The sequence below is a fragment of the Armigeres subalbatus genome, chromosome 1 (genome assembly GCF_024139115.2).
Source record: "Armigeres subalbatus isolate Guangzhou_Male chromosome 1, GZ_Asu_2, whole genome shotgun sequence".
NCBI classification, from domain to species: domain Eukaryota; kingdom Metazoa; phylum Arthropoda; class Insecta; order Diptera; family Culicidae; genus Armigeres; species Armigeres subalbatus.
The window spans coordinates 144,665,868-144,810,046 of NC_085139.1; the positions used below are offsets into that span (position 1 = coordinate 144,665,868).

The following is a 144,179-nucleotide window of genomic DNA, read 5'->3' on the forward strand; positions in this document are numbered from 1 at the left end:
TTTCAAAAGTGGCATGCGGCTCTAAAAATAAAAGTACAAAACTTTCAAAGCAACATTGTGGAGCTGTCAAATGAAAATAGTCGCAATCTCCTGTCACACTGTTGAAAAAAAGTTTGATATTTTTAATTTAACACGAAAGTTTTACTTTCTCCAAATTTTGTTTTCCCATTCCTCTACACACAAAAAAATAATATAGTTTCAATGAAACTTTTGCACTTTAAATTTGAAAGTTGCTTTGTTTTACCAAAATAAAAGTTAAATTCATCCTGATCAAAGTATTTTTTATTTGAAAGTTTTTTCTCTTTTTTACTGTATATTTAAAAGTTCTCCCATTTGGCCTAAACATTTTAGAACTGTCAAATCGATCAATGATAAGCATAAAGGCAAAATAGAGAAAATAAAAAAACTCGTTTTCTCATGGCCACTATGGTATTCACTGCATGAAATTGGAGGAAAAAAAACAAAACTTATTTCAATTATTTTCTTTTCTATTTCTTATTTGCTAGTACTTTTATACCTTTTAGATTATTACTAACACGTATAACATATTGAAAATAAAAAAAAAATTTACGTTTATATGTACATGAATATATTTCACAATAATAATAAAACTGATTTTCGACCATTATTTTTTAAGCTTTCCCAAAGTGCCTCTCACGGAGCGCCCCGAACAAACTTTCGCTTTCATCTCTCTATCTCTCTCTCCCTAACCCCGCAGTTTAACAATAATATAACAAAGCAGCAGCATTTTTCCTTTTATTTGCAACAGGATCTTGTTTTGCTCAGTGGTGTTCAGTGCGCTCAAATTTAATAATAATTGAAATTATTTAAAATTCCGGATAAGTGCCTCCTAAATAAGCGAAAACAAAACTAGGGAAACTTCGTTTGGGTATATCTTTGCCTTCAAAAGAAACCCCCAACAACACTATCGTTCTTCAAAATGCCTTCGTTTCCGGTTGTTCCGGTTTTAGGACTGATCGGCTTCTTGGTCGGCGTATATGTATGATAAAATTACCGTGGCATCTCACGGAACTGGGAGGTAAGTAATTCATTAAACAAGAATATCAACAGTGCCAATGTGTGTTTATTCTTGAGTGCTATCAAAAGCAGTGCCCAACTCCGGAGTTTCCATTCGAAAAACGAAGCGACGAAGTTATAGCAGCATTTGCTGGTCGAAATTTGAGCATGATCTTATGTAAGTTTTCTTTTTTGCAGATAAATAGCGTATTTCGGCATTTGTCACCGAAGGAATCAACTAAGATGCACAGCTCGACAAGTGGCCCGGAAGAAGCATCCATGATAATTGTTCAGATATTTAACCTCAGGCGACGACATAGAATTAAATTGTAATGAAATAAAAAGCAATAAACTAAGGCGCCTACGATTCAATTGAATTTAAAATGAAAATATAAACTAATAATAGGTTGGGAGCAGGGTTGGGAGGTTCTTTTTGGGGCAAAATAAAAGATCAGATTCCGAATAAAAATATCCCACTTTTTTACAGTGGACCTGACAGTTATACAGTTTTGTTTTAAAAGTTCAAACTTTTTAATTTCAGAGTGGCATGCTACTTTTGAACCATTGTTGACGCAAAAGTTTGTGTACTTTTATTTTAAACATTCGCAACTCTCTACGAAAAAGAACCAACGCAACCTTTTATTTTTACCAATGGTTTTTTTAATTTCAATAATGATTTTTCTTTCTGTGTATTTATGCTTTCTTTTGAAACTTAATTGAATCGATTTTTATTTTTATTTCATTTTCAATTTATTTTAAACCTATTCATTAATCTGGGAAGATTGAATAGCGCACATGTGACAGGTGTCCTCAAAATCTCAAGTTATTCATCGTTCAGCCCGAGAGAAGCTGTGGTAGTTTCCAAAACTACCGACGAGGTAATCCATTGACCCCAGCCACTCCTGAAGATGCATTTTTGAACGTGTCAGTTTTTCTTCCTGTCAAATCTACCGGACCGAATCTGTAGGAAAAAAAGCAAGTGTCGCATAAGGATCTTCATTCTAAATTTAAATCAGCTCCCAACTCCATTCACGCCATTGAAGTGCTGGATTTGGGTACCGATTTTCTGTGATACGAATTAATACACACTGGGACCCGGTACTGCATTGTTTCAAATAAATAAAAATATTACTTACCTTTTGATTCCGTAATAAATATGAGCTCCACCAGTACACAATAGTAGCAAAAATTTAATTCGCCACCACACAAAACAGTTGCAATTATAAATCGGAAGCAGTGCCAGTGGCGGCTAGCTTCCTCTACTCGTCGTCGCTGCTGTTTTGTTTTTATCGCGGTTTAAATTGTCGTCATACACTGAGAGGAAAAGAAAAAGATGATAAGATAAATGACAAGATGTTTTCTTTTCTCTTTTTCACCCATGCAGTGTATCGTTTGATGTTTTGAAAGTAAAATAGTTTTTAGATTGAATGAGACATTTTTTAATTTATCGTTAGGAACCGAAGAAAAATAACTTTCAAATAAAAAAGATATTTTCAATGAAGCTGATTTCATTTTTAATTTTAAGAAAATTAAGCACTTTTCAAGAAGAAAGCGCAAAACATTCTATGAAACCATATTTAAAACTTTCGCCTGGCTGATTTTTCATTGTAAAAATGGTGGCCATCTTCTGGTGTTCGGGACCGGAGCGCGCCACAGAAAACAATGAAAAACGTGCGTTGTGCCTCGGAATGGGAGGTCGAAGTTGCCGATATCTTCATATTTCGATGATAATTTGCTGGAAACGTATATGAAAGCATTATTGCAGAACAGATAAAAAGATTTCGGAAGTAAATACTACTTACCTTATTGGCAATTGATTTTTAGTTGATTGGGATTTATATGCACAAAACTTGCGAGAGTTGTAATCAATGATTCTGATATTCTGACAGCTAAGTGAGTTCTCAGCTCTGCTTCAATGACTTAAAATTCACGTATTTTATATAGTTTATTATGGTGAATTTTATGAAAATTTTATTCAATTTTCACGCTGTACCGCTACGTTTTATATGCATCAGGTAAAATTTGTGTTGTTAGTGAACTTTAGTGGTTACGTGATTTTTCACGTAAAGTCGACGGTTAGATCAAAGACTAATTAAGACGTCACTGTAGAGCTCATTCGAGGGACCACTTCTAGTACTGCATTTGGTCCCTCGGTACCCAAGTTTGACATTTTGACATTGTTTCCTCGGCTTTTTATTATATTTGATCTTCATGATGTCTTCGAAAAGCGAAAAGTTTACTACACATCTAATTTAAATAATTAACTACTAATTTGACTTATGGGAATGATCTGGAGGAAGATGAGATGGAATACGAGTTAATAATCCGTGAATACTCAGTAGAGGATTCGATTGAAACATGTTATCAGTCTTTGAGGGGGGCCTCACGTCAACCCGAAAACGGGGGCACAGTGTTGAACACTGAGTACTCGCTGACCAATGATTTTGTTGTTGTTCCGATCAAGCTGGAAGAAATTGAAACCCAGTTGGAAACCGATGATTTGAAGTGTTTTGTCAAGACTTGTGAATTACTATAAAAGATTGCGTCGTTATGTGCCAGAAACCGATACGCAACGTGGAAACCAACCGCAACTCTTGGACGTAATTGAACGGATACAACAAAGGTATTTCAACATTGACCTTCGATCGGTTGCAGATAAGATTTCCGTCATTCTGGTGTTATTCCAACGCCTTCACAACGCCAACCAGACAGAAGTATTGCAGATGATACTCATCAGTCGTTGGTGGAAACACGCTCTGGGGCTTGTGTGGCGAAATTGTACCATCAGCCGCATAGTGAAGAGTTAATCAGTTCCAAGGAACGCCTAAAACAACGGCGAATAAGGAGTTGATGTTGGGAGTGATTCGGAAGCCATAATTCAACGCAGAAGGTCGGCGTGACGGCAATGGAAGCAATGCTACCGGTAGTGGGTATAATGTTGCACAACAGAAACCAGATGAACTAGAAAGGGGCTCGCAGAAGGCTTTTCATCCATTGGGAGCGTCAGGAGGTGCTCCAACTGCTCTTTCTCATGCTCGGAATGTGTTTCCACCTCTTCATCTTGAGTGTTTATGGGAGACTCCGGAGTTTGAAAGCAATATTCCGAGCGCCATGGTGAAACCACAGCTAAAAATAAACAAATACAAATCCGTAATAAGACGCAATTCATAAGAATCAGTATCATAAATGATCACTTCAGTTTCCGCTATTTCGCTACTTCCAGATTGTAGATAGATCTAGAACAAAATAAATGATTAACCCTAAATTTGATACAAATACAAACTGACTTCCAATTTTTCCAAATGTTTTGATTTACATAACAATTGTCAAGTTGCCTTAGCAACTCATAAAGAGGTACTGGTCACTTAGCTCAGTACTAGAATCAAGGTGATTTTAATTAATGGTTATGCAATTTTATGACCTAGTACTTCATGAGCACTGAAAAACAGAACAATTGTATGGGACATGAACGTCTTAATTAGTCTTTGGTTAGATTGTTTTGCGTGTATGACAAGTGAAGACATTCCACTAAAAAGCTCAAAGAATTTTCTTATATTTATAACAATATATTATGCATCCCAAGATAAACACTCAGATCGTGATTATCTCAACCAGCCTCCGTTGAATTGCGCCGGAGCGCGCCCATTTACTTTACACACGGCGGCTATTCAGCTATGGCAACCCCATTCGGCGGCTTATTAAATTTTACAGCGCAGCCTCGCACCCTGTGTTAAAGCTTATGGGCGCGCTGCTGCCAATCTTTGCTTGCGCGTTACCACCGCGAAAAGCTGAGCGTTTGAGAAGAGCGCGACAATATACAGATGAAAAATATTATGTAAAAGTTTGCAAAAAAGATTGCAGCTTTATTTTTTTCGTATTTCTCCATGAGAAACAAGCTTGAAAACAAGCTTGAAAAATTCAAAAATCGAGAAAAATAGGCCCTGTTATGCGAATATGTGCAGTATAATGATGCGCTTGAATAAAAAATATTATAGAAAATAGTACATTTTATTGTAACACTGCCATTCAAAACAATAAATTTGCTATAGAATATATTGTAGACGTCGTCATAGAAATACATTAGAATGTTAAGTTATGTCACCATAAAAACGGCTTTTTCCGTGCAAAATTTTCGCTCAACAGTATGATAAAATGTTGACATACAATTCAGGAAATGAAGAACATTTTAAGGACGCCATGTTATAAATTGACATTCAGTGATAAAGTCGAGTAGTTATGGTTGAATGGACCGAAAATTATTTGATAACCGTGACGTAAAATGTGACGCTATATCTTACATCGTAATAATGATTCTGACCATATAACATGTTGTTTTTTATTATGCGGGAAGTCAATTGAATTCAACTGAGATGTTCAATTCACTTGCCCTGTCAAAACGCAGCATTAGGTTTTCTGTGAGCGTGTATGTACATGCACATCACTCACACTTCTACTCGGTTTGTTCGCAACCACGAGCAGCTGTCACGGCAGAATCAAATGGGATTTTTGCAACCACGATGAATGTGTTCGTGATGAATTTCGGCAAGAGCCTAATGATTTGACGTCCATTTTTTTCAGAATGAGCACTCATACACACCTAATATTCACGAAAAAATCAAATTTGTTTGAGTGTTATATTTGTGAGATCTCACACTACTCACATAAGGTGCAAAAGAGCAATAATGTTATTAATTATTATTACACAGAAAAAAATGTTGCGGTCCAAACTCCCATTCCGAGGTTAATTTAAGAATATGCACCGACGATTTTCACCAGACAACAAACCCGTTTAATTTAACCATGCGCGCAGTAAAAATCAACTGTGGGATGTTGTTACATGAACTGATTCAGTGGAAAATTGGTGGTAATTTAAATAAAAAATGGCGTAGTCTACAAAATAGTAATATTTACCATGGAATTTTTTTCTGTGTATGCATAAGAAAAAACTTATACATTGCATTAGCCGCATGCATTCCAAAACTTATACTTTTCATTAATTCTTGAACTTCATTAGCTTTTTAGTATAAGATCATTCATTAGGTGGCATAATGAAATGTATTAAATATTATGCGTCTCGAGAAAATATAGAATCCTGCGGCTTCCTGCTGGTTGCCCCTCAGGTAATCGCAACAGCCACTAAACACAACAGAGTCAATGAGAATATTACCCACCGTATGCACTTGTCAGGAGAAACACTCTCAATGTACTCAGTGACTCCTGTTGCCTCTCACCAATACGTTCGAACACTGCTGTCATTTGCCGAAAAGCACGTGGTTTTGTTTTGAGCGGAAAAAATCTCCCTATCTTTTAACCCGGCGGCTATCTTGACGTTTATCTTCGCAGTAGAGCTTGCGAGAGTAAGACCGCCGCGAGAATCTAAAAAAAGGATAAGCACGACAATAGTATTTTCGAATGGATTTTTGCCATAACTTTATGGTTTTCTCGGTTTTTTTTTTCTTTACGTGTAGTGTTTTTAGATTTGACCCTTTTCCGGCCTACCGATATTCTACCGATTTTTTCACAGTCAATCTACCGATTTATCCTAAATGGTTCTGGCCACCCTGGTCGGTACGCCGTCGCCATTTTGTTGAAAAAAAACGAGTGAAAGCGGTGGAAGCGTGTTCGAATGCTGTGCATTTTTCTTTAGTGCCTAATTTGTAAATTCTTTTTTCATCAATTTGTAATTTAACATCAATTTAGTAGTTTAGTTATATTGTTTAAGTGATGTTTTAAGCTAAAATATATATATTTTAAACTAAGTATAAGAGTATAAGCTGATTTTGATAAGGTCATACGATGACCCCCCCAACGAAGGAGGCGTTAGAGAGAATGCGCCGGGCCAAACTTATTTTTTTACGAAAAAAGCAGGTAATTCTTTTATTACATGTACTTTATAAAACTAAATAAATATCCTAAAACAAATGCCTTTTTTCAGGCGCTAAATCAGACATGCCATCTCGACTCGATCGGAACAGCGGGGCGGGAAGAAAGCGTAAGTACCAGGTTATTTGTGGTTTTATTTTACTGACGGGGTTTTCTATTTTACAACAAAACCGTCCAAGGGCGTTACTAAAATATTTATCATGGTCATCCTAAAATATTTATCATGGCCTTACTGTGCCACCGAAATGCCAAACGAAATTTAACCTAACCTCACATTTGTCCCTCACAATCTGAACCATTTTCAATATGAAACAATTCAGCTAGGGGGAATGACGGCTTTGGCAGGTTTTGTTCTATTATTGTCAGGGGGGTTTTTGTTGACCAAATTTTATGAAATTTGGCCACAATATTCTTTGATATGTGAAGAATGTTTGGGCCAAATTTGAGCATAATTGGTTACAGAAATAGAACAAAACCTGCCAAAGCCGTCATTTCCCCTACTGCACATTGATAAAAATCCGCACATTTCTATTAAAAATCTATTAATTTAGATCATATCAATACAAAATTTTCAAAACGACTTATCTGCTTTTGTAAACAAAGAATCAAACGTCGATTCGACGAATCTGATGGCACTCCCACGCAAACCATCACCACCAAAACGTAGGTGAGGGTTTCTGCTACCTGTTGATGGTGTTGGTTTGCGTGGGAGTGCGATCAGATTCGTCAAATCGACGATTGAATCTTTGTTTACAAAAGCAGATAAGTCGTTTTGAAAATTTGGTATTGATATGATGTTTATTATAGTACCTGCAAGGCCACTATAGGCGAAGTACAAATAAAATCTATATTAAAATGAAATTTATGTGGTTTCTAATATGCACTAATTGAATTTACAGGGCTATTACAACAGTCACGGATTTCACGATTCTCGCGTTTTTCGCGAATTTCGTGGATATTTACTCTCTCTCGGATAAAGCCTTGGATAAAGCGATTTTTGAAGTATACTTTTTTTATATCTTTATTAACGAGATTTGCAGCCCAAGGCTGGCTCGTCTCGTATCTTCGAATTATCTAAAATTGATTGGTTAAATTCAAAATATTAATGTTTTTCATGATAGTTTGAAATGCAAGCACATTATATCCTAATAATGAATTATCGTTTAGTTTTTAGTTATAATCCACACAACATTTGAAAGACCGTCTGTTGACCTGACATATTGATCATATTGTAACCCTGGATTGCTGAGACACCAAATTGTCTTTAAAAGTTATTCTTTGTTTCCGATACTTTTGACAGTGGTTCCCATGAATATTGTTACTTAAATCGCGAACTATTATTACATTTTGGGGTACGACACTGTCTATTTTGCTCTCTAAAGGTGTTATCGTCCGGATCAAACGCATTGAAAATCGCACCTGGAACCGCTGGAACTGAGCTGATGTCGGCTGTCCACCCGGCTGAGCGATAGAGAGGCTCTTCATCTGTTCGACCTTCTACTGCATCCAATTCTGCTCTATAGTGACTCCCACTATTCCAGGCTGCTAATTACAACTATTCGTTATCTATAGATAGAATTTTATACACTGAGCTGATTTTCCTTATAACCTTTATGTTTGAAACTACATAGATTTTTCAATTTGTTCTTTCCAATAAGAGATATGTTCGCAGAACATAATATTCAAAAGAAGCTGAACAAATGTTTTTATGTGTGGATTTATAACTTTTATGTCATGACAGGTAAATAAAGTTTATGTTCGAGTATATAGCTTTCATATTCCGATATTCATATAATATTTATATGCAATGTTCATGATGGTTTTCCTCTGGTGATCAATGATATTAAAAAGGAAAAAAATAATTGATTCAATGCGATACATGGGAACCTGTGGAAGGGCCATTTTAGTTTTCGGCCCAAAACATGCCATGCGACAGCTTTTTCTTCATGGTTTCTCACAGGCAAACTTCTGGTTAGTCTGAAAAGTGCGGAAATCCTCATCGGCCACTTCCGGGACCTAACGCAGAGCCCCGGGGAAACCTGTGGAAGGGACATTTAAGTTTTTGGTCCAAAACATAAGATGTGACAGCTCTTTCCTCATGGTTTCTCATGGGTAAACTTCTGGTTAGTCTAAAAGTACGAAAGACCGCATTGGTCACTTCCGGGACCTCACGGAGTGCCAGGGGAACCTATGGAAGGGATAATTTAGTTTTCGGCCCAAAACTGCGACAGCTCTTTCTTCATGATTTCTCACAGGCAAACTTCTGGTTAGTCTGAAAAGTGCGGAAATCCTCATCGACCACTTCCGGGACCTAACGCAGAGCCACGGGGAAACCGGTGGAAGGGCCATTTTAGTTTTTGGCGCAAAACGTGTCATGCGACAGCTCTTTCTTCATGGTTTCTCACAGGCAAACTTCTGGTTAGTCTGAAAAGTGCGAAAATCCTCATCGACCACTTCCGGGACCTAACGCAGAGCCCTGAGGGAACCTGTGGAAGGGACATTTTAGTTTTGGTCCAAAACATAAGATGTGACAGCTCTTCCTCATGGTTTCTCATGGGTAAACTTCTGGTTAGTCTAAAAGTACGAAAGACCGCATTGGTCACTTCCGGGACCTCACGGAGTGCCCCGGGGGAACCTATGGAAGGGACATTTTAGCTTTCGGCCCAAAACATGTCATGCGATAGCTTTTTCTTCATGATTTCTCACAGACAAACTTCTGGTTAGTCTGAAAAGTGCGGAAATCCTCATCGACCACTTCCGGGACCTAACGCAGAGCCCCGGGGGAACCAGTGGAAGGGACATTTTAGTTTTTGGTCCAAAACATGTCATGCGACAGCTCTTTCTTCGTGATTTCTCACGGGTTAACTTCTGGTTAGTCTGAGAAGTACGAAAGACCTCATTGGCCATTTCCAGGACCTCACGGAGTGCCCCGGGGGAGCCTATGGAAGGAACATTTTAATTTTCGACCCAAAACATGTCATGCGACAGCTCTTTCTTCATGATTTCTCACGGGTAAACTGCTGGTATGTCTGAAAAGTGAAAAAGACCTCATTGGCCACCGGGACCTAACGCAGAGCCCCGCGGGAACCTGTGGAAGGGACATTTTAGTTTTTGGTCCAAAACATAAGATGTGACAGCTCTTTCCTCATAGTTTCTCATGGGTAAACTTCTGGTTAGTCTAAAAAGTACGAAAGACCTCATTGGCCACTTCCGGGATCTCACGGAGTGCCCCGAGCGACCCTGTGGAAGGGACATTTCAGTTTTCGGCACAAAACACGTCATGCGATAGCTCTTTCTTCATGATTTCTCCTGGGTAAACTTCTGAAATCCTTGTAGATGGTGAAAGACCTGATTGGCCACTTCGGGTACTTCATGGAAATCCCCGGGGAAACCTGTAGTAGGGAACATTTCCGTTTACGAACCAAAACCAAAACGTGTCATGCAACAGCTCATTCTTTGTTATTTCTAACGAATGGTGGGTCTGTAGAGTGCGGAAAACCCCACGGAAGGGAACCTGTAACAAAAGACATTTCCGTGTGTAGGCCAATATGTGTCATGCGGCAGCTCAATTTTTCATGAATAAACTTCTGATGTCTTTGTAAAGGGTGAAAGACATTAACCACTTTTGGTGCCTCACAGAGTGTTATTTTCGTTTGTAGACCAAAACGTGTCATGCGACAGCTCCATCTTCACGGTTTCTAACGAATAATCTTCTGACGATTTTATAACAGACAATTCACCTTATTGGCCCCTTCCGGAATACAACGGAGTGTCCTGTAGTAATATGTAAAAGGGAACATTTCCGATTTTAGATTAAACGTGTCATTATTATTATGTATTTATGACACTTTACCATTTTCATGACATTCGTGTCGGGAAAACGTGTAAATCTAATAATAAATAAAACATAAAATCTATTTTTACAATAATTAATAAACATGATCTAAAATGAAAAATTATTCATATCATTGACTCCACAAATCAATATTTTTATTAAACTATTTAAATAAATTAAATTCATAATATACAAAAATTTCTTTTATAATTAATAAATTTAAAGGTAATCAATGTAATATTAATAACAAAAATTCTCGAACTCTTCTTAAAGAAAAAAAATTTACTCCAGAATATCTTTTCCCATGCTGACTATAAGCAAATAAAAATAAAGTATAAGCAGCTCTAAAAAATGATAAAAAAGCTAAACTAATTATAGTTAATCATGATCATCTAACAATTCTATTTAATAAAGAGATTTTTCCTAATAAATTTAATGTAGGAGGAGCTTACGATTCTTCACGGTTTTTCACCAATAAACTTTTCTTCTGTTTCTTTGTAAAATACAAAACACCTTATTGGCCACTCCCGGAACCTCACGAAGCTCCCCGGGAAAACATGCAGGAGGGAACATTTGCAAAACAAAATTATGTCGCGCCAACTTTTTCTTTGTGATTTTCCACGAATACACTCCTAATGAATCTGTGAAGCACGATAGACCTTATTGGCCACTCAAGAACAATTGGAACAACAATAAGGCAATAGATTCAAATGTTCATCAATAAAATGTATTGTAATTTTATGATATTTCAATGTACTTCTATTGTATTTTCTATTCGGGCGCCTAGTCCTATCTATCACGGTTAAAAATAAGCACGTCCATGCGAACTGTTCTGCATTTGAATTTGCACTACTTTATAATCAGATCAATACCAATAGCTGGAGCTCTTCACATTCAAAAAACCATCACTTCCATTTGACGTGCACAATATTTTGATAGTAAAACCACAAAATAAAAAAAATCAACTCAGGAAGCATTTTCCTTCTATTTTTTAATTTCGAATAAAACAATATTCCTTTCGACTTCTGAGTCGGAAAAAATTCTGACGCGCTCAGGATGATTAGATGAAGCTCCATGAAAGTAAATCGAAAATCGATTCTTCATTTTAGGACCCAATTGTCTATATTTACCGCACTTTAGAAAGGTGTGATATCACTCCAAAATCAAAGGAATACAGTCATACCTCGATATAAGGCAACTCGGTCTGATTCCATGCATTGCTAATGCCATGGAATGTAAAAATATACTCACTCAATTCGCAATAAAGTCCCGTGTCGGTTTTCAGGGGTTTTGCTTTTGTTTGAACCCTTCCGTTACCAACCCCCCTTTTGAAAACGAAAATAAAAATCTATTTAGCTGTAACTTTTTGGCTTTCAACATTTTTTCGCAACTTTCACCAAAAGTAGCAGAATTTATTCAAGTTTCAGGGCTCTATGGATTTTTAGGATAGGCCACTTTATACCGGAGTTATTCCGGATTTAAAATGAGTGTTATTGGCCATATTCCAGAACGCATACTTCGGAAATGATTATTTTAGATATTTTGAAGAGAAACGACGCATAAACTATGTTATGCGTTATGGTTATGGCAATCCATGGTACTTTTGAACTTCCTGGACCGTGTTTGAACCGGTTGGAACCGGTAAACGGTTTTACCATGAACCGGTTCAAAGGTCAATTTTGGGAAATAAGCAAACCCCATCATGCGGCATATCAAACTTCATGATTTCAAAAGTGCTGGCATTCTATGGTAGTTTTGTACTTCCTGGACCGTATTATATTCGATTGGCCCGGTGAACGGTGTTACCATGTACCGGTTCAAGGGTCAATAATCATTTCAAGTATGCGTTCTGGCATATGGCCAAAAGCTAACACCCATTTTAAATCCGGAATAACTCCGGTACAAAGTGGCCAATCATAAATGAAGACCCTGAAACTTGAATAAATTCCGCTTCTTTTAATAAAATTTATGAAAAAATGTTGAAAGACAAAAAAGGAATGAAGTAAATCCATCCAGTTGTTTTCATGCTATACGGGTACAAACACAAACCAATTAATTTCTATTAATAAGAAAAAGGAGAAGAAAAATTCCTTAGAAATGCTGCATAAATGGTCCAATAATTGTCCTGTACTTCGGCAGGTACTCTTAAAAAAGTTTCAGAGTAAATTTTAGAAAATAAGCAAATATGATCAAATTAAGCTTCAAGTACAGATCCATTCGATTTTGGCAACACGTTCGGAACATTTACATATGTTGCCGAAATCGAATGATTTTTTTTCACATAATACTTCCCATTTTTTCACTTATTGTGACACTAGACACACTGTGCTCTTTTTTACGTGGATTTTAAATTCTAAGCGTTTTTTTCCGAGAAATTTTTTTACGTAATTTTTTACGTCGGTTTAGGGGTCTAACCAGTTTTTTTACACGGTTTTGTTTTGGTAATTCTTTGGCACCAATAAGAAATTATTGTGATTCATCAGCTCATTAAAAATTATTAGTTCCAATCGTCGCAGTCGCTGGCAATTATTCTTACTCAGAGCACTCACGGTCACCAATGGGTACTCACGGGAACTCATTTTCACTTGTGCAGACCCGTTTGTATTAATGGGAACTCATACGCATTCACAGAATATATAATTTTGAATTTTATGATCAGAAAAAAAAGTTACGTTATATCGAGGTAAAAATTGCCTTATATCGAGTTACGTTATATCGAGGTTGCTTTATATCGAGGTTGCCTTATATCGAGGTATGACTGTATCACTTTCAACCATAGTGATTTCAAGGTTAGACATTCAATAGATAGAACAGTTAAATTGAGCGTGATGATTATTTACCGTGTATACCATAATCAGGAGGTCACTGGTGTTAATCCTGATGGGCCGGTTGGCACTCCTATGGGCTTGTGTATGTGTGTGTGTCACTATCCTTTATGAGTACCGATGATCGTCCATAGCTTGAGCAAACACAAAAAATCGATAAATTAATGATTCACGGTTTCAATGCAATGTTTCTTGTAATTGGGTCCTAAAATTAAGAATCAATTTCCGATTTTCTTTCAGGGAACGATGAAGCTAATCATCCTGAACGAGTCAGAGTTTTTTCCAACTCAGAAATCGAAAGGAACATTGTTTAATTTGAAATTTAAAAATAAATAGAAAATGCTTCCTCGACATTTACGGTCTTGTTTGACGTGCAAGATTAACTGGTATAACGTGGTTTCAAACGCACTAGCAAAACACCGCATGGAGCTCGTCTAATTTTTTGACAGTTAATATATGGGCCTGACATTTTCTGCTGATGGTTCATTCGTTCTGAAATGTTGTCTTTTCAGCAACAGAAGTTGCTCTGCCAAAAAAATGTCTTAAAATGTCTTAAACACAAAAATATCATTTTTACTGACATTGACTATTATTCGAATTTAAATAATATCGGTTCATGTATTTTTGGCCGATGTACTATCGTTTGCAGCCTTAAACGAGGTAGGGCTTTAGGACCCAATTAAACTGGAAGAAAATGTTTTAAAATGAAATCCCTGTTTTGGTTCATATAATTGAAGCGCTAGGAAAGCGAAAATATTGATTCCAGTTTAAAGTTTTTCAAAATCTAACCTCACTTTTAGGGGCTCTTCCCCGTGCGGTAAGATGCGAGGCTACAAAGCAAGACCATACTAGGTTCGATTCCCGGTCCGGTCTAGGAAATTTTCAGGTTGGAATTGTCTCGAATTTCCTGGGCATTAAAGTATCATCGTGTTAGCCTCATGATATACGAATGCAAAAATGATACCTTGGCTTAGAAACCTCGCAGTTAACAACTATGGAAGTGCTTAATGAACACTAAGCTGTGGGGCGGCAATGTCCCAGTGGGGATACGCGATACTTAACCGATTCAATACGGATATATGACCCAAGACGAAAACCTGCTGACAAAAATCGGTTTTAAGAGATAGAGCCTAGCTTTCTTCAGCAAAAATTCTCAGAGCTGACTTTGCCATCCAGGAAAAATATTGAACAGATCAGGATATGGACACTAAGATGATCTAGAGCGTCCAACTATCCTTGAGTTGTGATTATGATGTTCTAAAGAAAAAACACCATACTTCACAATATTCTGGTTGTATATTCGAATCTAAAATGCGTTATGACAAAATCCATCGTCTGTCCAGCGATATAACAGATCTATTTCAACATCTACGATACTCCAAACTGTCTTTGAATTCAGATACTAATATTCAAATCGATCAATAAGAAGAACTACGATGTCCCCACTATTTTTATGAGTTGGAATAACTCCACGGGACTTTGTTATACCATTATAGATACACCACAGAATTCGTTAAACATCTGCGACATTCCAAACTGTCCTGGAACTCAGTTCTTAATATTCAAATCGATCAACAAGAAGATCTACGATGTCCTCACTATTTTTATGAGTTGGAATAGCTCCACGGGACTTCGTTACATCATTATACACACATTGCAGAATTCGTTGAATATCTGCGATACTCCAAGCTGTCCTTGAGTTCAGTGCTTATTATTCAAATCGATCATCAAGAAGATCTACTATGTCCTCACTATTTATGAGTTGGAATACCTCCACGGGACTTCTTTGCACCATTATACACACATTGCAGGATTCGTTGAACATTTGCGACACTCCAAACTGTCCTTGAGTTCAGTTCTTATTATTTAAATAGATCAACAAGAAGATCTACGATGTTCTCACTATTTTTATGAGATGGAATAGCTCCACGGGACTTCATTTTTCCATTATAGACACACCACAGAATTCGTTGAACATCTGCGACACTCCAAACTGTCCTTAAGTTTAGTTCTTAATATTCAAATCGATCAACAAAAAGATCTACGATGTTCTCACTATTTTTATGAGTTGGAATAGCTCCATGGAACTTCGTTACATCATTATACACACTTTACAGAATTCGTTGAACATCTACGTCACTTCAAATTGTTATCAAATTGTTATCAATTTAGCCATACCAACCCCCTTTGTTATCCAAAGACCAATAGGACAAAAGATCCTTCCTTCATTTTTGTTCCGGCCTTATTATCATAATGAAAACTCGCTCACTTACTGTAACAATAGTAATGTTTATTGTTATGATCGTAATAACGGTAGTTGCAATATTTTGTAGATTCGGTAGTTATATTCCCAGTTGCGATAGTATCTCCTTGTGATAATACCATCTGTTCTGCTCTCCTCATTTCCGGTAAAACACCGGAAAGAATGCCAGTATGACATGTCGCTGATCCTGTCTGAACCGGCGATTCCTAACGCAATTATCACCACGGAAGTTGCTGTGATAGCCGAATGCTATGGAAGGAATGCTGGACTGGTACAGGGAACAGCAGTAATAACTCAATTATATGATCAAAAAAAGAATTTTGTTTTGAGGATTGCTTCAGTTAAGTGATCATGGTGAAAACGGCGATGATTATTGATATTGAGGAGACTTTTTTTTACTTGGAAGATGGTGTCTTTCAATAAAATGTTTGTTTATCCCGCTACAGAAAAGAAACATCGTCAAGATGCTAGCATTATCATTGTAAATATTTAAGCGCTCTGAATTCTCTTCTTTTCCTACTTTATTATTGTGTTCCCAAATTACGACAGATTTCGATCAAACCGCGAGTATTTTGATAGATTAAAACAAAACTTGGTAGGTTGTAGCTGGAAGTTGGTACCTTATTGATAATGCCGTAAATGTTAGACTTCTAAATTTCTAATGTAAGATTTCATGCATGCATCTATCATATTCGTGTAACAAGTGAACGCTTGATGTAACTGTTGGTGATGCTACAATGAATTAGGCTATCCGTAAATCACGAACCGCATTGCGCCAACACCTGTGGACTAAAAATGTTTCGCGCTGATGGCATAGTTCTAAGAGCCGAAGAGCATTACCACTATGCTGTGTTGGTTAGCAAGGTTGATATTAGGATTGTAGCTCTAATTATTCTGTATGTATTTCCAACAACACAGACAGCAAAAGATATAAAAAAATAAATTTTATTTTACTAATTTTCCCTTTTTTAATGCATGATGTGACGTTGAATGTACTACAATGAACCTGGGCTATGAATTTTCGGCTCTTGTTATTCTGTATGTACTCCACAACGTAGCAGATTGCTAAACTTATATCAATATTTAGATAAATAGATGCATGGTTACTTATTTAGCCAAACTATAATAGGTGGTTAAGGACAAGCCTCCCGTAATCCAAGACAAACATCACACGCGTTTTCAAGGGCAACCCACTCAATTTGGAAGCAACACACAACTGTCATTTATATTATTCCAGCTTTGCTGTGTCGCAGCATGCGCAAAATAATAAGAATTACAGTTGTGCGTTGCTTCCGGTTTGAATGGGGTGCCCTTGAAAACGCGAGTGCCTTTTTTTTGGATTTCGAGATGCCTGTCCTTAACTTTCAATACGATTCAAAGGCACATTTTTTACTTGATTTTCATTATTCCTCTGCGTGAAATTATCAATGAGGTACCATCAAAGATACTGTTTAAAAAAAAAGTGGCTATATAACAAGTGAAATGAACTGACTGTTCCGATTGATCTCCATGTAGATTGTGTAGAACGAGCAATGGTAGTTTATATTCTGGTTTATATGTGAAATATTAATAAAATTGATATTATAAATTCTGTCTCTTACATTTTTTTTCTTCAACGATGATGTCGACGGTTTCGTGCAATACGGGCGCAACTCAAATTTTACAATTTTTAGTTGCAATTATTAGTTGCATAATCTTAAAACATTTTGATGACTTGAATATTTTTACAATATTTTCTGTTTTTTATTACAAACAATATGATCATTTTACTATTTGATTGGACAAATGAGCGGCAAAATGTAATGTAGGGTGGAGAACCATTTGGGCAGTACCTCCTATTCCTGTCCGCAACGTTCATAAGGGGTCGTTCAAATATTACGTCCGAGGTTTTAGGGGGGGGGAGGTGGTCTAAGATTTTGTGACAGTACACGTACAAGTATACAAAAAAGCCGGACAGAGGGGTGATGGGAGGGGGGTCGAAAATCCTCAAAAACAGTGGACGTCATAGTTAAATCGCCCTAACTCGACCGCCATCCAACCATATGACTTGATTTTTTGTACATTGCTAGAAATTTGCAGATTCTATCCATATACTAGAAACCAAGTCTAGAGTGCTTTGAGAATAGGTCCTACGTGCAAAAGAGAGGCTCTCTCTGGTTTCGTTCTCTTTCGATTATTACAGAACTATACTAAAGTTTACTTCGGATTTTTTTATAGATATCTAAAGATAATAGCTTTGTCTAGCGTGCTGAAGTAAAAATGTAGCAAAATTTACAAAACCAACCTGACTATTAGCGAAAGAGAGCTCTCTTTTGCACATACGACCTATTCTAAAAGCAATCTAGAAGTAATCCAGTTGTAAAGCGCCCGAGTAATACAATCACTATATTATGCCTTTGATGAATCTCCTAGTAATAATCGTTTGGAGTATGATCGAAATTTGACAATGAACAATTTGATGTTTTTCATCTGTATCATATAATCTTAAAAGCGCTGTTATGAACATATTTTGCATTCCATGAATAGAAACTGAATAATTTTACCGATTTGATGAATGGTTAATTTTTATTCGGGTTGTCTTTCCGTGTCCTACGAAAAATTGTGCTATACCACAAACACTCATTCAAAAATTATGGATGCCTAGTTTTAAATGTCTAAAATAGTACTGATATGTGGGCACGGCTCATTATTCACATTTAGTTTTACTAATTCCAAGAATCATCGTCGAACGCAAATCGAGATAAGAGCATATAAATATATAGCAAAAAATAGTGAAGCAACTTTCGTGTAAAAATATTGTTTGGCTAATTTTTCAATTAGAAACAATGAGACAGGACTCCGCGTTGAATGTTATTGCGAGAAAATCGGTTAAGAATAAGTGCCAAAAAAAAGTGTGAGAAATTAATGTATTTTGGTCTTTCTAAGTTCGATCTGGCCAATTTACGAATGCAATTTATTGCAAGTAAAATATTTGAAGGTAAGTGCACAAAAATGAGCTTGACTTATTTACGTCATTTTTTACTGAAAAAGGTATTTTGGCCGTAACTTATAAACCCATAATCCGATCTGGTCAATTTTCAATAATAATAATAGGACAGAATTCTGCGTCAAATACAACTGTTCTGAGTAAATTGGTTATGGGTAAGTACACAAAAATGAGCTAGATTTTTGCCATTCTGCAAACATTGGCCTTTACTCGTATAACTTTTTACTACTTGATTAATGTAGAACGCGAAACATAATTGAGGCTACTGTCCCGCTTAAACATGTACCATACAAAGCCTGCAGCTGTTATAATTGAAGGAAATAAGTAAGGAGTTGTGATCCGGCCCCGGTTGTGGCCACCCTGAATATTTTTGACACTTGACAGATACGACAAATCTGAGCAATGTCAAACTTTTAACTTGACAGCGCGCATATGTAATCAGAGCCAATATCGAAGCGTGCACACGCATATGATTTCTTTTTGCGAGAAAACGAAAAAAAAAACCAGAATTTTTCGGTTGTGTTTTTTGGATTTGTTAATTTTTCAAGTGCTATAAATCGAAGCAATACATTGAAAAAAGGTTAGTGTACTTTGTAATGTGACATCAAATTCCGGTGAAATATTTATTTTATGTAAATTTACTGAACAAAAGAAAAACGTCTTTCATTCCCGTTAGTGGTTCACTAAATTTAGGGCGCTGCAAACTTATCCCAGGTAACCAGTAAGCATTATATGAAGCTTTTTATTGGCCTTATATGCGCCTTTACGGCAACCCATTAAATGCCTTTATGCACTATAGTCACCTTAAATGCTATTTTAATGCAGGTTTTGGCCCAATATACGGCTACTTAAGTGCTTCTTCCTACTTTGTCGATAAAGTAGAACTTTTGTTGACTAGCATTTGTTCAGCATTCGAAATGCTGAATAAATGCTAACTTTTAAAAACAAGGAAAAACATTTTTTTTTTCAATGTCGATTTTTCTCATTTTTGCATTTTGTTTTTTTTTTATACTAGGGGAACTGTTCCTTGAATTCATACCATGTACCCAAATCAATAACATTCGAAAACAAAGAATTGGAGCGCCAATTGTTTTGTTTCTCATTTTTGTGATTTTTTTCAGCTGTGAGCACGCCGGATAGCAACAAAAAACGACACAAATTGAGCCAAAATTGTCTGTTTTGCGAATGTTATTGATATAGGGAGCATGTTATTAATAATGGAACAAATACCCTATATACGTTCGATAACTGCAAGTCATTTAACTGCAAAGCTTTTTAACTGCAATTCGATAGTTGCAACAGTTTTGCAGTTATCGGACCGCTAAACTTCAAAACGATGTCAAAGTCGATGACAGCTGCATTGCGCTGCACAATTCGATGCACTTTTGTTGCATTTGACGTCGACTGACAATCATTTGACGTCTAGAATGCATTGCAGTTATCGAACGGCTAGTGTATAAACATTACACCTCTTAAGGAGCATTGAAACCTAATATAACTCATCTCAGTATGCAGTCATCACAAACGTCATATACCTAGGTGCAGTGAAACAGCTACAGTAGTGCCGCTTTAAAACACCCATCGAACATGTTTCAATATGGAGCAATCAAAAGTAGACAAACTGTGGCACTAGTGTAGCAGTTTCAATGCACTTTACGAAAACACTGAACACTGTGCATTCAAAATGCTAATATAAGGCTATGCATCTCATGCTTGCTTTCAGAATGCTAATTTAGAACAGCTAGCTTTTTGAATGCTTATATACAGCATGGAGCATATGCAATGCTGCCGTAATATGAAAAAGTGACGTAAACGCCAAATTACACCATGCATATTTCTCATTTTTCTGTTAAAGAGTTCGATGAGTACTACTCGCTAACACCATTTTCGGAAAATGGCGTATACGTCACTTTTTCAGATTACGGCAGAATGCTAGTATAATGCTGCTATAGTGCTTACTTTAATGCTTATTGGTTACCTGGCTATTGGGTCAAAATCAATTAATTGCATATTTTTCGGCTCTACGGCCGTACGGAAAATCATTTTGTTAAATATCTTGACTGCGCATATGCACAGCACATGTTACGAAATGGACAAATTGATATTAATTTTGCGAAAAGGAATCCACGTGTCTTGGGGAACTCGAACCCCAACCTCCTACTCGCATGATAGGCGTGATAACCTCTACACAACAAGACCACTTATTGGTCCACTTGCGAAAAAAGCCATCAGAATCCGAGTACCAACCTCCACCGCAGTTAGCTCCTTTTGCAAATTGAATACTTTTCGGCTTTATTTGTCCAATCGTACCATGTGCTTTACTGTTGTATATCCATAGCCTGTTGTAGTCCATAGTCCATAGCCAAATAATATCAATTTGTCCATTTCGTAACACGTGCTGTGCATATGCGCAGACAAGATATTTAACAAAAATTAATGGGTTAAGTTGCGCAATGGTTGCGATAAAAGATGTTTTAGTTACCGTATAACCCCGACCATTCGACACTTTTTAATTCGTGCCCCGCTGATTCGACATTTGTCGAATTAAAAAGTGCTGGAGCACGTGCTCATCTATCATATCTCGCGTATTTCGAACCAACACTTTCACAAAACAGCGAAACGCACTACAACAAAAGGGGAAAAACCAAAACAAAGGTGAAAATAGAGTTGCTGAATACGTATGAAATGAAAAAGTGTAGGGTGACCTTTTTGTCGAATTAAAACGTTACCTCGTTGGTCACTGTCACTGTCGAATGAGCGGGGTTCTACGGTACAAGATAAAGATTGTCTCTGTCATCCCTGTCCGGAAAATCTTTTGCTGGCTGGATACGGCACTAAATGTCAAGGAAAAATCCATACGATTTGACAGTACTGTGCCCAACATGTTTCGGATAGCAGAAAAAAGGGAACCGAAGCGACAATCTTTATCTTGTAACTAAAACATCTTTTGTTGCGATCGTCCCGTGCATTTGAAACGTGCGAACATGACAATCAGCTATTTCACATGCAAGAATATTTTTTGTCATTTTGGCATTGAAAGCCATTATTTTGTAGTTTTTTTTGCCACTGAAAGCTTCTTAAATAAATAAACGTTGTATTTTCATCAACCCTGCGGCATTTTTTTTTAATATTTTTCCCATTTCAAGCGGTTTTATAAGGTGGCACACAACCGTGTAAAATTTTTTCTATGGTCACTCGGAGACACTCCCTTAATATCGTAGTGATAGTTTCACTAGAGTAGTTAACTATAAATGGAAGGTCTCATATCACGGCATACAGAAAACAAGGCAGGCTCAGCACGTATGTAAACAGTCAGTTTGAATGTAAACATGTGACGTTACTGCTATCTTCGCACAAACTGAACCGAGACGGTGCTCTACGGTCTCAGCATGCCTTCTTTTGTACTCCAGCATGGGACGATAAAATGTGCGTCACACTTGAAGTGTCATTTTTCTTACGAGCCTACCTTGTCTTCTGTATACCGTGGTCTCATATATTGTTTCAACAGTATCTCAGATTGTAGATGGCCAAATGACTATATTGTGAATGGGCTGTTAAGTCGGTTTCCTGCCCGCTAAAAGGTAGTGCCCAATTAGTGGTAATATGAAACAGTTGGACATGTGTGGCTACCTCACCGTGTTGTACAGCCTAATTTACGAAAAGCAAATAATAGGAATTGTTTCTGTATTGATTCTAATTTTTCTAATTTTTCTCCGTGTTGAAATTGAATATTGAAAACGGATACTATACAATGCTGTAGCATTCCAGTATCGACCTTACATAAGCAATATATGAAGCACACACAAGCAGACGTAGCTCTGAAGAAATTATCATCGACCAGGAATTCAACGACCGTTTTAATTTCAGTTGATTGCGAGTTCCACATCCAGAGGCGCTCGCATCGTATACCTTCGTGTTTGACATTTCACACTGGCGCGTTCTGTTGACATTGTTGTATTCCGTGTATGAAGAAAAATCGAAACATTATTTTTAAAGAAATGTTAATAGCTACAGTTATACAATGCCGCAACTCATTTAAATTAGTGCGCATGATAGAGCATCAATGCATGCATGATGCGCACTACTAATGATATAATTCGAATTGTCGCGACTCGCGTCGCATCACGAGTGCTCACTCGCGCGGTCCGGTTTGGTGGCGGCCCGACTATATTAAACTTGATTTCGTGTAACATGCACACGAGATGGTGGCAGAGTAACGATTTTTTTCAGGAAATTGTGTATAAAGTTTTAATTGTATATGGGTCATGAAAGTTATATCATGTCATCTGCATAGATAGTAGCACTTTATGTTTATTAAGAATGAAGAAAATGTCGTTTACATGTATTATGCATAATAGTGGTCCCAAATGAGAACCTTGGGGGGCATCGGAAGTAACTAGAATAGGTTTTGATCTAGTATTGTTGAGTTTAATAATTAATTGACGATCAGCTAAGTATGATTCAAGCCATTTAAGGAGTGTTGGTTCAATTTCAGTTTTAGGCTATTATACTGCAAATGTACCGCGGTTGACAACCATTCCATCCTCCTGAAATGTAGTGGGCCTAATTCATCTAAAATTTGAGTGGGTAAAGTTTAAAGTGTATATGCACAATATTTTATTTGCCTGATTGCCAGCAACACGTTCAACATGGGAGGGTTCGTGTCTTCGAAGTATATTCTGGACTTTTGTGTGTTGGGCTTGATGAAAAGTTCCTTGAAATGTATGAATTGTGCCTATAAAGAACACGAAATGTTCCACAAGTTAACTTCCATTTCAACTTAAGAATGGAACGGTTTACGGAACTTATGGGACATTTTGTATATTTTATGGTACATTTTACGACATTTACCGGCACCTTTTTTTAATCATAGGTACAGGGAGTGCAGTTTTCAAGTAATATATCTACATTGTCAAGGGGTCTCTCAATGATCATATAATATTTTGCGAAAATCTTCAGTTTCAATGGAACTACTTTGCACAATCTTGGAAAAAAATATAAATTTCTATGAAGCATTTTACATAACTTTACATGACATATTGATTTCAGAATAGAATAGTTTATGATTATCATGGAACATTAAACAATAATGCATGGGAAATTTTACATTTTTTTATTGGCGCATTTCGCATTTTCAATGGAACATTTCCGCATTAATTTGGAACTATTCCTTACTTTTGTATCGGTACATTCGTCTTTAATTATGGATTTATTTTCTGAAGTTACTGGCGCGGTTATATAATTCTATGGAACATTTCAGTTTTTTTATTGCTCATTAGATTTAAAGTATTGTAACTTTGTCCTTTATTCTATGGAACAGATGTGATTTTTCTATGGAACATTTCAGCTTTTTTATTGCACAATTTATGGGCTGCCTGAGGGAGGAAGGGGTTCAAAATCCTGATTTTTTGCGTTACATTTGGCCCAAAGCCAAATAGTAAGTCACATTGATGGATAGACATAGGTTGAGAATGCGAAAAAGATACTGTTGAACATGGATTCAGATGGCTTGTGGATAAAATCAGAAGATTTTGTAGTGTACAGTCTACGCGTCAACGTGAGTGACAATGGATTGGGCCAACGCTCGCATGAATAGTCTGTAGGGTAGATAACTAAATCATTGAAAAAGTTTTCTTGTATTTTAATTTTCTCGTCCTTAGATATGTTAATTCCACTATACAGACATTCTAAGTTTTTAAAACAGATGCCCATTTTCATCACCACTTGGCCCATTGTCACCCCGAGCTTTGAATTTTGGACTCTTTTGCATAAATTTAATACACTGAAGATTTTTTTTTACGCGGTTTTTTTTACGCGGTACCGACGTAAAAAAAAACGCGTTATTTAAAAAAAACGACGTAAAAAAACCTATTGGGGGACTTAGAAAATTTTATATGTTGGTGCCTACTGGGGACTTAGAAGATTTTTTTATGCCGGTGCCTACTGGAGACTTAGAAAATTTTAAATTGGGACTTATAATGGACGGGGCTTCTTCCTATTTGTTTGCTAGGTGTTGTTTGTAGGTCATAGTACGCTAGTATGGATCGTGATATGGTACATGGTTTTTGTGATATGAAACCAGGAATGTCTTCCGATCTATGCTAAAACTCTTCCAAGAATCTCCTGAAATAAGGCCTTGAGATCTATGAAATAAGGCCTTGAGATCTATAAAGATCTGTCCTCTTGTTTCAAATATGGTGCATGCTCTGTGTGGTTAATATAATAGATTGTGTTCAAAGCCTAAGTTATTGATCATTCATAAAAATCCCGAAGCAAGGCCTTTAGATCGACACGCGTAACCAAAGATCTATCCGCCTGTTTCAAATATGGTGCATGCTCTGTGTGACTTATAGAAAAGATTGTGTTCAAAGCAGGCATTGCAATTTATCCCATCATTCGATCTTCTGAGCAAATATACTGATGATATGCTGGGATATCTAACTTAGTTATCTATCTGCTCAGTAAACAGAGTGCAATGTTCGCCATGGAGAAAAGTTTTTCACTACTTTTGTTGTAGCAACGCCCTCGCAACGTGAACAAACCCCGAACCACGCTGGCTATCAGGATCATCATCAAATGCTCAAATGATAATATCTTTCCAGAGTGCTGTTTGATTAGGGATAATATCTTTGCACAAGTAAAGATGATATCCTGTGCTCAGATGATATTGCAATGCCTGATTCAAAGCATAAGTTCTTGGTCATCCAGAAAACTTCCAAAGAAAGGTCTTGAGATCTACACGCGTAACCAAAGATCTATCCGCCTGCTTCAAATATGGTGCATGTTCTGTGTGGTTCATAGAATAGATTGTGTTCAAAGCATAAGTTATTGATCATCCAAAAAAATCCCGAAGCAAGGCCTTTAGATCTACACGCGTAACCAAAGATCCGTCCGCCTGTTTCAAATATGGTACATGTTTTGTGTAACTCATAGAACAGATTGTGTTCAAAGCCTAAGTTATTGGTCATCCAAAAAAATCCCGAAGCAAAGCCTTTAGATCTTCACGCGTAACCAAAGATCTGTCCGCCTGTTTCAAATATGGTACATGCTCTGGGTGACTCATAGAATAGATTGTGTTCAAAGCATAAGTTATTGGTCATCCGAAAAAAATCCGAAGTAAGGCCTTTAGATCTATACGCGTAACCAAAGATCTATCCGCCTGTTTCAAATATGGTGCATGCTCTGTGTGGTTCATAGAATAGATTGTGTTTCAAGCCTAAGTTATTGGTCACCCAAAAAATCGCGAAGCAAGGCCTTTAGATCTACACGCGTAACCAAAGATCTGTTCGCCTGTTTCAAATACGGTACATGCTCTGTGTGACTCATAGAAAAGATTGTATTCAAAGCATAAGTTCTTGGTCATCCAAAAACTTGAAGTAAGGCCTTCAGATCTACACGTGTAACCAAAGATTTAACCACCTGTTTCAAATATGCTACATGCTATATGTGACTCATAGGATAGATTGTAATCAAAGCATTAGTTCTTGGTCATCCAAGAGCTCCTTGAAGTAAGGCCTTTAGATCTACATGCGTAACCAAAGATCTATCAGCCTGTTTTAAATATGGTACATGCTCTTCGTGGTTCATAGAATAGACTGTGTTCAACGCATAAGTTCTTCTTCTTCTTCTTCTTCTTTTTGGCATTACATCCCCACACTGGGACAGAGCCGCCTTGCACCTTAGTGTTCATTAAGCACTTCCACAGTTATCAACTGCGAGGTTTCCAAGATACCATTTTTGCATTCGTATATCATGAGGCTAACACGATGATACTTTTATGCCCAGGGAAGTCGAGACAATTTCCAATCCGAAAATTGTCTAGACCGGCACCGGGAATCGAACCCAGCCACCCTCAGCATGGTCTTGCTTTGTAGCCGCGCGTCTTACCGCACGGCTAAGGAGGGCATAAGTTCTTGGTCATCCAAAAAAGTTCCAAAGTAAGCCCTTTACATCTACACGAGTAACCAAAGATCTATCGGCTTTTTTCAAATATGGTACATGCTCTGTGTGGTTCATATAATAGACTGTGTACCTCGCCTTCTTGTCCCCATAGTGATGGGCGATATTCAAAGGCGCGATCTGGTGGTGACCGATTCATGAGAGAATGTGCAGGTTGAGGATCAAAGACCGGTTCTTCAGCTTAAGCATAATCACCGTTTAGCCTACAAAACGGAATTCTGCCCATACCCTGAGGGAAGTTAAGGATGCCATCAGACAGCTAAAGACCAATTAAGCAGCTGGTAAGGATGGTGTCGCAGCTGAGCTCATCAAAATGGGTTCCAGAATCCAGAGATCCAAAGGTCTTACTTCGGAAAATTTTGGATGACCAAGAACTTATGCTTTGAACTCAATCTATTCTATGAGTCACGCAGAGCATGTACCATATTTGAAACAGGCTGATAGATCTTTGGTTACGCGTATAGATCTAAAGGCCTTACTTCGGAATTTTTTTGGATGACCCAGAACTTATGCTCTGAACACAATCTATTCTATGAGTCACACAGAGCATGTGCCATATTTGAAACAGGCTGGTAGATCTTTGGTTACGCGTATAGATCTAAAGGCCTTACTTCGGAATCTTTTTGGATGACCAATAACTTATGCTTTGAACACAATCTATTCTATGAGTCATGCAGAGCATATACCATATTTGCAACCGGCGGACGGATCTTTGGTTACGCGTGTAGATCTAAAGGCCTTGCTTCGGGATTTATTTGGATGACCAATAACTTAGGCTTCGAACACAATCTGTTCTATGAGTCACACAGAGCATATACCATATTTGCAACCGGCGGACGGATCTTTGGTTACGCGTGTAGATCTAAAGGCCTTACTTCGGATTTTTTTCGGATGACCAAGAACTTAGGCTTTGAACACAATCTATTCTATGAGTCACATAGAGCATGTACCATATTTAAACAGGCGGACAGATCTTTGGTTACGCGTGTAGATCTAAAGGCCTTGTTTCGTTTTTTTTTTGATGACCAAGAACTTAGGCTTTGAACACAATCTTTTCTATGAGTCACTCAGAGCATGTACCATATTTGGAACAGGCTGATAGATCTTTGGTTACGCGTATAGATCTAAAGGCCTAACTTCGGATTTTTTTTGATGACCCAGAACTTATGCTCTGAACACAATCTATTCTATGAGTCACACAGAGCATGTACCATATTTGAAATAGGCGGACAAATCTTTGGTTACGCGTGTAGATCTAAAGGCCTTGCTTCGGGATTTACTTGGATGACCAATAACTTAGGCTTTGAACACAATCTGTTCTATAAGTCACACAGAGCATGTACCATATTTGCAACCGGCGGACGGATCTTTGGTTACGCGTGTAGATCTAAAGGCCTTACTTCGGTTTTTTTTCGGATGACCAAGAACTTAGGCTTTGAACACAATCTATTCTATTCTATGAGTCACATAGAGCATGTACCATATTTAAACAGGCGGACAGATCTTTGGTTACGCGTGTAGATCTAAAGGCCTTGTTTCGTTTTTTTTTTGATGACCAAGAACTTAGGCTTTGAACACAATCTTTTCTATGAGTCACTCAGAACATGTACCATATTTGGAACAGGCTGATAGATCTTTGGTTACGCGTATAGATCTAAAGGCCTAACTTCGGATTTTTTTTGATGACCCAGAACTTATGCTCTGAACACAATCTATTCTATGAGTCACACAGAGCATGTACCATATTTGAAATAGGCGGACAAATCTTTGGTTACGCGTATAGATCCAAAGGCCTCACTTCGGAATCTTTTTGGATGACCACGAACTTATGCTTTTAACACAATCTATTCTATGAGTCACGTAGAGCATGTACCATATTTGAAACAGGCGGACAGATCTTTGGTTACGCGTGTAGATCTAAAGGCCTTGTTTCGGAATTTTTTGGATGACCAAGAACTTAGGCTTTGACAATTTTTTTTCTATGAGTCACTCAGCGCATGTACCATATTTGAAAAAGGCTGATAGATCTTTGGTTACGAGTATAGATCTAAAGGCCTTACTTCGGAATTTTTTTGGATGACCAAGAACTTATGCTCTGAACACAATCTATTCTATGAGTCACACAGAGCATGTACCATATTTGAAACAGGCCGTCAGATCTTTGGTTACGCGTGTAGATCTAAAGGCCTTTCTTCGGGATTTAGGCTTTGAACACAATCTGTTCTATGAGTCACACAGAGCATGTACCATATTTGAAACAGGCGGACAGATCTTTGGTTACGCGTGTAGATCTAAAGGCCTTGCTTCGGGATTTTTTTGGATGACCAATAACTTAGGCTTTGAACACAATCTATTCTATGAGTCACACAGAGCAAGTACCATATTTGAAACAAGAGGACAGATCTTTATAGATCTCAAGGCCTTATTTCAGGAGATTCTTGGATGAGCTTGAGCATAGATCGGAACACATTCTTGGTTATATATCACAAAAACCATGTACCATATCACGCGTAATATGACCTACAAACAACACCTAGCAAACAAATAGGAAGAAGCCCCATCCATTATAAGTCCCAATTTAAAAGTCCCCAGTAGGCACCATCATATAAAATTTTCTAAGTCCCCCAATAGTTTTTTTTACGTCGTTTTTTTTTTGAAATAACGCGGTTTTTTTTACGTCGTTTTCTTTAAATAACGCGGTTTTTTTTTACGCGGTACATGGAGCGACGTAAAAAAACCTTAGTGTACTGCCAAAATTTAAACCATTATTTGTCGAGAAGCCGAAGACCTAGGCCAACAGCTTTTGATGATTGATTCAATGTTAATGTTGGCCAACAGGGAATAAGATATTCCAAGTTTCTTAATAGGCTGTATGTATGTATATTTAAAAAAAATCTGTAAATAACATAATTCATTAGATAATTGTCAGTTATAGATAGTGTTCACTTACGTTTAGTTTTCTTATTTCTTTTTTCTTTGTTTCCTAGTCTAGTTGTCTAATTATTATTGTGGTTGTATGCCAGCATTTGCATTAGAATTTTATCATATGATTGGATTCTAATGGAATGTACAATATTTTGAGGATTGTGACACTTGAAAAAGTACTACAGCTACGAATCGTAGCAAGCTTCCAGTATCGAGTAGACCTCGCCTATTAATTATACACTTTAGTTGATACTAATTTTTGCATTTCAGAAATCTAGCTTATCGTGAGTATATTTTGATGAATTTTGGATGGATTTTTCTAAAGCTGACGTAATACCTGGCTCACTTAACTCTTCCTTCATCTGTTCCCCACCATAAATATAATATGTGCAGCACATTGAGATAGTCAGTTGGGGTTGACGGTGAACACTATTCGATCGGGGCGTCTAAATCCAAGTTCGTACGATTTCCTGCCACGATACTTCTACGAATATTTCTGCTAGTATCGTTTTGTGGTGGTCACCACCGATACAAACCGGTGGTGGGAGATTACCGATGTCCCTCCTTGAACTGACTAACGTATCGTTGTTCTCGTCCTTGACTAGTCTATTACGCTTAGCTCCTCTCTTGAGCCTGGTTCAAGAGTTTAGGGTCATTTGACCGAATCCAAAAGTGTGAAATGCGAAATGAATAGTAAGAAATGACAAGCGAGAAGTTAGTAGTGAAAAGTGATAAGTGAGATGTTCGAAGTGAGAAGAGAGAAGTGAAAAGTAACTGATGAGAAGTGAGTGTGAGAACTGATATATGAGCAGTGAGAATAATAGAGTGAGAGATGATAACTGAGAAGTGAAGAGCGAGAATTGAAAAGTGAAAAATTAGAAAAAAGGCAGAAGAAAGATGGGTGAAAGACGAAGCAAACCTGAAGAAGGATGGCAGAAGAAGGAAGAAAGAAATTGAAGTAGAGGGAGGAATATTGAAGAAAGGATGAAAAAAGATGCAAAAGAAGGAAGAAGAAAAGGAAGAAGAAGAAGAAGCAAGAAGGAAAAAGAAGAAACAAGAAAAATAAAAAAGGAACAATGAAAAAGGATTAATTGTTTACTTTTCAATTCTTATTTCTTATCCCTCAGTTTTTATACTAACTACTGACTCCACTTCCATTTCCTCACTTCAAACTAGTTCTCATTTTATTCACTTCTCATTTTTTTAATTCGCATCTATCTCATCTAATGACTCTTATTTCTTAATTCTAATTTCTCGATTTTTATTACTTACTCTCACTTCTCACACATCTCACTTTACACATCTCATTTTCACTTCCCACTTCTTACAATTATCTCCCTACTCACTGTTCACCTTTTACTCTTGCTTCATATTTCTCACTTTTCACTCCTGATACGTCACTTATTTGTCTTTTTTGTTTTTTTGTCTTTTTTGTCTTATTTGTCTTATTTGTCTTATTTGTCTCATTTGTCTTACAGTGAACTCTCCCGTACTCGATTAGCAAGGGACCATCGAGTTAGGGAGGTATCGAGATAAAACACACATTTGTATTTGGCCGCATGCAAAAGCCGATCAGTTAAAATTTGTTTCCTCATTAAGTGAAGTGAGAAGTGAGATGTTCTAAGTGAATAGTGAACAGGGAAAATGGAGAAATGAGAAATGAGATGTTCGAAATGCGTAGTGAGTAGAAAGAAAGTGAGTACTGAGTAGTGAGATGTGTGCAGTAACATGTGAGTAGTGAAAAGTATGAAATGAGAAGTACGGTGTGAGTAGTGATAGAAACAGAAGCAAGAGATGAGGAGTGAGATGTGATAAATCAGCACTGAGAAGCAAGTTGTTGAGTAGTGAGTGGAGAGATGTACATATAACAGAAAGGAGAAGAAAGACAAGAGGAAGATGAAAAAAGAAAGAAGAAAAGAAAAAAATCTCATTTCTCATTTCTCCTTCCTCGGTCCTCACTTCTTACTTCTTACCACACCCTTCTCAAAACTCACCTCTTATTCCTCATTTCTCACTTCTCACTACTTATTTCATACTTCTCTTTTCAGACATCTCACTTATTACTTTCCTTTTCTCACTACTCACTTCTCACTTCTAACTATTCATTTCTCACTTATCACTTTGTACATCTCTTTTCTCACTGCGAACTTCTCACTTCTCGTTTTCCACTTCTCACTTATAGCTTTTCCTATTCCACATCTGACTTCTCATTTCTCACTTACCACTTTTCTCCTCATACTTTCTCAAACTTTTCACTTCTCACTTTTCACACTCACTTCAAACTTCTCACTCTAACATCTTACTTCTCACCTCTCTTTTCTCACTTCCCATTATAAACTTCTCACTTCTTACGTCGCACTTCGTTTCTCACTTCGAACTCGCTTCCCACTACTCATTTCTCACTTCTTATTTCGCACTTCTCACTTCTCATTCCGTATTTCTCACTTTTCACTTTCACTCAATTTCTCACTCATGTTTTCTCACTTCTAACTTCTTATATCTCACTTCTCAATTCTTATTTCTCACTTCTCACTTCTTACTTCTTATTTCTCTGTCTTCTTTGTCTTATTTGTCCTCTTTGTCTTATTTATCTTATTTGTCTTATTTGTCTTATTTGTCTCATTCGTCTTATTTGTCGTATTTGTCTTATTTGGCTTATTTGTCTTATTTGTCTTATTTGTCATATTTGTCTTATTTGTCTTATTTGTATTTTATTATTCAACAGACACAAACACGTTCAACTTGCTATCTGTCCGTCCCATTTTGCGGAATATTTTTAGGTAAAGGATGGTTTGAGTACACTTGAATTATTTGTTTGATAAGCTGCATATCCATTTTACACAATTCCGAGAAAACAACACAAAATAGTTTTTGAAGAACTCGGCACTAAATCTTTCGATTTTGCCAGAACTCAACACCCTGCGTCACTTCCAGTACGAAACAAGTTTTTTTCAACAGAATACATCATTTTGACCGAAATGTTGGCAGTTTTTCAAACTAACAGTTCACTACTTTAAGTAAACCTCACATTCGCAACTACATTCGTGGCGATCGGTTCCGTGTGCAGTGAATGTTTTAGATAAATTTTCCGTGGAAATTGAGACTTATTTTCAGGGGAATCTGGACACATTTCCTGTAGTAATAAGACAAAATATCCCAAGGAAAATCAGAGAGATTTTTTTCTGGAAGTACAAACGAATTCAGTAAAATGAGTCTACAATCTGAATAACTAAATAAATAGCTAGAGCTCGTTGTTGGATGCAAACAAAATAAACGTGAGAGTTGATTATCGAGAGATTTGAGAAAACTTTACAATTTAACAAATCTGCAAAACAAGAAGAATTAAGCTTTGGCTGAATTAGACAATTATTGTAGCAAATTGGAAGAACTGTTTGGTAGAAGAGAAGAGATACTATTACTATTATAATTCTGTATACACTATCAAGCTGCAGCGAAAAGATTGAGAAAACTCCCTTTATATTCACTGAAATTAAACGACTTGTGATTAATTCACCTCCCCCGTAGAATTTTCGTTCTATCTGTTAGAATGAATGAACAACGATACGTTCGTCATTTATTTCTCATGCTGTTGAGTAATTTTGCACCATCATTCGGGCATTTCGAAAACATATTTTAAATATGTTAGTCAGTTACAAAAACCTTTTTTTAGTAATAAATTATAATGAAATGTAACTAGATTTGTAAATTTTGCATCTGTATGTTGAAATGGTTAGGTATTCTGGTTTAAATAAGTGAAAACATCTAGAAGTTCAAAGGGTGCATATTAGGCTACTCTCCCTCAAATTCTTCATGCTTGCCATTTCGGAACTATCGAGTCCATACTTCTGCCTCTAATTGTGGAAAACTTCCTTATCTTCCAAAACGTGTACTTGAATCTGTCCATCTGTATGAAATATGGTTAAGATTGAAAAGTGTACACAATACCTTCTTGTTAAACTTTAATACTTTTATGAAAATACAGGTCATTTAATTTATTCTAGAAATCTGAAATTTGCGATCTTTGAAACAGATATGACAACGTGCAGACATGCGTCCCAGTAATTCTGTATCATATTTGCTCCAGATACATACCGATGTTGGAAGCACACATTGTCAAGGGCATCCGAAGAACGCAATATTCATTTAAATCTTTCATGTCTCATGATTTCAATTTATAATGACGGTGAATCCATCCTGAGCATGATGAAATCCAGCAAGCGGACACATAAACCAGAGTTTAATTAAAAATGTATCTGTCGCTAGCTAAGCTTTTTACAGCTTTTTTAATATTCAACCGCAGCGTTACGTGGCATCGGTAAAGCTTTTAATTATTTGCTACGTCTATGCGTTTAATTTATTGCCTCGCATTGTTCGGGATAATTCCAACTTTCGAGTTTGATACTGGAGCGAAAGAGAAACCGACCAATAAGAACATTTATACATCCACAGGTCTATCTTGTTCAGTTGTTGTAACAAGCCAGTTCTTGAAATGATTACATTAGTCCGTTGCCGTCGTTCTTTCTGGAAAGTCTGCTGCTGTAGCGCTTGGCTCAAATTGCATAAATTAAATTGGTAAAAATATGCTACCTGAAATTCGTAAATCCATTTCTCAATAATAAACTTTCTTATGAACGGAAGAAGCCGTTGATTAAAATAAATCAGCGTAATGAGACAGTTATTACACCTTTGCATTCTAACTAAGAAATAATGTTTTTCAATTGTTTCAAAGAGGCATCAGAAAAATATTGTAACTTGTAAATTCGATCCCTTGCAACACATATGGATGTGTGGTAGTGCGAAAAGTAAAGATCAGATCGATATGCAAATGTTTCAACCACAATGAGGAAGGCGTGGGGGCACTGAAAGAGTGGGAACATTTCGAACCGATGAAACAATGATGACTTGTTTTCACGTAATGCTTAACAGCAACGTTACATCATCTATAATTACTAAACCTAAACAAAAGGCGGTTTCTGTTACATACGGAGTTCTAAAGAGTGTAACGCAGTTGTCATATCATTGGCATAATGTGCTTAGCAAAATAGGGAAATGTACGTGAGATGAGTCGGCCCTTACAAAGCCTCCCATACCGCTTGTGTACCTTTAATACTGTGCTCTAAAGGTGAGAAACGCATCAACCTTTTTCACTATAGCTACAAACTCTACTATTTCTAGTCATCTAGTGGAGCAAATGGGGAGAAATGAGAAGAATGGCATCATTAATCATTCGGTTGTACCCTCACACCCTCTGCACCGCTATGGACTGTTGTGGCTGTCAATCTTGTCGAACATTGTGTAAATATTATCATCTCTACAATAATATTGATGGACCTTTCTGCTGAACAAGATGTCTCAGCTGTTGTTTGTTCGTTGTTTTTTTTGCTGAAAACGATGGGATGACTATTAACCCTCTAACGCCCCAAGACCACCTTTAGACGGGGTGATTGTTTTATGTAACTTTCATTTGTTCAGTTTTTGAAAAGTTTCAATCAATTATATGATTTATATAATTTATGTAAATATGCATTTAGCATATTAAAATGTGGTTTCAAATTAAATTGCAAAATTCTACAAATTTATAAAAAAAATACTTCAAACGGGCTTGATGGCAATATGGCTACCACTTTTCCTCATACGCAGGAGGTGGGTTCAATCCCAGACCCGTTCCATTTATCATAAGTCCTACTTTGCATCTTTCCATCTTTCCATACAGTCCTCATGTTCTACGAATTGCTAGAACTAAAAATGGGCTTTCATACCGTTTCCATTTAGATTGGAAGCTTGCAATATGGATAGGACAGGATAGTCTACGACAAATTACAACTTTGACGTTGTGATTCTCTCGTACACAAAAAAAGAAAGTGTGGAAAAGTCGGTTTCGAGCGGCTTTTTTCAACACCAGTCCAACAAGCTTGGAACTGGCGTCATAGTGCTGGGCAAGATGCCAACGCTTGATTTGATGGTAGTTAATTAATGTAAAGATATACAACCGGAGGAGTTTCGTCAACATCAACGTCATCAGCGTACACTAATCATTTGAAAGGGACTCAATACCAGGCCTGAAAATTGTTATAGGCTTTCATTTCAATCAGGTAGCATTGTGAAACCGGTCATCGAGTCGAATAATCTGCACATCGACCAACTATGCGCAAACTTTGATACCAAACGCGGAATACTGCACCAAAACAACTTCTTCGTACGCAAAAATATTCACAAGGTCACATGGAGATCAAGAAACAGGAAAAAAAAATCGACTATGTTCGAACTAACGATAATGTTTTCATCAACATAAAGAACGTCCGAATTTAAAATTCCATAACAATCAATAATAGAAATAGAATACAGTTTTGCTGAGCCCTTGCTGCGTCTGGAATCATGAGCAGCTGCCCCAAACATAAAGAATAGACGCAGTAGTGCGCCACATCTCCTTAGTGAACGAAACAGACGCTAAAACAGATTTGAACATTCGGAAATGATCAATTTTTCACCGGGTTTAGTTACGTGTTGTGCCCTGCATTCGACGGGGAATCCGGTCCAATTATTTCCTATTGAATATTGGCCTGTTCAGACAGAGGGCTCAAAAGTTATGATCAAAATACTATTGTTTTATAATGCACGAGAAAGACACTATTTCCGCTAGGTGGATTATTCAAGGTTTTTATTTTAGCAGAAGCACATGTAATAGCAATAAAAAACGAGACATATCATTTCGAAATTGCTCCTTTTAGTATTATTAATAACAGAACAAATACCCTACAAAGCGCTTTTGGAGATTCCGAGACTTCTATGGAAGATCGTTCTACCCTCAAATAATGTTGTGGTTACTGACTTGAAAGTAGCATAGTATAATGGTCACTTTTCGCATCAGATAGCATTCAAGCCATGCTTTATCATGCCAATATATCTAATTGAATATCTCAACCCACAACCCATTCATCGCAAAATCACTTTTTTCTCGGTTGAACGGCTTCACTGTATAGGAGATACACCCACTTCTTGAATAATGATGCCAGCAAAAACTATTGGAAAGAGCCATTGATCCGGAGGCAATCATTGCCGTTTGATGCTACGGAAAATTGATAACACACGCACTGGCTGAGGGATGTTATTCGCTTTTAAAGGTTCGGTTGCTTGATTTGATTGATGAGTTAATAATCCGACTTCCCTCAATTATGCAGAAACACTTACCGCAGTGCGATGCTTCTCTATTTTATCAATGAACATCTCATGATGATGACACATCGAACGGCATGACCCGTGCGTTCGTTTATAAACTGGTCTAGGTCGTTGTAACAAGTGAGTGTCTGCAAGAGTTGGGTTGACATCAACAGCATTAATCCGGCAGCTCGAACCCTCCCAGCAATTGTGGGATGTCGTAGCTCTATGTGTGTAGCATTCACGTTGGTGATAGTATGTACGTAGGAACTAATGTTTGGCATATAATTTCGAATGTCGTCGTTGTGTTAATATTTTTAATTTACTAACATTTGCTTAACTTTTAATTTTAAGTTTAATTCTATTTTTAAAAGACATGAGTATAATTCAACGCAGCTAGTTGTAGATTCCTTTGTCAATCTATTCGTCACTAGTTCTAGATTCACGCAGATTCTAAGGAAAAATTAATTAGGAACCACTAGCAATTGTAGAAAGAAAAACAGAAATGGAAATTAAACTCCTTGTAAGAAGAAACTTTTTGGAATTGAATTGATCTGATACGTCTTAAAAACCATATATAAACCAACCGTAATTAACCGTCATCAGGGACGAAAATGTGTATTCGCGTAAGAATCGATTAACTGCTTACGAGAAACCCGTTTGAACAAATATTTCTTAAAAAACCTTCAATATGTTAAAAAATTTCCAGTAGTCTTGCGTGCCAAAGGGTTCTCCGCTCCGGAGATGGTGCGTTCAATTCTCGGTCTGGCCTAGGATGTTGGGAACATTCTCGGAACCCTGGACATAGTGTATCCATTGTACTTGCCACACAAGATACATACTCATGCAATGGCGGGCATGGAAAAGCTTTCAATTTGAAAACTGAGGAAACAACCGTCTAAGACAAGTTTAGTACGTTTCTTTTACTGAGGAAACGCTAATTGAATAAAATAATTGAAAAGCAGGCCAAGCTCCAGTCGGAATGTGGAGCCATTGAAGAAGAAGAAGAAGATGTTAAAAAGATATTCGATTTAATAGAATGCACATTAGAGTGATTCAAATTTTGATTTTTTTGCCCCCCGATGCTTGAACGATTGTATTTACCGTTCTAATAATCCTCCTAAATTTTTAACAAATTTGGATGTAATTTGATTGTGCACACGTCGTTTAAAGTTTGTATGGAAATTACTGTGCAAATTAACCCTTATGAGAAATACCGTTCCGTGAGGTGGCCCACGATCTATTTATATATAACCAACACATTGACTACATAGAATACTTCCTAAGCTGAAAGGCAGTTGTTGTTGGAAGCAAAGTTATGAATAAAACAAAAATGATCATTATTGATACAGATGTTATTCTTTTACATGTTAAGTTAAATATCCCACGATTTAGTATTCCCCATAATAACTTTTCTTGCAAGTATCACATCGTTTCACAACAAAGACGACCTGTTTTTTTGGGAAAGTAGTCTATGGTGCCGATGTACTCATAAGCTTTTAGAGCTTGATAGGAAGCGATGGGGAACGGTTTTGCATAAAAGTTACTGTTTTCATAATAATTTTCGAACAAACTTCAAACTACGCGTGCTCACTCAAATTAGATACAAATTAGCTCAAAATATAGAAGGATTAATAAAATGGCAAACGCAATCGTTTAAGCATCAGGGGGCAAAAGAGTCAAAATTTGAATCACTCTAATGTACATGCGATTGGAATTCGCCTCTTTCAGATGGCGTCAGAGTTTACATCATATTTTGCCAAAATAAAAAACAAGTTGGTGGATGTGCAGCAAAGTAAATGAATATTTAGCTGCCATAGCGTGGAAATGAGAAATAGGGATTCGGATAACAATGGTGATCTTATGCCAGGTACTAAATTCCAAAGAACGATAGGCGGGAAGGGTTTTACCTTTTGCGGAGCTCGTTGCCCTCGTTGATTAAAATAAATACTCCCCCTAAACAATTAGAAAATTCCCATAAGAAAATAGAAAATTGCCAATAAAGAAATCAGGGTATGAGCAATAAATAAATATAAACTTTCCACAAATAATGCAAAATTTTCTTGAACAATTAAGAAATCTCCACAAAACAAAAATAAATTAGTACTTTTAAAAGCAAAAATTGCAATTATAAACGAAGAATTTTCCATAAAGAATTCAAATGTTCCACGGAAAAACTACAAGTTTTCCATAAATAAATCAATATTAGTAATATACAATTACAAAATTTTCCACAAAATAAATATGTTTTCCATAAAAAAATAAAAATTTTCCGCAAAATGATCAATAAAAAAAATAAGAAAATTTCCATAAAGAAATATAAAAAAGCAATCAAACTGTGCTTTTTTTCCATAGATGACCTCTTCTTTGAAAGCGTTTAAAGTTCATGTAAAATTTAATCAGCTATATTGCTTTCTGGTATTTTTTTTATGGAAATTTTCTTATTTTTTTATTGCTCTTTATTAAATATAATATGTATTTTAAGGAAAATTTTGTAATTGTTTAATGCTAATACCTATTGATTTAATTATGGAAATTTTGTATTTTTTCCGTGGAACATTTTGATTTCTTTAATTTATGGAAAATTCTTCTTTTAGAATTGCAAGTTTTGCTTTTAAAAGTGCTAGTTTATTTTTGTTTTGTGGAAAGTTCTTAATAGTTTATGGAAATTTTGTTTTATTTGTGGAAATTTTATAATTATTTATTGCTCATACCCTAATTTAGACCCTAATTTAGACATAGTAAGACATTTATGAACGAAAATTACTATTACAATTCAATATTAGTTATTCATTATTGAGCTGCAATGGAAAAAATAAGCAGAATCCTTTAATTTTCACTTAGATTTAACGATTTGCCAATCTTTCACCTCACCCGTAAGATTGTTGTTCAATCCGAGCAACTTTCTGTGAAACATTCTTTGTGATCAAAAAACATAATTGACATTATTGGTTTGCCATTTTGACTCAAGCCTAATCTTTGACGAGGGCCTAAGCAAAAACACCTTGAAAACTTTCAAAAAAAAATAATTTGAAAACGCCTTTGGTGTCTTCGACAATGTTTTAGGTAATAGTTGGGGCTATGTGTAAAAAATACACTGTGAAAAAAAAATTCTTCAATCATTGAAAAGAAAACTTAAAAATACATTTACTCAAAAACAAGTTTTTCAATTTTTTTTTGATATGTTGTAGCCGATAATATATATACTTTTTTGCACTATGGGTCATAATAAAGAAATGATGGGCCAAAATTTTTTTATTTTTTTCAAATAGGTTGGTTTTTTAAAAATGGTCGAAATATATTTTTTTACGTTTTTATCGACTCAATTTAATGAAAGTACGTGAAATTCCCAATGTAAAAGGTACGCAGTATTTTTTTTTCTTAAGTGCTACCGTTCCTGAGATACAGCAGTTATAAGATAAAATATACTGATTTTTTTAATTTTCAATCATTTTCGAATCTTTTCAACCTAGAATTAAATTTTACTGAACCGTTGATGTTTATTGACAAATGCTAGTAATGAAGTAGTTGTTGGCCATTCTCATGGTGTGAGATGGTGGAGAACCTTCAACCTTACTAATGTTTGGTATATCATTTAGCCAAAGGCTTCTATTCAATATTGAAGATGGATCAATCGATGGACAAATATAGGAAATAAATTTGAAAATTACAAAAATTACGATAAAAAGGATGCCTAGACTATCATTGCCCAAAAGTAGATCAAACGCAGTGTACATGTTTTAACCTTTTGGCATGAATTTGTATTCAATTTGTTTTAGCCTTGCATGAATTAAGAAATAGCCGTTTTCAAGTTAAATTTTTTTGAAAGTGTCCAAGGTGTTTTTGCTTGGGCCCTTGTCAAAAGTTAGGCTAGAGTCAAAATGACAAACCGATGATGCATATTATGTTGTTTGATCACAAAAAATGTATATGCAAAATTTTATGGAAACCAAGAAATAGAAAAATAGATCGATCTTCGATATCACAGAGAATTGCTCATCCATTAATACAAAACAAACAACCATGCGTTCACCATTATTTTACATGATTGTTACTAGAAATACTAGAATAAGAGATCGGCGAAGACGCCATCTTGTTTCCAATCGAACCGTCAAAAGCAGTTCCAATTCGACTTGTTTACTTTTTGCTTCCATAAGAAGCAAGCAAAAAGTTCAAGTGCTGCCAGTGTTATTTTCACGATTTCATGCATTTTCATACGTTGCCATTTCTACAGTTTTTCACTCCGCCGGTCTCTGGTTATAGGGTTGCTAATTGTTACTAGTTGAATCATTTTTCACCACCATTCGAACGTTTTGTCCCAGGCCCAGTTTTTAAACTTATTTTGAATGCTTTAGAAAGCCATGGCAACTTAATTTTGTTTTGAATAGGAGATCCTTGTGGAATGTATTTAGCTAGTTTTGTAAATTACGCATCTACACTTTGTAATGGTTCGATATTATTGTTTACATTGCACAGTGGCTAAAATTGTGGATTATTTTATTTATTTTTACCTTTAGTATGCAATTGAGCGTAAAGGTGTCTTCCAGACATTTTATCAGTAAGTTAAGGCGCTTATTTGGAAGTATTTATCTTACTTATCAACCCCCCCTAAGTGAGTTGAAAAATTCATTTTTTCTTACTTCACAACATATAAGGTTTGAACCTTCATAAAAGTTGTAGCAAAAGTTCTCCTGAAAAACTTTGTAGAAGACACCAAGCTCGTAAATCCGTTACTTTTTGACATTTTTACGTTTACAGCCCCGTAAAAATGTTTTTTTATCATATAATTTTTATTCTCATGTCTACATTTTATTTGCAATATCTACAGACTTTTAGATAATATTAAAATATGACATTTGGTGGCTATTGCGACCTTTAACCCTTATGCGGCCGACGGGGTACCCGTGTTCCTTTTTCAAATTCAAGTGGTGATATTTCAATGAATTTTTATAGCTGAAAGCTGAAACTCGGTGACATCTGAGAACTCCATAAAATGTAGCATCTGTGAGAAAATCACGTTGATACAGTGAGGAGGGACGTGGGGAGGGGCATCTGATTTTTTTTACCACGTGCATGGCCGACAGGGTACCCGTGTTCCACTAAATTGATATTTTCATAACTTTAACAATTTTCAACCGATTTAGATAATTTTGACAGTTTTGGAAACAGAAACTCATATACTTTTTGCCCATTGTCAAGGTTTACAGCTTTTGTTCATGGTTATACAAGAAATCTTTGAAGTAAGGCTTAAGAGTCTACACACGTAACCAAAGGACCAGTTTCGAATATATTACATGCTCATTGCGCTTCTTAGAATAGTCGGTGTTCACAGTATATATTCTGGGTCTCCAAAAAGCCTGAGTCATCCAAAAAATCCCTGGAATAAGATCTTATGGTCTGCTAACGTAACCAAAGGTCTATCGTGTAAATTCAAAAACGGTACATGCTCTTTATGGTGCTTAGCATATAATGCTTTCACAGTATATGTACCGGGTCATCCAATGACCTTTTCTTAAAACATGTTTGCATTCCAAGTAGTTCTTGTTGCTGTCATTGATTCCAGGTAGTCTACGAACTCTATACAGTCAAGGCCTTCGGATCAATCTCCGTAATGGAGGCAGTCAACGAAGAATAAACAAGTTGCGTGACCCCTTCTTGGTATATGTTTGTATTCTAAGAAATTCTTGTTGTTGTCGTGGGCTACAGGTAGTCTACGAACTCCATAGAGTCAAGATCTGTGGATCAACCTCCGTAATGGAGGCAGTTAATGAAGAATAAAAAAGTTGTGTGACCCCTTCTTGATATATATCTGTTTTTCATGTAGTTCTTGTTGTTGTCGTGAGTTCCAGGTAGTCTACGAACTCCACACAGTCAAGGTCTTCTAATCAATCTCCGTAGTGGATGCTGTTATCGAAGAATAAAGAAGTTGTGTGACCCCTTCTTGGCATATGTTTGTATTCCAAGAAGTTCTTGTTGTTGTCGTGGGCTCTAGGTAGTCTACAAACCCCATACAGTCAAGATCTTCGGATCAATCACCGTAATGGAGGCAGTTATCGAAGAATAAACAAGTTGCGTGACTCCTTCTTGTTATATGTGTGTATTCCAAGTAGTTCTTGTTGTTGTCGTGGGCTCCAGGTAGTCTACGAAATCCATAGATTCAAGGTCGGTGGATCAACCTCCGTAATGGAGGCAGTTTTTGAAGAATAAACAAGTTGTGTGACCCCTTCTTGGAATATGTTTGCATTTCATGTAGTTCTTGTTGTTGTCGTGAGTTCCAGGTAGTCTACGAACTCCATAGAGTCAAGATCTACGGATCTATCTCCGTAGTGGAGGCAGTTATCGAAGAATAAACAAGTTGCGTGACTCCTTCTTGTTATATATGTGTATTCCAAGTAGTTCTTGTTGTTGTCGTGGGCTCCAGGTAGTCTACGAACTCCATAGATTCAAGGTCGGTGGATCAACCTCCGTAATGGAGGCAGTTATTGAAGAATAAACAAGTTGTGTGACGCCTTCATGGTGTTTGTTTGTATTCTAAGTAGTTCTTGTTGTCATTGGTTCCAGGTAGTCTACGAACTCCATAGAGTCAAGGTCTGTAGATCAATCTTCGTAATGGAGGCAGTTATTGAAGAATAAACAAGTTTTGTGACCCCTTCTTGGTATATGTTTGTATTCCAAGTATTTCTTGTTTTCGTGGGCTCCAGGTAGTCTACGAACTCCATAGATTCAAGGTCTGTGGATCAACCTCCGTAATGGAGGCAGTTATTGAAGAATAAACAAGTTGTGTGACCCCCTCTTGGTATATGTTTGTATTCCATGTAGTTCTTGTTGTTGTCGTGGGCTCCAGGTAGCCTACGAACTCCATAGAGTCAAGGTCGGTGGATCAACCTCCGTAACGGATGCAGTTATTGAAGAACAAGGTCTGGGAGGAACGGAAGGTAGCGATTTTCCTCCAATATCTTTGAAACGAATGCTTTATTCCTCAAGACCAACAGCAGCTTTAGCGCCACTCTCCAGGGGAGAGGCTGCTGAGGCGTTTTGGATTGCGCGGCTAAGACTCAATCTATTCGGGCGGGTTGATATGAGTTTCAAACACCGATCTCATTCTGACTTTCCAATCATGCAGCAAACCAAACTCAAAATCCTTTCATTTCCTGAATTCAAACCCGAATGAGTGGAGATTTAATCTAATTTAGGCGGGGAAATAAAATCGGAACCGAATCAGACTACTCCAAGAGAAAACGTCAACTCGAATCAGTTAAAAAAAGAAGATCTTTTTGTTGATGGTACCATGGTTCATATTTTTAGACATTCAAATCATCCAATTTTGCCTATTCTGATCTTCAGTTGACGTCAACACTAACTGTTCTGATGGTATAAAGGTTTTAGATCTTATTTCTAGGAAACTTAATAACTAGATGGGTCTGACCTTGTGGCTTCTACGACGAAAGCTTCTTCGATGAGCGGTAAACTTTGCTTGCGGGCATGCTGGGCTTCAACGGCAACGGTTCTGGAACCCACACGTCGATATTCACCGTTGGAAGCGCCAAGAGCTGCGGCAGACACGTGGCAGCTACACCGAGGCGTACGCGTGATAGTTACACCGTCGCAGAGTTGCGAAGGCATGCGTTTGGGTCTTAGTTGGCGTCAGTTCTGCCGATTCCCACGAGATGGCGTACAGGGGTATGCACGTGATGCCGTGTTACAAGCGGTAACAGCGACCTTAGCTACGGGCTCAAACACACGGTGGCGCTGAGGGGGCTCGGAGGCGTATACTACAGGCGTTACCCGGCCGACCCACAGGCTGAATGGTGGGTGGTAACTTTTGGTGGAAAAGCGTGGTTCCTGTCCGTTGTAGGTATCCGTAGATAGGGGAATGTGACCGCGTGTTGGACTCGTCGTGCGTCACGCCGAAAACTGAGCGCTCCGCATAAACACCCACGTCGAACAGTGGGGTTTTCTGTTCAACGCAAAATCATTCATGTTAATTCACTTGAATATTGTTAATCCATCAGGGTCATTGCTTACCTGTACCTAACAGCTAAAGCTGCACTAGCTATTAAGGGTACTTTGAGACTAGATTTAGTTTCTCACTTCAATAAATTGACCTAATTTAGAGTAATTCGTTTAAATTCAATCATCAGTTATTTGTATAAGCTGTACAAAAACTCACTTCAACGACCTAGTGCAATTTGCACACTTAGCACTTTTTTAGGTTTAAGTTTTTTTTTCAACTTTTCTAGAACGGCCACTTATTTCAACTTTTCCGATCAACGAGTGAACTTGAAATGGTCTGATATAATTTTATACAAACTCTCGACCGTCAAAACCCGCACACAAAGCCTACAACTCTTGACCTTGTAATCAACAATTAAATTCATATCCCTTCTCATTTGCACCAACGGGTTTCTCTTGTCCGATTTTGAAATTTTGCGAAAAACAAAATAGCGAAATGGACAAATTTAGCAGCAAGGAGTGAGGTGTTTGCAGATGCCCAGAAATCTAAATGAGATCTGCCGTGGTACTCGTTTAAAGCTTTAAATCAAAAGCTCAACGGTCTCTGCACCCACAGGTAGGTGGCGCATCGGCTGCGTGGAGGGCTATATTTTTAAACATTCGTCGCATGATATGTATAACGTTACATTTGCCCAAACTAATATTTTAAAAATTTTGAAATTTTTTAAATTTCAAAATTTTTAAAGTTGAAACTTTTTAGTCGGACCCGAATTATTAAAAAAAAAGTTTATAGATGTGTATTGGTATTCGAATGCTTACTATTATTTTATGCTACAACATAAACTAAACCAACTAAGCTTTGATTTGAAGTTTCCACTGTACATCTCTATGCCGTCTATAAGAAGTCTAATCTAAGCCATGCCTCTCTACTAAATCGCGTCATTCTTATTTTCTTCCATACTGTACTAACTGAATTACTCCGAACATTTCCGGAAATTTTTTTTTTATATAACCGATTTACTCCAGATATTTCTAGAAATCTTTGCTTTCATATAAATCTAATTTACTCCAATTATCATTGGAAACCGTTCGTAATCCTTCTTAATTTCTATTTCTCAATTTCATTCATACATAAGTCACTCACACCAACAACGTTCCGTGAGAGTGTACAGTGAAATCAAACAGTGTTACGTTTGAATCTGGACAACCTTTAAAATCTACACTTTTGGCATCTAAACGTCAGATTTTTGCATAACTGCACTGTAAACCTGGCATTACTCATTAAAGAGTAAAAAACACTCATTATTTAACAACATATGAAACTGTCAAAATAATGGGTATTTCATTTTTTCTGATAATGAGTGTTTTGTGCCCATTTCTATGTTCCGAGAGACTACACATTAATGGGTGAAAAATTCCTTAGTCTGCCACTATCAAGTTTGAAAAATCTTAAGATCCAGCTTTCTTCTGAGATGAAAATTTGAAATCTTTTAAAATACCTTCTGACAGATTTTTTTTTAGTCAACAGTTATTGCTAATGAAGTCGGAAGCTGGAAGTGGCTTTGTTTGGCGATCCTAGCTGTTTGCTCCAAGCTGACCGGCATTTGCGCAGAACATTCTGATTCTTGGTGGAAACAATGAGGCGCCGCCTGAACTCAAATTAATGACCCCTACCTCTGCTGCATGTCGACACACACGAAAGAAGATTTCTGTGGTAAGAACATCTCCTTGGTCCACTTGCGTAACAACGTTAAAATCTTGTACTTCCGTCTTTCACTAACTATAGAAAGCCATTTCGCGGTGAGCACTTTGCAGCGCTGCATATGAGAACAAAAATTGGCATCTCGCAAGGTCAAGCCATTCCGGGACAGGTCAACTGCGAATCGATAATATTCTCCAAATGGTTCTCCTGGCGTTAGACATGTAAATATGATGCCCATACGGAGTGGTTCAAGTAGGGAGTGGTGGATCCTCAACAGCTGCTGTAGGAAAATAGGAGAAACTTTGAAAACGAGCACCGAGACGAGAACATTCAATTTGAGGCTCATATATGGATAATGCTGCAAAAGAGAGAATAAACAAATTTAATCTATGTGTCCACCTTATATGTGTATATAATAAAGATTATATAGATGAATTTTTTGTGTTTAATATACCTCAGTATGAAACTGCATGCTTATTTAAGAATAAATTTCAAAATTACAAATTATTTCTTTACGTAATAAAGTGTAAAATTCACCCATTACTGAAAATTTTTTTTTTCGAATAATGAGTAAAAACTACACTTCAAACTGACGTACAGCTCGTTTACCCATTAATGAGTAAACGGTGTTTACTCTTTTAATGAGTTGAACTAGTTAACTTCATAATGGGTACTTTTTCACCCATTAAAGAGTACTTTGGTGGCACAGTGTGCTGTAACGCGAAACGCATACTCTTGACAACGACTGTCAAACGTTGCTATTATAGATAGTGGAATATATAGATGAGCGAAGATAAATCCTCTGTCTCCAAACGAACTGTCAAACGTGTCTCCAAACGAGCATGACGTCACGATTTCAATGCAAACGTTAAGGGCTGTGACGTCATATGCGCGTGTGCACGGGCAAAAAAATCGACTCAGCCATGCTTTCGCTCATCTATAGATTCTACTATCTATAGTTGCTATCAGTTGAAAGAAAATAATATTGAAAAGTTTGTTCAAATTAGTTAACGAATTTGTTGATAAATTTATCCGGAAAATTGACTAGTAAAGTACTATTTCTGCGAGCTGTGCTCGTATCTATTGTAGAATTATGTGCACATCGTTAAACTACGAGACTCGGTTGAAAATGAAGGTAAATTTATTTTTGTGTGATGTGGTTCGTGTTTTCTATACTGGAAATTTCTAAATTCTAGCGAGTGAACTATAATCGAGGCCAAGCAGTGTATTGGACAGTGTGTGGAGGACGTAACGTATTCGGCTGTGATAGCCAAAGCGATGATTTCCATCAATGATAAGCATTGAATGAAGGATCATCAATGGACCACGACGAGAGGAAACACGAGGACATCTCTACGCCGGGCTGCCGTAGCACCTCGAAGGAGTGTTTATTTTGGGCAAGCGTAGTTTGTTTATGTGCTGCACGGCGCGCAGCACCGTCATAGCTGTAAGTTTTACATTCTTTTTAGGAACGATGCATGATACGTTCCCGGAATTCGTCTTCCGTCTAAATCTTCCAAAATATACGAATTAGTTCCAAGGGTTTCCCGAATCCGTGTTTTCGTATATTTGTTTGCGAATTTCCCAACAAAATTCTTGTCTTTGTCTGACAAGTGTATATTTTTTTTGTAAACGACATCTCCCTGATTGAACGAGTGATTTTTATTTGCCCGTAAGTTATACGCTTGAGAATATCGTTGATAAGCTGCTTGTAAATTTTGTCTGACTACCTTGAATAGTTCGTTCAATTCATCTGAAATTTGCTCTGGTTCTCGTTTTGGATTACCACTGGTTTCACGGAGTTGTTCGTACTCGTCTCCCGAGCTGATCATGTTTCTTCCGAAATTCACAAAAAATGGAGTGAACCCGGTACTGTCGTGAACCGACGTTCGGATGGCTCGTGCAATCTCATGCACCGATTGGTCCCAATTTCTGTGATCCGTCTGTTTGCTCAAGGAGCATCTTATGGCGGTGACAATAACGCGATTTACCCTTTCAGTAGGGTTTGGGGCGGGATGGTATACTGAAAGGTTCCAGTGAGATACCTGATACCTCTTCAGTAAGCTTTCAAAGGCGTCCGAGGTGAAAACTTTGGCGTTGTCAGATATGCATACTGACGGTACACCGAACAATTTGAACACTAGATTCTCAAGGAACGTACAGACTGCTGATGCGGTTGCATTGCGCATGCACTGCACCATCACAAATTTTGAAAAGAAGTCGCATACAACAAGCAGCCATATGTTGCCGTTGCGTGATCTTGGGTATGGTCCTAGGAAATCTAACGAGATCATTTCCCACGGGCGAGAACATAGCTTGGGTTTCCCACACATTGGAGTGACATTCTTATTCGGGGTTTTCGACTCCCGACATACTTCGCACGTCGCACAGAACCGTTTGACTTCCGATGACATGCGAGGCCAATAGTACCTCTCTCGCACTTTGGCCAAGGTCTTGATGAACCCTAAATGAGCTTCTTCATGTAAGGTTTTGATAATCAGGAGACGTTCACTGAATGGAGCTACGTACTTCCAATGATACGTGGGATCTTCCAAGATAGTGGAATTAGTTATATATTTGTATATTTTCCCGTGTACGACTTTAAAATCCGAGTACCGATCAGGGTGTTTTTCGACCATCCCTTTGAGTTGGGAGATGTATGGATCTGATATTTCAGACGTCACCTGGAATACCGCACGAGACAAGGCATCCGCAGGGATGTTCTCAGATCCCTTTTTATATTGAAGGAGCAGATCGTATTTGGCGAGTTTAAGTGCCCATCGGGCGATTCGAGGGGACTTGGACTCGATGGACATGGTCTGTAAGAACGTCAGACTCATGGCGTCCGTTTGCACGATAAATTGTGAACCCTCAACAAAGTGCTTGAAATGCTCAATGCTTAAAAGCACCGCAAGACATTCGCGTTCTGTGGCACTATAACGCCTTTGAGTGCTCGAGAGTTTTTTTGAAAAGTATGCAATCGTTTTTCGTTCTCCCTCTTGGACTTGAACTGCCGATTCCCACGAGATGGCGTACAGGGGTATGCACGTGATGCCGTGTTACAAGCGGTAACAGCGACCTTAGCTACGGGCTCAAACACACGGTGGCGCTGAGGGGGCTCGGAGGCGTATACTACAGGCGTTACCCGGCCGACCCACAGGCTGAATGGTGGGTGGTAACTTTTGGTGGAAAAGCGTGGTTCCTGTCCGTTGTAGGTATCCGTAGATAGGGGAATGTGACCGCGTGTTGGACTCGTCGTGCGTCACGCCGAAAACTGAGCGCTCCGCATAAACACCCACGTCGAACAGTGGGGTTTTCTGTTCAACGCAAAATCATTCATGTTAATTCACTTGAATATTGTTAATCCATCAGGGTCATTGCTTACCTGTACCTAACAGCTAAAGCTGCACTAGCTATTAAGGGTACTTTGAGACTAGATTTAGTTTCTCACTTCAATAAATTGACCTAATTTAGAGTAATTCGTTTAAATTCAATCATCAGTTATTTGTATAAGCTGTACAAAAACTCACTTCAACGACCTAGTGCAATTTGCACACTTAGCACTTTTTAGGTTTAAGTTTTTTCAACTTTTCTAGAACGGCCACTTATTTCAACTTTTCCGATCAACGAGTGAACTTGAAATGGTCTGATATAATTTTATACAAACTCTCGACCGTCAAAACCCGCACACAAAGCCTACAACTCTTGACCTTGTAATCAACAATTAAATTCATATCCCTTCTCATTTGCACCAACGGGTTTCTCTTCGCTGCTGTGTCTATTGTCCGATTTTGAAATTTTGCGAAAAACAAAATAGCGAAATGGACAAATTTAGCAGCAAGGAGTGAGGTGTTTGCAGATGCCCAGAAATCTAAATGAGATCTGCCGTGGTACTCGTTTAAAGCTTTAAACCAAAAGCTCAACGGTCTCTGCACCCACAGGTAGGTGGCGCATCGGCTGCGTGGAGGGCTATAATTTTAAACATTCGTCGCATGATATGTATAACGTTACATCTTTTCCGAAGTTAATGTATCACATGTTGTGCATATGTATAATCGAGTTTCAGACTTAGTAATTAATTTCCACTCCGGGGGGCTCAATACCCGGAACATAGGAAATTAACTTTGAATGTACTGAACTCGAAAGGCGATCTCTCTTCGCTTTTGTGGTCGGGTTGGAATCTGACGACCAACTGGCACAATCTCACACAACCCTACTTCATCGAGCACCGTTGGTGATGAAGCAAGTGTGTATGAGCCAGATAAAACTAAATACTCATCCTACTTGTTTGGCATTGTACAAAAACATCTATGAGAGAGTTAGTTCTGAGAATGTATCGCGAGAGTTCGGCTACATGCCCGGTGCTGTGAATTTGGTTTCATCAGTACCCGCTAAGCTGCGGAGGACGACGGAGGTCCTTCGTAGCTTAGTAGGGAAAACACCTGCCTAGCATACTGGTTTCGTGGGATCAAACCACACCGAAGTTCTGTAGATCAATATCCGTAATGGAGGCTGTTATCGAAGAATAAACAAGTTTTGTGACCACATCTTGGTATATGTTTGTATTCCAGGTAGTTCTTGTTGTTGTCTTAAGCTCCAGGTAGTCTATGAAATAGATTCAAGGTCGATGGATCAACCTCCTTAATGGAGGCAGTTATTTGAAAATAATTAAGTTGTGAGACCCCTTCTTGATATATGTTTGTATTTTAAGTAGTTATTTTCCTTGTCGTGGGCTCCGTAATGAAGGCGAGGCAAAATACGTTAATGGAATCCGTATTTTTTGTCGAAGAGACTTACAAACTTATTAACCAGTACTCATAAATGATTCATAGTAAGCTACAGGCAGTGAAAGTTATTTCATGAAAATCTTTTTTGTTTGCGGCAAATTGGGTCGAAAACGTGATAAAATCGGGTTAGGCAAAATCAGGGGTAAACAAAATCTGGGAGTGACAAAATTGGGTCAACCTCATCTGAGTGAATGTACGCATTCCTAGTACAGTAGCCGTTCGATAACTGCAAAATGTTTACTTTTCAGTTATCGAATGCCGTTTTTGTCATCTTGATATATTAGCATTCCAAGTAGTTATTGTTGGTTCCAGGTAGTATACAAACTTCATTCATATCACTAATATGAAGTTGTCTATTCTTTGGAAATGAAAAATGTTAATAAATTGAAACGATACTACTTCACGCCGAGAACGTGAGGGAAAAAACGGGCTAATATCGCAAAGATCATGTACCATATTAAAATTAGATTAAGGACACTCCTCACGGAATCCATGTTTCAAAGTGCTCGCGTTTTCGGGGGCACACCAATCGATACGGAGGCGGTGCACAACTGTCATTTTTGTTGACTTAGCTCTGCTCCGTCGCAGCATGTGTGAAATAATAAAAATGACAAATGTGCGTTGCTTCCGTATCGAGTGGTGTGCCACCGAAAACTTAGAAGTCTTACTACATAAATTTATAGGATGACCATTAGCATATGCCATGAACGCATTTTATTCATGGGACCCAAAGGCATGTACCAAATTTAGAACAGGCTGATATATCTCTGGTGTAAATCATAATGCCTTACTTCAGGGTTTTCTTGAATGACCATGAACATTTGAAACGGGTGCATTCTATTCTACGTACCATAAAAGGCATGTATAACTATTCAAATAGGCCGAAAGAACTCTGTTTACGCGTGAAGTTCTTGAGGATTGTTCAAGTGTTCTCTTGGATACCCATGAACATATGCAAAGAAAGTGGTATATTCTATGTACCACAAAGGGCATATGTCACTTTTGAAACAATCCGAAAGGTATCTGGTTACGTGTGAAGATCCTGAGGCCTATTCTAGTATTTTCTTGGAACATCATAAACATATGCAATGGACGTATTCTATTCTATGTACCACAAAGGGCATGTACCACTTTTGAAATAAGCCAAAAGATCTCTGGGTACCCATGCAGATTTAAAGGCCTATTCCAGGTTTTTCTTGGATGACCTCGAACCTATGCAATGGACGCAATATATTCTATGTACCACAAAGGGCATGTAAAACTTTTGAAAAAATCTGAAAGATCTTTGGTTACGCGAGTTAAGTTTATACGAACGGATTTCTCTTTTTAAAAAAAGGTTACTTCATCATTCGCGAGTCTAAATCGAACTGATTGCTTTATTCAATATTGAAACTTATTACACCTCAAATGCTTACACTTGCACTTTCCGTCGTCATCGTCGTCGCACGCCGAAACTGCCAGGTTGCTCGATGTTACCATCCGTTCTGATGCCGTCGTCAGCATTCTGTAATGCCCTCGTTCTGGCGGCCCGTCGCCAACTCGTTGCGATGAGGTCGTCAGCTTTTTCTACCACCGCTGGGGTAGCTTCGTTGCTAACTCGTCCCTTCCTGAAAGATGAGGCTCCGTCTGAATCACATCCATCAATGTCGTAGGTTTGATCCTGGGTTGAATATCCACTATCGGTTCCTGTTTGATTGTGGCGTTAGATGCTTGTATCTTCAAGGTAGCTGATCTGTTGGAGAAAATTTTCAAAAGAATTGCGATACCGATTATCATGCAGGGGAGGGAGAGGATTCCTCCAAAAATGGGCCACGAAGGCCACTGGATGCTGGTGTTGTTCAATCGAATGTACTCCATTTCCTTTCTCATCTCTAGATGCAAACTATGTAGATGTTCCAAACTGAGGTTTGCTATTGTAAATTGCTTTTGTATTGCAAGACCGTCCAATGGCAGCTGTATTGGACTTCCAGCTATATTCTGTATGGTATTAGAATAGCTGATGTTGTTGATGATTACTTCGCAATCGTGAAATGATATCAAAAATGTTCCAGATAACGTACGGTTACCGATTCCACAATTTGATGCGAAGGATATGTTTTTGTTTGAGTTCAAAATGATGTTTTCGTCATTTATAAATGTGACTTCCTCCTTAGGTGGGTTCATGGTGTAGTTGCAGCTTGCTTGCTGTCCCGAGAGAAGGTTTGGTACACATTTGGATTTGTCCGCTTCTATTTGGTGGACTTTGTATATAGTTGCCTCTAACGAATTCACGATGTAGCTACCAGTTTCATGATGCAAATAGTTTCTTCTAGTCAAATGGATTTGCTGGTGACTAGCAGTGACGGGGAAGACGTGAATCTTGTTGAAAATCCTCGTATCCAAGATGGGGGTTTTTATCAGTAAAGTCAGCTCCTTGCTGTTGGTGGCGATCGTTGTATCTGCAAGGTTTAGTGCTTCCAAGACATTGTGAAGTGTAATATTTTGCTTGGATAAATCTTGGTACAATATTTCAATTTCATCCTGACTTAGTATTTTTTCGTTCAAAATCCCGGCTTTAGCTAAAGATATACTATCAACAATCTGTTCTAATTTTTCCGCTAGATATTTTAAGTTAAGAAAAATATTTAGTGAATAAATCTCTAATGATTTAGCATTCGAAAGTTCTATTGCATCCTTGGTTTTGTAAACAAGTTCCTTCATTTGCAAAATTAAGTGCCCTATTTATTCTAATCTGTTGATTATTGTTGCTAACAAGTTCGTTAATGGAAGAGTTTATTATTTTTAAGTCGTTTGCGTCCGGACTTCCTGCAATGAACTTCCAACCTGTTCCTAGACTATCCCAGCGCTTATGTCTCCTAGAAGGGGCCAAGTTTTTAGTGTTTGATGAATTTCATCAAATTTTTGTAAAGTGAGTGGTGTGAATTGGTTGATTTTCAATTGATCAAATTGATTCCTAAGACTGTCGACATGAGCTTTCAGAGAGGTAACATTGAAATGATGAACATAGTAATGGGACGTAATTTGAATTCTTGCTAATCCTGAATGAAAGATAACAATCGGTAAATGATCTATTCTTCTAACATCCACTCTTGCTTCTGTCATTAGACACAAAAATATTAACATTCTGCAAAAGAAGAGAAGAAAAGACACAAATTAAATTTTCCTAACCTTAATGTCATTCTTATGAACTTTTCTTCCATCATCCATAGTTACAGTACTTTTGTTAACTTGCTTAATTTTGGTTTTCTTGAACCGTGGCTTGTGTTTTATTCTTTGTCTTGCATTTTCGTATACTTCCTGGTTACATTCAAGTTCCGTAGCTTTCTTAGATTTGTTATGGAATTTCAAATCCTTTTTCTGCTTTTCTGTTAAGTTCTTAAAACATTTTCTATAATTTCTGGGGTTCGAGGGACGGAAGAATTATTTCAAGAGGGGTGTATTTTGTTGCACTATGGATGGAGGAGTTATACTTATTGAGTGACAAAAGGAGTAGGTCATTGACAGGTTTTCCGGGATTTTCATGTTTTGTAATTCTGTAGGTTTCTACGATTGTAGAGTGGAAACGTTCTACAACACCATTCATTTCGCTCCGTCCTGTAGCGGTAACATATGGTTCAATATGATGTGTGTTGTAAAAGTTTACCAAATCTCCGGTCATGAAAGATTTTTCACCATCCATGACTACTATTTCTGGGGGATTGTAATTTAAAAGGAGTTCCTTTACGGCAGGGACTATATCGACTGCTGCTCTTGACTCAACGTGTTTAATTTGCGCAAATTTAGAAAACTTGTCGATATAGGTAAGGAAGTGGTCACTTTCAAGGAATAGGATGTCTATATGAGCGATTTTGAAAGGGGCATTTGGAATAGGTGTGGCCTGAAGAGGGAAGTCAATAGGGTTACGATTATATTTATTCTCGTGACAAATTTTGCAATTCATCACGAAATCCTTCAATTTTTGAGCAAGTTTTGGAAAATAAAACTTCCTCAAAATTTGTTGTTTGTTTTCCTCGGCACCACGGTGTGCTCTGTAGTGCTCCTGTCGGATGATGTTCCATTGTTCATCTTCCTCTTGCACATCTTGGAGGATCTTTTGGCTGAAACGGATTTTTAACAACCTCTTAGAACCAAAATGCTTCTTATAAATTTCCTGAATTTTGCCCATCAGTGTTTCGGTTGTTAACAATCCATTTACTTTCGAAAGATCAAAATGTGTTTTTAGTACCTGTAAAATAGAATCATCGTTAATATCAGGTAATGTAATTTCGATTCTAGTGTAGTTAACAAATGGATTTGATACCTTTGTGTTGGTCGGGCCCTCCCTCAGAATAACTTGATGTTTAAAGCCGTTAATAGGAGCCTCGGTAGACTCAATGTAAAAATCATCGCTATTCTCAGCAGAGTGTTGAGTTGCCGTCATGGAACAAACCATTCTACTTAGAGCGTCGGCAACTACATTGGTTTTACCTGGTTTATACATGATCTCATAATCATGTTCCTCAAGATACGATTTCCATTTTTTTAATTTAGCATTCGTGTTTTTAGGTGATAACGCAAAGGTGAGGGGTTGATGATCGGTAATTACTTTGAATTTTGCTCCGTAGAGATAGTTTCTGAAAGTTTGAAGTGCCCAATATATGGCCAGCATTTCTTTTTCCGGTACTGAACATCCTTCTTCCGATTTTGATAGGGTTCTGGATGCAAAATGTATAGGTTTGTCTTTACCTAATTCCCCCTGCGACAGGACGGCACCGATTGCATAGTCGGAGGCGTCCGTAGTAAGGATAAACGGCTTGTTAAAGTCTGGGTAAATGAGAATATCAGATGATGATAGCAAGTTTTTCATTTTTTGGAAACATAGTTTCTCCTTGTCGTTAAGTGATATTTTTCTGTTGGATGCGGGGCTTCTCTCCCCCCTTAAAAGGTTTGTCAGAGGTTTTGCGATTTTTGCAAAATCTTTGACAAATCTTCGGTAATATCCCATCATTCCTAAGAACCCTCGGAGTTCCTTTAGATTTTTGGGTTCTGGAAATTGATTAATTGCCTCGATTTTCTTTCCATTTGGTTTGATTCCCTCTGAGCTTATTATGTATCCCAGAAATTCTACCTCATGATGTAAAAATTCCGACTTATCCAACTGAATTTTCAATCCAGCCTCATTCAAAGTCCTGAATATTATGTCTAAATTATTTAAATGTTCCTCGAGGTCCTTTCCAAAAACGATTACATCATCGATGTAAACGTAACAAATTTTTCCAATGTGTTCTCTAAGAACATCATCGATTGCTCTTTGAAAAGTTGCGGGTGCGTTCTTCAACCCAAATGGCATTCTGGTAAATTCATACTTGCCATTATTGATCGAGAACGCTGTCTTTTCGATGTCACTGGCTTTCATCCGTATTTGATGGAAACCAGATGCTAAATCCAAAGTGGAAAATATTTATTGCCTTTCAATTGGTCAATAACATATCCAATTTCAGGCATAGGGTAGCGGTCGGAAATGGTCTTTTCGTTCAGTTTCCTGTAATCGATGACCATCCTAAATTTCTTTTCACCGGATGCATCTGCCTTTTTTGGCACTATCCATACTGGTGATGTCCAAGCTGAGCGAGAAGGTCTAATTATTCCGTCAGCTAAAAGTTTGTTAACCTGCTTCCGATCTTCTTCGGTGTAAGCAGCAGGATACGGATACACCTTTTGGTGAATTGGTACATCATCAGTAGTGTTGATAGAACATTCTACTGTGGTACCGCAAGTAAGTTTTGTATCCGGTTGATGAAAAACTGCTGAATGAGCGCTCAAAACTTTTTGAAGCTTATCTCTTTCGTTAGTTGACAAGTGAGATATTCTGAATAAATTATTGGATGTTGGGTTTGCGGGGTTATATCGTGAAAGTGGGATACTTAAATTTTCAATACCTTTTTTCAAATGTAAAACATTATTTTCAAGATCTACTATTGCGTTGAGTGCTTGTAAAATACCTGTTCCAATAATTCCTTTGAAAAATGGATGAAACTTGTGAAGCAAAAACTGTGCAGAATGATTGATTTTGGGGTGTCACAATGTCAATGGCTGAAGTTGCATGAAATTTACCACTAGCACTAGAAATTTTATCAGCGTTGAAATCATAGGGTCTGGAACTTTTATACTTGTAAGCTAGTTTTGGTTCAATTATATTTATATTAGCACCTGTATCTATGAGAAATGGAAAATTTCCGATACTGGTTTTCAGATAAATGTACGGAAGAGTTGGAGTTACCAACTCGGCTTCCATTCTAAAAAATTGGTCTGAGAAGAAGTTGAAGGTTGAGGATCTTCTTCTTCTTGATTGATTTGATTTTCCTCAGCCTTCGGCTCATCGTGATGATGAACATCTGGCTGAGATTGCTCCTCTGGAATTTCATCTTGATAATAGTAGTTGTCAAAATCTGTGTTGGGGTAGTAGTAATCAGGGTAGTAGAAATCATATGGATAACTGTATTCCAAAGGATGAGCCATTCGTTTAAAATTTGGTTGTTGATCGTAGGGTGGATGTGGTCTTTTTATTCCCATGGGAGGCCTATTGCCATAATTAATATTCCTAGATCGGATACTAGGATCTACTTCCATGGGTTCCGGTTTGGGAAGAGGTCTGTTAGGTTGCTGGAAGGGATTATTTTGGAATCTTGGTTGTTGGAGATGCTGAGGTTGGCGGACAAATGGAGGTTGTTGGAAAAATGGAGGTTGTTGGAAAAATGGTGGTTGATGGGAAAACGGTCGCATCTGGTGCATTGGATAGAAAGGTTGTTGGTGTCTAGAAGAAGTTGGATGGGGTGATGGTCTCCTTGGAGGGATTCTTGGTGGTTCGAGTTCTCTAGGTTTTGGAGCTTGAGCATTATGTTCATTTCTATAAGGAGCAGATCGAGTATCCATATTGAAGTAATCTAAGCAGAATTGATATGCATGATTCAGAGTTGTCGGGTTGAAAGTTTTTATATGGTGGCACAGAGGTTTTTCTAACCCTCGTATTAAAGAGTCTATTGCTTTTTCTCTAAAATAATCGATATGAGAATTTGCATGCAAAAAATTTAGGTTCCGTTTGAATCTGTGCTATTATTGACGACAACAGTTCATTGACGCGAGAATAATAGGTGCCTAAGCTCTCGTTACTCGCTTTTTACATTGAAGTGAGTTCAAAATCCAATGTTTTCAAATCTCTCTTATCTCTATAATAGAGAAGCAGGGTGTTCTTAATTTGGGTCCAATTATGCATGATGTTGTTTGCATTTAGAATATCGGCAGCTTCTCCTCTGATTTTCCGTCTTACAGAACGACCAATTAACTCAATTTGAGCATCTGTAGCTCCATGTGCCCGGTACATATCAATTACCCCTTGAACGTCTGCTAACCAATTGATAAGCTCAGTTGGTTTGCCATCGAAAGGTTGAAGATCACGCAACAAATCGCGCAATCTCCCCAATTCGATAAATTGTTGCATGGTTAGCTGAATTGGAGCAGCGTCTTGCTCTGCTCTCGCACCGTTGTTATCGCCAGCTTGAGCCATGTCAAAACAAAATATAAACTTTTCACAGATTCCAAGTTCACTCACTAATCTTATTTAACACTTTCCCTACTAAACACTAATCTTTAATGTGGCTAAACACTTATATCAAAGTTGCAAAGAATCAAACACTTATTCAAAACTTTTGGGTCACGGTTTGGGTCTAATTATATGTTCACTTACTCCTTGGATCACTAGTTAAAATATAAACGAAAGAATTACTTACATAGAGGACCTGGTCCTGTGTTTGGCCAACATTAGGGTCGTTGGTCTTGATGATGGCTGTCCTTCCTCAGTCGGGGGATCTGCAGGCAGGCACTTTTGGATTGTTCCGTTTTGCTCCTTCGCTACTCTGGTCCAGCCGTGCCGATCGGGTTTTCCTTTTGGAGTTTGTCCACAGTGTCCTGCAGGTCGCTTTGTGATATGTGCCTGGCTCTTTGAACCAGGGAAACCGGTACTGGAATCCACTAAGATTTTTGCACTTATCACTTTATACAATTCCCGAATAGGAGGATCTCGCCGGAGCCTCCAGTTAAGTTTATACGAACGGATTTCTCTTTTTAAAAAAAGGTTACTTCATCATTCGCGAGTCTAAATCGAACTGATTGCTTTATTCAATATTGAAACTTATTACACCTCAAATGCTTACACTTGCACTTTCCGTCGTCATCGTCGTCGCACGCCGAAACTGCCAGGTTGCTCGATGTTACCATCCGTTCTGATGCCGTCGTCAGCATTCTGTAATGCCCTCGTTCTGGCGGCCCGTCGCCAACTCGTTGCGATGAGGTCGTCAGCTTTTTCTACCACCGCTGGGGTAGCTTCGTTGCTAACTCGCGTGTAGATCTTAAGGTCTTTTCCAGGATTTTCTTGGATGACCATCAACATATGCAATGAAAGCGCTCTTTTCTATGTACCACAAAGGGCATGCACCACTTTTGAAACAATCTAAAAGATCTCTGGTTACGCGTGTAGACCTGAAGGCCATTTCCAGGATTTTCTTGGATGACCATGAACATATGCAATGAAGGCGCCAGAAGACTTATCCGAGAGATTTCTTCGATAGCGTAGAACATATGTAGTGATCACATTTGATTTCAAGATGCGCAAAGAGCATGTACCACTTTTGAGACAAGTCCATAGACCCATGGTTACGAGTGTAGACCTTAAGGACTTACTCCAGAGATTTCTTGGATGACTCGGAACATATACTGTGAACGCATTCTATGCTAAGTTCCACAAAGAGCATGTACAGTATTTGAATTTGCATAATAGGCCTTTGGTTATGCGAGATCTTTAGGCTTTACTCCAGAGATTTCTCAGATGACTAAGACCTCATTTCAGGGATTTTTGCATTACCCGAAGCATATACTGTGAACACCTTCAATTCTAAGAAGCGTAAAGAGCTTGTAGCATATTTGAAACTGGTTGAATGGCCTTTGGTTACGCGTGTAGACTCTCAAGCTTTACTTCAAAGATTTCTTGTATAACCATGGGCATAAGCCGTAAACCTTGACAATGGGCAAAAAGTATATGAGTTTCTGTTTCCAAAACTGTCAAAATTATCCAAATCGGTTGAAAATTGTTGAAGTTATGATAATATCAATTTATGGGAACACGGGTACCCTGTCGGCCATCCACGTGTGTTTTTTTTGCTGGCCGCATAAGGGTTAAACTTAAAAAATAAAATAGTTATATCAGTTTTATTGGATTTTTTATTAATATTTCATTTAACTGCAACATGACAATGAGCAAATTGTGACAGTCAATCTCATACGCATAACAAAGTACAAGTTATGAACTTAAAATAATACCTGAAATGTAGAGTTGTAAGCGAATGTAAGGAATATTGCATCAACAACCATTTCCTACTATGCAACGCAGAAATCAATCTCTCATTACAAGGAGTTGATGAACCAATACACCATATGTTCCATATGCTTGTATGCTTCACTTCGAAAATGTTCAAATGTTTTCAGCATGGAAAGCAATCCTAAATCTCGAAAAGTAAATAAATTACGAACTTGGTGTCTTCGACAAAGTTTTTCAGAAGAACTTTCGCTACAACGCTCGCGAAGACATAGATCTTTAGATTAGAGATCTCTTGCATATTGTAAAGTGGAAAAAATATTTTTTTTATCTCATTGATTGATCATAAGGCTGAATACCTCCATGCATCGAGTTAACGATAAAATGTCTTGAAGACGCCATTACGCTAAATCACATAAAGGTACTATTAAATAAACGCGCTAAAAACACGATTTTAGCCACCGTGCATTGATGAAAAAATCGAAAAAGATTTTGGTTCATTTTGGACTATGCAATTAAGATCGGTGAAGGAATGGTCAAGAAATGATTTCGCTACTCAAACTAATGCCTGCTTATCCTGCTATGTGAAGTGAATGGAATTGTCACTTTTCATTTAAGTAAAGTATTCAGTATTCCAAGAGGAAGCGTGACATTTCTTCCATACATGAGCAGTCGTCCAATTTACATCAGTGATTGAAACAAATTTTCCTTAACAGCTTTTTTTATGAGTGACATAAGGTCTGTATCTGCATAAATCCGGACACCTTTAAATCACTGTAACTTTTGAAATATTGCACGTAGGAGTTTCACTGAGGTATAGCTGGGAGTCTATAATGAAAAAGACAATGATTGGTATTTACATTCCATCTTTAGTGATCAAGATGGCGACGAATGGAAAACACGTGCTTGAGCGGATTTTGTACGGGCGTAAGGCGAATCCTGATTTGTCAATACGGAAACTTGGAAATAAATTGAATTTGGCTAAATCCACTGCTCACGATGTGCCTAAATCAATTTCAGAACGTTTAACAGTTGAGAGAAAACCGAGAAGTGATAAAAACGTTGGACGTGCTGATCCTGTCATGGACCGGAAGGTGAAGAGGATATTGAAACAAAACCCAAATCTCTCTGTTCGATCGGTGGCTCGTAAAATAGGGATGTCTTCACATTAGTCCGTCAGAGTACTCTTCAAAATTGGCAAATAAATTCGTCACACAATGAACTTGGACGGTGGCTATTTTTCATAGTTCAGTGGCGAGCTAGAAAATTGGGTGGGGGGTGGCTTTTTGGGGTTTCTGAAAAAAAAAATTCTCCAGAAATTTTTGTCTTTGGGGGGGGGGGGTTAGGTCCAAAACCCTACCCTGCATTAAAATCCACACGGAAAACCCATTGTTTTGGCCCGATTTGGCATCATGTCATTAACATTAAATTCTTCCATATTGTTCGAACAATAAATCTTCGAAGCATTTTTGTAGATGTTCCAGCAACGTACGTTCTTCATCAAAGTGTTTCGGCATATTTCAGAATTTATGCTAACGTTATGAAACACGTGATTGCCTATAAATTGTAGTCGCTAATGACAAAAATGTAAAAAAAGATAATTGATCCCCATATGGTCGGGGTTCAGCCAAATCACACCAAGCGCCATCGAAAAATTACCGATTTTTCTGCTCAAACTTTCGTTTAGCAGATTTAATTGTTCGCAAATCGCATCGAATATCCCTCAACCCCATACCTGAGGATATCCTACTGCAAATGTATGCTAAAATTTATATGAAACTATTTCCGTTGTCCTTGTACGAACAAAATATCACAAGTCAGTCGAAAAGCCGCTTGGTGCGGTTTGGCTGAACCCCGACCATATAAATTTAAAACGTGTTGCAGAAAGCGAGAACGCATCCAATCAAGCCCATTTTGACGTAGGATTTACGTTTTTCTTTACTATACTGGGTGTCATTTAGATTTTTGGAAATCGAGGCCGTTACGCTGGAAGGGAAGATTTTGAACGTTACTAGCGCCTTTATCTTTCGATGGATTTTTATAATTTATATATCACTCGACTCGGACACTCTCCACCATTCTGCCTATTTCATTGAAACTTAAGATTATTAACGATAAGCTATTGAAAATTTTAATTCTTGTCAAAGCCAGTAAAAATTTCACATATAACCAATCCCGTGCATTCCTAACACGGACATCAGAATGCGGTATGCCACGGGCCTTCGGGTCTATCGGAAGATTTTCTTCGTGTACAAAAGAAGCAGTGCCTGCCGTGTGCGAGTCATTACAATTTGTGACAGCAGCGCGTGCTGACGTGCTTTTTGCTTGAGCATTTTTTGTTTCTTTTGTTCGCTCGCTGTTTACCTAAACAGCGACAGCATGCAGTCACCAGCGGTAGAACTGCCGGTGGGTCTGCGAATTGACGAATTCAACAGAAACACATGCGCCACGTGTGGTGAGAATCAGAACTAAGCAAATGGTGTAAAAGCTGACGTTCGGCGTGATGAAATTAAATTATTTTACCTTTTCATTTTTTTTTAAATTAATTGACGGACTGTTATTGATAAATTATTATCTAATATTACGAGAAATTCAAATACCTTTTTTCTGGTGTGCAGACTGTTAACATCCGTGTGACGTTTGAATAAAAAAAACGAAGTCCATTTGGCTGCAGGTTTTCAGTTTTCAAATATGAACTAAGTGTTCGATGGGAGAATAATATTCGCAGTTAAATTTCGAGTTCGGTGACTGAAGATTGAACTCCTCTGAGGCGATGGATGATACAGGTCAGTAATATTAAATAATATTTTTATCTGAACATACTTTTCTTTCAATCTGACCGTAATGTTTTGGTTGTTTTAGTTCCGGTACAACATATCCCGCTTGAATTAGCTGACATTCTGGACTACGTGGGAGATTCCGTGCGTCCATTAAGAGAGGGTTTAGCTGTACTGGGCGCAAACCATATTGTTTGTCTAGGGTACACAAAACAGGATGCTTTGTTCGTTCACGCCAGAGGTTATGTCCTCCAAAGCTCACATCCGGCGGATACGCCCCACGAAGTACATCTCAAACTTTGCTCCGACAACAAGATGTGGGAATTAAACTGTTCATGCAAAGCAGGTACAAGACGATGCAAGCACATAGTCGCTTGTTTGCTACAGATCAACCAGTAAGTGTTACTTAAACATACTTTAACAATCAGTTTTCTAAATGATCTTCGAAATACGTCACGTCAAGCAAATACCTGCTATATCCTTCTCATACGTAATACGTATACTTTACTATGTATGAATACTTCTTTGGGCTTTGGTCATTTGTATGATGCTTTAGACAAAAGATGTTATTTCAATTTGTGTAAGTATAATATACTATATATACTTGTGTTTTTAGTTTGATACTTTTAAGTTTTCTTGCGTAGACGTATTTGGCAGGCTTATCTATTATTATTATTATCATAAAAACATTAATTTAAACTTTTTTGGTATTTTATTAGATTCAGAACACTGGAAATGTTAACTTGCACTGATGCAAAACAAGCTTGGGGATACTGTAGAGCTGAAAAAACATCACAATGGGATGCAAAACCTATCCAGGATCTGTGCTGTATTCGACAGGTTAAAACGCTTAAGTGCACGGACGACGCAAAACGAGAACAGATACTGTCTGAATCATTTTCAAAATTCTGTCAGGTATTGCACATGAATTCATTTATGAAACTATTTTTATTTAAACTGTTATATATTTTAGTCGTTCCGAATTCGGCGCTTGCAAAACACGTCAGGGAAGAAATATTAACAGGATCGAGTTTCATTCTGGAATAAGCGCTAGATCAACTGGACCTGTCATCAGTATCTGCACAAAAGATGAGCTACGTTTGCTGATATCGCATTGTGATACTATCACACAACCGGCACTTTCACTTGATAACGTGTTTCTAGCACCCGGGCACAAATTGTTCTATGATGAAGCGGTCAAAACTACCATAGATCAAGTGCTCGAAATTGGATTGGAAACGTCATCCCAGGATACTAAAATATGGAAACTACAACGTGCGAAGAGAATAACTGCCAGTTCTTGTTATGGACTTTATACGTACTCTAAGAACCCTAAAGCTAATTGGGACACGAAGATCAAGCGATATTTGAACCCGGTCAGCTTCGAGAATAAAAGTACTCGCTTTGGCAAGGATACAGAAGATACTGCGTTCCTGTGTTATTTAAAGAAGCGGAATCTGAATATGAAGAAAACTGGATTTATCATTCACCATTATGAATCATGGATAGGAGGTAGTCCTGATGGTGTTGATCCGATATCAAGGGTTGTGTTGGAAATAAAATGCCCAACAGGTGGACAGGAACATGGATTGGAATATTTAACGACTAAGTGCAATGCTACGCAGCGTTACGTGAAAGTGACAAGCGCTAATGAGGAAAAGAAATATTGTTTGAATAAGCGACATGCCTATTATGCCCAAGTACAGGTCAATATGTTCGTTCTTAATTGCCCACGGACAGACTTCATCGTTTACTCATTGAAGGAAGATAACTTTTTGGTTGTTGAAGTACCATATGACAAAGCGTTTTTGGAGGACTTGATCCCTTCTCTGAAAGGTATTTATTTTACAAAAATCCTACCAAAACTTGTTAAGACAAACGTAGAGTAACGGAATAAGTACTACCTAAATCTTACCTGTTGATTAAATGGTTGAAATATATACAATGCGTTTTTAAACATTTTTATATTTTATTCAAAATATGTTGACTTACAATGCATTTGTTTATATTTATAAGATAATAGACGATATTAAACTTTTCAAAATATCCGAGATATGTTGCCTTTAAAATTTGTCGTCTCGTAGTATGGGTGCTGAGAGGTTAACTAATCCGCATATAATTAATAGTATTTCGTCCACATGTTTGAGCATGCTTGCGTCCAAGTGTTGCTGCAAAACGCCAAAAATTTTGACTCGGGAGATAGCACGCTCAACATGAATACGAGCCTTAGCTATCTTCTCATTCAGTAGTGCGTCCGCTTCTGTAAGCCTGTCGTGTACCATCTTAGGGGGAATGTGAAGCCGGATTCCGTTTTGAAGACATTCAGATTCGATTGCAAAGCCCTTGTCCACCATAATCTCATCTTTGTGTTTGTCCAGCTTGGCGATAAAATTTTCTTTCAGGAAAATGTGTTTGTCAGATGCTTTTCCAGAGTATGCTCGCGAACAGAAGCTTATCAATCCTGCCGGCGTAACACCAAGGAGAAATTTGGCAGTACGTTTGTGCTTGTAATTGGAGTAACACGAAATTCTACAATTAAGACAATTAGGACAACTAATCCCAATTTCAGTGCAATCAAGTACACAACGCACACGTGGAAAACTTTCTTGAAAGCAGAAGGGAATATTGCGAGAAATTTCCTCCATCGACGGCCAGTAAACCATTCTGCCCAGCACTTCAGATAATAAGAAGACCGTGTGCGAAAATATTCAGATACTGATGACGGAGAAATTCGAAACAGCGTGGCTAGTGCGACGAACGATATGTTTTGCTTTAATTTTGCCATCGTAAGGATTACACGATCTGTAGTGTGCATCTTGTACTGCTTCGTATATACATGGTCTTCTAAATGCTTTACTGCGAGTGCTATAGCAGCGAGGAGTTCAAGAGTCGGGACACCTGTCCAGACATTTATGTCTTTGTCAGTTACTAAAAGATCGCTCAGTATCATGTTCTCTGTTTTACGTATTTCCTGGAAAGCAAATTCAATCGGTGTTTTATCGTGGTTTAAATGTTGATTCTTCGAAGTTTCATCGCTTTGCTTTTTCTCATGTGCTGCATCCTCAAAGAAGGGCAACTCAGCCAGCAATCTCAGATTATCCTCACCTTGCGTATCTTGAGCATCAAAGAGATCCGAATTGCTCTCAACGACTTCAGTCGCACTGGCACGCGCTTCACCTTCACCTGTATAATTAGAGCTGTTTTCAACAGGCACTGCTTTATTTTTCCGAGGACTTTGAAATTTCCGGGCATATGAATTCTGAGCAATCCTTTGTTTTTCGGTTTTTTGTAGAAGCGTGGTAGGAAGATTCATAGAAGGAACAGCATTTTTGGTAAGAAGTTTGGTACCTGAAAATAAGTTTAAATAAACTAATTTAACAATCTAGTTTTCATTTGTTCTGAAAATCGTTGGTACTAACTCCGTATCAAGGCATATAAGTGGCATATATATGTAGATTAGGGTGGTTCCAAAAATAGACTTTGCCCCACATCACTCTTCTGATTCTGTCTCATGTCCTGAGTGTCTTCCGAAAATTTGAGCTGATTTGGATACAAACTAATTTAGCACAAGCCGTTTTAAGTTTGCATGGACAGATTATAGCGCTTTTCCATTAAGCTCAGCTGAAAAAAAAACCTATAGAGATAAAAGGTGCTTTTACTCAACTAAAACCACATCATATTGATTGGTTTCAATAATTATTTCTAATTTATAATTAAGCTTATTTCAAGCAATAGAAATTTTCCGAAATTCTTCCACAAATTCCTCCGTAAATTCCACCAGGAAGTACTCTAAAAGCTGCCCCAGGAATCGCTCCGAAAGTCCCATCAGGAATTCTTCCGCAAGTTCCTCCAAGAATTCCTCCGTTAGTTTCTCCAGGAATTACTCCGGCAGATTCTCCAGGAGTTCCTTCGGAAGTTCTTCCATGAGTTCCTTAGGAAGTTCTTCCATGAGTACTTCCGGTAATTCCTCCGGAAGTCCCTTCAGGAATTCCTCCGGAACATCCTCCAGGAATTCCCCCAGAAGTTCCAGGAATTCCCCCAGAAGTTCGTCTAGGAATTTCCCCCCACGTTCCTCCAAGAATTCCCCCAGAAAATCCTCCGGTAATTCCCCCGAAAGTTCCTCCAGGAATTCCCCCGAAAGTTCCTCTAGGAATTCCCCCGGAAGTTCGTCTAGGAATTTCCCCCCACGTTCCTCCAAGAACTCCCCCAGAAAATCCTCCGGTAATTCCCCCGAAAGTTCCTCCAGGAATTCCCCCGAAAGTTCCTCCTGGAATTCCTCCGGAAGTCCCTCCAGGAGTCCCCTCTGGAAGTCCCTCCAGGAATCACTCCGGAAGTCCCTCCAGGAATTCCTTCAGAAGTTTCTCTAGTAATTCCCCCGGAAGATCCTCAAGGAATTAACCCGCAAGTTTCTCCAGAAATTCCTCTGGAAGTCGCTCCAGGAACTCCCTCTGGAAGTCTTTCCAGGAATTCCTCCGGAATTCCCCCATAAATTACCGAAACCGTCGGATGCGGAAGTAAACTTGTTTTTGCTGCTTAACAAGACTGCAACGGCCGAAAACGACTTGTTTTTCAATTAAGTTTTCCACAGTCGCCATAAGAGTTATTTCGTTTTCCCCAGAAGTTCCTCCGGTTATTCCCTTGAAAGTTCCCCCAGGAATTCACCCGGAAGTTTATTTAGGAATTTCCCCGCAAGTTCCTCCAGGAATTCCTCCGGAAGTCTCTCCCGGAATTCCTTAGGAAGTCCCTTCAGGAATTCCTCCGGAAGTCCCTTCAGGAATTCCTCCAGAAGTCCCTCCAGGAATTCCCTCTGGAAGTTCCTCCAGGAATCTCTCCGGAAGTCCCTCCAGGAATTCTTTAGGAAGTTTCTCAAGGCATTCCTCCGGAAGTTCCTCTAGTTATTCCCCCGGAAGATCCTCTAGGAATTCTCCCGAAAAATCTTCCAGGAATTCCCCCAGAAGTTCCTCCGATAATTTCCTTGAAAGTTCCCCCAGGAATTTCCTTCGGAAGTTCCTCCAAGAATTCCCTCTGGAAGTCCCTCCAGGAATCATTCCGGAAGTTCCTCCAAGAATTCCTCCGGAAGTTGCTCCAGGAATTCTTCTGGAAGTTCCTCTAGTAATTCTCCCGGAAAATGCTCTAGGAATTCCCCCAGAAGTTCCTCCGGTAATTCCCTTGAAAGTTCCCTCAGGAATTCCCCCGGAAGTTCCTCTAGGAATTTTCCGGCCAGTTCCCCCAGGAATTCTTCCCGGAAGATCCTCCAGGAATTCCCCCAGAATATCCTCTAAGAATTTCCTCGTAGGTTTCTCCAGGAATTCCTCCGGGAGTTCTTTCAGGAATTCCTCGGGAATTTCTCCAGGAATTCCTCCGGAAGTTCCCCCGGAAAATCCTCCGGGAAATCTTCCAGAAGATCCTTCAGGAGTTCCTTCAGGAATTCATCTGGAAATTTCTCCAGAAATTCCTGCGGAAGTTTCTCCAGGAATTCCTCAGGAAGTTCCTCCGGAACATCCTCCAGGAGTTCTTCCGGTAAATCCTTCAAAAATTCTCCAGAAATTCCTGCGAAAGTTCCTATATGAATGATTCAGGAAATCTTCGAGGAATCCTTTAACTTCCTGAAAAATTCTTCCAGGAGTTCCTCAGGAAGTTCCTCCGGAACATCCTCCAGGAATTCCTCCATGAATTCTTCCGGTAATTCCTTCAAAAATTCTTCAGGAATTCCTCCGGAAGTTCCTATATGAATGATTCAGGAAATCTTTGAGAAATCCTGTAACATATTATATAATTAGGGGCAGGTGGTCGGTTGCCTGCACTAGTCGGTAGTTGGCACCCCTTCGTAACTTTAACGTGTGCTATATAAGCACGATATTGTTATGCTCATTTCCGCATCACTTAGAAGCCTTTGTTTCATTTTACAGAGAAAACATTTTTTTATCAAGTGAAAACGCACTCCAAAGATTTTTTGGTCGTTTGCCAAGTGTTATAAATCAAAGTATAACGATCGGATAGGTAAGTGCATTATGTATTTACAAAGCATTTGTAATTTAATATTGAATGCCATCGCAGCGATGGCAGTTGAACTATCATTTTCACTTTTCTAAAAGGGTACTAGTTTCGGTTGTCGGCACCAAGGTGGAAACGGTGAAATATCAAGGCAAATCAACAGTTTATTGCCTAATTTGCAGCTATAAGCCAAGTTGTAAGCAAAAACAACAATTTTATCTTGATAAAATGTGTATAATGTACTTGAATCCAAAAAATTTCCTATGTTCCAGGTGTTTCAGGTGGCCACGGGGGTTCAGCCACATCGCACCAAGCACCAACAAAAAATCATCAATTTTTCTGGCCAAGATTTCGTTTAGCAGATGTAATCGATCACAAATGGTATTGGATGTCTCTCAATCTCATAACTAAGGATATCCTTCTACAAACGTTCATTTGAATCGATATGAAATGATTTTCAATTTCCTTTTTAAGAATAAAATATTACAAATCAGTTAAAAAGCCGCTTGATGCGTTTTGGCAGAACCCCGAACATATGTTAAGTATACCAATATTTCTCAAAAATTTGATTTTTAAAATCCGTTCTGGTTCAGAACAGTTCTGGTGTTGAGATTTCGGTAAAATTTACCGAATACTGTGAAATGAGCTAAGTGTGTAGCCATTTGAAAATTTAGTTAAGTACAACGTTTTTCGGCACGAATGTATCTTCGTAAGTTTTTTTCAGCGAATGTATCCTAGTGTTATTGATCATTACTAAAGTTGCACAACTTGTATAAAAATCGTGTGTTTTTTTAGCAACATAGTTTTTTTTATCTGCTCTTAATGGGGAAGCGCTTAATTCTGTATACACCCAGGTTTTTTTTTTACACGGTTTGGTTTTAGTCGTTTAAGACCCTCAGCGTCAATGAAACAATGAGTTAACCCCACGAAAAATTTCACAAAAAATCAAAGAAAATTCGGGGCGTATTTTAAAAGCTGTGAAAATTCAGGTTAACCAAGAAATTAATGCATTCCAACCGCGTAAAAAAAACCTGAAATTAAATTTCCACATACTAATTTCCATGCAAACTTAAAACGGCTTGTGCTAAAACAATTTTCGTCCAAATCAGCTCAAATCTTTTGGGGGACACTTAGAGCATGAAACAGAATAAGATGAGCGCTGTGAAGCAAAATCGATTTTTTGACCCCCCCCCTCTGATATATACATATATTTAAAAGAGCGAAACTGCTTTTGTAAACAAAAGCTTCTCCCGTCGCTGGTGGGCTTATTTGAACCCACCAACGCAAACCAGCGCCATGCAATGAAGGAAGAGAATTCGCTGCTTTCATCAGTTTCAAGCAGTTTCGCTCTTTTGAAATGGGCATTCATGCATACAGGTAGGTACAGTATAAAGTATATGTAATAAATTGAACCTCACCTGTGCGATAATCGCTATCGTGAAAATGCTGACTGTTTTCACTGCAGTTAACCATACGTTCGCCATCCTCTTATTTGTCGGAAAGCTGTGAAGGATTATACCTTTGCTGCTCTTTGCTGTGCAGCCAACCACGAAACAACTGCGGTTACTCCTTGGCTTACTGCCATCCTTGCAATAAGTGTGATCATGCAACCAAAATTGTGTCGAAGCATGAGTACCTTGTAATGGCCGAACTAGGTTCCTACTAGGAATAACGTTGGGTTTCAGGTAACGGGTCCGTACTAAAAGTAGAAATAGAATTAAAAAAAAAATGAAGATAAATGTTTAATAATACCGGCAATGCATATAAATTACTGCAAACAAATGTAAATTAACGGATCTCTCTAAAGTGCTTTTTTGACCTTTTAATCTCAATGCATTTCATAATTCACGAAAAAGGCTTTACCACCGCTAGGTGAATTGATTTGGGTTTTCCATTTATCACAAAAAATAGCCCATAAAACTATTCAAAGTAAATTTATAAAGTTGATAATCAAGAGATAATTCTCCAGAGCGAGAAGATAGTTAGTTTCAAGCAATTTACCTGTTACAAAATCTTTTTTTGTGAAGTGCTTCCGACAAATACGCAGACTCTTTTGTACGTCCTCGTTCGATATTCCAAGAATTTGAAGCCATCTGGCATGGGATACACACTTGTGAGAAGGAAATCTTTCTAATAGAGATAGTTTCCTGGTGGAGCATCCTTTAATGCAACATCCTCTTTTTAAATAAGCTTTCTTGTTGCCATCAGGAAGTCGAAGGGACGGGAGTGCAGTTGACTTGAGCTTTGTTCGGCTATCTGTATATTAGAAATTTGTAACATCAGTGATTGAAAGAAAACAAAAGTTATTTGAATACTTACTCTCAATAAAAGCATCCAACGGGAAGTGCCTGTGGCAAATTCGCTCATCTCCGAGGCCCAGCACGTCGACAACTTTTGTCCACCTTTTAAACATAGAATTTCCTGCATTAGGAACACGGAACAACTTCTCTGTAGCGATACAATTTGGAACGACACACTTCATGACATTTGTCTTATTTGCCTTTATCGACATTATGGTGCTGATATGTCTGGTAATTTTGCTACCATTTGAAAGATTTTTCAATTTCTCGCGGAACGATGTATATTTGACATGTATTTAATAAAAGAACAAATCAGAAAACTCACTTTTTAAAGATCGAAATAATTTCACTATCCTTGTTGACATTCGTTTTTCTTTTTTTCATCAAAAGGACAGGCAGCGCCACGCGCGGCCGTTTCTGCGTGGATTTGACAATATGCATGAAAGAAGTGGGCGCATTTTATTTTCATTCTGTGCTTGATGATGGTCGGGTGCAGTTGTGTCGGTTGCGATGGATCGATCATCGCATCACTCGGAGTTCACGGCTAGAGGTCGATGATGGCTGAGGCAGCGAGGACAGCGGTGGTGGATGGAGAAGAATAAAAATAGAGAGATTTGATATGCTCATCCAGGTGATTGGTTTCATAATCCATATGATTCCGGGATGGGTACGATTCATGTCATATTACTGACCATTTGTTAAGTTGTGCTTGGTACTAAACGACACGTACAATAAAACATGGTTATACTATAACAGTTCTGATTCTCCAGCAAGCAAAATCAACTACACTGATGAAAATAAAAATTTGATTGAAATAATAATTTTCATTTGTTTGCAGAAGGCATTAGCAATTAAAAATGCACAATCAGCAATATAGTGTTAATATCCATTTTAAATTAGAAAATTTCGCTGTATTACGTGTAAATGTTTTAGAAAAATCCGCAAAAAAAATAATGTCCAGAAGAATATTTAAACAAACTTTATCTTATTCTTTGTTTTTCATTTTCTGAGAAATTCTATTATTAAACTTGACGTAGACTCGGAGTTTGGAATCAAAACATTAAATAATTTTTCGTTGATGTATTAGCAGTACCTCTTCTATTGTCGTAGGGTTACTGATCCTTGACTTGTTTTTTATTCTTGTGATTTTTTCAGCAGTAAGCACGCATGTTAGCAAAAAAAAGCAACGAAATTGGTGCTGTAATTCTTTGTTTGGAAAACGGGACATCTATAAATGCCCTACATTTGCTTGAGTAAATAAGGGCTTAATAGTTAGAAACAAAGCAATTCTAATTATGTATTTAATTATTAGTTTTATTTCCAGATGTTTTGAATAAACAAATTGCTAATAATTTTACACAGCATGGAAGTTGTCGTTTCCAATATCAATACTATAATCAAACTCCATAGATCCAAAAGTTAGAAGTTAAATGTAAATACGTTACGTTCATACAAGTTCTACGTCTACTCGCGGTTATGTTGAAAACATTACCCATTGATCGTTTTTTGCACAGTTGATCGGGGTCAAAAAAGGATTCAGAAAAACCTTAATCTCACTTGATTGGATGAAGTTTGCGTTTTTCCATACAACTGCTCCCCACTCCATTGTGAAGGATCGCAGTGAGCCGTGATCGAAAACGGTTGCCAAAAATTTTCGGGTGCTAAATATTTTTTTAGGAAATTTCTTTTTGAACTCTTCGATTATATTGAAACCATTGAACCTACACAGTATAAAAATGTTACAACATATATGATGTAACAAAAAGGCTCCGTTCGATTCGACTCATTTTTCCATCACTTTTTAAAATTACAGGTACAGGTCGTCGTTACTATGGAGCTTGTATTCAATATTGCATACAATAAAAAGTTGGATGTAAAATTAGGGGCTATTGAACATTAAAATGAGCGTTAAAACAATTCCATGGCGTGTAATTTTTAGAATTTTTAACTGTGTAATTTTCACCAATCTCAAGAAAAGCTGCTAATTAAAGATTGCACAGAAAAAAGGAGCTCATAGAGGACAAGGAAGTACGCCTGGAACTACATCCTGAAGATCATCATCAAGACTGAAAAATTGCTGCTAATGGTCAACGAAAAGCCGAATGTCACGTGATTGAGTGAAATGTTTTCTAGGACAATCGACAGGAAAGTATTGTCAGTAAAATAGAAAAAATTATTTTGAAGATTTCTGGATTGTCTTCATTTACAATTTACAGTACAAGCCTCAAAGGTAAAGTCGACACTCTACCTACGATCGTATTTTTTAAAACTATCTATATTTTTTACGAATGCGATCTAATTTTTTAGAACGAAATATGTATAGGTATATGTTACCTTTCCAAGATCGAGCATAACTAATCATATTATTTTATCTTCACACATATTTGATGTTTCGTGTTTTCACCTCTATAATACGATATTCCCCCTTCAATAATGAGTGAGTAATAAAGTTTGGACTATGAACTGTATCACGAGAGGAAAAGTGTCCTGATGTCAAACGAATTATGAATTATTCCCAGTGTAAATTATATGTGTGATGAACATATAAATTAATAATTTTCATGGTGTCATTATTATTTTTTGTTTTTCTTTTTATAAACATAAGCTGAAAGTCTCGTTCATAAAGATACGATAGAAGACATCTAAACTGACTTTTCTCAAAGATGAAGAATCTTGTGACAAATATTTTTAAATCTGATAGTAATAGTGTAACAACATATTATCTAAGAACTGGTTCCCTTCTCGACACAAGGTCAAAACCAAAGAAAAGTGTATTACAGGACCTGGCACTATAATAAACAGAATAATTGATCAAACCAAAATAGTAGTTTGTGCAACTAGTTGCAAAAAGATGATTTTTTCAGCACGAGTTGTACGTTATCAAACGAGGCTTGCCGAGTTGGATAAATACTACGAGTGCTGAAAAAATCGAGTTTTGCAACGAGTTGCACACGCTATTTTTTGCAATGATGAAAAAAGGGCTTTAATGTGATAAATCTGTACCAAAATGGTACAACTGTAATAACTTCACATGATCAATGTTGCCGAAATGATATGCTGCTGCAGGAAACAAACAAATCCAATGTTATTGTGCCGCATTGTATGCTCGACAAACCATAAAGCGATAGATAAATCTGCTTTTTTGAGTTGCATAATGTTCATTAAAGCACCCATTTCATTGGTATGGAAAAGTAGGCCATTCTATCACTCAAACGCCAATTGTAAACCAGGTATTATGATCAGGAATTGCAAAAATATTTTATTCATGAAAATATATCACGTTTTGAAAGTTCACTGGTCAAGTTCATGTCTCTTCCCTAGAACTCAAACACTCGTCGCAGACGATCGAGGAACGCATCGATTTTTTATTTCGTTTCAGAGAGTGAGTAATGTCGCTTTAGTCTAGGCATAAGAGCCTGGACATATGGGGGAAATACCTATGTCCCATCCCTGGAAGATTGGTCAGCAAGGAGTGACACTAATCTCTTAGCAATGTCACTCCCATCGTCACCTTTTCATACACCCCCTGAATGTGGAACGGTTGGTACGGCTGTCTCCGTTTCTTCCTTTTGTAAATTCTTAACTGTTCGTTGACCATGTTGTTCATTACTGAATAATCTGATTGCCGATGAGTTACGAATTCTTTCCCAATTACAAGCCTCCACGGTGGGCCTGGCCGATTTAATATTTGTGTCATATTTATGATATTCTGCAAATATTAATGCTGACAAGAAAATGCTCGAAAATCCAACTGACATTTCCAGGATGCTTTTCAATACTGGCTGTACATGCGCTAAGACAATACAAGACAAGACAACTGCGCCCCACTCTGATGTTCATATTATGATGATAACACTGTCAGTTATATTCTTGCGTGTAGGTACATATTTTAACAATATAACATACCTACATTCTTCCAGGTTAACTCTACTCTTTATTGAGATAAAATATATTGGTGCGTTGCATACAGCTGCCGTAAAATAAACTTCACACGAAAGATAACGGTTGTGGAATTAAATAAATTTCACACTAATAAAGCCATTTATAGGATACTGACTATTTCGCTCAGTTAATGATCATGCATAATATTATAAAATGTCTGCAGGCTACTTAACAGAAATGATAACTCGTAGAGCTCTTCAGTCATAAATTTGTATTGCAGGTGTTGGGAACATCAATGGAAAGCTGGCAGAGGTGATAACTTTCTGAAGGCTGGATTCAAGAGGATTTAGTTAATTCACGTCTAATGATTCAAGCCCAAGTCTAGACGGAAGCGTGCTAAAAGCTAAACATTTATCTGGGAATCACGTTTTGCTAAGACGCAAACATTTCAAAGCACTCGATTATCATTGACCGCGTGGCACCTGATGGTTCAAAAGGGGCATCACGGGAAAGGGGTGCGATATTTTCGAAGCGTGCTGATGAAGACAAGATGCTATACACAAATCGTCAGTATGCGAGTTAAAATTATGAAGGTGACAAATTGATTATGATTCACTTTTTAGTGAGCAGGATTATGTGTATTCTCTTTTGACGTAGGACTTATGTCTTTCTTTTTCTTTACTATACTGGGTGTCATTTAGATTTTTGTAAATCGAGAGCGTTACGCTGAAAGAGAAGATTTCAAAAATTACTAGCGCCTTTATTTTTCGATGGATTTTTAAGATTTATATATCAATCGACTCGGACACTCTCCAGCAACTTGCCTAATTCATTGAAACTTAAGAATATTTACGATAAGCTATTGAAAATCTTAATTCTTGTCAAATCCAGAAACATTTCATATGTAACCAATCCCGTGCATTCCTAACACGGACATCAGAATGCGGTATGTCACGGGCCTTCGGGTCCAACGCAACGCCCTACCTACACAGTATGCAGTTGCCAGCGGTGGATATGCATGAAAGGAGTGGGCGCATTTTTTTTGTCATTCTGTGCTTGATGATGGTCGGATGCAGTGGTGTCGCATCTCTCGGAGTTCACGGCTAGAGGCCGATGATGACTGAGGTAGCGAGGGCAGCGGTGGTGGATGAAGAAAAATTAAATTAGAGAGATTTGGTCTGTTCATCCACGAAAAGTGATTGGATTTAAAATTCACATGATCCCGGGATGGGTACGAGTCATGGCATATGACTGACCATAGGTTAAGTTGTGCTTGGTACTAAACGACACGTACATTAAAACAAAATCATACTATAACAGTTCTGATTCCCCAGCAAAAAAAAAGTATATAAATAATAAACATTTGATTAAAACAATTGCTTTCATTTATTCGCAGAAGGCATTAGCAATTAAAAATGCATAATCATCATTAATGTTGATATCCATTTTAGATTAGAAAATTGCGCTGTATTACATGTAAATGTTTTAAAGTTCGCAGAACTTTTAATTTTCAAATACTATCATCAATAAGAAATCTATAAATGCCCTTCATTTGCTTGAGTAAATAAGGGCTTAGTAGTTAGAAACAAAGCAATTCTAATTATGTATTTAATTATTAGTTTTATTTCCAGAAGTTTTGAATCTATCTGAAATCTGTGTGGTACATACCACATTTTACTACCATACGTCACCTATAAGATTATGGGCAGTGTATATTTTATGATATTTTCTATGAAAAATGAATTCGCTTCAAGCACCATATATTTCATTGCTTAACTAATTAAATTAATTGATAAAATAAAACTCAACACGTCCGCGTTACCCACATAAAGTGAAATTATGTAGACACTTCGAGAGGAACAAAAACATATTTAAATAAATAATTACTGCTCCGTAACATAAACGATAAATGAGCCTTCCTGTCAAACTGAAAGGAGTAAAAGGAAACATGGTTGTTTGTTCTTGAATTCCGATATGCTTGCCCTGAATCGCCCCCATCCACAATGTAAAACTTATAAATATGACAATCTGCAACGAAACTTGCTATCAGGCTAAAGCTACAACAGTTCATCAGCATTCACAGTCATCTAATTGCATGTGTGCTTATCCGGCGTGCCCATCATGCTGTGAAATTTCCGAACTGACTTGCACTGACTGCTTTCCTAATGGATAAAGGTTTAACTAAGAACATCCTCGTCATATGTACGTTATAAAAGCTGACTTTATATCCCCTGCATCATGAGGATTTACGTCGAGGATTTTCATTTTTGATAAGGAAGCTGTAGAAACTTTTCTTACTCATTTAGCTGTTCTTCACGACCGCCTTCCTGGAAGAAGTGGAATGCGAAAACCAACTTACTTCCTCAGTCTGGTTGATATCATGTCGCTGCTCTGGTGCTCGATGTAGCAGCACAAATTCGGTGAGTCGGGCGGTGCGGGCCGAAGAGTTGGTAGCAGTTATGAAATTGTTCTTGCAGCAATAAGGAAATTTGTTGAGATTGCAACTGTAATTAAAATTGAATATGAAGTGGAAACGAAACTATAACTGCGGAAAATTGAAAGCGTTTCCTGGCAACGTTCTGACTGCAGGATTCCACCACAGCAATCAAGACATTACTTGCTACGCTCATCGACACCGAGATGGACGAACGATGTGCTTGTGGAAGAAGAATGGAAAGCGTCTGAGATGTCATAGAAATATAGGATGTGTTAGGAATATCCCTCTTACCTAGAACACTGACTACATCACATCTAATTAACATGAGTTAAATCAGCCAAGTAAATTAAACCTAAAGCATACTTTTCAAATATGTATGTTCTTCATCGTTCGAATGACTGGATTTGTTATAACTATTTTAAATATTTCCTAAGCACTAAAAATCACATGTTTGACACATTATTCACATCTGCTTACAGAAACAAATCTGTTATAAAATACTCGTGTGAAGTAATAAGACATGGTGTAAACGTGTACAAACTACAATATACAACAGGAAAAGCAACCACGGCGAGATTTGCTTCGTTGCATCTTTAGGATATCCCCTCTCGGATAGACCTAAATCTCCTTCATCTACTAGTCGCGAACTGGTTGTGGCAGCTGCCGAAGAAACGTGATACGGATCTTCCTACGTGCCACCATTTCTAGCAATTTTCACATAGTTTATACTACGAGACTGATTTCCAATCACTTGATGTACCGGATGAGAAATATTTACAGTCAAATATTAGGTGATTGAGGCTGTGAATGTTTGCTTTTTGTAATTTTCTGCTCACAATTTTGGCTTCTTAAGGCTATATGAACAATCCTAAAAAGAACTTTTAAAAGAGACCCAGAGCCTCCTAGTGACTTATAGCATTCAGCCCAGCTGAACGATTTGACTTCTGCGTGTGTATGTATATGCTCTATATAAACCAAGTCATTTCATAATCGTTAACCGATTTAATTGCTGCCAGATTCATTCACTATGGTTCAATCAGGGTTTTTCCCAAAGGTATCATTAACTGGTTTATTAAAATATCATTCGTAACACTAATTTATACTATGTTAATTAAACGAATTCGGACATAGGTGGTGTTTGTTTTCAAATCTAGCAAACCTAATTTGTATGCTTCAAAGTTCCAGAAGTACATGGTGATGGCGTTTGATATAACTTTTCCTTTGTAACTTCTTTTCTACCGAAATTAAAGCACCATGGAGATTCTTTCATCGCTAATTTGCATATAGAGGCGAGAAAAATTATACCACTAGAAAACATATACCGGCCCATCTTGCTGACAATGAAGATAACGTAGTTAACAACGCGACGTTTCTTAGAGAGGATGGGCTACCTTTTACCTTAAAATATTTAAATTGTAGTATCAGAATAAAATTTCCATAAAAGAAAAAAATCTGTTAAAATCACAAATAAGCTAATAAAAAAAAAGGTTTATTGGTACGCTTCATAGTTGGTCCAGCTACTCAAGGTCAGGTGGTGCAAGCCAATCAGCAACAGCTGTCCAACTGAACAAAAATCCTTGCCAACTAGTCCACAGAGCTAAGAGGATGGCGACTGTTCCTCACCCTGCAAGAAAATTGAAGGACTGAGGGGAGACCTTGCTGGTGAACACCGAAAAAGAGAGGTACGCCTAAGTCTATTGAAAGCAACGAAAGTCTTTCAACATTAGGTGAGGACATGCGAAGCGTCAGACGTACTAAGGGATGCAAACTGATCCTTGTGCTGTAAGGGAACGGATTGTAGTAATCTTTATAGGTATTGAGGAAGCCTCCCCGCCTCCGAACTCAGTCGCCACTAACATCCGCCTTCGTCGTTGTCCCGGTCCTGCAGTTGGTGATGTCAACGGAGGCTTCCGGCCTGCAACTCCAGGCAAGTATAGTTGTATTTCTGAACTTCCGGTACCAGACCAACCCCAACCTTCTAGCCGTCGATGTGTATTTTTTTCCTTTATTTGAGTGATTTTTTATTAATATAATAAGTTCATCACTTTTAAATTACTAAAGGAAAGTCTTACGGACTTCCTTTCGGGCCCAACCTAGGAGTCCCGCCAGGCTAAATGTTGCTAAAAGATCTGATTGACAATAATACATAGAAACTTAGTCTAACTGGTACAAATTTAATTTAGTGATGACTAATTCTAACTAGAATCCCTTATTTTAAATTAATGGGATGTAGCCGCATTGGTAGCCTTTTTGGCATTTGCTCAACTGTGACAATTTATTGAACTGAAATTTGACACAGGTAATAATGACGCTTTGACAGCTGGCTTTACGACTATTTTCATTGCCTCCAGGCCTAATAAATGCGTTACGAGTGGAGGTACGATCTCTCATGAGAAAGAAACTTTTGTGTATAAATAATAGGTAGGGCGTACTTATATCAGTGGCGTAGCTAGAAAATGAGTATGGAGGGGGGGGGTTTTCTGAACTTTTTTTTTCGAAAAGAAAATTTCTTCTGAAAATTTTGTTTCTGGGGGGGTTTTATGTCCAAAACCAGCCCCGTGGCTACGCCACTGACTTATATAGTCTTGTTTTTCATTGCAGCTTAAAGACTGGACAAAAACGCATGTTTAACGGAAAACGGGTTGTTCGTAACTATTGATGTTGCAAGAAAAGAGGAATAGGAGTGTGTTTAGTGTTGTGGTTAACATTTGTTGTTGTGTGTTTTCCAGCGGAATGCGGCTGGAAAAGGTTTTTGGCAAGGGAGAAAACATTTATTTTCCTTTATATTATTCACTAGGTAAATCCGGAGGACGGGATTGTCCGACCATGCAGGCGACCACACTAACGGTGAAGCGACCAAACCAGGATACGAGGTTTTAATCTGATTTGGTTGGGTGGATAACATAGTAGCAGTTTGTGGTCCAGTTGTCGACGATTCGGGAATAAAATGACCAACCGGTGGGACTTATAACCCAGAGAGGAATCCTTGGGAGGTCAGAAAGTGGCCAATGAGAAGGATTTATTTCCTGGTCGTAGCCAGCGATGTCCAAGCTGTTTACAGAAGTGATTATTTCCGGCTGGGCCGCGTGTTTGAAGTACCTGCTTGAGGTTTGATCTTTTTATTGACTTTGTTATCGGTACCCGAGGTACCGCTGCTCTGGCGCTTTGGAGCTTTCAACGTAGGTGCTCCCACTGGAAATGGGGAATCAGATCTGGTACCTTTGGATTGCGGAACATTTTGCAGGTTTCTTACAGGCCGTGGAGTGCAACCGATGTTTTTATTTGGACTGCAGTCCGGTGAGATGTCGTTGGAGTCACTGATCATGTAGGGATCAACACTCTTGGAGGTAATCGGCTTTTCAGTAGATGATGTTCTGGGTTCCGTGAGTTGATCATTCGAAAATTGAATTGCTCCTGTCGCTTGAGTGGTAGGGGTACTGCTGATTGTGGAAATTGACTGGGCTGGCATAACAGCCGCCAGAAAATTACTCACTTGATCCGTTGAGGCTGCAATTTGTGCAGATTGTTAATCAACTAATATACGAAGCTGCTCATATGGTGAACCACTAGAATTTCGGTTTAGTGGAACTTCAGTTGCTAATTGCCTTTGATTGCAGCGGGCGTTACGCAGCTCTTCTATGATCTTATCCTTTTTCTTGAGTTGAGTTGTCAGTTGATCAATTCGGCTATGTAGGGCAGTGTTCTCCTCATTATCGAATTGTGTTACGGTGGCGTACGCTTTTGGGCCACTCCTGGCTTCGAATGCTCGCTTCGCTACTGCGTATGACAATCCTTGGTCCACTTTTATACGCTGAATTTCAAATTCACCCTTGTACAGAGGGCATGATCGCTCGGATAGTGCATGCTCGCTACTTTCACACTTGTAGCAAAACCTTGTTTGCTGGCAACTCTTATCTTCAGCGATTGGATGCGTTCATGAGCAGTTACCACAGATTGGATTTTTAGCCTTGCATCTACTACCTGTATGGCCAAAATCCCAAAATCCATTGGAAGCATTGCAAGGGAACCGGGTAGTAGGGCCTCGTGCGGCAACGAATGAAACCAAAATCGATGTAGGGAGGTATAATAGTTCCACGGACAGTGATAACTATGGATGTGTTCTCTCTTACAGGACCATGTTTACGTGTAATGCGTCTCACCTCTTTAGCTCCTTGTTCTTCTAGCTCGGCGAATAATTCAGCTTCGGACATGCTAGCTGCGTCTCGGCAGCTAACGACGCATCGCGAGACGTTGAGGGTTGGGTGCTCAACCACAGTGACCTTTGTTCCATCGTACAGCTCCTTCATTTGCAATAGGGACTTACACTGCTGGATGTTCCTGAGACAACGGATTTGCAATGAATGAATGCGAAATGATTAGTTTCTTCTCCTTGTCAGTAACTCTTCCGCTCGCTTTTTCGCTGAGCTGCACTCTTCTCTCATTCACTTTCCACAGTCGTTCAAAAACAATGCTGATACCGAGCACCGGCTACACCGAGGGAGGTGAGTAAGGGTGGGTATGTCTCAATGAGTAACTCTCGCACTTATCACTGTCGTGTACGGACCCGGGGTCAACCCGGGTCAGCTACGGTCACTGAGCTGACGCTAGCTTGGCTGGCTTTCTGTCTACTTCTTGGCAAATAATCGGAAAACAACCGTTCCTTTGGTTATACGAAACCAATGCACAGCACGATTCGGTTGAATACTTTAAAAGGGGAATTTAAAATTTAATAGACATAAACCGAAAATACGAGTTAAAAATAGCCACGTCGAACAAATAATGAACGTTAACCCGCAGGCAAGAGCGCAGACAAAACACGTCTTGTCGCTCCAACTGCAAACGAGTTGTGACGTCGATGTGTACACATCATCTCAGCTGCTGCTTACTCGTCGGTTTCGGGGCCACTCACCACATGCACTGAGGAAGCCCCCAAAAACCTGATCCAGTCGCGCTCCATGCTGCCACCCGCTATCGTCATCGCCCGGTTCTGCCGCCGGTGATGGATTAGGGGGCTTCCGGCCTGCAACCTCAGGCGAGTACATTGTCAATTTAGAACACGCAGTGCCTGAAATCTCTTCGGTATCTAGCTCCACGAAACGGCTTTCGAATGGTCTCCGAATTTACTACCAGAGTTTTCGAGGACTGAGAACAAAAATCAATTCATTTTTCTCTGGCTGTGTCAGAGGCTGAGTATGACTTAATTGTGCTGACAGAAACCTGGTTGGATGTTCGCATATACTCGACTCAGCTTTTCGTATCGCTATACACGGTATTGGACGGCCTCATTTGCCCTCTCTTTAAGAAAGGGGTACAGACTGGAGTGCGCCAATTACCGAGGAATAACCCTCCTTAATTCGCTTGAAGAGTCCTTCGTCGGCGAATACCAAGCAGGTTTTCATGAGGGCAGATCAACGATGGATCAAATGTTTACCCTGTGACAAATCCTTGATAAATTCCGGGAGTACAACTTGCAGACACCTGTTTATTGATTTCAAGGCGGCGTACGATTCAGTGAAACGGAATGAATTATGGCAAATTATGCTTGAACTTGGTTTTCCAGCGAAACTGATACGGCTGATTCGTATAACGTTGGACGGTGGACGGATCGAAATCAAGTGTAAGGGTTGCGGATGAAATATCGACGTCATTTGTTACTTTAGATGGATTAAAGCAGGGTGATGCACTCTCGAATCTACTGTTCAATATAGCGCTCGAGGGAGCGATTAAGAGAGCTGGTGTGCAAAGAAGCGGTACCATTATCACAAGATCGCATATGCTCCTGGGATTTGCGGACGATATCGATATTATCGGGATTGATCGCCGTGCCGTGGAAGAGCCTTTTGTGCATTTTAAGAGGGAGACAGCGAGGATTGGACTCACGATCAGTACCAGCAAAACGAAGTACATGGTCGCTGGCAATCAACGTGGGCTCATTAGTGGTGGTGGTAGCGAAATGGTGCTGGATGGTAAAAAAATTGAAGTGGTAGAAGAATTTGTGTATCTTAGAATATTAGTGACGTGCGATAATGATGTTACCCACGAGGTGAAAAGGCGTATTGCAGCTGCAAATAGGGCTTATTACGGACTTCTTAACCAGCTTAAGTCCCGTAGTCTGCAAACGAAACAAAACTCGAGCTGTATACGGTGTCAGGCCATTTGGCCGACCGGGTCGTTTGGACGAATGCCGTTTGGCCGAATAGTTAAAAAATTTGACCTTCTTCCTACTTCCTTCTTTTTTCTTCTTCTTTCTACTTTCTTCCTTCCTCCTTATTCTTTCTTCCATCTTTCTAATTTCTTCTTTTTTCCATCTTCTACCTTCCTTGTTCTTCTTTCCTTCTTCATCCTTCCTTATTCCTTCTTTCTTCTTCCTTCTTCTTTCTTTATTATTTCTTCTTCCTTCTTCCCTCTTTCTTCGTCCTTTGTTTTTCTTCCTTCTTCCTTTTTTTCCCTTCTTTCTTTTTCCTTATTTATTCTTCCTTCTTCCTTCTTCTTTTTTTTCTTTCTCCTTCTTCCTTCTTCCTTCTTCCTTCTTCCTGCTTCCTTCTTCCTTCTTCCTTCTTTCTTCTTGCTTCCTTCTTCCTTTCCGTTCTTACTTATTCTTTCTCCCTTCTTCTTTCTTTTTCTTCTTCCTTGTTCTTTCTTCCTACCTCCTTTTCATTTTCCCTTCTTCCCTCTTCCTTCTTCCTTTTTGCTTCTTCTTTCTTCCTTCACGCTTCTTCCTTTTTCCTTCTTCGTTCTTCGTTCTTTCCTTCTTCCTTCTTCCTTCTTCCTTCTTCCTTCTTCTCTCTTCCTTTTTCCTTCTTCCTTCTTTATTCTCACCACTCACTTCTCACTCACTTCGTAAGGAAACGTATTTCAACTATTCGGCCAAACGGCATTCGGCCAAATGGCGTTCAGCCAAATGACCCTTTCGGCCAAAAGAAATTCGGCCAAACGGCATTCGGCCAAATTACCCTAAACCCTGTATACTACTCTGATTCTTCCGGTGGCTTTATACGGCCATGAAACATGGACGCTAAAGAAAGATGATCGGAGAGCTTTCAGAGTGTTTGAGCGTAAGGTACTCCGGGCAATACTCGGCGGTAAACAGGAGAACGGTATCTGGCGACGTCGCATGAATCACGAACTGTACCAGGTGTGTAAAGGGCTGGATATTATTAAGCTTATACAACACGGCAGTCTACGGTGGGCTGGTCACGTTGTTCGTATGCCGGAAGAACGTCAAGCAAAGATAAGTCCGCAGGTTTCGTGGAAGGCCGCGTTCACGATGGCTTTTTGCAGTTGAAGAGGACCTAAGGGCGCTCAATGTTCAGGGCAACTGGAAGCAATTGGCCCCAGAATCGAGTCCAGTGGACAAGGATACTCCATTCGGCGTAGGTTCATCGAAGAGCTGTAGCCCATCAAGAATCAAGTAAGTATACACCGTATTCAGGACTGATCGGTCTCCCCTTAACAGTCAAAAAGCACGAAACGGAGGGGTCCTGATTGCTGTATCAACCAATTTCACCAATTCCAATCTACTCGAGCAGCTGTGGGTTATCGTAAAAATTCCACACAACACACTCAGCGTTGGAGTTGTTTATCTGCCACCTGATCCGTGGTTATCTGTGAGCATATACAATCATTGGGTTCGATTGTATCAAGCTTGCGCCTAGACTCACTATGGTCCAGGATACAGATTTACGCGGAAAGATGCATTTTACGCCAAAACAATATTTTTTAGAAAAAACTGTTTCTACAAAATTGTTCGAAATAGTAAGGCCATCATTATCGTGCAACCAAAAAAATAGGGTCATCATATAAAAAAATAGAAAACATTTTTATTTTATTTCCCGGAATATGTTCTACAAAGCTGTAGCGCAACTTACACCAATCAATTTTGCTAAAAAAAAATTTCCGTTGCTCTTAAGTTGGCTGATTCAGAGCAATTTTACTTAATTGGATTAGGGTGTACCTCAAAAAACAGTAGTTTTGATCTACTTTTTTTGTTTTAGATTTAAAAAAAAGTCGTCTCCAGATGACTTTTAGAGAATAAAAAATTGCAACTTTTGGGTAATAAATATGCTCAATATCTTTTTCCGATCAAAAGTTATAATCGTTTTTCTGTAAAAATTACATTTTTTTCATAAGTTGATATCTCCGGTTAGGCAGTCATCCGAAGACGACTTTTTCGAGAAATCTAAAACAAAAAAAGTAGATCAAAAATACTGTTTTTTTAGGTACACCCTAATTTAATTAGGTAAAATTGCTCTAAATTAGCCAACCTAAGATCTATAGAAAAAGTTTTTTTTAGCAAAATTGATTGGAATAAGAACTTTGTAAATATAACATGCCAATATTCCGAGAAATAAAAAAAATATTTTCTAATTATTTTTATATGATGGGCCACCCTATTTTTTGGTAGCACCATAATGATGGCCTTACTATTTCGAACAATTTTGTAGAATAACATTTTTTTCTAAAAAATATAGTTTTGGCGTAAAATGTATCTTTCCGCGTAAATCTGTATCCTGGACCATAGTGCAGCGCTCTTATTCGGCGATTACAATCAAGTTGATTTACATGGGTGTTTCCCCGTTGATAGCGCACCTGTTATGGATCCGCTGCTTTCCCCTTCGTTGCCAGCCTGCTGTGCACGTCTGGATGGATTTAATTTATACTGATTTGCTCAAATCAATACCGATTTGAACCGAAACGAGCGTCTGCTGGATCTTGTGCTGGCAAACGACTCTGCTTCCTCGTGCTTGTGGGGTTCGAGTAAAATGCCTTCAGCGTGTGTTTATAGATTCACATCTCAGCGTGTCAATCGGCGGGCAGCAAACCATGACTCTGCCTCTTCCAGTCAGATCTCCGTGGCCTGCACACGCATCAACGGAGAGTCGCTGTCACATAATTTCGTGCCGGCCTTTTAGGCGATCCTGCCAGTCTATGTTTTGATCCTGTCGCTGATTTCATGAGGTCAGTTGAATTCATGTGGTTAAATTGTAAATAATTATATATTTTATTATTTATTTGTAAAATCACAAGACGCGTCTCGAAGACCATCGCAAAATGGTTCGTGGTTTGCAAAATCACAAGACGCGTCTCGAAGACCGCCGGAAAATGGTTTGTGCTTTGTAAAATCACAAGGCGAGTCTCGAAGACTGTCGGAAAATGGTCCGTGGTTGCAAAATCACAAGACGCGTCTTGAAGACCGTCGGAAAATGGTTTGTGGTTTGCAAAATCAGAAGACGCGTCTCGATGACAGTCGGAAAACGGTTTGTGGTTTGCAAAATCACAAGACGCGTCTCGAAGACCGTCGGAAATGGTTTACAATCGCGTCATGGAATGTACACACGGTCAAGCAGTTTGACCAACATTGACTCCACCTCTCGTTTATTCAAACATCCATCAAGTTTTACCAACAGCGGCACGAACAATCAATTTATTCGACCAACAATATCACACACAAACGACCGAAGCGCCAACTTGAACACCAACCATCAAAAAATGTACGTTGGTGTGTACGTTGCATCAAACACACGGAAGCCAGACTGCGAACGAATCCAAAAAGTTTCTGGTCTTTTGTAAACTCAAAGTGAAAGGAATCCATGTTTCTCAAAGGCAGCGCAGCTAGTACCGAAAGCGAAAAGTGTAATATATTCGCGCGTCCATTCAAACAAGTGTTCCACGATGCAAGTGAACGACACTATGGCTGGAATACCACGGGATGTGTTTTATTTTAGTATTCCTCGTATTACGAATAACATGGTGATAGCTGCAACAAAGAAATTAAAGCTTTCGTTCGCCGCCGGCCCTGACGGTATTCCCTCATCAGTCCTGAAATATTGCGCTGACTCGTTAAGTGCTCCGTTAGTTAAACTGTTTAATCTCACGGTTCAGCAATGCCAATTTCCCGTCCTTTGGAAATTTTCTTTTATGTTCCCAATCTACAAAAAAGGAGACAAACGAGACATCCTGAATTATCGCGGAATAACCTCTTTGTGCGCCTGTTCAAAGCTGTTCGAAATAATTGTGCAGAAGTCCAGTTCTAAAAACAACATCGACGCCAATCAACATGGATTTTACTCAAAGCGATCAATTTCAACGAATCTGGTGAAGTTCACCTCTAGCTGTTTACGCTGCATGGATTCCGGGTGGCAGACTGACGCAGCGTACATGGACCTGCTGGTGGCTTTTGATACAGTGGACCATGGAATCCTTCTCGCCAAACTGGAAAAGCTTGGCGTTTCATCAAGCTCTGTGCTTTGGCTCCGGTCCTACCTGATGAACCGCTCGGTACGGGTTAAGATAGGTTTTTCGGAGTCGGAAACATTCTGCAACAACTCGGAAGTTCCGCAGGGCGAAAATTTTGGTCCTCTGATTTTCTCGATTTTCATAAACGATGTCTCGCTGTTGCTACCTGCCGGCTGTCGTTTATTTTACGCAGATGAAATTTACAAAATAATAAAATGTGACACGGACTGCTTGGAGCTACAGCATACACGGATAAATTTAAGTAATCTATTTTGCTTACTTTTTAATATTTATCTAACTTAGTACTTTTATATTTATTGCGAATATTAAAAAATAAGCACTGGAATATTAGTTTCTATGCTAGCTAAGATTATCGATAAAATAATCATTTTTTGGTTTATCTCTATGTGTCAAATTTGGACTTGTTCATTTCTTGATTGTAGATTGAAACCGTTGAGCAAGTGGTTATTGCAAATTTGGTGACAAAAATGTTCAGCATAAAGAGTAAGTTTGATTGATAATGTTTAAACAATAAAATACTACTTCTTTTACCAATTAATTGTTTCTATAGATCATGATGCGCAACAGCCGATTCCGGACAACATCTGCTCGAACCAGAAGAAAGCGGAAGAAAGTGAAAAAAAACTCAAATAAAAAGACATGCAAAGAGTGATCAGCGTAGTGGATTGGATCTCAGATATCGGTATTTGCAACTTCCGTTCTTGCTCTGAACCCTGGGTTGAAATGGAAGCATCGGAATTTGCAACAAATACTTACATTCGCCTTGGTTTCAGGAGGCGAATCATCTGCTCAAAAGGAAGCGATCTTTTGTGTGAACCTTTAGCCCACTTATCGGAAAGTAAATGTGTTGAAAGCCCTTGTTCTTTTTCTTGTATTTTGCTAATAAATGTGGAATAATACAAATACTAGCGTTTTATTGAATTATTTGCTCAATTCCACTAATTCTAATTTTTTGTTTTCTATCGGAATAAAGAACCTGTCAAAAAAGAAGCCTCGCAAATAATAAAAAGGGAATAAGCATTACGAAGGATTAAACGAAATTTAAGCATTGGAAAGCTTACCCCAAAAATAATCATTAGAATGAGTGGATAGACTGAATATGATTTTAGATTAAAGTATAATCTATTTAGATTATATATTTTTATCCGTGTATGGTGCATACCTTTTGTCTAACTATCGAAAAATGCAACATCATTTCGTTTCACCGCAAGAACATACCGATCATCTTTCATCAGGATTTAGCCTAATATGAGTCGAAAATTGGGATCCATCCGGATGGAATGCAAATTGTTGCGAAGGAATCGGCCAAGAAATATGGTTTTACAGCAGTTTCATTTTTTTAAAGCTTTCAAAAACAGACGTTAGTGAGTTGAGTTAGTGACGGAAATGGTTCTTTCACAAATTACGTTTCGCTAAATTTGATGATATTGGAGTAAGCCCCTATTGTATGGAAGGTTTATTTTTGTATGGATCGTAACGCTCGGCCTGACTAGGGGGTCCTTTTCAGCAATACGTAGGGTCATATACATTAGGGTGTCCCAAAATTGGACCAAGTCTGGGATTTTGGGGGCTCAACCTTCAAATGAAAGCTTAGGGTATAACAAAAGAAAAATTGTTCTACGACAACTCTGGGAAATGACGTTTAGGGGTGGCCCCGACGCGTTTTATGAAAAAAGTGCATTTTTTAAAGGTAACATCGAAAATACCGGTATATCGGAAAGAAATTCGACGAAACCCATCCATTTGATATTTTTTACATTTAACTTAGGGTCTATGCTTTATGGTAAAACTTTGATACCGCATGTTTTAGGTCTATATATATTTTCACTGATGCTTTAAATGCCCAAAAATGATGAATTTTTCTTAGTATTTTTTTTATTAATGCATCCAAAATGGGTATCTATCATAATGATTACGAAACTAGATATACATAAATTGATTGCATCGATAAATCGGGATTAAAATGATCCAGCCGGATTAACTTCACATGATCGTGCTGGTTAAAAAATCAAGTTGGTCACAAAACAACTAATTTCCATGTTATCGAGAAACATCGCACAGCTCGACAAACCATGACACGAAAACTGAACCTACCTATGGGTAGTTTTGAAACCATATTCATCAATCTATTTGAGCACTCACCCAGACTAACTGAACAATTTGTAGTCAGTCATGTTACTGCTGGTCCATCGTTGGGTTTCCATTATAACACTCAAATGAGTATTAAAATAAATTTTATGCAACTCATATGAATACTGTATTGGTTATTAAAGCGTTGGTATGGAAAAGTAGGCGTTTCTTTACTTAAACATGATCCAGGTATTATGATCCGAAATTTCAAAAAGTCTTTTTCCAAGCTGCAGTAAATCGTGAATAACTTTTAAACGGATAGAGATAGAAGGTTGCTATTTTTAGCAAAATATTCGTTATAAAATTCCCCATCTTTCTATGTATATCTAGTTTCGAAAGCATTATGATGGATACCCGTTTTGGATGCATTAATAAAAAAATGTTAAGAAAAATTCATCATTTTTGGGCATTTAAAGCATCAGTGAAAAATATATAGACCTAAAACATGCGGTATCAAAGTTTTACCATAAAGTATAGACCCTAAGTTAAATGTAAAAAAAAAAAAGGGTGGGTTTCATCGAATTTCTTTCCGATATACCGGTATTTTCGATGTTACCTATAAAAAATGCACTTTTTTCATAAAACGCGTCGGGGCCACCCCTAAACGTCATTTCCCAGAGTTGACGTAGAACAATTTTTCTTTTGTTATACCCTAAGCTTTCATTTGAAGGTTGAGCCCCCAAAATCCCAGACTTGGTCCAATTTTGGGACACCCTAATATACATTCATACATTGTCATATATTGCAACGAACTGCTTTAAGCCTAGTACGCTGCTCTTACGGAATGGGTTTACGGAAAATTTGATCAAATTACCACGGTAAATTTGACAGCTGATTCAGTATGGGAGAAATGTCACTTTTACCTTATGCAACGTACACACCAGTCAAGCAGTTTGACGAACATTGACTCCGCCCCCAAGAAAACGCTTCTATTGCTGCTTTGTTCGAACGTGTGTGAAGTTGTTCGAACAACCATTTGACAGTTGGCGGCTCGGTTGGAAAAAAATAAAACGGTTTGATTTTGGTTTGAGTTGTCTGGGGTGGAGTCCAAGTTCGCCGAACATGTTTGAGCATTTTTAGTGAAGTTGCACAAACCCCCATGTATTTTTTGATGGTTGGTGCTCAAGTTGGCGCTTCGGTCGTTCGTGTGTGATATTGTTGGTCGAATAAATTGATTGTTCGTGTCTCTGTTGGTAAAACTTGATGGATGTTTGAATAAACGAGAGGTGGAGTCAATGTTGGTCAAACTGCTTGACCGTGTGTACGTTCTATTACGGAATAATGGTACGGAATATTTTTCCGTAAGGAAAAGTGACAGCTCCATTTACTTTACCCAGCAGGCGTTATTAGCGTTACGAAATTTTCGCTACTTGTCAGCTACGTACTGCTCACGGAATTTCAGAGCGGAATAATTCCGTGAGCATTCCGTATCCTATCTAATTGCACAGTACTTTTCAGCAGCGTACTAGCCTTTATTTAGTAAAATATAGTCTTTCATGTGTTTACCTACACTGGATTTTGCAGTGAACAAACAACTGAAATAATGATTCGATGAACTCGTCCTTCATTAAGTTCCTTTTCTTCGAAATTCGGCGCATTGCCTATAATGTTCCGCATATAATACATTTTTTTTCCTTGTTGGTTATTTCAATCACTGCAACCATTTGTTAGTTCTTTTGAGATAACATCCATAGATAGATCGATTTGACACTAGGTTTTTGAAAAGGAAATCACTTCCACAGACACATGCATACCTAAACATATACCAAACACATGAGATTTGAAAATCTCTGCTGTCAATAATAGAAATGAAACCGTCAGTTTCCCTACTTTGTGGCCCGCAAAACTGTGACTCGCCTGACTTCATAATGGAACGAATAAAGGCTGGCGGCATTATAATTTGCATAAATGCACAAAAAGGCCCGGCTGTCAGAAGTGGCTCTCACTTCGTCTGCCGTCTCAAGTGTGTCGATCCATATGTTTGAACTTCAAAAAATTTGTGCTGCAGAAAAAAACTTAAATGCTGGGTACAAACATTATGATGTCGAGTTTTTCTAGTTTAAAATTATCGTCCTGTTTCATCTACATTGTTTTGCTTATGTGTGCAATATGAACGAAAAAAAGTGTTCCTTGGGGGTTGTTTAGAGAAAGTGAATGCCTTCTATATGGCGGAGTAGTTTGCTAACAAATAAATAATTATATATGATTGAACATCAGTTTCAAGATTGTATTATATTTGCCATACATCATTTGCACTAGCTCTTAAAAAACTGACCTGACTCAACATTTCGCAATAACTTATTTAGTGATGCGTTCAATTCCACGTGTTCGTATTTGTCTTCTCCTTTATCTGTCATTGGTTGTATATAGTTTCTTTCCAAACTTCTCCAGTCCCTGGATACATTACCAGATTAAAGTGTTTTCTTGTAAGAATTAGATATTTCAAGAAGCAGAGCTATTTGGATCTTTAACATAAGTACAATAATGCACTACGGAAAATAAATCCAGTTAATTAGGTTATAAAAAGAATAATCGGAGCAGTATGTAATAATATCAACAAACATTAAAATTTCCCCATGTACGTTAAGGATGAATTTATGGATATAATCAAACATTTAATCCCTTTGTCATATTTATTAACAAATCTTTAATTCTTTGTTGTATTTATGAGCCATTGACTTCTGGTGCTTCATCCTCACCCATTTGACCTTTGTCTTCTAGTCGTTGTTTTATTTCCCAATGGAAATATACATTCATAATTCGAACTAAGCTTGAACTCCCAAATGCCAAGTAAGCCACAAAGATTGACTCTTCTCAGGCTGCTGATTCACCTGAAGCGACATAATTTGCAGAAGACATCCATCCCAAGGAGGTATCTCAGCATGGCAATCGCATTACTCAAGCCATGACGGCATACCAAAGTGAAACGATAACAATGTTTTTGCTTCGACCGCTTTTTGACCAACGATTCAGTTCCTTGGAATGCACTAAAAAAAACATGCATTTGAAAAGTATTAACGATATTTATTATTAGAATAAAGTCTACACTTTTATATAGGCTATACAAACTATGAGCTTTGGTTGAAAGCAAATAAGGGTAATTGACATTTTGATCCAATTTGTGCTGAGTGATTAGTGTTTTAAAGATGTGTACACTGTTTACAAACAAATTGAAAATATACAGAAAATAGTGATTTTTTAGCTTTTATACAATTTGTATGAAAAAAAAGCTGAAAACGTGTGCCTGTAGTTCTCAAAACTGAATTGTCAGTTCAACCAGATCAGTCTTTCAGTGCAGACGTATATTGACTTGATTCTGTACGCGCGTGCGTAGAAAGTGATTTCATTTTGGTTCAGGAAGGCGCTATGCCCAGACTCTTGAACAGGGTATGGGTGGTGGAGTGGAAGGAGACGCATAATATTTCATTTTAGCTTGCGTGATAATGACTTTTGTGAACTTTTTTCCGGAAGTGCGAAGAACGTGCACGGTACTTTCCGTTGGTGCGATAATGACTTAAACGGAGCAGTAAAGCGAACTTATTTTCCAGAAGTGCTATGTTACTTACCCCGTCGAACTTTTTATGGAAACTAAATCGAATTTTTTCTAGAAACGCGGAGCATGGTCTCTCCGGGTCGGTGTGGAAGTAACGGTTCCCCCAAACACACGCAACACGATACTATCGCATGGCAACTGCGATTCTGTCGCCGTTGATATGGAAGCTTTAATGGAACATTGCCTGCAGTGACCCAACGATAGAGTTGCGGCTACTAGTTGTGGCCGTCGCGGCGATGAACTTTTTTCTAGGAGTGCAAAGGAGGTGCACGGTATTTCTCGGCCATTGGAAAGTGACTTGCAGGTGGTAGACCGCAAACTTTTCCTCCGGCGGCGCGGACTAATTAATCGATTACTTTAATTAATCGATTCATCGTAGTCGAAAAGCACAAAATGCCGGAAGGAACAAAAGGTCGATCAAGAACATGTTGATAACAAGTTGGGTGTGATGTAAAGGAATTTGCGAAATTTGCATCTCATCAATCAAAATTGAAAAATGAGCAATTTTCTAATGTCGAATTCGTTTTTAAACCTGGGTCAGTGCCAACCCAAACCCTGAATAAAAAAACATTTTCAGTTCCATCTGTCATTGGATATGTTGGTGTGCGTAGCATCGTGTTTGTTTTGATTCGAAACATATGATCCAGGACATCTAGTGCACTGGCTGTGCGTTGGCTAATCAGATCATGATAAATAAATATGTTTAAGTGCATGAACTGATTTTTGCGAATAGTGGAATTTACTTTTGGGTGGATATAAATAGGGATATTGCTCCTGGAATTCATTTCATGGCTCCGACATTCATCCCATCAAAAACAAAGCAATGGAAAGGAATTTGGATTGTTTATTATTTTTTGTGATTTTTCTCAGCAGTGAGCACACATGTTGTCAAAAAGAGGCGACGAAATTGGTGCTGCATTTCTTTGTTTCCCGATGAGATGAATATACGTTCAGTGAGATGGGGATCGGAACAGTTCCCCTTTTTAATTATATTCAATAATCCCGTACACATTCTTATACCAAGAATTCGGTATAGAATTCATGTAAAAGAGATTTTATATTCTACAAAAAATCATCTATTTCTGCAAATGTTTTTTATCGGAGAACACTCAGAAGCATGTAATAAAAATTCTCCAGGATTCGCCAATTTTTTTCCTCGCTACCTCTCCTGATAAAGGTAGCCTCACTCATCGGGAAAATTTTCCGTATGATTTTGGGCCCCGTGCATTTTCAATTTACAAGAATCTCCCGGAAGAATTGCTCAAGGTACTTCCGGGGGAATTTATGTACGAAACTTGTTTCCTGTATTCTAGAAGGATTTCCTGAAATAATTATATTGTAGGAATTTCCAACTTAATTCCTGGAGCAACTTCCAGAGAAAATCCTGGAATAGTATTCAAAGATATTCCTAGAAGAATTTCCAAAGGAATTCATCTCGAAAGGATCCCTTGGAAAAAATATGGAGGAATGCCTGAAAGATATCGCCAAAAATTGAAGAAAGAATTTATGAAGTAATTTCTGGCAGAATTCCCGAAGAAAATTCTGAAACGCACGAAAGAGTTTTTGGAAGAATTTCAAAAGAAATTCTGCATAAGAAATAATTCTATTCGGTATTCCACAAATTTATTTTTTTGACAATTCTTAGCGGGTTTTGTGAACGAGTTTCAAGGGAAATTCCCAAACTACACAATTCCATCCACCGACCTAATTCAGGACACTATCTGTGAGGAAACTTTTGGAACTTTTTAAAAACGAATTCGACATAAGAAGGAGTAATCACTACCTAGTGTTGCAGATATGTTACTTATATTCGAAGCATTCGTAATTTAGAAAAACATACGATAATAAACCGTGTATCGACAATCTTACAGAAAATGACATTATGAGATGTATTCAAAGCAATATTCTTCATGATCCATGTGATCCAGTGAGGCAACTGAAACAGTGCTTTGAACGCAAAACCAGCAAACCAAAATCTAGCGTAACTGGTGGAAAAGTCCAGCTTTATACATATTTATGGATCGATTTAGGTGAATAACTCATTTTGTACTCACAGCGTAAAATGTACACGCAGAAAAACATATTGTAGAAACAACAATAATCTGGATCAAATTCAACAATAAATATTGTTAACTCAGGGCTAATAATATTTATCGTTTGATTCAATCTAGAATCAATAATATTATTATTTTGTATTATTGTTTCAATAATATATACAGATACATTCTACAATAAAATATTGTTGGAATAATAATACATTTCATTTAAAAATGTGTTGTTGTTTTTCTTTTTATATTCAATGTGAATAAATAAAACAAGACAATGACAAGTTGAAATATATACTTTATTTTATTATACATGCATGTTTGCAACCAAAAAAATATACATTACATATTTTGGATTGTGAACGATGTCTAAAACAACACCATTACCTGATTTACCGCAGCTCCGACCAGCAACTCTATTAGTCTTCTTCATTATGAGGACGTATGTATTGTAGTTCTGCGAATGAAGATTATGTTTTTAAAACGATTTCAATTGGTTTTCATTATAAATACTTACATGTCTTTGGTACCAGACGAAGTGCCTCCACGCTGCAAAACTTGATTGTTTCCATCTATTTTCTAATAGAGTCGTTAAATACAATTAATTTTTGAATAAAAATTGAAAGCGGTCATATACGCCTTTTTACACAAAGAAAAAAAACACACTACTTGATTTTCAAGCATTTTTGGCACAAAAAGAAATATTGTTGAAATAAAAATAATATTGTTGTTTCAATCAAAGATTATTGTAGACACAACAATCAAATACTTTCGACTCAACAATAAAGCGATTGTTGAAATCAACAATATTTACATTTGGTTTAATCATACAAAAATTCGCTGCGTGTATATGTATACGTTTGAGGTTTTGGCTTTCAGTCTTTTGGGATCAAAAACGGGGTTTTATGTTTTCATCCGACGTTTCGGACACATGTATTGTGCCTTTTTCAAGGAGTTAACTAGTTAACTAGTTAACTCCTTGAAAAAGGCACAATACATGTGTCCGAAACGTCGGATGAAAACATAAAACCCCGTTTTTGATCCCAAAAGACTGAAAGCCAAAACCTCAAACGTCGCCATCTTAGTCGAATCAATTAAGATGTATATGTATATTTGAGAGGTTTTGACAAAACGCCATCTACGCAGTTCCAAGCGATGGTTTTTGTTTAAAATACCAATATTATACCAATATACCAATAAATACCATATGTTATTCGATATTCAAATTACCTGTTACGAATCATAGTGAGAACATTTTGTTATCATGATGCTTTGTTTCTGAAAACATGCAATGTGCAAAAAAAAAATTGAATTTATTTTTTTCAATTCGTAATTTATGATGCGCACTTTCTATTTGTTACTCTAGACATATTAAACCCCTGATGTTGATAACTCTTCGTCATATAATCATAACAATGTCCAATGATACAAGTGATATACAAACACATCTGCTATCAATAAATGTAGACATTACCTAGCATATTAAAACCTCAACTCAAAAGTATGATAAAAGGTGCAATAAAATAGTATGCGTGAATTGATGCAAACTGAAGTGCATCTGCAGCTAAATATGTTTCGTTTGTGAAAAACGGTCGCTTCGACGCCTCATCCAGCGTTGGAAAACTTTGCGCAAAATCCATAAAATGCCACCGAAAAGGACGAAGGAGCTTCCTACAAAGCGGGAGAATAGTAAGATCTATATTTATTTGTGTTTATGTTTTTATGAAAAACTTGTTACTTTATTGTATTTAGGATCCCGTGGAAGCCAAAAACATGATATAAACAAAATGACGGCATACGAACTGAATTCTTCCGATTTGCGTTATTTGGTGAGTTAATTTTATTCAATTAAATATTCCTAGAACTACTGCAATTATTCCGCCTGCGGTTTAACCCCGGTTATAGGCTCGAAAAACAAAGAAAGTCACTACAGATTCTTGCTATAATTTCCTTGTGCCACGAGAAACGTTCTGATATGGTAAAATTATGTCAAAGGGATGTTTGTTTAGAACCTATAACGGGACATAAATATCCACCGTTTTATGCTTGATACTATGTCACTATCTGACATTCTAAAATATCGCAATATTAACCATGATAAAGTTCCGTAATATATTTCCATACCCTATCAAAGTAACCCATTTTTTAATTAACAATTATCGTATTATCAAAAATGTACAGCTACGAACAGCATTAGAGCGAGAAGGAGACAAATTCGACCCAAGTGGATATGCATACGTCACGGTGGGTGAGGGGTCAAATCCTGCAGCGCTAGAGTCTCAAAATCCCCTTGCATCCGAACATCCACCATTCGACGATAGGAAGAGTGCAGAAAAAGAAAAACAAGCAGCACATGGAGCAGGTACATCTGGACTAAGAGGATCTCAGAAAGGAAAAGATTTTCTTCAGTCGTCACTGCGCAATCATGACGAATGGATTGAAAACACGTATGCGACCGGTGAATCGATTCCTAAAAAAGAGGGAGGAACCAGCACATTTCTCGATGATCTTTCGCAACATATTTCCATTCCTATTGAGGACGAATCTGTTCCATGCAAACGCCTGAAGAGTAAGAAGGAGACCATACAAGAAGTGCCAATAACACCGAATCAAGATCCGTTAAAATTGGTGGCCCAGCAGCTTGGCGTCGATGAGTTACGTGCAATGGTGAGTAGAGAAAATCCAGACATTTTATTCTGCATCTTATTTTCAAATAATTTCTTGTTTTAGTTGCAAGCTGCCCTGTAGCATCAAGAGAAAGTTTCAAAATCTGCGGAAAGACATACCCCTCCTTTCCCCATCGAAGCTGGTCATACACGATCCTTGGAAATAGTGCACCAGATGGACAAGGAGAACGGCAGTGTCATTGAACGAGAAACAGCTGACGCTTCGACATCGAAACCCAATCCAGTCATTGATGAGTTCGGCGAACCGAACGCCGTAATCTTCAACATTGAAGAAGAGCACCTTGAAGATGACAATTCGCAAAATATCGCGGACGACCATGCTGAACATTCTGGTCAAATCAACACTCCGCCGGGGAGTTCAGCCGATCGATCTCCTTTGTCCGTGAGAAAGATATCTTCTGTCGGTGCTGCGTCGAATGTACTGAATAAGTCATTAAACCGATGGATCGGGTGATGTGCGTAGTTCGAGTTTCAGGGGCATTCTCGAGTCCCTTCGAAACCCGCAGAGGGTTACGGCAAGGTGATGGTCTTTCGTGTCTGCTATTCAACATCGCACACTGGGGATTTTCAAAAGCAAAAGGCTCGAAATTCAATTACTCCAGCTGACGCTGCAAAATTTCCAGAAAGTACATGTTTCCTGAAGGGAAAAAGTGCGATGAATCAATTTCTCGGGGTTTCGTGCTGGGCAGACCATTTTAAAGTGACCATTTTGCCCCGATTCCCTTTAAATCACAATATTTCTGTAATGCTTCGAGCTGACGCTGATATTTCTTCAATAAATATATGTTTCCTGAAAGGAAAAAGTGCGATGAATCGTTTGCGTGGGATTTCGTGCTGGATAGACCACTTTAAAGTGCCTATATTGCCCCAATTTCCCAAAAAATCACAATACTTCTACTACTACTACTACTCGAGGTGACGCTGATATTTCATTAATAAATAGATAAATATATAAATGCATGTTTCATATCCTAACTTACCGTCATGACGCATCAGCCTGGCAAATGCATTCTGTGGAAGAAGAGATCACAGAGAAACAGACTTCTCACTCAACATGTGTTCCATCGTACATCTTTTTAACGGTTTATTTAACTTTTTGTAGGTGGTCAATCGGCCACCGATGGCGCTTTCATCGATTTTGCTTGTGTTTGACGTTTGCACACTACCGCCATCTGGTTGCCGCTTGGCCACTCACCGGGATTTTAGCATTGGGGGACAATGTTTGCGTGACGATGATTTTGATTGCATTTTGTTCTAAGTGAGACGTCTGTTTCTCTGTGAAGAGATCATATCTCCTCTTGTCTTAAATCGAGAAAATGTGAATTGAAAAAATAATCATATCCTCTTTTGCCTTCCCTCAGGTAAATGCATCTCTCAAAGAAGGGATCATATATTCCCTTGGTTTAAACCGTGCGAATGACTTAATTGAATAAAAATCATATCCTCTCTTATCTTCTGCCGCGCAAAGGCATTCCTTGAAAAAAGGAATCATATCTTCCCTTGTCATAAACCAAGAAAATTTATCAATTGAAATAAGGAATCAAAGTGATTAACTTTAATTCTAGTTTAAAATAAATATTTTAATGAAGTGTTTGATAAAAAGGGATTCATATCTTCCTTTTCCATATCGCACTTTTTCCCTTCAGGAAACATATATTTATTGAAGGAATATCAGCGTCAGTTCGAGGTTTAGCAGAAATATTGTGAATTGGGGCAAAATGAGCACTCTAAAGTGGTCTGCCCAGCATGAACTCCCGCGCAATCGATTAATCGTACTTTTTCCTTTCAGCAAACTTCAAATTATTGAAGAAATATCAGCGTCAGCTCGAGGCATTACAGAAATATTGTGATTTTAGGGGAATTGGGGCAAAATGGTAACTTTAAAGTAGACTGCCCAGCACGAAACCCCGCGCAATCGATTCGTCGCACTTTTTCCTTTCAGGAAACTTATAATAATTGAAGAAATATCAGCGTCAGCTCGAGGCATAGCAAACAATTTGTGATTTCAGAGGAATTGGGACAAAATGGTCATTTCAAAAGGGTCTGTTCATCACGAAACCCTACGCAAACGATTCATCGCACTTTTTTCTTTCGGAAAACATATTTTAATTGAAGAAATATCAGCGTCAACTCGAGGCATTACAGAAATATTGTGATTTAAAGGGAATCGGAGCAAAATGGTCACTTTAAAATGGCCTGCCCAGCACGAAACCCCGAGGAAATACATATTTATTAAAGAAATATCAGCGTCAGCTCGAGGCATTACAGAAATATTGTAATTTCAGGGGAATCGGGGCAAAATGGTCATTTTGAAGTGGTCTGCCCAGCATGAAACCCCGCGCAATCGATTAATCGTACTTTTTCCTTTCAGCAAGCATATATTTATTGAAGAAATATCAGCGTCAACTCGAGGCATTACAGAAATATTGTGATTTTAGGGGAATTGGGGCAAAATGGTAACTTTAAAGTAGACTGCCCAGCACGAAACCCCGCGCAATCGATTCGTCGCACTTTTTCCTTTCAGGAAACTTATAATAATTGAAGGAATATCAGCGTCAGCTCGAGGCATAGCAAAAAATTTGTGATTTCAGGGGAATTGGGGCAAAATGGTAACTTTAAAGTAGACTGCCCAGCACGAAACCCCGCGGAATCGATTCGTCGCACTTTTTCCCTTCAGGAAACTTATAATTATTGAAGAAATATCAGCGTCAGCTCGAAGCATAGCAAAAAATTTGTGATTTCAGAGGAATTGGGGCAAAATGGTCATTTTTAAAGGATCTCTTCATCACGAAACCCCACGCAAACGATTCATCGCACGTTTTTCCTTCGGAAAACATATTTTAATTGAAGAAATATCAGCGTCAACTCGAGGCATTACAGAAATATTGTGATTTTAGGGGAATTGGGGCAAAATGGTAACTTTAAAGTAGACTGCCCAGCACGAAACCCCGCGCAATCGATTCGTCACACTTTTTCCTTTCAGGAAACTTATAATTATTGAAGAAATATCAGCGTCAGCTCGAGGCATAGCAAAAAATTTGTGATTTCAGGGGAATTGGGGCAAAATGGTCACTTTAAAGTAGACTGCCCAGCACGAAACCCCGCGCAATCGATTCGTCGCACTTTTTCCTTTCAGGAAACTTATAATAATTGAAGAAATATCAGCGTCAGCTCGAGGCATAGAAAAAAAATTGTGATTTCAGGGGAATTGGGGCAAAATTGTCACTTTGAAAGGGTCTGCTCATAACGAAACCCCACGCAAACGATTCATCGCACTTTTTCCCTTCAGGAAATATATATTTATTGAAGAAATATCAGCGTAAGCTCGAGGCATTACAGAAATATTGTGATATGAGGGGAATTGGGGCAAAATGAGCACTTCAAAGTGGTCTGACCAGCACGAAACCACGCGCAATCGATTTATCGTACTTTTATCTTCATGTAACCTATAATTATTGAAGAAATATCAGCGTCAGCTCGAGGCATAGCAAAAATGTTGTTGTTTCAGGGGAATTGGGGCAAAATGGTCACTTTAAAAGGGTCTGCCCATCACGAAACCCTACGCAAACGATTCATCGTACTTTTTTCCTTCAGGAAACATATATTTATTGAACAAACATCAGCGTCAGCCTAAGGCATAGTAGAAATATTGTGATTTTAGGGGAATTGGGGCAAAATGGGCACTTTAAAGTAGTCTGCCCAGCACGAAACCCCGCGCAATCGATTCATCGCACTTTTTCCCTTCAGGAAACATGTACTTTCTGGAAATTTTGCAGCGTCAGCTGGAGTAATTGAATTTCGAGCCTTTTGCTTTTGAAAATCCCCAGTGTGCATCGCTTTGGAAAGGGTAATACGAAGAGCAGGGATTAACACGAGTGGTACAATTTTCAATAAGTCCGTCCAGCTATTTGGCTTCGCCGACGACATAGATATTATGGAACGTAACTTTGAGAAGATGGAGGAAGCCTACATCAGACTGAAGAGGGAAGCTAAGCGGATCGGACTAGTCATAAACACGTCGAAGACGAAGTACATGATAGGAAGAGGTTCAAGAGAAGACAATGTGAGCCACCCACCGCGAGTTTGCATCGGTGGTGACGAAATCGAGGTGGTAGAAGAATTCGTGTACTTGGGTTCACTGGTGACTGCCGAAAATGACACCAGCAGAGAAATTCGGAGACGCATAGTGGCTGGAAATCGTACGTACTTTGGACTCCGCAAGACGCTCCGATCGAATAGAGTTCGCCGCCGTACCAAACTGACAATCTACAAAACGCTCATTAGACCGGTAGTCCTCTACGGACACGAGACCTGGACGATGCTCGTGGAGGACCAACGCGCACTCGGAGTTTTCGAAAGGAAAGTGCTGCGTACCATCTATGGTGGGGTGCAGATGGCGGACGGTACGTGGAGGAGGCGAATGAACCACGAGTTGCATCAGCTGTTGGGAGAACCATCCATCGTTCACACCGCGAAAATCGGACGACTGCGGTGGGCCGGGCACGTAGCCAGAATGTCGGACAGTAACCCGGTGAAAATGGTTCTCGACAACGATCCGACGGGCACAAGAAGGCGAGGTGCGCAGCGGGCAAGGTGGATCGATCAGGTGGAAGATGACTTGCGGACCCTCCGTAGACTGACGTGTAGCCATTGACCGAGCCGAATGGAGAAGACTCTTATATACCGCACAGGCCACTTCGGCCTTAGTCTGAATAAATAATAATAATAATAATAAGTCATTAAACATCGATTATCCGTCTGCAGCGAGTGTTGAGGATGACAATTCTTGGAAAGTGAAATACAAAAAACTGGAAGGAAATTATAAAGAGCTATCAGATAAACATAAAAAAAGTAAGCAAAAAATAGCAAAACTTGAGCAAGATAAGCTCACATCGGATGACTACGCTTTGCAAATTGGAAAGAAGCTTATGTTCATCAAGGACAAGCAGAAGATTCCCCAGGTATGTGAATAATTTGAAATTTTTATTTGTTTTCTATAGCAGGAAATCCGAGTATGACGTTATATCTAGACCAACATTTGAAAAGGAAGTAACAGCCAAAATGTAAATATTACAGTATTAGCCAAATTTGCAGACAAAACCTGAAATGACTACATTTTGGCAGCTACGCCCAGCTTTCAAATGTTGGTCCAAATACATTATATATTTAGGATCTAGTTTGTTTTGACAGAAAATACAATGGGCTTTTTCCCCTTATAGGCACAATTTACCGAAGAAAACGGACACCGACAGCTTCTTTGTGGCTCTGCTGGTAACAAGACTGGTTGGTTCAGAAAAGCTCATAAAAATGAGTGCTACGGGTCAAGCAAGCCACCGATTCTCCAGACTCAAAAATATGGACGGTACCCCAATGTATCCCGTACAAGAGCGCATTGATCCTAAACTCTTTAAGTTCATCTGCACTAAGTAGTTTCAATTATTGCTTATCGTGCTTATACGAATATGAATCTATGCAAATCTTTAAGCGATATTTTTAACAACTTTGCTTTTTTTTAATATCGATCATTACTTTTTATCACTTGAAGTCAAAAAAGCTGCCGAATTGCGCAGAGCTAGGAGTGACCATGGCCAACAAGAAGCGGCAAATATTCGGATATAAGGTACAATTATTTACTTCTACTTCTTGAATTTTAATAACTGGCGTCTTGTTTTTGAGCCGATGAGTTTTCTTTTTTACATGAGTTTATATGTAAATGAACTTCGTACGAAAATTTAATCTATCTTCTCTGAAGAGCGAAAAAAATCGTTCATTTTTTTTGTAATGAGGATATTGAAATAAAAATAAATATGAAACTGAAACATAGTGTTATTTATCCAATGATCGACATAAGTCTTCTTCTTCTTCTTCTTCTTATTGGCATTACATCCCCACACTGGGACAGAGCCGCCTCACAGCTTAGTGTTCATTAAGCACTTCCACAGTTATTAACTGCGAGGTTTCTAAGCCAAGTTACCATTTTTGCATTCGTATATCATGAGGCTAACACGATGATACTTTTATGCCCAGGGAAGTCGAGACAATTTCCAATCCGAAAATTGCCTAGACAGGCACCGGGAATCGAACCCAGCCACCCTCAGCATGGTCTTGCTTTGTAGTCGCGCATCTTACCGCACGGCTAAGGAGGGCCCCACTTATGATCGACATAAGTATTAATTCCAAAATTTGTATATTTCAGGTACTTAGATGGCATATATAACATGATTTTCCCTTAAATAAACTGATAATATAGCCTTGTCCCTTTTATCTAAAGGATATGCTATGCAAACATATTTGCCAATCTTTAAGAAAAACCTTGTTTCTATGGCAAAATTATATAAAATGTACAAACATAACATAATAGCATCAGATATAGTTTTAAAATATATGAAAATAATACATAATATTGTTATTTTACCATAATTTGTCATAAATCAACCATTTCATATGAAGTCACGAATGTTGATTCATATTTATTGTTTAATTATTCCACAACTATCAGAGTTGAAGTAGCAGTCAAAAAATAATGATTTTAAACTGACTTTATCCTATAGAGTCCAAGGAAAATTTTTTTCGCGAAAATGGCTATTTTTTTATGGTAACCTAACTTAACAACCCCTTATCCATATGGTTATTGGGCCAATAATTATTTCTCTTAATGTCAAAACCATTCGTAGTAGTGTGGACCTATGGTTAAGATTAACAATATATGGGATGGTTAAGACACATTTTCAAATGATTTTGGATAATATGGAATATCCAGCTTTCCACGCTCGGTAATGGCGGCTTGTCGGAGTGTAAAAATCAATCGGTCACTGTACTTTTTGACACTAGCTGGAGGAAAACTCACCGGCGAAAAGGCCTTTTTTCCCTTCCCCTCATCCAGGAACGCCAGTGAGCTTTCCTCCAGCTAGTGTCAAAAAGTACAGTGACCGATTGATTTTTACACTCCGACAAGCCGCCATTACCGAGCGTGGAAAGCTGGATAGCTCACATACATACGTGTCTTTCAAAATACTGTTGAATGCGAATCTGAAATCATTAGCGTTGAATCGAAGTACTTGGCCTGATGGAGTGAAGTTTCGTGAATTTGTCAATCATGTAAATGCAACTTGGAAACCTAATTCAAGAGAATGATGAGAAATGTTTGATGTAATTGAATTTTAGTAGATATGTATGTAGTTTGTAGGTAAAGTTTTTGTGTAATTCTAATGAAATTTTGTTTTTCTATGTATTTTTGGATTGTATTTGTAGAACTAGGAATGTGTTGTGTACTTTGTGATTTTTTTTGTTTAATTGAATTTCTTGCTGTGTTAATTTGAATGTACTGATGATTGTAATATAATTTAAGTAGTTCAATAAGACCAAAACGGTCAGTTGAATGTCAAATCAATAAATAAATAAATACCGTTCATGTTTATGCGGGTATGAAACAATATTATAAATATCTAGATAGATTTGTTAGTGATAAAAAACATTGTTGATTTGACAAATGAATAAAACTTTTATTGTTCGAGATAGATTCTATTCGTTTCAGTTTTTTGTCTATTTCGATATTTTGTTCCTTTTAACCTTGTGTTGTTTCCGCCCTCTTGACGTTTTGTCCTTTCGGCCATTTGTCTCTTCGACATTTTGTCTTTCGACCTTTTGTCCTTTGGACCTTTCATCCCTAGCCCGGCTCCCACGGTTCTTCGGTCCATTGCCATCGAAGCCGTCCCTTCTCCACCTCTCCTTAAACAAGGTAAACTAAGGCGCTAGATGTCCCGAAGGTAAAAAGCCAGAGGCAGTAAGAACGACTACCAATCAGTTACAGTAGGAATATTGGAGGAGGTATCCTCCTTCGATATGGTTGTTGATGTCAATTTTCCAATAATCGCCGTTAGGATCCCTTGGTCGGTTTCCATACAACCTCATGTACACCCAGGTTTTTTTTTACACGGTTTGGTTTTAGTCGTTTAAGACCTTTAGCGTCAATGAAACAATGAGTTGACCCCACGAAAAAAATCACAAAAAATCAAAGAAAATTCAGGGGGTATTTTAAGAGCTGTAAAAGTTCAGGTAAACCGAGAAATTAATGAATTCCAACCGCGTAAAAAAAAACCTGGGTGTACATCCTCAATGGAAAGATCCCTGATTTGCAAAAGAGGTTAAAACATATTTACGAGAAGCTGCTGTCACCAGCTATCATCCTGGGCGATGTGAACGGCAACTGCGACTCCTGGGAAAGCCGCTCAAACAACATCCGAAGCAACGTGGTCTTCAGTGCGGAAACCTCATCATATTGAGTGATGGCTCACAAACCTTCCAAAGAGGTCTCGTGGAGTGAGCCATCGACTCCTTGGTAGCCTCTAATTCCGTTGTGGGTAGGCTGCTGTGGTAGCGAAAACGCTTCGATAATCGTTTCGCTCGAAAGTCATCCGACAGAGATCTTCCGCAGACCACGGTGGATCTATGCCCCAGCAGACTAGTGCAACTACAAACAGGTCGGACAAGAACTGGACCAAAAACCACCAACCACTGACCAAGAAGCGGTTGTTATCAGATAACACATCGTTGGATAATATCCGTTCCATACATCAAATTGCCCAAAAACACACGATCAGAGAAGCCAAGGAGAAATCGAGGACTGACTTCCTGGGAGACATAAACAGCGAGTAGTCTACGGCTGAGATGTAACGGCGGGTACCCTGCTTCCAGGCAAGACACGGGTGAAATGGATTACTCTCTCTCTCGATTGATGGCGCAACAACGTGACTCAGCCCTTGACTGACCACTTTCATTTGTAGTCTTCGTATTAGGAATATTCTGATCGAAACCGTAAGAAGGAAGCTGACAAATAACCCAGGGCGCACTGAATTCTGCTGGGTACCAGCACACACATTGACTAGCAAAAACCATACACCATACGAGGGCTTTAAGAAACTAGTACAGCTACACATAAGACTAAAATGGGAAAATACATAGCACAGTGCCAACAGTAGCCTTGGTATCCATACCAAATACACCCGATTCTTTTTTTACACGGATTATTTTCACACGGATTTTTTTTACACGGCTTTTTTTACACGGATTCTTGAAATAACACGGATTTTTTTTGCACGGTATCTCGAAATAGCACGGATTTTTTTTACACGGATTCTCGAAATAACACGGATTATTTCTACACGGATTTATTTTTACACGGAACGCATCCCCCATATTTACAAAGACCCGGTTACTTTTTTTACACGGATATTTTTTGCACGGCTTTTTTTACACGGTTTCTCGAAATAGCACGGATTTTTTTTGCACGGATTCTCGAAATAACACGGATTGTTTTTACACGGTTTCTCGAAATAACACGGATTATTTTTACACGGATTTTTTTCACACGGCACGCATCCCCCGTGTAAAAAAAGAATCGGGTGTAATTAGAGTTCTTCCAATAAAGCTGATGACAACAGCCCAATTGCGTTTACCAGCGTAGGAGCAAAGATTCTGGAACGATTCCCAAATAGGAGGCTAACAGAATACTTGGAGAGCACCGGTGGACTGGATAACCAGCAACATGCTTTCCGTCCCGGAGGAGGAACATGCACGTACTTAGCATCGCTAGACAAAATTCTGCAGGAGGCGACAGACGCGGGGCGATATATTTTGCTGGATATCTTGAAAGATTTCAACCGGACGTGAAAACCGCTGGCGCGTTAGAGGATCTCCGGGAACCTTCTTCAGTTCGCAAAGATCTGCCCGCTCGGCCGATTGTCCCGAGTCCAACTCGAAGCAAAATCCTTGAAAACCATGAAGGAGGAAACCGAGGTCCTCCAAGGATCCGTGATCGCCGTAATACGATTTCTGATGGCCATAGAAGAGGTCTCTTCATCTTGGGGATCTTCATCTTGGTCTACGTGGAGGACATCCTTCTCGTCAGTGTCAGCCAGCATATCAAAACTGCTGGGAGGAAGGCTCAAACAGCAGTCAGCTAAGTAGCTAAATGGGTCCAGTTAGTAGAGTACCAAATAGCAGCCAACAAGTGTGCCCCCTTCACGCCGGTCTACAACCGTTCGATAAGGCTGGTTTCCGGCCTTCTACCATCCACGTCGGCGGAACAAGCATGTGCTAAAGCTGGTTTATTTATTAATATATTCATTTGGTAGGCACTCTGTGTTCTTAACCGCTACTGTGGCGTGATCTACTATGGTATTCTGCTGTACAGAATCCACACAGAATATATTTTTAGATATCCATTATTTGTTATTGTGGTCGTTTGCCAGTTCATCTTGTCGGGAGTCCATTGTGTCTGTTTGTCCATGTCGAGTATCCAATGATCGTTGTATTGCTCTGTTGTCATTCAATCCGTGTAACGTTGGAGGAATGCCTCCGAGAAGCACAAGTTGTCAGTCGTCATCAGGCAGCCGTGATGGTAAGGCGCATACCCCTAAACGCCATCGTATAGGCTGCGGATCCGGCGACGGGGACCCCCCTTGCTGAAGCTGGTGTGTTGCCTTTTCGCTACAAGACCACTTTGGCGCCCTCTTGCAAAACCTGTCGGCTACCTGGAAAAGACCATGGGTTGTGACCGCTCCTGCAGCCTGTGCAGTCGAACGAACAAAGTAGTCCACCAACTGTGCGCAAAACATATCCCAAAAATCGCCGGCGTCTCGGAGCAGGGAGTTGGGAAGTAGGTAAGACCAAAATTAATCTATCGCTAAAAAGCAACATTCAAAAGTTTTCTTCATTTGGAATGGTTGGATTGGATTTGCGATTTTTCAAACAAATTGTTATTGAAAACACTTACGCCCTTCTAAAAAATCACTCTTGAAAGAATACCAGTGGAAAATAAATTCTAGCCGACTGAAAACATGTGCCAAGTTTTATTCAAATCGATGATGGACGGACCTGGTTTTTCGGGGTTTCCAGCACATTTTGGCTGGAATCCGTCCACAAACATAAAAACAAACACAGGAACGGATCGACATTGGCTAAATGTTTCGAGCAAAAATTAACAACAAAAAAAAAATATGCTGACAGAGCGCTCTTTAATTTTTTGAGGTAAAATTATATTCTTTGTTTGAAGCTTTGCTATACAAGTAGGGCAAATCGATTTTTTGATGAGAAAAAAATGACCAGCATACATTATAGAACTATTTACTTCGAAAAGGATATCCACCAGAGAACAGCGAAGATATTAATCTCGGTGTATTCAAGCCCCCCCACAGAGACTGGGAAAGTTCAACGCAAGATATGCTTTTATTTCACTTTCCTTTTCCTTCCACCCGTCAGCATGAATCAAGTACGAAAGGATGCTCAAGAGTGGTTCAGCTGACTCCCCGAGAAGGCAATAGTCAACTCGAGGGGAAAAGCAAATTCTGGCTGCCAAAGAAAAACAACGTCAGATTGTTCTGGATCTTCGGGAGAGAGTATACACAAGGATAAGATATTCTGGATACCGAGTGGCAGCCAAGAGACAAAACTAGACAGAGGTGAAGTGAGTCTAGGAAAAGAATTGTTTGAAAACATACTTTGCATATTAAATTAAGATAAATATGTCAGAGTCACATTGCAAGAAAGACGGAACTAACCCCAGCTCCATTTGTTCTCGCTTTGCGGAAGCTTCGGAAAATAAGCTTGTCGTTCCGTGTCCCGCCGACATACCAAGACTCTAATCCAGTCGATTGAGCTGGTTGCCGTACCTATTATCGTTTGGAGACGCTCTGTTCGATTGGTAAAGATTTGTTTAAACATTGCTTTGTTTTTGTTTTGGATTTTCGAGAATTCGATAGCGGAAGCTTGAAACGATGCTTGCGCTTGTTGGGTCTTCATTCTTTGTATATCAGCGAGTAGCAAATGATAGTATTCCTAAAGCGCCATGAGAGATAATGGAAACGAGTTTTTGTTTCGTAATGTCCGTTCATAATGATAATGCGGAATATATTGTTTTTAAGAGGATAAATGGATCCCGAAACATTTAAAGCGCCTCAAACGAATATTGACACAACATATATTTTTTTACAAAAACCACTGAACGTTTTATTTTGTAGTTTAATGTTTTATGAAAACTTTCGCTCTTTAAAAAAGCTGACAACACAATCCCTACGAATATAAGATGTGTGCCTCGTCCTTGGCTGCCTTTCTCATAACTTAACCAACGGATAAAAAAGGATTATATGGATATGAAAAGGTTAAATGGAAAAATTAATGAAAAGAGAATGATAAGTTCCATATACTTGGTAAGATGTGTGTATGAATTGAAAAATATTTAATTAAGTATATTCTTCTTCTTATTGGCATTACATCCCCACACTGGGACAGAGCCGCCTCGCAGCTTTGTGTTCATTAAGCACTTCCACAGTTATTAACTGCGAGGTTTCTAAGCCAGGTTACCATTTTTGCATTCGTATATCATGAGGCTAACACGATGATACTTCTATGCCCAGGGAAGTCGAGACAATTTCCAAGCCGAAAATTGCCTAGTCCGGCACCGGGAATCGAACCCAGCCACACTCAGCATGGTCTTGCTTTGTAGCCACGCGTCTTACCGCACGGCTAAGGAGGGCCCTCAAGTATATTAGGAACTTTATTAAACTGCAGACATAAATAAATGTGAACCCATTTTTTTACCCCCACTCTCCCCGGGATACTAAAAGTAAATCTTGACATCTGCAAGGCTGATCAATAAGTTTCAAGAATTCTCGCGAAAATTATTTTCCATTAGAACCCAAGCACAAACTTTCTGGAACCCAAGGCTTATACAAAACTAGCTATATTTACGCGGCCTTGTCCGGAAATGCCCGTTTGGTTTCGCAACTACTATAGGCGGCAAAGTGCTGACACGTCGATAATTTCTGACAACGGATGACAGAAAGACTTGACCCAATTATGGCGGAAAGATTATACCTTCTGTGTTTAATCTAGTATCATAATAAACAAAGTAAGGGAAATAACCAGCAAGCGATAAAATTGGACTATTTATTCGGTCCCAACGTACACACTACGTTTGTTGAGCAAACTTGGCATTACTTACATAGGTCAAGATCGCGGTCGATGATTACCCTATTTGCGGGCACTCCGTTCTTTGCATGTTCGGTGACGAATTGCGCAGGCCGCTGTAGGCCTTACCTTGATAATTCAGTCTTGTTTAATTATAATTTTAATTGATCATGAGAGCATGACCACACCTTTCATTGGATCCAAAGCTTTGATTCCGAACTATCACTGTACTAGCAGGGAGTTACAAAATATTCATTGAACAACATTGAGAAAAAAAAAATCCATCGTTGACTAACATTAGACTATGAATCGGGTGACTAATTCACATTGTTTTCAATCGTTATTCAAAGCGGCGGTAGCATTGAACACCACATCAATATTTTATCTAAATATTTGTTTTACGAACCGATTCGCACACATAGGGAGCCGTTGTGCATATTCATCAAACACTCGGTTCATCAATAACCGTACTCCATAAAAAAATCCAAGCTATAAAAATGTGCTCGTCCTTTTTGATCTATGCGATCTGGGAAAGACCGCCTCCGGCTGGTAGCACACAAAAAGCAACTCGTACCCATATATTCACCGGAAACCACGGCGCTATTGGAAACAGTGAACGCTCAATCATATGCTCGACCGTGATACCCTTTAATCAACGGAGCAATAAAAAATCGATTACCGCCTTTTGGAAAAAGGCAAAGGTTGATTCTGCTTGGCTTCGGTAAGTTCAAGTGTGATACCTAAATTTACCAGTCCGATAAGCTTTAATTCCGAATTTTATAGCTTGTTCTTGTGTTGGGTTTGCTGAGAAATCTTGAAAGATTTTATTTTGTTGGGATATTTTCTGATATATTCTGCTGCAAGTATATTACACTCACGATAGTATTCAATCCCCGATAGAATTTGAAATCAGTTCAGAGACTTCGAGAATTATAATGACGCTGTGATAGCTCATAAAAACTCTATAAAGGTGCTAACTTAACAAAGTCACTAATCAGTTTATTGGTGCAACTATCATATGTTTTCATAATCAAATTTTCAGATTTTGGGCCTAAAAGTATACGTGAGCTAGTCATATGATGTACGAATGCAAAAATGAAAAACTTGGCCAAGAAGCCTCGCAGTTAATAATCGTGAAAGTGTTCAATGAAAACCAAGCTGCGAGGTGGCAATGTCCAAGTAGCTTAGTTAAGCTTGGCTTAGCTTGATTGACTGTAGTTGCCAGTCGTGATTGGCCGAGAAACCACAAATAATGCTCACCAATTGAATAATTTTCTTGGGACTAGAAAGCTGTTCTCACTGTACTGTCGTTATCTGAAAAAGTGACGTATGACGTATTAGCGAGTAGTACTCATCGAGTTCTTTAATAGAAAAATAGAAATCATGTATGTTGTAATTTGGCGTATGCTTCGGAGTTCCCGTAATTCGAGACCAATAACGATGCCGGCCACGTCCTCACAACCAATTAGGTTAAATTAGCTCGACACTCATTGCTACAAGAGACCGAAGAATCCTCTGCATCTCCATGAGCGCACTGGTATGTTAGTTGTAAGGGAAATCTATTGGAAATCGCCTTGGTAAGTGACAAATTATTTCTTTTGAACCAAAAACGGAAAAGCAACGCGTGTCTAACGTATTTTCCCGAAGGCTGTTTCGATATTTGAACTACTTAGCGATGACTCAAACACGCACTGTATTTACTTGCTTGATGGCTACTACAAACTATTGAAGATCGCGCTTGTGTCGACCGGAGCAAAGCGCAATGCATGCGCATGTGGCACCGAACTCCAAACAGATAATTTATCACTTTCGCGACGACCAAACCACGCACTGTACTCGTTTGTTCCATGGTTTCTGCAAACTCGCTGCATGGTGGCAATGTCCCAGTAGGGGAAATAATGAAAATAAAAACATTTTGAACTAGTTTTCTTGAAATAATTAAAACGGGGGGGTTCTCAGAACGTATGTTAGTTGAAAAGAGATAGCAAGAATCCTTGAAATACGTCATTAAAGAGCATTTTCAATTAGTTCAGTTCAGTTTTGTTCACGTAATGGAAAAGATGAAAAATAATTGGCATGTGGGTGGACTTTATATATCAAGCGAAAGGTTTTACTTCCTGCTCCTTAGAACAGCTGTGAAAACCACAATAAAACTTGTTAATATCCTCAAAATTGATTAATCCATAATAGGAACGCATGCACCAGTTGTGGCACTATTCTCTATTTTGGTTCCTTGTTTGGCAAATCCCATTGTTTTCTCATGGGACTGGCCAAATTGGGACCAGTAGTGCGACAACTGGTGCAAAGGACGTTAAAAATTAAGCAAAATCATTTTTTACAATTATGCTTTGCTTGTTTTGGAGGAAATCAAAGGAGTTATCTTGTCATATGAATATGCTTTATCGATATGAACTTGGTTTGCGGTGATTTGATTGGTCAAAGCACTAGTGCGACAACTGGTGCTATAGCCACAACTGGTACACCTAGCCTATGTGATGTTCAAACACGATAGAATGCGCACTAAATAATTTTCTTTCTCGCAGCACTAAGCAGAACAAAATTACCCGGACCTCGGAAATGTTTTGCGTTTTGATCAAAACACAATTGAAACGTCAATAAAAATAGAAGAAAATAACAATTTGTGTGTATATTAATAACTAGCGAAAGAAACCCAGCGTGGCCCGGGTGTTGCAAATGTCACAATGAACTATTTGCAGCACCGCACTTCATCTTCTCGTGGTTTTCTGCATAACATTCTGAATTAAATTCTCCAAAATCTGAATGAGTATCATAGTTCTTCATCGTAAGTTATGTATTCCAGCTGCAATTTACTGTTTTTGGATGTTTCTGCATACATTTTTGCATATAAACTTCCAACGAGTTTAGCACCGCCCAAACGTTGACCAATTTGGCTGAAATTTTGTCCACAGCATCAGGGCAACAAATAGAACCGAATAAAAGGGCGGCCCATCAAAAAAATTTAAAACAAATTTCCTATACTAATTTGAGCCACCCTAATGTAGAGTTCTACCCACTAAAATCAGCTTATTCAAAAGTAAATTCGGCAACATGAATGTTTTCGCAACAGATTGTAATCCTATTTTGAATTTCAAGATAGTTAACTGCCGTTTAGAATAATTTTAAAAATGTACGTGTACCACTTTTATTGTCAACGATTTTCGGTTTCTGTTTCATTTTGTTCCCATTAATAATGGTAGGGGAAACTGGGCACACGTGATCCCCGGGGACACATGATCCCCCCCTGTTTTCTCGAAACCTAATAAAATTTGTATACCACTGATTTGTGTAAAAAGATCCGTTAAACAAATAATTGAATCTGAGTTACATTTGATGTTAGTTCCTTTATGTATATGGGTTTTAGAAAGGTTTTAATATTTTAGCGTTCTCAATTCTTTTTTTCTGCAAAGGTAGAAAGTTTAATAACTTTGAATATATCCAACCAAAACGTGTCAAATTTTTACTGGACGCAGTTTTATTATTGCAGAATTGAATAAGCTCAATAAATTGATTATTGCTCATTTCAAATTAAGTGGATAAATAAACCAAGATTAATACTCAACATGGACACACTTGATCCCCCACAGTATGGACACACTTGATCCCGATATTGCCTACATTAAGGCGTTTGTTGTATTCCATTGCATTTGTATATTATTGTATTACATGCAACTTATTGATCTGTTATGATTCGTTTCCGTTATTAAAAGTTAAAATAGATTTATTTAGATACTTCCTACAATTTTATTATTCAAGCACACGCGTATTTTGAATTTGCCAATAGCCTTATCTCATTACCTATAACAAAGTTTAGTTAAACATGCTTAACTTTGATTAGTTTTATTGAATGCGAGTAAATTAAATAGCATAATATTCAATCTAAAATTAACTGAAGTTTTGAAAACACTTAAGAAATAACCGGGTGTAAAATCAGTACTGTTAGATCTACTATTCAATAGTACTTTCTTTTATAAATGGGTTAAGTTTATTTAGAAATACTATTTTCATCGTATTTTATCGCAAGTCTTCCTGTTTGTCTTCCTTTAAAACGTTTTATTAATAGGTTAATCCAATTATTAATAATATACACGTAAATACAATGCTTCAAGCATGAGTGATAGTACCACATTGATTTATGGAATCACCAGCCTGGTAGGATCACGATCGTGGTATTGGTAGTAGGCTGGCGACCGCGATGCATCAAAGACATTTTTGGTTTATTCCGAAATAGGCACACTGGGATATGTTTTTAAGTGCGGGAAAGGTTTTTAAGCGCGGCTAATTTTTAAAACTATAAACAGTATAATTAGATTTAAAAACAAAAAAGATATATTTAATATTTATGTATTGATCAACCAGTTTTGGTATCATAACTGTATCAGCCACACAGAGAGATTCTCTTGGAAACATCATTGTTGTCGTAATACGACCCCTGCCTTTCAGTGACGTGGATTGATTGCATAAATAATCATCAGCATGTCAACTATGTTGGAAATTGTCACTGTTACTCTATTGGAGAACCAAAATACTTGCCTTACTTAACACCAACAATATTTTTAATTTTTGCCATACTGTTTTTACGATAAACTATAAATAGTTGTTAGGATTTGAAAACAAACCAATTTGGTCTTTTATCAGACTTGAAAGGACCTAAATATGTTCAAATTTTCTATCTTTTAGAAAAATCGATTTTTTGATAACTTTCATGAAAAAATAATTTCTTCCGATGATGTTTTTGAATAACTAATTAAATTGTTCATCAAGTCCATCTTAAATCGTATAAATATAACCATTTTACATCGAGAAATATCCGAAATAAAAAGTGGGGATCATGTGTGTCCAGTTTCCCCTACATGTACAATTTGTTTCAATAAACTTAAATTTTTAGCATGTGCATGATTGACCGCCCACGGTTGCTACTCCGTTATTGCCAGGCCCGTTGTTATTACACAGAGAACCAACAGATGAAGTTTGGGACTAACATCATCTTCAATGTGTAAGTACTGGTGACCAAAATTTAAGCAATACCAGCGCCGGCCGTGTCCGAATGCAGGTCAATTAAGGAATGGGTAGGAAAATGTTGACGTGATACTAGCTTTGATGGAAGCCGACGAGTCATCTACACTTCCACGAGAAATCACTGGGATGTTGGATATATGGGATCGAGAGTGTGTGGCAGGGCTCGTTTTGGCAAACGGTATGCCGGGTGTAGCATAACACAATCGAACGCGCACTGTGAATTGACTAAACGACCGCACAACGCAGAACAAAATATATTGATGATCATGCAATCCTTCTGCTACTAAAGGAAACACAATCGAACGCGCACTAAACTTTTATAGGTTAATTATATACTCGCCCGCACAATGCAGAATTAAATATTTTGATGATTGCGCGAATGTTCTGCGTGCTGATGAAAACATGATCGAATGTGCATTAAACTTATATTTGCTAACGAATTTACTCACCGCACAACACAGAACAAAACATGTCGATGATCGCGTGATCGTTCTGTGAGCTTGAGGAAACACGATCGGACGCGTACTATACAGAAAAAAGTACATACAATTAAATTTATTGTACTCCACATTGAGTATCAAGTTCAAATTTGTAACGCACTAGATAGTAGATAGTTTCCTAACCCTCCTCTCATAAATGATATTAAAAATAAAGAGAACTGGGTTAAAATTTATCATGGCATTAATGCAAAATATTCATTGGATTTTTATGTACTCTTCCGGTTGTATTTTTTTCCACACAAGGGTGGATGAAAAGATTCTAAAAGTTAGTAAATTTCCGATTCCGTGTAAACTTTTACTTGCTAACTAAATAACTCACTCGCACATCTACAACACATATTTAGATGATCGCGTAGTCTTTGGGTGGTAGACAATACACGATCGGACGAACACTTGTTCATCTACTATTCAAATGATGCTCATTTCATTTAAAATAAAGCAACACATTTGCTCTAAAGTTCATTGTCATTGTTTCTATGCATTCAAATGTTCCGTTTTTACTTTAATTGCATTTCCACGTGTTATAAAAATTAAAGTAATAAATCATTTGAACCGTTTGTTTGCGAAACTACATATGTAACTTTTTCGGCCAAAATGAGTTTTTATATATTCTGTGCGAGTTGGCGCTTGTTTCTGAACGCAAAACGATCGCGCGATTTGCCGAAATTTTGTGTTTTGCATTGCGCGGCCGGTAATAAAGTTAATTAGTTCAGTACGAGTTGGCTCTTGTTTCGAAACGCAGAAAGATCGTGCGATTTGCCGAAATTTTGTGTTTTGCATTGCGCGGCCGGTAATAAAGTTAATTAGTTCAGTGCGAGTTGGCGCTTGTTTCTGAACGCAGAACGATCGCGCGATTTGCCGAAATTTTGTGTTTTGCATTGCGCGGCCGGTAATAAAGTTAATTAGTTCAGTACGATTTGGCTCTTGTTTCGAAACGCAGAAAGATCGTGCGATTTGCCGAAATTTTGTGTTTTGCATTGCGCGGCCGGTAATAAAGTTAATTAGTTCAGTGCGAGTTGGCTCTTGTTTCGGAACGCAGAACGATCGCGCGATTTGCCGAAATTTTGTGTTTCGCATTGCGCGGCCGGTAATAAAGTTAACTAGTTCAGTGCGTGTTGGCTCCTGTTTCGGACGGCAGAACGATCGCGCGATTTTCCGAAATTTTGTGTTTTGCATTGCGCGGCCGGTAATAAAGTTAATTAGTTCAGTGCGTGTTGGCTCCTGTTTCGGACGGCAGAACGATCGCGCGATTTTCCGAAATTTTGTGTTTTGCATTGCGCGGCCGATAATAAAGTTAATTAGTTCAGTGCGAGTTGGCTCTTGTTTCGGAACGCAGAACGATCGCGCGATTTGCCGAAATTTTGTGTTTTGCATTGCGCGGCCGGTAATAAAGTTAATTAGTTCAGTGCGAGTTGGCTCTTGTTTCGGACGGCAGAACGATCGCGCGATTTTCCGAAATTTTGTGTTTTGCATTGCGCGGCCGATAATAAAGTTAATTAGTTCAGTGCGAGTTGGCTCTTGTTTCGGAACGCAGAACGATCGCGCGATTTGCCGAAATTTTGTGTTTTGCATTGCGCGGCCGGTAATAAAGTTAATTAGTTCAGTGCGTGTTGGCTCTTGTTTCGGACAGCAAAACGATCGCGCGATTTGCCGAAATATTGTGTTGTGCATTGCGCGACCGTCAGTGCCTGTTTTGTCGTGTTTATGCTCAGTAAGCAGATAGTTCGCGCGGCGAAGTGAGTAAACTTATTGATGAATACATTTTAATATTTTTTTCAGCATATACTGTTATTGACAAACGCTCTATATTGTCGAATAGAGCTCCTTATTATTCACCTTACCCACTAACGCAAATTATTCTTCCCGAGACATCTATGAAGGTAGTATGGGTTCCCTGCATCTTCACTAGTAGATGTTGAACTAACATTCCTTCCCATCCTTCCGTGATTGTAAGGACGTGGCCAGGTATACAACTGCTACTGTATAGGAAATGGTACTAATCCCAAGTACCAATTTGCGACAATATACAGTAGATTGCTCAATTGAGCATTGTATAGCCACCCACGATTTGTACAATCACATATGCTATGCTATGCTATGCTATGCTATGCTAAAATGAGTTTTTATATATTGTGAATCCTTGTCCAAAAATACGTATTCTGGCAAAAAATAGGGGGAATTACGGCTTTTGCAGATTTTGTTCTATTATTGGCTGGGGTTTTTTTATGACTGACTAGGCTCAAATTTGACCTAAACATTCTTTGCATATCAAAGAATATTGTGGCCAAATTTGGTCGACAAAACCCCCCTGCCAATAATAGAACACAACCTGCCAAAGCCGTCTTTCCCCGACCGAAAAAAAAAAATTTGTTCAGGAATGTATGAAATTTTTTTCGTTTGTTTGAGAAACTACATATGTCCACGTACTTTGAAGAGCAATTGTGGAGTACTGCTTACATTTTTTGCACTGAAAGTGCCCCAGGGTATTGAGTTTTGCCAAAAACTATTGATCTGTATCGAAGAAATCGAAAGATTCGGTGCAAATTTGTTCAAAAACAGTTTTTTGTTGTTTTCTCGAAATAGTGTAAAATGGACTTATGCAGTTTTTCAAACAAATGATTCATTTATAGGAAAGCCTCGTACCGCAGAAACAGGCAATGAACTACAAAGGTGTAATTGTTATTTTGGTGAAAAACGAGTTAATCATACTGTCACTAGAAATTATTAAATATCATGTTCTGTAATTATTTGTAACCCAAATTGTCATAAACATTTCGGATGAATATCCTGTGGAAATTCGGGAGAAAAAATCTCGTTAAAATTCGAAGCAACTTCACCTGGAAATTTAAAAATGGACATCGAAATAATTTCTCGTGTTGAACAATCGCAAGTTCCACTTTTCGAAAGATTTATCCTTTGTAAATTGGAAGAATTTTTCATGAAAATGATGAGATTCTCGATAAAATTTGTTGATTTATTAAGTATTAGCAATTATTTACACCATTACCTCACACGACTCTGTCAAAAAAGGCTACCATCTTGAAAAATTTTAATTTAAAGGATTTTTTGAAGGATTTGAAGGATTTTTTTATATTTAATTCTATATTAAGCTGATTGTGGCGTCAAATTGTTGATTCAGTGTTATCTGTTTAGATGTTAACTAAATAAATGAAATGAACTATATTAAGCTGAAGAGATCCCTTTGCGAGCCAACCGTGGGTCCCGCCGATGTCAATGAAAAATTGAAAGATTAGAGTCATCACTAGCAAAACATCTTAGTAACCAAAATTTAAAAAAATGTTCTGAAAATTGAAACCAACTACAACTTATAGAACACATGTTAAAAATTAAAATTAAAAGCAATATTAAAAGTTTTGTATAATTATTGTAATTCTTGCAATGATTACAATTGATCAAAATTAAACACAAACATGAGAGCGAAGGGCAACCAATAATATCAATATTTATACCGAAAATAATGAAAATGCTGAATATAAATAACTAGTTTATTTGTGGACGCTGTAGCCCCCGTGGCAAGTGTTTTTTTGTTTTCAATATTAACGGTTCATTAGTTATTCACCGTCTGTTGTCTGTGATTTTTTTCATCAAATGCTGTGTCTGGTTGTCGAAGGTTGTCACTGGTTTTGTTTTCTGCATCTGATAGTAAAAAAGAATTGAAGTGTCAAATATTTTATTTTTTTGTGAGAATTTCCCCGCGTGCTGCGTCTGATTGGCTAGTCACCGGACAGACAAACACGGCTATTATATTTATAATAATAATAATAATAAAATAAAATAGGCGGTGTCGCTTAACACCCCTACGTGTTACATAATTATTCTTCTGCCATCTTCTATTATTTAAAATGAAAAGTAAATCGGCAAATCTAAACCAAAAATTAAATTTTGCCAAAGTAAATTAAAGTAAATTCCACTCACCTTATGGACTTATGGACTTACTGGTGTTTTCCATATAATCGCAACTCCGAGCAGACGTTGGTTTGCTGAGCAATGAGGAGAGAAGATTGTTCTTTTGGGTCAGCATTTCGTTGTATCAATAGGCCTCCGTCTCCACAACCATCACCACGATTGTTTCCCGTTTTCATCGTCGTCGTCGATGTCGCCGCTGTAGTCATCAACCTTCTACCGGAACTGCTTCATCCTTCGAAATCTTTATTTTAAATCAGCAAAGTCTCGGATAGGTACTTGAAGGCAAGATAAAATATTCGTGAAAAACGATTATAATTTTTAATCGAAAACGTCGAAAACCGAAAAAAAAATGACGCTCATTGGCGTAAATAAGGGGGGGCCGGGGGGGCCTGGCACCCTCCAGACCTACTTGTGCCCCCCCCCCAGAAAATTTTGAAAAGTAATTCCAACTTAGTCAGTTTTTATTTCTTTAACATATTTCCTACATATTTCTTAATTTTGATTATGAATTCTATAAACATATTTTTTGTTGCGTTATCACATCTATGACCATTTGTTCAGCAAAGTATCGAAATATTTAAGTGGGACCCCCGGGAACATTTTCTCGATTTTTAAGCTAAAATCAATGCCGCTTCTAATTCAGTTGCTAGCTTAAAATAATAATTTTTTTCTGCATTTGTTTGACTAGTATCCTGGTCGCAGCAACATAAAAACATAATTGTATTAAGATATAAATATTTCTGTTCTATTAAACTACCATCCGCTACAAAAAAAGACTGAAGCAACTACATCAAAATGAGCACATGTACACAAATCCGGTCAATGAAATTTCGAACCACCATTCTTTCAAAAAAATGTAGTTGATCGCAAGGCATGACGCAAAACAGTTGATCACATTCCTATGGAGCTTTTTGCTCTCGCTATATAATTCTGGCACAGAAAGATATAAAATTATAAAACTTAAGAATCTTTGTTGCAATGACAGAAAAATCAACAACGCATTCCATTGAAAGTATTAGGACAAAACTTAGGCAACCTTCGCACTCACAACAGAGATTGCATTAAAGAAATATTTTTATAATCCTCAAAAGATCTTGTTCCATTTAATTTTTTGGCGATTTCATGAGGATCATCGGAAAGCTCTTTTGTGCCTGTTTTAGTTAGAATTTGTTTTTTAAAAAATAGATTTAGAAACCAGTTCGTATCAGAAAACATTTCTTTTGCAGCACAATTCAGATCGATTTGGTTGCTTCTCAAGTCTCTTTGATTTTTGCAGAAAAATCTCTCACCTATTCAGAAAACCACAATAAAGCCTCTTCCTAACGTCAGTAACTACAAAAACCCTATGTTATTCTGGAATTTGATTTATGACTCATAATTTTATGACTCATGGAATTTATGACTAATAAAAAACACTTTAGGATTCCAAATTTGTGTTCATCGGTACTTAACTATTTCAGCACATAGCATACATTTTGGAATTGCATGAATACTTATATTGATTATGACAAAATTTCGTGGAATTTATTCCACATCTAGAGTTTCAAAAATTTCAAGTTTCAAAAAAATCGAGATCTTTATGCATTAAGTAATCATGGAAATGCTTGAAAACTTCCAGAAATATACTCATATCGAATTTCATTTTTAGATAATTCGAAGAAGATTCTTGAATCTTAGATTACACACTTATCCACATTTAGTAACATGGAGAAGACAAGTTGACACAGACACAGCGTTTTGAAGCAATCACAGCATCATTGGAAATCAATTGTATTATTCGCGATTTTTTATGTTAGTTCTAGGACGAATGAGCGATAAACTTAGTCAAACAATTTCTATTGCAATCCATGCGCACAGTGCTTTAAATCGCCTTTGAAAATTACATCCCACCAGCTGGTGCCATGGCCCCCCCTAGACCGAGACTCTAGTTACGCCTATGATGACGCTTGAGGATTTTTTCCCGTCCGATTTCATCCACGTCCTACTTCCTGTTCTAATAAACTTAAATTTTGTAAAGAAACTTCGCTTATTTTTTACTACAATCTTTAGGCACATCAGTCATAACATGTTGGTACAGTTAAGTTGCAGAAAATTGCAAATATGAATTTATTATTCGATGTTTTTGGGAAAATGCGTCTCCTGCAAAATTTACTCAATGTAACATGTACCACTTTCGCTGGCACCGGTTCAAATATCAATACCGTCATCGAGAGCGACAACAGTTTAGTAGTTACGTTGGGTTATCACGTAATAGTTTGAAGGTCGGACTCAAAATCTTTCGAAGAGGTATCTTATATTTTAGTTTTCATGTTCTGTACCCCCGGAAGCAACGCCAGATCAATTGAACAGAATAATTTTCCTTCGCTTGTACCTTGAAATACACGACAGCAATTCTCATCCGATTTATAAAGAGAATTTGAAGTTGTTCTACAGCAGAACAAATTATTTCAATATTGATCGATAAGCTCAAGCGAAGTTTGTGTTGTCTCGAGAGATTTCATGTGCAAAGTTTAGACAATCGATATTGGCCGTGCGGTGCCTTACTTGAACAGTATGAGTGTTTTTTTCTATTCAAAGAACACTATTAGGTTGGCCCGTTCGACCAGTAACCAAACAACGGGCGGGACTCATGCCGAGCAAGTTTATCCTTCACATCATCCAATTTTGTTAGAATTGCGTTGGATGGTGGAGCGAACAGATTATGACAACAGAAAAGTCCTTGAAGCAAGAAAAAAAAACTGATAAATGTTTTTCACCCGTAGTGCATCCCATCGTTGTGTTCCGGCTGCGGTGCTCCACACCGCAGTTATGGATGTAGGAGTTGCGAGGATGCATGAACCTAAAATTTTCTGGACCGAACCCAGCTTTCAACTGTTTGTTTCGCTTTATGCTTCATGCACATGAGATTCAATAGGATTGGAATACAGTTGATTGTAAAATGTTTTCAGTGCGAGCAAAATCATTGAATTGTTCAAATTCATGGGCAAATCCAGAATTTTTGTGAGAACTTTCTCCTATTTTTAGATTACCGCAAAAGAAAAAAAAAAAAAAAGAAACTAAAAATTTATACGTTTGTATTCGATAAAATCGAGCTTTTTTTTTCGATAAAATTAGAAGTAAATTACACACCCGGCTATGCATTGTATTTGGGAACTCCGTTTATTCAATAGAAGCACAAGGGTTAGATCTCTGTTTCATTTGAAAACAGTAAGGCTCTTCTTAGATTTTATTATTGGTTTTCAGTTAAATAAGGCATAGTATATGTTGTACTAATCGACGTTTTGTAATCGTCGTTTTGTTCATTAGTTATTTGAGTCGTCAAAAAGCAACAATTATAGGGCGAGAAGTGCCCTCAGAAAGATGTTGTTAGAATTAATTGAGAATTAATTATAAATAAAGTGTCTCGAAGGACTGTTCAAAAGAGGTGGCAAAAATATAAAGTGTAGAATGTGAAACTCGTCGAAATGCCAAAAAAAGGATAATTTTCTCACCTTCTTCAGGTTAATCTTCCCTGTGTCTTTTTATTTTTTTCCCACGAATATCTGCTGCAACCTTTTCCAGCTCTTATTACTATCCTTCCGGGCATTTCGTCTTATTATACGATGATTTTTTTTTACTCGCCCTCTTCCTTTTCACCACACAACTTGACCCCAAAATGGCATGAAAAGTTATTTCTTCATTACAATGAACTTCGTAGGTATTTTCATTCGAAGTGTAATTTCTATCAAATGTTCAAGAAACACTTTATTTTAACTTCACCGTTCAACATGTGTTTACATAGCGCAATACGTTTAGATATGTTGGAACTATCGTCGGTCTCCGAGAATCGGACAAGGCTGAATTGTGTTGCTTTGGTTAACGATCAAATTACCGCCACTCACCAGAAATGTCATCATCATTGATCATCAAAAGTGAAAAAAAAGTGCAACCGTTAGCTTGTTGAGCTTCGTATGGCATTTTCATTGCAAATTTTTCGGAGACGATTGCTTCAAGTTTTAATTTAAACATTATTCTATCACTTACTCACCTTTTTTGGGCGGAAAAATAACGTAGTCGAAGAAAAACTGGTGTAGAAAAAAATCCTCGAAATCCAGTTCAGCACTACCACACATGTTGCAACTCACAGCGTTACAGCACCGCCCGGGAAGCTTTCAAATTAAACCTTATTTTCACCATCTTCCATGTGGATTCTTGTCTCAAAAAACACATCACTCGTATCACGCACTATCAATTTTTCACAAAAAACCCCATTTCACGCAGTATATTGATTAAAATTGAAAAAAACTGCATTTTTATTTCAAACCCAACAGGTGCACAAAATAAAACCAAAACATAACTAATACGCCACAAACTCGTAGTGCTATTTGTAAACGTATACACGGGTGCATTGGTATTCGAAGCAATCAGTAACCAGAATTGCCAAATATGTTTTATGAAAATCTATAAAAAGTTAATTAAAGTACTGTAAAAGTAAGTATAGAACTCAATTTTCAATGTCAAATTATTACTAAATGCATGTAAAGTATGTAATGTAAGGAAAAGGTTATAAAAAAAATACTTCATGGTATATTTTTACTCCTATTGGATCGTGTAAATTATTTTTCGCCACCTTTCTGGTAACACTGATAATAAACCCCACATATGATTGATCATATGTTTTTTATTTACATTCGAAGGATTTCAAGTGGTGACCTCTACATGACTTATTCGTCAAATGTTTATTTGAGGTTGATCCAGTGCGGCTTAGCAATTTTTGTTCAATAATGCCACAAAAAAGAAAAGCGCAGAAAGCTGCTCTAAAACGTGAAGCATATAAAAGAGCAATCCACAGCGGTGTCCTTGATCAAAGTGATATAGGTGATGGTGATTCCCCAGATGATCAGCATGAAGAATATTGTGAGGATTTTTTCGATTACTGCTCCGTTTTCTCCACCGAATCGGAATCCGGAACGGATATAAGTGATAGCGAATTCGAATATAGTGAATCTGGAATTGAAAATTTGTGTGTTCAAAGTGGTACTGCGAATATTGAAGATGCATGGCCATTTTTCAGTTCTGATACAGAGTGTTTTATGCGGGATCTCTCTTTGTCAAAAGGGGACCTAGGAGAGGGCGTTATTTGGCCATGTGATGATATGGCAGCACCTCGTTCGCCTTGTCCTGAGGAGCATGTCGTGGAATTATCGAATGTACTAGAGGACATTCCATTGCCTGCTTTCGAAGGATTGGGAGTAATTCAGACTACCGATAAGTTAATATATACGATATTTTTCCATCTTATTAATTAAAAGCATGAGAAAGCCAAATGACCGCAACAACTAAACTGCTATATCCCAAAGACAGTCGTGTTGATTGTTGCTTGGTTCGAAACTAGGAGGTATTAAAAAAATACATCCAAAGAAATATAGATAGTATGAGGACCTCATATTTGAATCATCTATAGGGCCTGACTAGATTTTTTTGTCGACTTTCTAGTGACGTAGTGTATTCTTGTTAGCCACATAATGAACATATGCTTAGTCAGGAATCTTACATAGTTCTGGAATTGCTTAATAAATATTGAGCTTGAGCGCGACGACAATGTTCGAATTTTAGTATGCTATACTGTTTAAGCTGGAATGTTTAAACCAGTTCAAAAAATTGACATGTGCCATTTTTAAATATTGATATGTATTCATATATCATATCATCCACAGAGACTATGTAGTTGTTTACTGATGCTTTTCTTGCATATACACTAATGGTAAATTCCCTGGTATAAATTCTGATTGGCCGGTTGGCAGTCCCGATTGTGGGCTGAAGTGCTTTAGAAGAGGCACAAGAACTGCTTTTAGACCGCTGCTTTTTGGAGAGATTTAACAGATTCCACTGTTGAACCTCCGCCACGTCCCCTAAGCAGATTGCGCTTGAGCTGACTGGAAACTAGTGAACTGGGAACAGGGCCCGGACGCCACCAGAAGGAAGCGGCGAATGTTGGTTTTTCATTGGTGCTCGGAAACATGTCCCGAGCTCCCACCTCTCATGTGTGTGTGAGTGTTTTTTTTTTCCATCGGACTATGAAATCCAAGGTACTATTTTATACTGCACGAGATGAATTAACCATTAGGGGTCACACACATACTCTTCTTCTTCTTATTGGCATTACATCCCCACACTGGGGCAGAGCCGCCGCGCAGCTTAGTGTTCATTAAGCACTTCCACAGTTATTAACTGTGAGGTTTCTAAGCCAGGTTACTATTTTTGCATTCGTATATCATGAGGCTAACACGATGATACTTTTATGCTCAGGGAAGTCGAGACAATTTCCAATCCGAAAATTACCTGGACCGGCACCGGGAATCGAACCCAGCCACCCTCAGCATGGTCTTGCTTTGTAGCCGCGCGTTTTACCGCACGGCTAAGGAGGGCCCCACACACATATTACGAAAGCACTTATGGGGGGAGGGGGATCTGTCGTTTTCTTACGAACCAGAAGAAAAAACCTTACAAGGGAGGGGGTAGGGTGTCGGAAAACCCCAAAAAATTACTTACGTTATAAGTGTACGACACCTTAGTTGAAATATTCAGGATTTTAAGCTCATGAATTTCAAAAAAGCTGCATTTCACATTAAGCTGATAGTTTTATTATGCAACACACAAATGTCACCAACATCGTATCAAGAATCCATTTCGCACAAAACTTTTGATGGATTAAATAATAGATAATGGTTCAATTATTGTTGTTTTTGAATACTTAGCGTAATAACCAAAAGTAATAAAGCTGTTTGGTGGCATAATTTCGGTATGATCTTCAGTACCGTCAACTGGGGGGAAGATGATCATTGAGGTGAAGATGATCATTTGATGTGTCAGTCAAAAGTGCCAAATTTTTTTATGAAACGGTAGTCAACAATATTCTCCGTTCAAGTAATGTTACCGCTAGGTAGAAATCCGATTTTTTTCGATTATAATCATGAAAATGTATTTTGTGGAAGAAAGAGAGAGATAGCCATAAATGACGCTATTTTCGTTTCAAATATTGACTTCGTAGACTTCTTTGCGTAGTAAATTCAACATTCATAGCATAGCATAGCATAGCATATGTGATTGTACAAATCGTGGGTGGCTATACAATGCTCAATTGAGCAATCTACTGTATATTGTCGCAAATTGGTACTTGGGATTAGTACCTTTTCCTATACAGTAGCAGTTGTATACCTGGCCACGTCCTTACAATCACGGAAGGAAGGGAAGGAATGTTAGTTCAACATCTACTAGTGAAGATGCAGGGAACCCATACTACCTTCATAGATGTCTCGGGAAGGAAAATTTGTGTTAGTGGGAAAGGTGAATAATAGGGAGCTCTATTCGACAATATAGAGCGTTTGTCAATAACAGTATATGCTGTAAAATAATAAAATATATTCATCAATTTACTTACGAACCGTCCTAAGGAAAAACAAAACAAAACACAAAATTTCGGCAAATCGCGCGATCGTTCCGCCGTCCGAAACAAGAGCCAACTCGCACTGCACTAATTAACTTTATTACCGGCCGCGCAATGCAAAACACAAAATTTCGGCAAACCGCGCGATCGTTCCGCCGTCCGAAACAAGAGCCAACTCGCACTGCACTAATTAACTTTATTACCGGCCGCGCAATGCAAAACACAAAATTTCGGCAAACCGCGCGATCGTTCCGCCGTCCGAAACAAGAGCCAACACGCACTGCACTAATTAACTTTATTACCGGCCGCGCAATGCAAAACACAAAATTTCGGCAAATCGCGCGATTGTTCTGCCGTCCGAAACAAGAGCCAACACGCACTGCACTTTGCGTAGTAAATTCAACATTCATACAAATAACCTAGTGTATTTTGACTACTAGGTCATAATTATTTTAGTAGAGCTGTCTTGATCAACTTCACTCCAAACCAGATTACTCAAAAAATGTGTGATAATTTAATTTATTTTAATAAATGCGAATGCATTTCAGAAAACTAAAGTTATTGATTATTGTAACGTATAGCAGTACATGTTTTGAAAATATTTGTTTCGATTTAAAATGTAAACACACATTGTTATTGCATGTTTTGTCTTAAAAATGATCATCTTCCCCCCAGTTGACGGTATATGAAAATTTCCTAATAATACTTGCTACACTTTGACTTGATCGCATTTAGATGAAGTTTTAAAAGCTGTTCGTTATTTTGCAATCTGGAGATCAAGGCAGTCAATCGTTAGTAGATGACAGCTATGTTATGACGTTCAGACAAGAACAAAATTCCGTATCGTTTTCAAGCTACATGTTTAAAATTTTCTTAGTCCGTTTCGGCATAAAAATAAAGACTGGTGATGTTATCTAGTTTGAAGAGGACCTGAGTGCGCTAAACGTTCTAAACTTGGAGCGTTTGGCTCAGGATCAATTCTGGTGGAGAAGGATACTCCATTCGGCGTAGGCTCACCGAGGAGGAGCTGTAACCCATCAAGCATCAAGTAAGTAAGTAAACGACCTCGACTTAATTTGAATTCCACCTTCAGTTTAAGTCTTGTAAGTGTTCGTAGTTCAGTGTTGAGTGTTTTTGTTATTTTTTTTTTTTGGATTTTACGTCTTGAAATGTTTAAACAGAACTGTGCAGTACGCAGCCAACACTACCTGAAGTGTTTCAAAAACCACACCACTGGCTTCAGCTTGGTAGCAAAGAGGACGCCATGATTATCGAGCAATGAGCGATGAAAAAATAGCCCAAGCAGCACAACTTGTTTCAGTACTGAACAATTCACTATGTTGCAACTAATCGGATAGAAACAATCTTTGCGTATGTGCCATCAAATATAACTCTCTTGCAATCTAAGAAGCGCAAGAGGTGGAGCCTACGGAAACATCCTTCGTTTGCAGTAAAATTGCAATAATCTTGCAAAATACTACAGCGGAAAAAAATAAAATAAAAATATAAAACTGGATTCGATTTATGGATCTTGTGATTGATAGCCCTTCACTATACCACAGCACTATTCAACACTTCGAAGGGACTGCATGTTGACTCACCATAAAAACCATACGATTATGAAGTTTTGTACTCGGGTTTCCTGTTACTTGATTGCACCATCACAGGAAAAAAATATGAGTTGTCAAAACGTTGAACGATGCTAGATTAAACATGAAGACAGACTCTACTTATCTGCAACTTAATTTAAACTAACAATTAAATTTTGAAGGACGCATTGAAGTTACATGGTGAAAAATATGCAACTTAATGATTTTGTTTCGTGTTTGCAACATGAAGTGCAGTATTCTTTTGTTGTTTGTTTCCAAATGTCAAACACGTACTGCATTGAAATTCTAATGAAACATTGATCACACTGCGAACGTTTTTGACATCTTGATGCAACTTTTTCTTGCATAGGTCGTGGAAAAGAACTAGCGGCCGATTGGCGGATAAGAAGCGGAAAGTAAGGTTAGCGTAGGTTAAGATGGTGGGACAGTGTGGAATTGAGTCGGAAAAGTCCGAATACATGTAGCCAGCAATACCACGAATATGATTTTTTCTGTACTTCAGTGCGGTCATTTCTTGCAGCTCGAAATATCCCTTTAAGCATGCCGACCCTGAGGTGTATTGTACTCAGGGAGTCTCAGGAAGGCTCACCGCTGAGCAACCGGCAGTTACACTTTGACGCCCAACGTGAGACTGAGTTGTGGCCCCCCCTTGAAAAAAAAAATCAAAATCAATTTTTTTTAATTGATGGCAATGCATTGTAATTAATGCAAAATGATAGAAAAAATACGATCTATCATCCGAAAGTGCTTTTTTGACCTTTCTTATGTGATTTTTTCAATTAGATATCATTGTACGATGCACGAGAAAGGCATCATCACCGCTAGGTGGATTAATCTGGGTTTTTCAACAAAAATCAACTACGTTGAGCTATATCTAGTTTATTTTTTCATGAGATGCAACTCAGTTATTTTTATTTCTCCTCGCAAACTCCTTGTTATATTTTTTTGTATTATTCAATTTATTTCATTAATAAGCTTGATATAAAATAAAACCCCGCGCTACTTCAAACTCATCGAATTTGCGCTAATTTCAAGTCAGTGTTGCTTAATAAACGGTTGAAAGAACGTCATAAACCAGTTCCGAAGCGAATGTTGTTATTGTCACGTCCAATTAAATATTGGGAACATCTTTGTTTTGAATTTGAACCGTATCAGATATAAAATCTTGTCAATATTATTGTATGGCTCAGAGATAAACAATAATATGTATTGGGTATTATAAGTTGTATAAAAAAAAACTATCGTCGATTCTGTAATAGAAAAAAAAATATTGGTTTAGAATTTTGAAGAGTCTATTAGGGTTATTAGGGTTAATTTTTTTTTTCAGTATCAAGTATTAAAGTCAACTCTTCACATCTCGATGTTCTATATCTCGATATCTCTCCCTATGTCGATGGTTCCCTCAGTCCCTTCAATTTACTTACATTTGGGCTTTCTACATCTCGATAACCTCCCTATCTCGATACCTCTCTATCTCGATGGGCTCTGATCATATTTTGTTCAGGATTCACTCTTTTTATCTCGATATGGTCAGTTTTTTATGCTACTAGACCATCTTTGGACAATAACAAACACATCAACAACAGGAAACGACATTTTTTTTTGTTGTCATTTTTCATAGCAACGAGCTTTTTTGGATCTAGTACCCATTTCAATTTTCCTTCCATTCATCGATCTCTCCCTATCTCGATGGTCCCTTGAATATCGAGATGTGGAGAGGCGACTGTATTAAACGTAAATATCGGATCGCTAATACGCATATTTCCATAAGCTCGAACCTTTTATTTCACCTGAGATAAATCTTTTACTGCCCCTATTCGCATAAGCGTCCCATGTCAGTTTTCTTCAACTTGAAAAATATACCATTGAATTTTTCGATCTCGTTTAGCATGGAGAAATACTAAAAAATCTAATAAATTGATAAAACCTGCAATCTTTCTGAAATTTTGGCATAATATTCTTTACATGTATACATTGCTATGGAGCTATTGAATAAACCATAATTATATTTGTTTTTTTGGTCAAAAGTGTATCAAAATCTGGAATGTGACTGTTATGCGAATAAATAGCTAGATGACATGGGACAACACAAGTAGGTTTTGATTTTTCTAGAACAAAGACTATTATTTTATCAGATTTTCTTAAAGATGATATCATTTTAAGCTTATTTCTGGAAGAAAATCAAAATCGAAGAAGGATCGCAGTAAGCGATGTGTTCGGTCGCATTTTTTTCCCGGTTGACGGTTGTTTGAATCATTAGTTTTCACTATAGATAGTAGAATCTATAGATGAGCGAAAGCATGGCTGAGTCGATTTTTTTGCCCGTGCACACGCGCATATGACGTCACAGCCCTTAACGTTTCCATTGAAATCGTGACGTCATGCTCGTTTGGAGACACGTTTGACAGTTCGTTTGGAGACAGAGGATTTATCTTCGCTCATCTATATATTCCACTATCTATAGTTTTCACATGTTTTTCCGCTGGTGCTACGCCCCTCAAGCGAGTAATGCTTCGAATTAGTTGAAAAGAAATCAAAGGTCGCAAAAATGTTAGTCCAGTGTTTTAAATGCCAATTTTTGAGAAAATAGTTTAAATAATAAGCTACCCATCTCAAGAGTATCTGAGCTAAAACGAGCTCTGATTTGGATCAAGAATAAAAATGTGCAAATATGCAGCTGTGGGTGGAGCGTGCTACCGTCCGACGGGTGATACTTATTTTAGCAAAACTGAAGACCATACTCCAACGGACTTCTCTCCAGCTACCTCGTGAGAGTCAAGGAATGGATGCTGGTACTAAACAGAATTCATAAGATAAGTAACGAATTCCATTAATCTATTATCGTACTTCACACACAATTTTCTTCTTTTTAAACTCAACCTTAGTGTGGTAAATTCGGTGAGATTTATCTTTATTGTTGTTCATATTAAAACGTTACCAGCGCTCATACTATTCGTCACACTATATACAATTTTCAATGCATTTCTTTTTCTACAATTTCATGTAAATTGTTTTTGACTCCGTCTTCTCGTTAGTTTTAACATGTTTTATTTTCAATATTCGCTAAATTTCATTTGATATTTGCATTATTATAAGTCTAAGTAAGAATTGATAGGGTGAGTAATGTGGTAAAATTGAATGAATTATATTTTTTCTATATTTTTGTAATTCACCCTATCAATTCTTAATTAAACTTGTTTTTCAAATGGTAACAATGTAAGAGTAATTCATAATAATCGAAGACCAACTTTAGAACATGCTGGTTCAGAGTGGGAACAGAATTTGACTTCTTCGGATCAACGCCGTTTCTTATGAACGAATATAATAAATAAATATAATATATTATATCTATTACAGCAATCATGTTTATAAGGATATTTATGTTGTTATACTTATTAAATGCATTCTAATAATATCAATCCAGGACATGCGAATTGGAACTTGGTGAGAGAATGTCATTATATATTTATCTAATTATATTGAAACTATATGATTAAATACCATACAAAAAAAAACCATCAGGGCACCCGATTGAAGCGATTTGGATAGGAAGAGTGGAATCGCCATTTTCCTATTGTTAACATCTCGTGGATAAAGGGCGGGCTCTTCTCCCCATCTATTGGGTCAATCTGGGAAACGAGGGCTAGATTATACTATTGTGTGTACGAACTTTCTTCTGGAAGGAGATTCTCTATTCCTCCCGTGGATTCGCATAAGTGTCTTTGCTTATGGAACCACCCCACCCATTTTGGCCCTTCATACAGGAGTTTGATGAAATACAAACAGTAGTATAATCATGATCAAATCGTTTTCCAGATATGGCCAGTGCTATCGGCAGGTGCCTTGCTACAATAGATGGTAGTATCATCATCATCATCATCATCATCTAATAATATCAATCTTATTTACCGATACCGCTGATGGACCCGATTATATGATGACATACTGATTCTATTCATTCATTATCTTAGAACTGACCATTGTATAAAAATGATATTCATCATATTAACTGTTTTCATTATATCATATATTATTGTTATCAAAGATGATTTTCATACAAAATAGTCAACTTTGGCATGCTGTAACCTTGTTCTCCGATGACTGATTGAGCTGAAATTTTAGCAGTGAAGTATGTATAAAATAAAGTATGTTGAAGTTGACATACACGAAATATCAAATTAATTGAAAAGCTTGTTGGAAAATGACATGCTAGGTCAAATTGTTCGAAATAATAGTAATGCTTAATTTCGATATATTGGGCAATTTAAGTGGCATATTCCACAGTTCATATTATTTATATAATCTTTCAGGGGGGCTGTCCATAAACCACGTAGACTCTTGAGGGGGGGGGGAGGGGTTTCGGAAAAGTGTACGATAGTCTACGAAGGGGGACGGGGGGGGCTTACCAAAAGTCTACGTAGACTTTTTATTTTTTTATCGATTTATACAGCAGCTTTGTGTGAAGTTCACTCGTTTGATTTGATTTAGGATTTTCCGTTTTTTTTCTCCATAAAAATGTAATGAATTTTACTGAAGTAAAAGTCATGGATTTCACCAGGAAATTCTTCTGTGTTGAGCAAGAAAATTCTCCAAAGTATTCTATAAAAAATTTTTAAAAAAATTCAATATTTTCACTTGGATTTTATTGCAGATTCTAAAAGATTTTTTTATTGTCAGCAGGCACTTCATTGGAAATTAAATTATGTCGTACTTCAACGGATATTTTTTTGTATTTACAAAGGAAGCATTTTGGAATATCCAAGAAAAAGTCTTTGGAATGCCCAAAAGATATTCTTTGGAACTTGTAAAGGGGATTCTCCGAAATTTCCATGAGAAAACCTTTAGAATATCCACTGTAGATTTTCTGGGAAGTCCCTGGAATTTTTTTTCCTAATTTCGGAAATTCTTCAGATTTTTTGCGAGGAGTTCTTTGGACATATAAGCAAAATTCTTCGATATTCCCGTGGATAATACAGTTCTAATGCCAATTCTTCGGAATTATCGATGGAAAATCTCCCGAATTTCTGAATATATTGTTGAAAACTTCCACGAGAAATTATTTGAATTTCCCACCAAAAACTGTTTGAGTTTTCAAAACAAAAAAATATTTGCAGTTTTTGTAAAAAAGCCTTTGTAATGAAAATTTATTCGAATTTTTTACGAGAAATTTGGAAAAATTTTAACTGGAAATTCTCCATAAGGACTGTTCAGTTTATTGAGAGGACACTTTTACATGACGATATAAAACAGACAGATTGGTCAATTTTGATAGAATTTGCTTTATCGTATATTATAATACACTGTCAGTTATAATAAAGTTATAATAAGTTATAATGTACATCGGGATGTCTACAAAATCATCAAGAAGATCAGAAAAAAACACATGCCATTGATTTGTCGATATCAAGAAACATTAGAGCCTGTGGCAGCCCGAAAATGGAATATAAACGGTTTTAGCTGTTGAAAATCCAATAAATTGATATTGTTATAAATACCGTTTTGCATCGAATTGCCGGACGCTTCGAAAGCCGGACACTTCAATTGTTATTTGACTTTATTTACCATCTCAACAAGTATTTCTTGGGTTATCAATGCAGGGAACGATTCTTGGAATTGAAACCATCTTAACAAAAGTAAGTAATCCGTGATCTGTGGTGAAAACTTGAAAATTAGAGGTATAAGTTGAAAGCATGTCATAATGACCGGTGAATTTCGTTTTTCTTAGAATGCAGCTTAAGACTCAACATTAGAAAAACTAAGCCCATATTTTCTATATTCTATCATTTTCAAGGGGTATTAGTAATTTATTAACATAGTATGATAGCACTCTTTGTCATAAATTAGAGAAATTGCTTGGGAATTCATAGCTTTATAATTTTTATTACCTTTTTTGTATGTCCGGACTTCGAGGCAAGTTTTTACAATTGCTTCGATTTCCGGACATGCTGAAATGATGTTAAATAACTGTTTATCAGTTAAATTATTTGAAATTAAATGATTCGTAATAAGCAATTATAGTAACAATTTCATTAGATTTGAGTTGCTACACCCTAAAAGGAACATTGCTTGCTCTCAGCTTATCAATATATACTTATACACATATTGTAAATGGTATCACTTTATTAATTGTACACAAGTAGCAAAACTTGCCTTCAGTTTCTAGTGAAAGGTTGTCTTCAAATGTATTTTTTAACCATTCACATTTTTGTTGAAAAAAAAAACAAGTTCGTAAAACTAGCTTTTTTAACAGAATTGTTTAAAAAGACACGTTGTGAACGACTCCCATCAAATAAAAAAACTCAACATTTCTCAGACACGCCCGGATTTATCATCCGCATGAATTCATTGTTTCAATCGCTCCTTCTAATCCTTGATTTCTAAAAGCAAACTGAAACGGTTTTCAAAAGACTCATAAATACCACTAATTGCAGCTTACCCACGTTGAATTTGAGAGGTAGTATTGAAGAAAATATTTTATTACCCACAGACACGTCAAATGTCAAAAAAGCGTTCTACCTCGAAAAGGGAGAGGGGGGAGATTTTATGAAATTATTAGATTCCCAATGTTGTATATTGCAGTTAAATGTTCCTGCTTGGTTTCAAATGCTGTTTTTTGGTACTCCTGGACAATCTTGGAGCGGAAACTTCGGATGGTACGCACAACCGGGGGATGCCAGATTTCCATACAAATGTGTATAGAAACCTTACTATACGGATTTATATTAATCGAGAAATATGAATGCTATATCCTAGTTGTCTTTGAACGGATTAAATTGGCTATTTGAGAATCAATAAAGCCAAACTCGATGTGTCCGGAAATTCGAAGCAAAATTGTCCGGTATTTGAAGCATCCCTTATACTGTGTCCGGATTTCGAAGCAAGCGATGTTCAATGTTTTCGATTATATTAGCAATTTCGTGCATACAAAATGTCATTTTCAGTACACTACAGCAAATTTGATAAGTTCATCTTGACAGGGTATGTTATCACTCAGTGTCAAGTACTTAATTCCGTTTGGAATATTGAACTGAAAATTCAGCAGTGCTTAGGTGTCCGGACTTCGAGTCAAAACGGTATCTAAAATTTTTGAGTAAGTATTGTTTCGTTGATAATTGGATTTCATGTCTAGAAGGTCAGATAATATATTCAACGAAACAAAACAGATTTCTAAAATGATTGATGGTTTAAAAACATCGACAATACAACGTGTCCTCTTTATAAACTGAACAGTCCTTAATTTCCACCGAATATTATTCAGAAAATTCTTTGCAAGAAAAAAATTGCGAGATGAATTTAAAAAATATAGTAGGAAACCATTCAAAATTTCCGCAGGAAATATAGCGGAATGTCCGTTTAAACTTTTTACCTAAAAATTACCTCGGAAAATAATTCTACATTTTAACGGAGAAATACTCGGTTTTTTTAACGGGGAAACTTTTGGAATTTAGAAGAATATTCTTGGGACTTCAACAGACATTATTCAGGGGGATATTGCATGACAGTTTCAAGGAAAGCATTTGGAGTATTACCTGTAAGCTTTCAAGGTTATCAATTGGGAAATTTTTACGAAATTTCCACGCAAAACTTATTGGTATGTAGACTTGACATTCTCGGAATTTCAACTCGAAATTTCTCGAAATTCTGAAAATTCTTCGGTTTTTACAAATTTGAACCGGCGTTCAGAATTATAGGACAGGGAAAGATTTTCAGCAGTGGCGCGCCGATGCAAAAGGAATCGAATGCAACAGAAATTAAATTACTTGGCTTTGAAATTTGATTTCCGGAACTATGGACAGAGGATTAAATTTGATTTCCTTTCAAAATGATTTTTGTTTTGTTGGATTTTGTTCAGTTTGATTTAGTTATGTTTGAAATTAGAGTTTTATTGAAATGTTCACATGGTAATGGATTTAAATAGCTGAATTGCTTGAAACGTGGTTGATTTCCATATTTTTCCAATCATATATGATATTTTGTATAATTTGGAAAAGTCTACGTAGACTTCAAAGGGAGGGGGGAGGGGTTTCGGAAAAGTCTACGAAAGTCTACTAGGGGGGACGGGGGGGTTTGAAAAGGTGAAATTTCGGTCTACGTGATTTGCAATCAAGTTAGTAATTATCCATTCAATTGTTTCCCACATATTGACAAAACAAAAACTGTTGTTTTGCTGCTATTATTCCGAAAACCACTGTATATAAAATTTTCCTCATATTGCCTACATTTGATTAGAGCATCACACTCATTTTTGTTACATTCGTTACATTTATTTTATTCATTATACTTAATAAACTTATAATATGACGAGCTCGGTGGTCTACTGGCTACCGCTTCTGCCTTATAAGCAGGAGGTCGTGGGTTCAATTCCAGGCTCGTCCCTTTCCTACTTTGTATTCCTAACTTAGTTCTTTCTGTGTTCTCCCGTGGCACCTATCAGAGGTCGTAGAGTTCTCTGCATCTTACTTAAGTAGGTGTCCAACTAACCATCCTTCCCCTTCCTCAGCATTCGCAAGGACGTGGCCAGGACAGATCTCGACTATTGGAGAGTGCATTGCTTCCATCTAAGAGATAGCGATTAGTCCCAAATCAATATCTGTGGTAACGGATGAATGTGTTGCTACTCTCATACAGTAGTCTTGGCTTGTACCACCTACGAATTTGTGCGAAATGCTCAATGCTAATGCTAATGCTATATTTAATAAACTTATAATATTGATCACAAATCTTCCAGGTGCGGACCAAAAACTTCGTCAGAGCTATCATTGTTTATATGTAATCATCAATTGATTCTAATTATGTTTATAATAATCAAAATCATTACGATAGATTTTCCATAAGTCAAGGTGTCGTGTCTCTATATCGACTCACACAGCAAATTATGTTCTTTGTCGCCTTTCTTCATAAGTCGACGGTCCTTTGAAGTTTGACTCATGGAGTTTCAATTGTGTCATGCGTTTACGTGCAGCTTAAAGAAAATTGGTGCTCTTAATTCAGGTGAACTAGACATCCTGGACCGGACACGGAATAAAATCATCATCATCATCATCATCATCACCTGATTAAAGATACCAAGCTTTTGTTCACATGGCTTTTGGAGACATTGTAATAGTTGTTTTCATTTATTGTTTATATACTTATAGTATTCATTCTTATCATATTCATACTGCTCATAACAATTACTACAGCCGAATCTCCAAAGACGATGTTTCTTCAAACTCACAATCAAGAAAGAAAATTAGGCCGCACAAACCCATGCTTCTTGATTACAGCGATAGATCCTTCTAACGACTCAATAAATAAATTTTGTTTGTAAACACGAATGAACGAAAAATATCGGCTGATAGAAATTCGACTGTGATTTCATTATATTTTATCCATTTATTACAGCTTTGTTATATCTGTTACAAAGAATTTTACTATATACGCGCTGGATTCAAAATATTTTTATATTTATATAAAAACTTTGAATCCAGAAGTTTGATTTTGAAACCATTATCCATTTGATAAACGGTTGCATAGCCAGGCGCCCTTATTGTTAGTGATAGTTTCCTCGGAGTGGACATGAAATACCAGGCATTCTGAAATGGGTCGCTTGATCTGCAATAGAGCTAGCACTTTCTAACTCCCGGATTAAATCTGACTGTTTTATCAGAAAGCTTTCTTCCATAACATCACTGCCAGACAGTGGGGGTTAGTCTGTACACACACACATTTCTGGAAGAAAATCAAAATCGTCAAAAATCGACAAGGGATGCTTATGCGAATCTCGGCATTTTAGTGGGTTCCCCATTTTCAATTAAACATTTTTCCTCGTTCCTCGCGGCGCTAAGGACTTAAATAGATTATGAGACACAAACGTGTCTCTGAATTTCAACGTTTCGACTTCTAAAGCAAAATAAAGGCTAACAAAACGCATGCCATTAATCGATATAATAAATCGTCAACATCTATTGAGTTTTTTTTAGGAATGTTTACCGGATGATTGCTATCAATTTTTCTGTTTTTGCGGGACATTTTCTTAAAATAATTGAAATGCGGGACACTTTTCAGCGCGGGACAAATAGTGAAAATGCGGGACGACGTCTGGTCACTTTAGGAATGAAGCCAACAACCAATCTACAGTCACCAAAAAGACGGCACCTTGGCGGTAGAACTTGATAGAATTGGATAAAAGAAAAGTGTTCGAATTGAAATTTTTTGCAACCTAGCCTCACACTTGATCGCTTATACTATACGTTTCCCAATCAGGCCAGTAAAGATTGATGACTACATTGGCTACTACTAAGGCGTTGGTGGTTGCGGAAATTAATAATTTTGTATGTTTGCTACTGTACAAAATTAACACATGCCACAAACATAATTCATTGTTGCTCATTATCTGTCACCCTACCATCTTTCAAAAATATTGCTTATGAGGGCTTTCAACATCTTTCACACACCACAACGTTCACCGCTCTATTAAACTCATGTTTCAACACCTTTATTCTAAATTACAAAGAAGGTCATATTCGTTCACTTTTACGTGGGATGTCGTAGAGGCTTTGACACCAATATGGCGGGAATTCACACAGCAGCGTACCGCATTGCGTAGTACAATTGCTGTAGACCACATTTTGTTACTTCCCACAATTTCGGGTTGATTGTTTTTTGACAAATAGCTCTGTCTCTTTGAGGTGGCGTTTCTCAGTTTCTGCTTGAGAATTCAAGATATGTATTATACGTGATACTCTTTTCCCACCAGGACATTTGGCTGCGGTGAATAAATTAAACCGTAAAGTATATTTATCGTGAAAATTTATTTTATGAACGCTACAAGTGACAAAACGATGTGGAAGCTCCACTGGTCCCTGTGGAAGTTTTCCACCCTCTTTGTCTGTGTTCTCTCGACACAGTTTACTGCTTTTTCTAATGCGTTGGTAACGTCCGGCAATTTTCCCGACATCCGCATCGCTTTCAATATTTCTTTCCATGTTCTTTCTGGACTTTATGATGAGAGTACTATCTGAAGTAATTTATCTTTACGCAAATTAAAGACGAAACGCTTTATCGTTTAATTATGCGGGCGATTTGATGCAGCAAGAAGGTTATTGCTCAACGAATACTCTACGTATAAAAGTAGAGCTGTTTTAGACTGTTTATTGCTTTTACACTTTTATATGAAGTATCTGAACATTTTGTATAGATCGTCATCCCCATTACCCTCTAAGTGTTTTGTAATTTATGGATGTTTGTTTTCCTTGATTATAGCTCTGTAACTTTCAGTGCCATTTTTATTATTATCCTCGCGTCATTTTATTTTGAACGAAAATTCAATATTTTGCTGCTTTCGGCTTGGTGCTGAAGCCAAGTTTGTACGGTTATATATTTGTATCTCCATTTGTCTCACAACGAAAAGAACTAAAACTATCGGAAACAATGCGAACACGTTTGGTACCTTAGAGAGGTGTTGGTGAACTACAGTACTACAGTTTTGTAGCAAATTGCCAAACGATGAACTAAGAAATACTCACAAAGAAATATATTAAATAATTCATCGATCTGCTATCAGGTGTTGCTGAGAATTTCCACTTATTTTACCATCCAACACCTTGTTATTAGAAAACCTTACTTTCCACTTTTAGTCTCAGCCCTGCTAGCCGAACAATCCCATTTTTTCCGCAGGAAATTTAAGTTTTAATCCACCAACAACTATACTGTCGGGGGAAATTGGTAGTTTCTCCCTTGAAGCATTTCTTGCCATCCTTCGAATGCAGTAATAATAAAGTTTTCCTTCCTTTCGCTTTCTCATCTCAGCCTGTGTAGTCTCTGTGTCCTCTCTGAGCTGTAGGTATCTTGTCCGGGGGCTGTGGGTTGGCTTGAATGCTGATAGTAGACCGAATGAATATCGTTTTCTTCTATAGGACACAGAAGAGTAAATAAGAAGTGCAATCTTGTTTGAAGCGAACAAAGCTCACCAAAATTGAAACAGCTGAGCTAACAGAAGCAGCTCTCATTCCGTTCTTATTCAGTCTGATTCGAGAAAATATTTCAATTTCCGGTAATTAATAAGTTATAAAAATTTCCTCAAGCAAATCGAAAGAGGAATTGGAAGTGATTGTGCTGCGTCAATTCGAACAGGATGACGTCGATGATAAACATCAATTTGATGTTTATTTATCAGGATTTTGGAATATATTAGGCTTTATCTACATGTAAAGTGGTCGCATTTATCATCATGCTAGGAGCGGCTGATCATCGTCCAAGTGCCAGCGTGGGACTTTAAACAAAACTTTGCACCTTGGTCCTTGGGAAATTTAAGGCGTTAGTACCTGGCCCTGCAGGCCAGCCTTAAAAAACAAGCAACGAATAATCAGCAAGAGAATACGGATCGGAACAATCACACCGTTGAGAAGGGAGGGGTGATTGGAAGCATCTCAACTTTATCGAGAGCACACGCATACTTTCCACGGTTGTAGGACAAAAGGTCGAAGGTCAAAAGGTCGAAGGACAAAAGGTCGAAGGTCAAAAGATCGAAAGGACAAAAGGTCGAAGGGTCAAAAGGTCGAAGAGACAAAAGGTCGAAACAAAAAATCTGAGTCAAAAGGTCGAAGGGTCAAAAGGTCGAAAGGACAAATGGTCGAAAGAACGCAAGGTTGAAAGGGCAAAAGGTCAAAGGGTTAAAAGGTCGAAAGGACAAAAGGTCGAAACAAAAAATCTGAGTCAAAAGGTCGAAGGGTCAAAAGGTCGAAAGGACAAAAGGTCGAAAGAACAAAAGGTTTAAAGGACAAAAGGTCGAAGGGTCAAAAAGTCGAAGGGTCAAAAGGTCGAAACAAAAAAATCTGAGCCAAAAGGTCGAAGGACACAAGGTCGAAGGTCAAAAGGTCGAAACAAAAAAATCTGAGCCAAAAGGTCGAAGGACAAAAGGTCGAAGGTCAAAAGGTCGAAGATCAAAAGATCGAAGGTCAAAAGGTCAAAAGGACAAAAGATCGAAAGTTAAAAATGTCGAAAGGTCAAAAGGTCGAAACAAAAAAATCTGAGCCAAGAGGTCAGAAGGTCTAAAGGTCGAAAGGTCAAATGTCGAAACAAAAAAATCTGAGCCAAAAGGTCGAATGTCAAAAGGTTGAAAGTAAAAACGTCGAAGGACAAAAGGTCGAAAGAAAAAAGGTCGAAAGACAAAGGATCGAAAGTGTAAAGGTCAAAAGACAAAAAGTTGAAAGAACAAAAGATAGAAATTGCGGTTGTTGGGCAAAAGACCGAAGGTCGAAAAAATTGGGCAAAACGTCGCGTGTTGATCTATCATTGCTTTGCACATTTATGTTTTACCTGATATTTCATTGTTGAATTTTTCCTTCTTTTAGTCATAGGCCGTTCTTTCTTGATTCACATATTTATATTTATTTGTGTTTCGCCTGATTATATTTTATTATTTGAATTTTTCCTTCTTTTAATCAAAGGCTTGTCATTCGAGTTTCGCACATTAATATTTATTTGTATTTAACCTTATTTTCATTGTTGATTCTTTTCATTCTTTTATTCATAACCTTTTCTTTCGAGTTTCGCATTTTTCTACCGCATATGAAATACCAACACTTGAAAACATTTCATTCTAGAATTTTCTGCTTGTGGAAATATAGGGTATTCTTATTTTTATCAAAGTATTTCTAGGCTTTATTAACTACAATTGTTATTCATGAACATAGGTCTTCACTCATTTTCATCAAAATGATAATTCAAAATATATAATTTTAGCTTAACATACCATATTTTAATGCCAGTAATTTTATTTTTATGTACTGAACAGATGATTTGTTTTTGTTCACACAATTTGTTTTAAAATAACTATGCACGAATGTACAAAATACATTTATTTTAATTATTAGAAACTGTTACGTTACGCTGTAAAGTTGGGAGGGGTATGGAATTGCCAAAATTTGCATTAGGGAAGATCCATTAATTACGTAAAGCAAAAATAGGGAATTTTCCCTCCCTCCCGCTCCCCCTGACTTTTTGTAAGACTTTTTGTCCTTTCGACCTTTTGT

General features: G+C 37.8%; 1 protein-coding gene, 2 long non-coding RNA genes and 1 pseudogene across 11 annotated transcripts; 2 read left to right on the plus strand and 2 right to left on the minus strand.

Moving 5' to 3' along the window:
* The first annotated feature begins 654 nt into the window (after window positions 1–654).
* LOC134207043 (uncharacterized) lies at window positions 655–1,413 on the plus strand. The gene is made up of 3 exons (XR_009978348.1): window positions 655–889; window positions 972–1,039; window positions 1,216–1,413. It is a non-coding gene; the product is annotated as an uncharacterized LOC134207043 (long non-coding RNA).
* A 303-nt stretch (window positions 1,414–1,716) lies between these two features.
* On the minus strand, window positions 1,717–2,924 carry LOC134207049 (uncharacterized). The gene is made up of 3 exons (XR_009978349.1): window positions 2,820–2,924; window positions 2,154–2,752; window positions 1,717–1,978 (listed from the first exon to the last, which is right to left on the minus strand). It is a non-coding gene; the product is annotated as an uncharacterized LOC134207049 (long non-coding RNA).
* Window positions 2,925–6,526: 3,602 nt separating this feature from the next.
* LOC134205209 (uncharacterized) lies at window positions 6,527–104,684 on the plus strand. Of its 9 annotated transcripts, XM_062680251.1 has the most exons (8): window positions 6,527–6,885; window positions 6,953–7,009; window positions 97,378–97,700; window positions 97,764–97,840; window positions 98,193–98,678; window positions 98,742–99,218; window positions 102,526–103,659; window positions 103,918–104,684. In XM_062680251.1, exons 6-7 carry the CDS (start codon window positions 99,140–99,142, stop codon window positions 103,350–103,352), a joined length of 906 nt encoding a protein of 301 aa, XP_062536235.1. In that variant the 5' UTR covers window positions 6,527–6,885; window positions 6,953–7,009; window positions 97,378–97,700; window positions 97,764–97,840; window positions 98,193–98,678; window positions 98,742–99,139; the 3' UTR covers window positions 103,353–103,659; window positions 103,918–104,684. The 9 variants fall into 8 exon arrangements, 3 of the variants coding, with proteins under 3 accessions (XP_062536235.1, XP_062536236.1, XP_062536237.1); XM_062680252.1 differs by lacking the exons at window positions 97,378–97,700; window positions 97,764–97,840; XR_009978088.1 differs by lacking the exons at window positions 97,378–97,700; window positions 97,764–97,840; window positions 98,193–98,678; ... (1 more) ...; window positions 102,526–103,659; window positions 103,918–104,684 and adding exons at window positions 46,323–46,515; window positions 46,588–46,923 and having other exon boundaries at window positions 6,534–6,885.
* On the minus strand, window positions 52,639–59,668 carry LOC134207055 (uncharacterized; annotated as a pseudogene).
* Window positions 104,685–144,179: the final 39,495 nt, after the last annotated feature.

What these genes read in the sequence shown, in the direction of transcription:
- LOC134205209 (XM_062680251.1), top strand. Translation starts at nt 99,140, where the DNA reads ATGGATCGGGTGATGTGCGTAGTTCGAGTTTCAGGGGCATTCTCGAGT. An exon ending in CCGCAGAGGGTTACGGCAAG is followed by an intron (nt 99,219 to 102,525) that starts GTGATGGTCTTT and finishes GAAAATCCCCAG; the next exon opens with TGTGCATCGCTTTGGAAAGG.